Genomic DNA, 131,865 nt, shown 5'->3' on the forward strand with positions numbered 1-131,865 from the left:
TTCAAGCCTTGCCCTTTTTTTTCACAGCTTGGCCAGAGCCTCCTTATCAGGCAGAGTAAATAATAGGGTTGAGCTCTGAAATACCCTCCCTTCTAACTAAGCAGAGGCACCTTTTTTGAAGTCCTGATTCTCTTTAGTTAGCAAGGGGAGATCAACTGGCCCTACCCATCCCCAGCACAGCATCCCTACAGTGGATGTTGCTGGTGTCTATCTTGTGTTCCTGTTTTAGATTGTGAGCCCTTTGGGGATAGGGAGCCATATTTATTTATTTATTTATTTCTATGTAAACCGCTTTGAGGCCTCTTTCTTTTTTTTTGGAAAAGTGATATATGAATATTCATTGTATTTATCATCAACACTCAACCGTTGGGTGTCAAGGTTTGCCTTTTCAGCACCTTGGCCAGTGCCTGGTGGACATCCTTGTTGCGCAGGGTATAAATAACAGGGTTGAGCAGAGGGGTGATTACAATATAAACGATGGCAAAGTGTCTGCCAGCATTGGGAACACTGCCTGAATTAGGTCTCCCATACATAGCAATGGCACTGCCAAAGAACATGGTGACCACCACCAGGTGGGAGGTGCATGTGGAGAAGGCCTTGCGCTGACTGGTGGCTGATTGCATTTGTAATACTGTGGACAGAATGAGCCCATAAGAGGTCAGGATAACAGAAAGGGGACCCACAAGGATCAAGATGGACGTCACAGAAACGATGATTTCAGTGAGGCGGGTGTCAGCACATGCAAATTTCAACACTATGGGAACCTCACAGCAAAAGTGATTGATATGGTTCGGTCCACAGAAGGGGTGGCGAAGGGTACAGCTCACATTTATTGTAGCAATGAGGAACCCCCCTAGCAAGGAAGCGGAGGCAAGCTGCAATTGGCGCAATCTGCCCATAGCAACAGCATATTGCAGAGGGCAGCAGATGGCCAAGTAGCGGTCATAAGCCATTGCAGCCAGCAGAAGACACTCAGTGCCACCAGCTGTCGTACCAACATACATCTGGGCAATGCAACGAGTGAAGGAGATGGCTCCATTTCCATTCAGGAGGTTCACCAGCATTTGGGGCATGGTGCAGGTTACAAAACACACTTCCAGGCCTGAGAGGTTCATCAGGAAGAAGTACATGGGCGTGTGGAGGCGGGAGTCCATCTGCACCAGCAGGATGATCAACAGGTTCCCCATCATGGTGAGGAAGTAGATGATGACGATGACCATAAAGAGCAGAATCTGTTTCTTGTGGTCCTTGGAGATTGCCATGAAAATAAACTCTCTTACAGCGGTGATGTTCTCAGTCCCCATCCTTGACTCCTGCTTGTGCATGTGTGTAGGTGCATGCGAGTGCGCGCACACCACACACACACAAACAAACACACAAGGTCAGCAGTGACATTCCTTTCTCTGTGAATGAGACAACCAAAAAAGAAACCATGTTTTCATACCCACAACACCGGAGTAAATTCCAAATGAACCAATCAACATTAAAATCCATTTCTTACAGCATTCAAACTGTAAGAAGACCCTGTATTTTAATATCCAATGTTTGTATACCTGTATATGGCCTTGAAGCATTCCCAGTTGTGAATGGCATCCATCATTTTACCTTCATATTTTGTTGGATGCTATTAAGATGGTCGATCGTTTTAACCAATTTTAGGTTTTTTTGAGTTTGAAATATGCCCAGAGGGTTTGTTTAGACCTCTGGGATCCAGTAGTGTGTGCATGTACAGATGTTACCTTTTTTAAAAATTAACTTTAAAAGTGGTAGCAACAATCAAGGAAAACAATAATTGAAACATTAAGAATTGAGCAGGTTGCAATGTAAAAAATATCCACCCACCTTGCAAATATCCCTATTTTCCAGAAGGTTCCAAGTTCCCTCCCTGACATCTCCAGATAGGGCTGAGAGAGACTTCTGCCTGTAACCTTGGAGAGGCCACTGCCATTCTGTGTAGACGATGCTGAGCAAAATGGATCAATTTTACTGACTTGGTAGGAGGCAGCTTCCTATGTTCCTATATTCCCCAGGGTCTACTGCCAGGGGAAGCTCCCCTATGAGGCAAAATGAGGCAGTCACCTCAGGTGGCGTGTTGGTGCCTTTCTGCAAGTGGCAGCATGGGCCATCTCTGCACCCTCTGTAGACTTACTCGATCAGAGTTGGCCAAGGCAGTTCAAAATGAGGTTTGGGGTACAGGCCAGAGGTCCAGCTGATTGGCAACCTTCTTTGGTCTTCAAGGTAACACCTCTGAGCATTGACTTGGGAAGACTCCAGGACATCAGACTGGCAGTTCCTGAGATGGTATGCAGCTATCGAAACATCTTTCTAAATCAGAATATTCAACTCAGAAACAGCAGACTCAGGCCCAGCAATGGTTCCTTCACCTCAGTGATTAAGAAACACAAAATCCATAAACGGGGCTTGCTCTGTAGCTTAATCAGAATACTAATGGTCCCAGAATAGTAATCAGAAGCTTCGTATATTATATATCATATATTAAGAATGGCTCCCCTCCAGATCTGTAAAACAGTGAAGCCACTCACATGAGAAACTCTACCCAGAATGTTGGGGGCAGTATGCTAAATCATTGTAAACCACTTAGAGAGCTTCGGCTATAGAGCGGTATATAAATGTAAGTGCTATTGCTATTGCTACCTGTGCTTGCGCAGCCTTGCTCATGGGAAGCACTGGAAGCATGGCTGATCTCGGTGCTGCCCTGCTGGGCCGCCCAGGATTTTTACCTGAGTTTTTACCAGGGAAGAAGGGCATGAGCGTGGCCTCCCCCCTCCACCAGGTAACCGGTTGTCTATCTTTTTGGTCTGCAAGTAGCATAAGTGGACACAGAGCTGGACACCTAGAGTCCAGCTGAGGGCTTCTGCTGCTTGCCTGCCACAGCATGTTAGAGTCATGTTACCCACTCTCAAGGGTTTCAGGCAGGAGTCTTTCCCAGCCCTACATGGAAATTCTGCCACAGATTGAACCTGGGACCTTCTGCATATAAAGTGGAAGCTCTACCATTGAGTGATGGTCTCATCCCTAAGGGGAATATCTTACAGTAGACATGTAGTCACCCATCCAAATGGAAACCAAGGTGAACCCTCCTTAGTAAAGGGGACAATTGATGCTGACTTTCCATTTTATATCCATTCCTGACTTTCCATTTTATATCCATGGAGTTCGGGTAATAACACACAGATGGATGGACATTCACAAACAGAAAGACAGGCCATCAAGGCTACTTTCCTTGAGTAGAGTAGGCTAAAAACACGCCATTGAAAAGTCCCTATGGGATACTACAACTGTACTAAATTTGATCCAAATTGATCCCAGCATTGAAGGATGTTAGAGGAGAAGACAGACACAGTTGCCATCTTGAAATAGTTTCTGGAATTCATTTATGGGATATCATGGTTTAATGTCCTCTATAATCTTAACATGTATAACAAGTTTGGTGCAAATCAGTATTAGGTGGTTCAAACGGTAGCCCACTTCAACCTCAAATGTTCATGCATCCACCATGTTGATTTGGGGTGGATTGGGTCAATTGGGGTGGATTAGGTCAATGGGTTAGGCCATTGAGGTCTCCCCATGTGGCACTACAACTGTGCCAAATTTGGTCCAAATTGGTCCAGGCATTGCAAAGCTGTTAGGGGAAAACAAGTACATGGACACACACACATAGAGGTGATCTCATTACACTAGGTTCCATGAGGAATGTAGGCTAAAAATTAAGTGCCCAATATGTAGTCATATGTTGATTGTTTCATTTAGGTGTTAGAAAACATTTGGAAGGGAGAAAAGGACATTTAAAACAGTACAATAAAACATGACCTTAAGGAACATTCCCTTCATCATTCTGAAACAATAGCTCAAATCTTTTTAGTACCAGTAAATTTAGCTGTAGTTGCTGTAAATAGGTTAGCCATCCTTGGCTGGTTCTTCATCAGAGAAACAACACGGCGGGGGTGGGGGGGGAGCCTTTTCCTCTAGATATGACTACTTACAATTAGGGTTGCACATTTTGTATTTTTTCTGTTTCAATTTGTACCAAATCCGAATCAACCCCATTTTCTATTTTGTCCAAAATTAAGCCTTCTGAATCACCCCAGTTTTGTTCTGTATCCGAATTAATCCAAATGCAAATCCGAATTAATTCAGATTTAAAAATGGGTCACATGGTCAAAAGAGTGGGTGGAGATTATAGTGCCCAATGAGTGGAAGCTACCACAAAAATTTCAAAGGAATTGGGCAAAATGCTGATTTTTGGTGAATTTTTGAAGTTTGCTCATCTTTCAGATTTCCCCCATATGGTATGATGGAGGTTTCAGGAAAAGTATAGCTTCACATGGGGGGCGGGTGGCCCAGTGTAGAGTGTGGTTGGTGGTAGTGCCCAGTTGGTACAAGGAAGCTACCACAATTTTTCAGAGGAATTTGGAAAACGGCTGATTTTTAAAGAATTAATGAAGTTACGCGTCTTTCAGATTTTACTCGTAGGGTATAATGGAGGTTTATGCAGTCCCATAACTCCACTTGAGGGGCACTGGGGTGGCCCAGAGCAAGTGGTAGTGTAGTGCACATAGGATGCCAACCACCCACAAGGGTTGCCAACCCATGAAGTACAGGGTTTTGTTGTTCTAGAGGTGTTCTAAGAGTAGATTACCTAGTAGCATATGCGAGTGGATTCATGGTCATTCATTAAAAATCTTATTTACTACCAGAGAATCTAAACGCAACACCTCAGAAACAACAAAGCCCAGTACCCCAATGGGTTAGCAATCCAGGGGGATGGTTGGCACCCTCTGTGAACTACACCACCACTCGCTTCAGGCCATCCCAGTGCCCCCCAGGTGGAGTTATGGGGCTGCTGAAACCTCCATTATTCCCTATGGTGAAAAATCTTAAAGACACATAAACTTCAAAACTTCCTAAGAAATCAGCCCTTTGCCCTATTTGGAATCTGGGTGCACTACCTTTGGGGCACTGCCACCCAACCCACTGTTTTGCCCCTGAAGCCCCACATAAACAAGTTCAAAGAGTTAAGAGAATGATGAATGACACGATATTTTGGCACAGTTATTTGAGAATTTTGCAGTGGGGGTGAGCCTGTCCTGTGGCACTAGCACAGCAACACAACCCATTTGTGGATTCAAGCAATCTTTCAATAAAAACACTCCCTCCCCATTGAACAGTGACCACAGGTCATTTGAGATAGCATGATAGACCAATGAACTGCCTTGGTACTATGGAACAGCTTCAAATGTTCATTTAACTGAAGTGGAATAAGCCGTAGCCTAAACAAATCAGCCTACTGTTCAGAATTGTTGAGATTCATCATCACTGCATTTAAGAAAGTGCAAAACCATAGATCATGGTTACAAGAAAGAGAGAAGCAACTAAGATTCCTGGGGATGTCAATAGATTGACAGGGGTATTCTCCACCCCCTTCGTTTTGTCTCCTGCAGTCTCATGTGGATGACCTGTCCATGCAATGGCAAAAGTTGTGAACCACTGGCTTAGACATCATGTCCCACCAAATTACATTTTGGCCTAAATTACATTAGACTGCTCAACTTGGGTAACAAAACTTAGACATCACTATAACTCATAAAAATCAGAAGAAAAACAATATAGCTCTTCAAAAGACCCCTAAACCTTTCTAAACCTTTGGAAAGAAAAACCTGTGTAATTTCAGAACTTTCCTAACCAGCTTCTCGAAAAGCTTCTCCACACATTTTATACCATGGCTTTTAGCAACTTTGGAATTGCTTTGAGTTCCCAAAGATATTTGGGTATTTCTGTCTCAAAATGCTGTCTTCCAAATCCCTTTGCAAGCTCAGTTTGCATTTCATTCACACTGAATACAACACATACTTAACTAAACCATTCACGCTCAACAGCTTTTTGCATATCTTATCTTCTGCTCATCACTCAGTGCCTCAGCTGGATTGGAGGGAGTCAGATAAGTCAATTTCAATTGCAATGCTTTTCCAAAGTTTTAATTCTTGATTTTGTTTTGGTTACAAAACCTCCGAAATTGCCATTTTCAGGCACAAAACGTTTTGTACCCGAATCGAAATGCACAAGCCTTCTTACAATGCTTCACATGTGCCCCTCCTTCGGCAGTGTCAACTGTGTTGTTTTTCAACCGCATTAGCTAACCAATCCTTGCTCCCACCAAGCTGTATCAGTAGCTCCCACACAGGAACAAAATAACATAAGAGCAGCCCTACTGGATCAGGCCCAAGGCCAATCTCGTCCAACATCCTGATTCCCACAGTGGAGCCTCTGGGAAGCCCACAAACCAGGAGATGGAGGCATAGCTTTTCTGCTGCTGTTGCTCCCCTGCAATCAGTATTTGGAGGTGTCCTGCTTCTGAACCTGGAGATAGCGTAGAGCCATCAACACTAGTAGCTACTGATAAGACATGGAAACAGTGTAGTAAAACATGGCCCTGAGAAGCATTTCATTCAGCATTCTGAATGAGAAAAGAGCTCAAGCCTTTAAAAAATAAATAAATCCAATTTTCCCTAGAAAAGGGGGAGGAGGCTTTGGACAGTGCTTGAATGTTTTTAATTCCCCCCACACAAAGGGTGTCACATCTCTAGTCCAAACAAAAAAAAAACTCTAGAAAATCCAGTGAAGCATTCAGAGTAGGCAACTCCTGGCCAGTGCCTCAACTAATGCACCAAGAGGTCAAAGCTAAACCATTTTGTTCACATTTCCTTCTTTGCAACACTCTGGCCATAGCCCCATGGACATCCTTGTTCCTTAGGGTGTAAATGATAGGGTTGAACAAGGGAGTAACTGCAACGTAAAAGACAGCAATTTGTTTTTCAAGATCAGGGGACCCACCTGACCGGGGCTTCATGTACACAGACATGGCAGTGCCATAGAAGATGGTAACTATCACCAGGTGGGAACCGCACGTGGAGAAAGCCTTGTGCTGACTGGCAGATGACCGCATTCGTATGATGGAGGACAGAATGAGCATGTAAGATGTGAAGATAACAGACAGGGGACCAAGGAAGACCACTGCAGAGTTTACAAACATGATTGCCTCGGTGATGCGGGTATCACCACATGCCAGTTTCAGCACCATTGGCTGTTCACACATGAAGTGGTTTATGTGACTAGGGCCACAGAAGGGGTGGCGAAAGGTACAACTCACATCAATTGTAGCAATGAGGAAGCCTACTGCCCAGGAAGCTATGGCAAGCTGCCGTTGTCTCCATCTGTGCATTATAGCAACATATAGCAGAGGACAGCATATAGCCAAGTAGCGGTCATAGGCCATGACAGCCAGCAGAAGGCATTCAACACAACCCATAGCTGCCCCAAAGTACATCTGGGCAGCACAGCGTCCAAAGGAAATGACTCCACTTCCAGACAGGAGGTTTGCCAGCATCTGGGGTATGCTGGCAGAGACATAACAGATCTCCAGGATGGAGAGGTTCATCAGGAAGAAGTACATGGGCATGTGGAGATGAGAGTCCATTCGCACCAGCAAGATGATCACCAGATTCTCCACAACAGTCAGGATGTAGATGATGAGGATGATCACAAAGAGCAGAATCTGTGTCTTTCGTTGGCTGGAGAGTCCCACAAAGATAAATTCTTTGATAGAAGTTTGGTTCCCAGGCCCCATCCTGACTTCTTGCTAGCAGACAAATGATAAAAATGGGGAGCAGTGACTTCCTTTGAGAAATGGACAACCCTAGAACAAACCATGCATTTCCCCACGTGAACCCCATAGGAAACCCAAGATTAACCCACCAAATGCAGCATCACTAACTCAGTCTGAAACATAACAGGATTCCACAGTCCTTTATCGAAATAGATCACATAACCATTATTCTAAGGGGTACTCCACTCTCATGTCTGGTTGGGTTCCATTACTTTTTGTCATGATGTAGTTGTTATCACCATGATTAGTTGTCTGAACTAATTTTGTTTGGGTTTGTAGTCTTCTTGAGGTTTCATTAGACCCATGTGTTGGGGGGTAAATGTCATTTCAGTACAGAATTAAGTAACGAATTACTGTGTGTTCACACCATTGCAAACATCCACATTTACACCATGGCCCAGTGCCTGTTATGACATGAGGCCATCAACATAATTTCATGCTTGTTCATCCTCAAATCTCTTTCTCATTCTCACATCTCTCTACATGGAACTCCTAATGCATCTTCTCTCCAGTAATGTTTCCAGGGAGACAACAGAAGTCTGCCTTTGGACAGGCAGAACAGCATTCGCAGTATGTTGAAGGTGCCCCCCGTCCGTGATCAGGCAAGGGACAGCTTCAACCTAACGGTGCCTTGCAGTCTGGCAAGGCAGTGGGCTAGGAAGGCAAGACAGGTAGTAGGCAACAAGGCAGGCTCAAGGCATCAGGTAAGCAAAGGAGACTCTAGCCCAGGGTTGGGCAAACCTGACCCTCAGCTGTTGTTGAGCTTCAACTCCCATCATTCTCAGCCATGAGTTATAATGAGATAAGGAAAAACAGGCAGGTGGCATCCTTATGAATTACTCCGTAAGATGTGAAATAACATTCAATTTTGTCTGAATGAGTGCAAAGGCAATGGGATGATTACCAACCACTGGTGGCAACCATTTTGACTACTGGATCTTTTAATTCAATTCAATTTAATTTGGCTCTCTTAACTTTGTGTGCCGTGCCCTTTGTTCTCATACATATAAGAGTCTTTAATGAGATATGTTGATTAAAATACATCTTGGGCAGATTCAGATGACACCATCTGAGTGGCAATTCAACATGAGACAACATGATCCTCATAATGTGGATTACTTACTAGAAAAGGTAATAAGAAAGATAAAGTATTCAACCAAACAACTAAGCAAAAACATTTGCAATGCTGCTCCAATTGAATGAATTACATCAGCCAAAGCCAGATAATTAAGTGGCAAAAAAAGCCTCTAATGAACAAACGATGCCAAAAATCTTAGTACTTGTTAATTATGTAGTTAGACTTTTACAATGGCAACAATAAGGACAATTTTCTACTACAATTTTCCAGCTAAGGATGGGTCCCATAAGGAAAGGAGATTAGGAGCAGTGGAAGAAAGAAAATACTCAAGGGTTAAATGTTTTCATTGAATGTTGTTGGCTGGTAATCACTAAGAAACATTGTTAGTATCAAGAGAGGTTAAGAAAGAAAAGTTACAGGAAAAGGCATTTGTCATAAATCCTTTTAAAAAGCTCCTTTTGAAGAAAAAAGCATATAAAAGGTTTGCAGGGAAGAATCAGTACTACATATTTTGCTAAGAAATCCCATCTTTGTACAAGAGAAACTACTGAAATTAGTACATTTCATGGAGAGAGATCTCCACAAAGTTTAAGGATTTGAGCAGAGGAGATGATTCTACGATGGTCAAAATACCTGTTGAATCAACATAGTTAAATCATGGACATAATTCCAAATGGCAGAATATAATATAGACTTGCATTTGGGGCGGTATACAAATGTGTTAAATAAAATATAATAAACCTTACCTTTATTTTACTCTGGAATGTTCCTCCACAGCAATGTATTTGATTTTTCCCACCTGCTTACATTAAACAGAACAGCACCTACACATTTCATTTTCTAGTAAAAGAACTTGGCCAACCATTAGGGAACAACATAGGACTGTTAGTAACTTCTGGAGCAACACTGTCTTTCATTTAAGGACTACTGGAGGAGGGTTCCCTCTTGCTACTTTAATAAGACTCACTGGATGCCAATGTTCTGCTGCCCTCTGCTAGGAGAGTGAAATGTCCTCCACTAGGAGAGTGAAAGCATCTAGAATATCATTGCCATTAAATGGGAAGGACCAAAGACCTTCTAGATGATAATTATGAAGATCCCTTCCCTTATACCAAATTAGACCATCACTACGTCACTTCAGGCACTCATATTGATAACTTGATGGAAGAGTCTTCCATATTACTGGCTGGGTATATACTACTTAGCTTGCTAGTGCTGGCAATTCCAGTCTCAATGCAAAGGAGGCTAGAAGAAAATCCGAACAGTCAGTTCTTCTGAGGAGGGCCCTGGCTCTTGGACTGTGAGGGAACTTCTTTAAATGGTCCTTTTAGCTTAACACCATCTCTTTTGACTGGGAGCCGTTCTCCAGGCCTCAGGTCTAGCTCCTTCCATGCTTTGTTAACCTGAGATGCTTTTACTGGGGATCCTAAGGACCTTATAAAGGGAAAGTAATGGTTTCTCCATCAACCTCTGCTTAACTGGTGCTTCTCAGCCTGCTCTTTAAGGCCTTCAAAGGTGAGGACCAGCACAACTTTCTTCTTAAACTGCATACCTATTCTCATGTTAGAAGACAGAGTGCGTGCCAGCTGATTCGCCCCCTATGGCTTGTCTTAGTCTTGAAAAGTGGTTGGATAATAAAGACTTTGGACCTACTCTGCAGGGAGTCCTGCAATCCCTTTGGTGTTTCCTGCTGGATCAATAGCAATTTGTTTGTTGCATATCTCAAGAGCTTAGTAGAACATGACTGAAAAGAGTATCTTGGCATTGTACCTTTTTCTTTCCTTCCCCAGTTCAAGTTTTCCAACATTTTTCATGACAAGATGAGATAAAGAAGTTTTAAAAAATTAATTTTTAAAAAAATTTCTGGTACTTCTTTGTATATGGTTGTAATAAATTAATTAGTTTAATGCTTTTAATAGTCATTTTTGTTTTAAATTTGCAAACTGCCCAGAGATTTGTATGTCGGGCAATATAAAAATGTGTTAAACAAACCAACAAACAAACAAATGAGACGATCGGGAGTTTTAATTTCTTTTCTTTATGCTCCAACTTTTATCTTGGCAAGTGGTTTAGTATCACAACCCAATACCATCCCTCCAATACACCAATACCAATACACTCCCCCACCTCACCTCACCTCACCCCACCCCACCCACCTCTCTCTCTCTCTCTCTCTCTCTCACACACACACACACACACACACACAATCAAACATGACTGCTTTGGTCTTCTGCTCCACTGGGTTATTGGCTTGGACTCTTCCAAGTCTGGCCACGCACAAACATTTAAATGAGACAAGAGCCTCCTTCAGACATGATAAAAATGTCCTTCTGTAGCCATGTACAGCAGGGCGAAGGGAAAGGGAGTCTCACCCCTGCTGTATCACTTATGCTCACCTCGCTGCTCACCAGGGGTGTAGCAAGGTTGGAGTGGGCCCAGAGACAAGATTTTAAAATGCCCCCCCCTCACTGAAGCTCAGCTCATGAAGTAAAGAAATCTTAAATGAGGCTAAATAGTGGTAACAAAAAGCATGTGTGTGTGTGTGTGTGTGTGTGTGTGTGTGTGTATTCCTAAATTATTTTTTTTTAAGGTTTTGTAAATTGTGGATGATGCAAGTCATTGAATGGTACTAGAGAAAGACCTGCTGTTCTGGTAGCTCCAGGTCTTAACATTCACATCAATTTGGGAGGATGAATACAACCGAAGGAAGCCCGGGCAGGTGTGCGGCTGGGGGAGTCAGTCATGTGACTTGCCTCAGGGGCCCCCAGACAACTGTCTCCCCTTGCACTATTATAGTTAGGCCCCTGCTGCTCACACTTACAGTGGGCTCTTCTGAGAAGGAGAGCCCTACCTGTTATGACAGGCACTCCCATGATTGGAAGACTTGATCAGTCATGGGAGTGCCCATCATCATGGGTGGGGCTCTGTCCTCTTCAGACAAGCTGCACTGTTAAGTGTATGCAGCCGGGCATGCAGGTGAGAGATGCCTCAGATGTGGGGGGGGGGGCGTTATTTCGGTCCCAAACAGGGCCCCGTGTCCCTGTTTGGAGCCGAAATCAGCCTGTGCTGTGTTGGCAGTGCAGCTGGAGTGACCCGCTCCTGGTCTTGCTGCCAATGCAGTGGGGCTGATTGATCTCCCTCTCAAACAGAGCAGTGTGGCCCATTTAGGAGAGAGATCGGCCCGCACTGCATTGACAGCACAGCCGGAAGAGCTCTCCCTGCCTTTAAGGCCACGCGGCCCTGTTTGGGAGGGAGACCACGTCCCCCATGTCTGATGTCAGATGCGGGGGCGTGGCTAGCCGGGCCCCTGCATCTGATGTCAGACGTGGGGGGCGGGGCCAGGGGGCCATGGTGGCGGCCACACCCAGGCCACCGCCAGCCTCCCTGCACTGCTGCATTATTGCCTGGGCCTATACTTTTCTGTTCTTCATCTCCATACTTTTCTGTTCTTCATCTCCATTGGAAAGAGATGGGAAAGACATGATATCTAAATAGATTGCTTGCTATTAATCAGTCCTGTAGTCAGCTTTCCTTGTTAGGTGGGGCAACCACATTTCCAGGTGGAAGCGGACATTAGGAGGGAGGGAAATGCATCAGCCTCTCCCCTCACTTGTCCTCCATGCAGAGAGAGCACTAACTTACATAACAAGCTATGTAAATGTTGAGTTAATTGAAAATTCATTATGAACACCACTCATTAATTAAATGACTGAATTCCCCCCCCCCAGTTAACTCTCACTCACTTCTTATTGCAGGTGAACAAACATGCTTCTTTATTGTTTGATGGGTTTGAAGAACACAACTAAAATTGAAACTGAATAGCAAAGCAAAGGTTGAGTCTCACTCTAGCCTAGAATAGGAAGTTTCTAATATGTGACTCTTCAAGCTTCATGTCACCATACAGGATGTTGTTTCAGGATCACCTAAGTAATCCAAGGATGATTGTGATCATGTTAAATCAATCCTGAATCAGGGTAAATCTTGAATGAGCAGGCCTTTTGTGTCCTCTCACTGGACCTTTGGGGAGAGCAGCAGCGCAGCTGCCATTTTGAATTGTGGTTTTGAATTGTTTTAATGTTTTAATTTTTATTTTAAGTTGTTTCATGTTGTAAACTGCCCAGAGACATAGATTTGGGGTGGTGTACAAATGCGGTTCCATGTAGCAGCAGTTGGGTAATTGCCACCCAACTTCAGCATATGAGGAATACAAAGGGTTAAAACCCATGAGTCCATGGTGACAGGGTGGCCGGAGATGACCTCTGAGGTCATTTCCGGCTGCCATTTCCCAAAAAGGAGCAATTTTGTGGTTCATTAAAGAAAACAGTTCCCCCCTCTGATTAATTGTGGGGAAATGGCAGAATTGGGATGGGGTGGGGGTGCAATCCTAGACAACTAGAGACTTGCAGAGGATAGTAGGGCACTTTTTCCATGCGTGTGTGTGTGTGTGTGTTGCTGATATTTGCCCTTTTCTCCAGCCCCACGCCCCCGCCCACCCATAATCATTGACTTAATGCCCCAGTATCCTCAGCTCCATTATCCACAGTTACGTTTTCCACAGGAAATGCTGCAGAAAATGATGTTGACAAAAATAGATCTAATACATTTTTAACAGACTTCTAAGCTAAGGGTCTTGTATTTTACTTCTAATGTAAGGACGTATGATAAGGCTTGTGTAAACTGCCAAATTATTCTCAGCATTAGAAAACTGATAGTAGACTGTCTCTCCCACCCACCCACCCCCAGCCCTAATTTGTCAAAAGTTGGTCAAATAAGTATCTGGTAAGGACTTTGAATCTACTCCAAAGGGACTGTTCCCATTCCTTTGTTAATTTCTCCTAGGCTTGCCTATCTATCTATCTATCTATCTATCTATCTATCTATCTATCTATCTATCTATCTATCTATCTATCTTTATTAAATTCTCACACCACTCCAAACTTCTGTCTCTGTGCAGTTTACAGCAACATAAAGCAAATCAAAACAGAAATTAAAACCTCAAAACAATTTAAAACCACAAGTCTAGTTAAAAAGCTTGGGAGAATAAATGTTTCTTTAGAGATCTTTTAGTAGTTGTCAGGGATGGGGAGGCTCTTATTTCAACAAGGAATGTGTTCCAGCGTCTTGCGGGAGCAACAGAGAAGGACCACCCCTGTGTAGTCACCTGATGAGCTGGTGGCAACTGCAGACAGACCCCTCAAGATTATCTCAATGGGCAATATTTATTTATTTATTTATTACATTTTATATCCCACTCTTCCTCCAAGGAGCCCAGAGCGGGGTACTCAGAGGCGTAACGGGGGGAAAAGGCGCCCAGGGCAAGCTCTGCCCCTGAAATTGCGCCCCCGCCCCCCCGGCCGCCCACATACCTGCGCCCCCCTGGGCTGGCCAGAGTGAGCGCAGCGGTGGCGGGTGGCGGCAGATCGCGCAGCGGTGGCGGGCTGCGGTGGGAGTGAGCGCGGCGGCGGCGGGCGGCGGCGGATTGCCGAGTGCGGCGGTGGTGGGCGGTGATCCAGTGCGGCGTTGGCGGGCGGCGGCGGATCGGCGAGTGTGGCGGTGGTGGGCGGCGGCGGATCGCTGGCCGAGTGCAGCAGAGCGATGCCGAGGCCTGCCGTCTGGCCCGGCGTCGCTTCCCAACTGTGAGGTACGCCTGCGCAGTTCATCTATCGCCGCACTGGATCGCCGCCCGCCGCCGCCGCACTCGGCGATCCGCCGCCGCCCGCCACCGCCACACTGGATCGCCTCCCGCCACCGCCGCACTTGGCGATCCGCCACCACCCGCCGCCACCGCGCTCATTCCCGCCGCCCACCACCACCGACGACGCGCAATCCGGGGGGGTCGGGGGGCCTGCCACTTTTTGGCGCCCCCACACGTGACCCACCAGAGTGGTGCCCAGGGCACGTGCCCTGCCTGCCCCCCCTATCGCTATGCCTCTGGAGGTACTACATACTTAGGTTTCTCCTCACAACAACCCTGTGAAGTAGGTTAGGCTGAGAGAGAAGTGACTGGCCCAGAGTCACCCAGCAAGTCTCATGGCTGAATGGGGATTGGAACTCGGGTCTCCCTGGTCCTAGTCCAGCACTCTAACCACTACATACCTCCACCTCTGGGATGTCTCATGGGTTTAATATACCCAAACTGAAAATATCAATTAGTTTTAATTTCTTCCCATTGCTTCCATGATACAGGTTTCATACAGTTTGCAAAGATTTTTTTTTTTACAAAGGAGAAGAATGGAGACCTGTGAGCTTTTAATATGTAGAGTATGTGCTTGTTGTATGTCTCCAACTAGCCTATAAAGAGCTGAGAATGGTACTTTCTAGTCCAGTCCAATCCACATTTACTCAGAATTAAGCCAATTGTAATTAGAGTTAATTGGAAGTAACGGTGTAAACTTACACTGTAATCTTATGCATGTTGACGTGGAAGTAAGTGCCACAGTGTACAGCGGAATCTAATTCCATGTAGGTGTATATAGGATTGCAAAAAAAGTGTATCTTGAGTACAACTTTATAATAGCATAGAACCCTTCCATAGTGTATCTTTGTCACATACTGTATCAGAATAACTTTGAACAAACCAAGTCACATGGAATCCATACAGCATCCTTTAAACCATAAATAATATAGCCTTTAAAATATATCATCTATTTTGGGCTAACTTGTGAACCACCAAACCAATTTGCACCAAACTTGGTATACAGGTTAAGATTACAGAGGACATTAAAGCATATCCCAGAAACTTTCAAGATGGCAGCTGTGTGTGTGTTCCCTCGTATCATCTTTGCAATGTGTAGACCAATTGGGACCAAGTTTAGTACAGTTGTGTTGTAGCATAGGGACATTTCAATAGAGTGTTTTATGAGGAGGTCATTCTCTCATTGTGATTCTCCACCTATACACAGTGCACCTTATTCTTTTAAACGAGGCTCTGACATCTACTGTTTTACTATACCCATTACATTTACTGTTTAACAACAAAAAGTGCATGAATTAGAAGATGGTAATTACGAATTAAAATTATAGTGTAAGTAAAGAAGGCACCTTAGTTTTTACCAGGACTTCTAGTTTTTCATGAGAGAAATTTAAAAGGGGGGCTTGGGAAAATGCTTTTTAAAGTACCTAAATGTTTCAGTTTCTGCCTCTGAAGAACACAACATTTTTAGTCCAACCACAACACTCTAGACCAGTGGTTCCCAACCTGGGGTCGCCCAGACGTTGCTGAACTACAATGCCCATCATCCCTAGCTACAATTTGTTCTGGCTGGGGGTGATGGGAGCTGTAGTTTGAACATATCTGGAGGACCCCAGCTTGGGGACCACTGCTCTAGACACTTCAGTACAGCATTCACAGTGGGCACATGGTGGTTATTGGCCAATGTACCAATCAAAGTCAAAGCTCAACCATTTCAGTCAAATTCCCTTCTTTGCAGCAACTTGGCCATTGCCCCATGGACATCCTTGTTCCTTAGTGTGTAAATGATAGGATTGAGCAGCGGAGTAACGATGATGTAAAAGACAGCAATTTCTTTGTCTCGATCAGGGAACACACCTGACTGGGGCCTCATATACATAGAAATGGCAGTACCATAGAAGATGGTGACCACCACCAGGTGGGAACCACATGTAGAGAAGGCCTTGTGTTGATTTGCAGGTGACCGCATTCGTAAGATGGAAGTCAGAATGAGTATGTAAGATGTCAGGATAACAGATAGGGGGCCAATGAAAACCACTGCAGAGTTTGCAAACATGATGGTCTCGGTCATGCGGGTATCACCACATGCCAGTTTCAGCACCATGGGTTGCTCACAGAAGAAGTGGTTGATGCGGTTGGGACCGCAGAAGGGAAGGTGAAAGGTGCAGCTCACATTGATAGTAGCAATGAGGAAACCTATTGCCCATGAAGCTAAGGCAAGCTGCAGTTGGCGCCATCTGCCCATGACAGCATCATATAGTAAAGGTCGGCAGATGGCCAAGTAGCGGTCATAGGCCATGACAGCCAGCAGAAGGCATTCAACAGCACCCATGGCTCCACCGATGTACATCTGGGCAGCACAGCGTGCAATGGAAATGGCTCCATGTCCAGACAGTAGGTTCACCAGCAGCTGGGGCATGCTGGAGGAGATATAGCAAATCTCCAGGCCTGAGAGATGCATCAGAAAGAAGTACATGGGCGTGTGGAGATGAGAGTCCATTCGCACCAGCAAGATGATCACCAAGTTCTCCACAACAGTCAAGGTGTAGATGATGAGGATGACCACGAAGAGCAGAATCTGTGTCTTTCGTTGGCTGGAGAGTCCCACAAAGATGAATTCTTTGGTGGTGGTTTGGTTCCCAGACCCCATCCTGACCTCTTGCCTGCTAAAGTGAGAAAGTTATTTACTCTGAGAACTTGTCACCCTTAGAATAACGCAGATAACTCCCTGTAAAGGAGCAACTCTAAAACCAGTCCAGCAATCTCAGTCTCAGAACCTGAATTTGAACTGTAGTGAAATTCCACAGTGTCCCTCCCTTATCTAAATATGTCACTTAAATGGTCTACATTCTGAGGGGGCACCTCATTTCTTACAGGGTTCAATTGTGTTGGAAGTAATGATTTGATGGTTATCAATGTGACTGCTTGTCTGAACTAATTTGATTTGCTTGGGTTTGTCATCTGTCCAGAGGTTCCAGCTTGAACTTGGGACCTTCTGGATGTAGAGCAGATGCTGTGCCCCTGAGCTACGGGCCCATTTCAGCAACTGGCTTCTTCGACTGTTCATTTTATTTTACTTTATTAAATTTTATCAAATGTTATCATATTTTTCATTAATTTACCATATTTATTCTGTTTTGAGGAGGGGGAAGTCACCATGTGGGAGCTGGGAGCTGAGTGGGCCAACTCACATTCTGTACCCGGGATTTTATCAAGGGTGGAGGAAAAGCTGTCTGACCAGCTCCCACACAATTACCCTCCCCTCCTCCTACCTTGATCTTTGTGAAACACAGCCGCTGATCGGGAGTTCTCCTACTCTGGCTCCTTTTACCCTGATTATAGTGTTACAGAGTTACCGCTTGGAAGACATCTTCTGAACAAAAAATTAATATACTTTGTATTTCTCAAAAAAAAAAAAATTAATGCCACATTAGGTCACCAAGAGACCATGTGCGGATAATTGTAATGTGCAAAAATTAATATAAAGGACAACAAATAAAATTAAGTATTCAATTAAATAAACAAAACCTCTAACAATGCAGCACCAGTTGAGTGCATTATAAATCAGAGATTAATTGGCAAATAGACCTTTAAGGAGCTAATCATGCCAGAAATATTTGCAAGTGATAATTCTGCAGGCAAGCTTTTACAACAATTGCAGCAATAGAACAATTTCTTCCTACAACTTACCACCTAATGATGGGTTTCACAAAGACAGGAGATGAGGAGCAGAGGCGAGAAGAAAACCCTCAAGCGTTGCATGAATTCATTAAACGTTGCTAGGTTGTTAACCACTGGGATACGCTGCCAGTATCAAGAGAGGTTAAGAACAGAAAGCTAAGGGGAAAGGGGGATCAGTTTATAGATACTTCAGAAAAGCTCTTTTTTTAAAAATGAAGAAAGAAGGAAAGAGTCAGTACTGCACAACTTGCTAAGAAATCCTTCTTACATAGGAAGCTGCCTTATACTGGATCACTCCATCCAGCTCAGTATTATCTACAATAACTGGCAGAAGCTCTCTAAGGTTTCAGGGAAGGAGTGTTCCCTTGTTGTACTTGGAGATGCTGCTGTTGGGTGAGCCTGAGATCTTCTGCATGCAAAGCTGATCCTCTTCCACTGAGCTACAGCCCCATCCTCTATAGAGAATATTGTACAGCGCTCACATGTAGTCACTCACCCAAATGTAAGTCAAGGCAGACCCTGCTTAGCAAATGGGACAATTCGCTTTTGCCACAAGAAGAACTCTCCTCAGTTCCTTTGCAATAGCAACTGAAATTAGAACGCTCAGGGAGAGAGATGGCCACAAATGTTAAGGACTCAAATGAGATCTGAAGAAGGTACTATGGTGCTGAAAATATCAGTTGGATCAAGCAAATGAGCTCTTCCCTCCATAATCTGAATATCAGAATTCATGCTACTCCCACATGTTACAAAAGTAGGGGTTTTTTTTTAATGCAACCACCTTACGTTAATGTGAAGAGTACCTACATAAGTCACAGTTCATGTTCACATGGAAGAGCTTTGGAAAAAGAAATTGCGCACTGTTGCACATAGCAGCTGCTGATGGAGAATTCCATGTGTTGCTTTGATAACGCTGGTTCTGACTGGATCTCAATGATCTGATGCCTTCCTCCAGTACAAGAGCAGAAGGCACCTAGAATTCCCTAGCTGCAAAGTGAGGTGGTCCAAAGATCCCTTTGACATTAATTATGAAGATCCTTTAGCGATAATTAGGTCCTCCATGCCTCCCTTTATTCACACACACCAAGACATGAACGCATAGAAGGGTCTCAATATAGGAAGATGCTGAAAGGCATCATCTCATACTGAGATGCTGCAATGGTAAACCTCTCCTGTATTCTATCAAAGAAAGCCACAGGGCTCTATGGTCACCTGGAGTTGACACCGACTCGACAGCATTACTTTACCTATATATACTGCTTGTTTAGCTTAGTGGTGCTGTCAATCAGAGTCTCCATTCAGTTCATAGCCCTCAGCTTTTCCTAGGAGGTCCCTGGCTCTTGGAGCGTGGGAGGATCTCTTTGAGTAGTCATTTTAACCTAGCACAGTCTCTTTTGACTGATAGCAACTCCCCAGGGTATCAGACAGACCTCCTTGCATACGTGGTTAACCTGAGATGCTTTAACTTATAAAGGCTCGGTACAAGGCAGATGTTCTTATGTTCCTAGTGAGCATGATTTGTCCCCTTTGCAAAGCAGGGTCTGGTTTGCATTTGGGTGAGGGACTACATGCAAGTGCTGTAAGATATTGAGGCTCTTCTCATGATCGGTGAGAAGAGCCTGGATGGGGTTTGCAGGGAGAGTGGGCTAAGCCCGCTCTCCCTGCAGACGAGCAGTCAGTCGGCTCCGGGCTGCCAAACCAGCTGCCCACACGACTGGCGGCTCTGTTACGGAGCAGGTGGAGGCTGGGAAGATAGGGGGCTGCATGGCCCCCGGAAGCTCCAGCATGCCCTGCGCAAGCACACAGCACATGCTGGAGAGACCCCCAAGCCAGGAGGCTGCTTTTCAGCCTCCTGGTTGGGGGTTTACTCATAAGTTACCATGGTGGTTCTCACGAGCATACAAAATCGGGCTTGGCTCCCTTAACCCAATTTTGTATGACTGTGAGAATAGCCTCATTCCCTTTAGTGGTAGAGCATCTGCTTGCATGCAGAAGGTTCCAGGTTCATTCCCTGGCAGCATCTCCAGGTAGGGTTGGGATAGACTTCTGCCTGAAACCTTGGAGAGCCACTGCCAGTCAGTGCAGACAATACCGAACTAAGTGGGCCAATGATCTAACTTGCTATAAGGCAGCTTGCTATGTAGAGTTAATCAGAGGCCCCCTTTGGACACAACGGCAAATCGCCGGTCCAATGGAATTTGCCTCCATCCCCCGCGTGAATACCCAGGTGATCACAATCTGGAGTCTGGGAGCTAGCAAAGGGGGTGGGACTGGCAGCATGGTCTTCTTCCAACCCTGGAAGTACTGCCCACGCCAGCCAATGGGCTGGCAGCCCACGGGAGGAGCTTCTTCCCTTACCTCTGGTTTGGGGTGAAATCCAAATCCGGATGTGACAGAGGCGGGAACGGACCCTCAGTTGGGAGAGTGGAACTATATTTTATTTTATTTATAAAATAAGGGATGATATTTCGAGCACATCTTTCAGACGGCCCTTAGCGATGGAGATAAGCTCACCAGAGTGAAATGGAATACCTGACTAGATGGTCAATTTAAGGCGCTGTTGCTCTCAGATAATTTATTACAGTGTCGGGCTACTTTGTTAACTGAGCACTCCAGTGATAGGGTACTTGGTCAGTTCCAGACTCCCAGCCAATTAATTCAGCCATCCCTTGCCCAATATGCTAGGAATAGATCTAATGGATGCAGAGATTGCACCAGTCGACGGTTTGAACAAGATTGGCTTAATGCAGAGAAGGACTTATTTGTCAACTTCAAATGTTATAGGGCCAATGAGAGCAGCATTATGGTGGAACATATCCTGGACCAGAAAAAACAATACAAAGCATTAATAAAAGGGAAAAAGAGAGCAGCACTTAGGGAAACCCGGGAGTGACTATGGGTCGCCTCTAGGACTAATGACACTACCACCTTTTGGTGTATTGTATCTGCCCATCCCTCTGGCAGGGGACCTGGGTTGGGCTGTCATATTCCTGCAGAGGTGTGAGTAACCCAATTTTGGGCTCTGTGTGGGACGTCACTCCCTGATGAAATGCCCTTACTGCCTCATCTGGAATTCTTACCAGTTTGGCCTTCAGTCTCCATCAAGGAGGTCACTAGTCTAGTAACCCAACTTAAATCAGGTAAGGCCCCAGGGTTGGACCAGGTATCCTCTGAACTGTTAGAATCAAATATTGAATGGTGGACCCCTGTAATTGCAAGACTCTTTACTTATATTGACCAAACCACCAGTATCCCAGAGGAATGGGGTACAGCTGTCATTGTTCCTATCTACAAGAAAGGCCAGCATTCTGACCCCTCTAATTACCATCCAATCAGTCTGCTGAGTATCATTAGTAAATTACATTCTGGACACTTATATCTTAAACTCACAGACTGGTTGGAGCAGGAGATCATATTAAGGGAAGAGCAGGTGGGGCTTAGGCCCAGTCGGTCGACTCTTGATCAGGCTCTGGTACTACAGCACCTGGTTGAAAAGTACTCACCATTGTATGCAGCCTTTATTGACTTTAAGACAGCGCTTGACTCCATCTCTAGGGAATGTTTGTGGAGTAAACTTGCCAGTTCCTCCATTGATTGTCAGCTGTTTCTTCTTATTTAGATGTTGTATGAGAATACCTCACTGATCATGAGATGCAATGCCAAAGGACATTTGACCCAGTCTGTTCCCACACTGTGGGGAGTAGAACATCTGTTGGCATGCGAAGAGATTTACATATGCTTGTTCAAGATTGTGAAGAAGAGCATTTATCCATGAATGCCCAGAAATCTAAGATTGTGGTTTTTGCTAAAAACAAACAAACAAAAAAACCACCCCAAAAACCAAAGAAACATGTCTGCAGGATTAGTGGGGAGGTAATTGAAGAAGTAAGGATGAAAAACCCCAATTTCAAGTATACGTTGATGGGATCCTGGTGACTGACCAGGAGAGGGATCTTGGGGTCATGGTGGACAGCTCATTGAAAGTGTCAACTCAATGTACAGCAGCTGTGAATATGGCTAATTCCATGCTAGGGATCATTAGGAAGGGGACTGAAAATAAAACTGCTAATCTTATAATGCCCTTATACAAAACTATGGTGTGGCCACACCTGGAGTACTGTGTACAATTCTGGTCACCACATTAAAAAAGGACATTGTAGAACTGGAAAAGGTGCAGAAGAGGGCAACCAAGATGATCAGGGGCCTAGAGCACCTTTCTTATGAGGCTAGGCTACAACAACTGGGGCTATTTACTGCAGGGAGACATGATAGAGGTCTATAAAATCATGCATGGTGTGGAGAAAGTGGATAGAGAGAGATTCTTCTCCCTCTCACATAACACTAGAACCAGGAGTCATCCCATGAAATTGATTGCCAAGAAATTTAGTACCAACAAACAGAGCTACTTTTTCACACAACGCATAATCAACTTGTCGAATTCTCTGCTACAGAATGTGTTGACAGCTTTAAAAGGAGTTTGGATAACTTCATGGAGGATTGGCTACTAGTTGAAGGGCTATATAGGCCACCTTCAGCCTCAAAGGCAGGATTCCACTGAGTACCAGTTGCAGGGGAGTAACAGCAGGAGAGAGGGCATGCGCTCAACTCCTGCCTGTAGGCTTCCAGCAGCATTCGGTGGACTTCTGTGTGAAACAGCATGCTGGACTAGATGGGCCTTGGCTGTTCTTATGTTCTATAAATACCTGGGAATGCTCTTTAGTGAAAATGGCTCCTGGAGGGCCCACTGTGAACATAGGAACATAGGAACATAAGAAGCTGCCATATACTGAGTCAGACCATTGGTCTATCTTGCTCAGTATTGTCTTCACAGACTGGCAACGGCTTCTCCAAGGTTGCTGGATGGAATCTCTCTCAGCCCTATCTTGGAGAAGCCAGGGAGGGAACTTGAAACCTTCTGGCTTCATCCCCTGAGAGGAATATCTTACAGTGCTCAGACATCAAGTCTCCCATTCATATGCAACCAAGGCAGACCCTGCTTAGCTATGGGGACAAGTCATGCTTGCTACCACAAGACCAGTTCTCCTCTCTAATTGCATGCTGCAATTAATGTAATTAATGAACATTAAAAGTGTTCCTGCTGTTTTAAAGTTTTTCTTTCATAGAGATGGCCACTGTATACCAGCTGCAATAAAGGTTTATGAGGCCAACGTGCTTTCACAATTGCTTTATGGGGCTGCTATTTGTGTCCTGCATACATTGAAGCAAATAGGGATGGTCCAATCAAAGATTTTGTGTGCTCTATAGATGTGTGCCCAATGTCATTCTACGCCTAGAAGCCAGTCCAACAAGAGCGGAGGCCAAGGTTTGGATGTATATATTTAACTTCTGAATTAAAATCATTTTCTCCCTGCAAAGGACTAGGCCCCCCTCATTTTGGAAGATGGCTTCCAATCTTGTTGGTGTAAATGACTCTGTGATATGCTGGGCAAGTATGGATTCTCTCCTCAGTTTTTAATGCCTCTGGTTCCTGATGCTGTTAAAGGGCTTATAAAACAATGCATAGCAGACATTGAAAAGCAGAGCAATTGGGCATGAATTTGTGCAAGAAACTTCCTTGGTAGTTTTACAAACTATCCTAAACCAGCCCACTATTCAATGAATTTAACTACTCTGCCCCAGAGAAGGGCCTTCTCCCTTGTGCATTTTAATGCACTGCCATTGGCTGTATTGGAGGGTAGGTATCACAAAATCCCTATCACTAACCAGATCTGTCCTTGTGGCCAAGGTGTTGAGACTGTGACGCATGTCCTTTTATATTGCTCATTTTATAGGGATATTCGTATCTCTCTTATCTCTTGCCTCTTATTAAATATCCCTGCTAGAACGGATGATGGATATGCATCCTTTTTACTAGCTGAACGTTGTGCACCCATAATTCTCTGTGTGGTCAAATTCTGTGTGGCTGCATGTAAGATTAGGTCTGAGCTGATATGAGTTATCGGTATTATGAAGACTCTGAAAATATATTTTGTATTATTTGTATTATCTTTATTGTGATTTGTACTGTTTTTCTTTTGCATTCTTGGGTTAATGGCCGTAATAAAGTATATCTAACTAGACTTGGGATGAACAAGAATATGTGAACATAAGAATAAGTCCCAAAATATTATCTGAGGACTCTCAGGGGGAGAATATCAAACAGGAGATACTGAGTATTTTCTGCTGAGTTTCAAAGCATTCTTCAAATATTCATCAAATAATTCTCACACGGTCATTTCAAGAAATGGTGTTTTTTTGGAATAAGCCTCAAACAGGCTTGTTTCAAGTTCCTAAGGAAAAAGGAAAATAGAAAACATAGCAGATGGTCTTGGACTATACTGATCTATACATTTGGATCAATTAAGGTAGAGAGCCTTGATTTAGCCTTTATAATTTATAAATCTTTATTTGGATACTACCAAAGCATAGCCTCCAAACAATTTGAGAGACCTTATAATATCTCTCTGTCCCCCACCCATACCAAACAGAAACTCTTAAGGACCACTTTTATTTTGCTAAAAACAGGGATTATTTGGAATTGTCCTGAGTGTAGGTGTCTAGACTCAGGAAGTCCAGAATTTTCTTCTCTGTTCTTCCCAAAATGTTATTTTGTTAGTTAGAGTCTATTAGCCACTTATGCAGATTTTTTTCTAAAGTCTCTGTTGACACCCCCCACCCCACCCCAGCAAAGTATGCTCTCTAATTATTCTGGAGCTCTGAAGGCTTTGTTAAAGTCTATTGGTAGATATTCAAATTTGAATTATTCCTTTGTGAAAAAATTCAAGAGGCAACAATTTGGGAATTTGGATAATAATTCTTTGACATATTCTCACCCCCTCTAAGTGAAGAATACTTGAATAAGCTTGGACTGGAGAATATACAAGTCTATGCTGTAACCCACACCCAACAAGAAGTTTGAAGATAACCGATAGGCCATCAGTTTCTCTACCAGGGCTCTTTTCCATCCAGATTAAAAAATGTCCACCAAACTTAATGGGACTACACGTACTAGAAAAAAATATTTAGCCAATAGTTAAAGATTAAGTTCTATGCCCTGAACTCCACCCTCTGAAGCCCTGCCTCCAACTGGAGAGCCACATTTGGTACACACCTGAAATATTGCTCACATAAATTTAGATTTAACAGTTTTTGGGAAAGGGGGCAGGGCTGGTGGTTCAACATACAGACCAACTAAGCAGGACCTCAAAGCTTAAGCTTTTGTACTCAACATTTTTGAACTCAACATTTCAGCACCTTGGCCAGTGCCCAATGGACATCTTTGTTCAGCAGAGTGTAAATGATAGGGTTGAGCTCCCTCTTTCATAACACTAAAACCAGGGGTCATCCCACACAACCGATTGCCAGGAAATTAAGGGCCAACAAAGAGAAGTACTTTTTCACACAATGCATCATTAACCTATGGAATTCTTTGCCATGGGATATGGTGACAGCCTACTGCATAGATGGCTTTACAAGGGGCTTTAACAAATGCATGGCGGACAGGACTCTCAAAAGCTATTTGTTTGAGGGGTATAGGCCACCTCCAGCCTCAGACGCAAGATTCATCTAAATACCAGTTCCAGCCTGGTTCAGGTTAGTGCTGAACCAGCATGTCCAGTTTTTTGCACATCTCTGGAAGGGGAGCCCAGCCATCTCCCTGGGCTGAAAGCATGCAGTCTTGGCCATACTGCATGAGTGGAGGCATGCACCAGGACAAAGAGATGGGGCTTGAAAGGAAATCCCAGATTTTGTTGATGACAACACCCATTTTCCCCAATCAAAGACCATTTCAGCTGGGGATCCTGTGAATTGGAGTCAACAACCTTTGGGGTTCCAAAAGACACTGGTCCCTGAACAGCAGCAGAATTGTGCAAGAGGTCAATGCTCTACAGATTTGTTCATTGCCCCTTTTCCCCCAGCACCTTGAAGACCGCTGCATGGACATCCTTGTTCCGCAAGGTGTAAATGACCGGGTTGAGAAGAGGTGTGACCACAATGTAGAAGACAGCAATTTGTTTGTCATGGTCAGGCGCTTTGGCTGACTGGGGTCTCAAGTACATGAACATGAGGGTTCCATAGAACAAAGTGACCACTGCCAAGTGGGAGGCGCATGTGGAGAAGGCCTTGCGTGACCCAGCCACTGACCGCATTTGGAGCACGGAAAAGAGAATGAGCCCATAGGAGGTGAGGACAACAGACAGAGGACCCAGGAGAACCAGCACAGATGTCCAAAATACAATGGCCTCTGTTACGTGGGTATCAGCACACGCAAGTTTCAACACCAGTGGCAGCTCACAGAAGAAGTGGTTGATGTGGTTTGGGCCACAGAAGTGGTGGCGAAAGGTGCAGCTGATATTTAATGCAGCAATGAAGCAGCAAATGGCCCAGGAGACAAAGGCAAGTTCCCACCGACGCCACTGGTCCATGATGATGGTGTATAACAAGGGGTTTCAGATAGCCAAGTAGCGGTCATAGGCCATGACAGCCAGCAGAAAGAATTCAGTGCCACCCAGCATCATGGTCGTGTACATCTGGATGGCACAACGGGTGGAGGAGATGCCCCCCTTTCCAGACAGGAGGTGAGCCAACATCTGGGGGACAGTGCTGGTGGTATAGCAGATCTCCAGGATGGAGAGGTGTGTCAGGAAGAAGTACATAGGAGTCTGGAGTCTGGCATCAGCTCGCACTAGGATAATGATGACAAGATTCCCCACAAGGGTAAGTGAGTAGATGAGGAGGATGACCACAAAGAGAAGAAGCTGTGTCTTTCAGTGGCTGGAGAGTCCCACCAAGATGAACTCTTTGACAGTGGTGAGGTTTTCAACCCCCATCGTAGCCTCCTGCCTGCAAGAAAGGACAACAGCAAGAAACCCTGGCTGACATCCATTCTCCAAGATTTCTTTACCAGAACATAGCATTCATTGAGGCTGTTCAGAGAACCAAAAACCAGGTAGGACACATGTCCTATCAAGATTTTGGAGCTATGCACACTTCCAGTTATTGGTTTTGTGAGAGCAAACTACTAGGTAGGAGGAGGGAGAAGTGATTGTGTGGGAGACAGGAGCTGGGTAGGACAGCACTATCCTACCCAGCTTTCATACCCAGCATTTGACCAAGGTAGGAGGAAAAACTGTCCTACCCAGCTCCTGTCTCCCACACAGTCACTTCTTCCTTCTCCTACCTAGTTGTTGGCTCCTGCACATCTGGAAATTGGGAGCATGCACAGCTTCCAAAGAAAGTGTCTTTCACAAGTGTCCTACTCACTTTTCGGTTCTGTGAACAGCCTCAGTGTATCTAAGCATGAGTGGTATCCCTCATTTGGCCCTCATGGTTTAAGGGTTTCCATAGCAAATTTCCATAGGTGGTGTCAGACAGTGGTAAAGTTGGGCAACCTCTCCCCAAAGCAGTAAAAATGTACTTTGTGCACTCTGTCCCCCCACCCCTCCAAATTTTCTGGTGCTGTCACTGAATCTCCATTTTCAAAATGGTCCCATGAAGTCAATCATGTGACATCATGGTAAGTAGTATCCATGGACGCTAGCTCTGATTTCCCTGATGGTTAAACAAAGCCATAGGTTTCCTACATCCTGCTACTCCTAAAGGAGCATAACCTTGCTGAGCAATGTCCTGTCCTGGTGAGCAGATATACACCAACTCCACTTAATTCTTTCCTCATAATTTAAACAGCTACATTGATGACGCACTTTACAATGAACATAAAAGGCCCATTCACATGTTATGTTCAACACGCATACAATAAGCAAAGGTACAAAGGTACAGTCACATGTTATGCTGAATGCAGGTACAGAAATACACTCTGTACCATGTATTTGAAGGGCCTATGTTGAGTGTCACTTTTAAAATGGACACAGGTACAGTCATTCACACAAACATGTGTTTGAGTGTACAGACATCGGTACACTCGTTCAGCATAATGTCAGAATCAGGCTAAATTGCTGCCTGCCTAAGGAAATGAGATTTAAGAGGGCTGGATACAAAATATGAAAAATTCACAAGAATTCCATGTTATGGAAGGTTCTATGTATTCTATGTGTCTATGGTTTGGTATTTTGGGTTGTTGTTGGGGTCCCCCCCCCGTTTGCCAATCCACCAAGTTGTTTCAAGTTGGCAGCCACTCAGAATATAAAATATCCAATAAATAATAATAATAATTAATAAATAAATATAGGCAACACCCCTTTATAGCCCATGTCTGATGGTTGGATTCAAATTCATGGCACATTGGAGAGGGCTCTGGAGGACCTCTTTCCAAATTCACTGAAAGTGACTAGGGTCGCAGTCACTGAAGGCCAAACTAGAGGAGAAAATCAACTTCCTGACAGGTTTCTCTTTGCTCCGTTTCCCATACATATATAATTTTTATGCTTAAAAAAGCACCTCCTGGAAGCTGTGTTTGATCAGAGAAGTAGCCAAACATATGAAACTGCCTTATTGCGAGTCAGATAAATTCCCCCAAATAGCCCAAGAGGGACAGCCCTTCCATGAGGCAAAGTGGGGCAGTCTCCTCAGATGGGCGTGCAGGAAGTGATGCAGGGGGCGGTAAGTGGGGTGCACCAGGGACATACTTCTTTCTTGCCACCCAGCCAGAGCTAGGGATGTGCTTGTCGCCACTGCCTGACTTGGTGGCATAGTCTGAGAGGGCTTACTTGCCTGATTCTGAAGCACGACTACAGTGAGTGAGTGTGCTTCCAGAACATAGTAAGCCCTCTTTCTAGGTATGTCTGTGTGCATTCATAGAGAAGTTAAAAAGTCAAGAAAGAAAAGGACTTCTTTAAGGGTAGAAAGGGAGGAGGCAAACCTCTAAATACTCTCTGTATTCAGCACATTCGTTGAAATGAAGAACTTTCCAAGATGGAAAGTGCTAGTGATTCGAGTGAGATCCAGAGGGGTTGGTGTTACTAGGCTCACACAATTCTTTGTTCTTTTAGCTAACACATCAACATAAGTTAAATGACACAAAGTAATCTTACCTTGGTGTTTCTCCCAAGTGTTGGTTAACAGTCAAGAAGAGTTTTCACCAGCTAAAATTAAGGTATACAATAGCAGAGTGAATTTTAATCAACTTCCTAATGGGAGGTATTGAAAAACCCTAAAGAAATTAACAGGACTGTCAGTGACCTCACACCATATCTCTTCACACGATCTCTCATTTGGGGGACCAGGATATTAGTTGCCGGATGCCCAGTGTCGACTTCTTCCAATACAAGTGGAACAAAACACCCAGTGACTTCTTCTTCCTTCTTCTTCCCTAGTACTGGGCAGAGGGATTCTCCCAAATTCTATGATCTTATGACTTCAGGTGAGTACAAAGCATCTTGCATTTCTTAGATATAAAACATCAGGGTCTGAATATCCTCTGGAACACATTGCAGGCTTTGAGGACAAACACATTCATGCACAAATGTCTGGATCATGAACAGTAGTGATTGCCAATATACTTCTCACGTTTCTATTACTGGCCACCAGAGCCTCCATTGGGGGTGGGGGGAGGAAACTAAAATGAAATCGTGATGTACAGCTTGGTCAAAGCACTCCCTTGCCTTTAGGCCAGGGGAATAAGCTGTGTTATACTAAGTCATTTAAAATGCCTATCTGGCCCCAAACTATCTATTTTGTCAGGGGAAATCTCTCCTAGGGCTCTGGAAGATGAACTTTTATGCCTTGTTATTTGAGATCTTTCAACTGCAGGTGCCAAGGAGCTCATATATGATATCATATGCTCTACTGTTAAGTTCCCGTACCTCAAACCACCTTGATATGTGCTGCTTCAAGCAATATTTTACTCTTTAAGGTCAATACAATCTGATTGTTTTTTGAGTGCCTAAATATTCTCAGTGTTAGGAGATATTAGCATGCTTTCTTTCTGTTTGTTTGTTCCTCCCTGAAGGCTTGAATGTTCGTGAAGATAATAAAGACAGCAGAACCATTCCACAGGGACCGCTCCAATCCCTTTAATGTTTTCCATTGGGTCACTAATTGTTTGGTGTTTATTTCCTCAGCCTCTTGACTGTGTCACATCTTTAATATAACACCACCTAAGGAATCCAGCATTTCATCAGGAATTGTTGATTCTTCATGCAGGGTGGTGGTGGGGGGTCACCAAAAGGATTATAATACAGCACTGGAAGGGCATGAACCCCACTGAGATCATCAGGAGAGGTCCGTCTGCATTTGCCACCAGCTCGTCTGGTGGCTACTCAGGGACGGGCCTTCTCAGCAGCTGCCCCGAGGTCTTGGAATGCACTCTCTAGTGAAATAAGAGCCTCCCCATCTCTCACAGTTTTAAAAAAGTTTTTAAAGATGCATATGTTCACCCAGGCTTTTAATTAATATTGTTTTAATTGTTTTAATGTTGTTTTAGAATATTTTTTAAAATTAAATTGTTGTGTTTTAAATTTCTTGTTTGTGTTTTTAACTAATGCTTTACTTTCTGTTTTTATCTTGTTGTAAGCCATCCAGAGACATGAGTTTTGGGCAGCATAAAAATATGTTAAATAAATAAATACATAAATATTACCTATTTCTCATCCCTCGGAGGCTAGACGTTGCCGAACAGCCCTGTGGGCATTCAGTTGTGAGAAAGTACTGAGAGTCAACATTTGTGGGCACGGCTCATGCACTGAAGGAAGTGTATTCCAATTTGATGGTTTTTGAGGCCCAAATACATCATTAGGAGAAAACGTTGAGCTCTGCTCTTCTCCCCCATTATCTGAATTCCAAATTGCAAAATATAATCTTACCTCCATGCTTCCAACTAGGTGCTCTTCAGCACCCAAGAAGGAGTCTTTCACCAGCTTATGTTAAAAAGTACAATAACTGAGTGTGTTTGAGTCAGCTAACCAATGCAAAATGAACAATGGCATGGAAGTCCAATGGGCTGTCAGTGACATCATGGGCAATGCACGCCATCCCTAACAAGTGGGTTGCTGACTTGTGTTTTCTTTCCGCTGCTCTGCTTATGACAGCATCTCACTAGCCTAACACTAGGGGGTTACCTAACACCTAAAACCTCCAAAATGAGAATAGAAGGCATCTAGCTATTTAAAAAGCAATAATTATCTGAAGATCCTTTCGGATTAATTATGGGTTCTGAAAACACATACACTCAATGGAATGTGAGTCTTGTATATTACTGGCTGGAAATATGTGAGGGCTGTTAGCTTGGGAAGTCTCTTGCCTTAGGACTTGGAGAGAAGCTGCCTTCTATTCAGAGAGACAAGCGCTCAGTTTTGTCTAGTACCGTTGTCTTACCTTGACTGTTTCTCCAGAGCGTCAGGCTCCATACCTGGAGACCCTTTTCCTGGAAATGTCAGGTTGTTTAGACATGCAAAACATGGGTGCTACCTCTAAGCTAAAGTTCCTAAACCATCTTGACTGGTGCTCCTCCCACCAGTCTACAAATCCTTCAAATGTGAGCGTCAACTTAACCTGTCTTGCTCAATGCCTATCTACTCTCAGAATTAGATGACGGACAGTTTGATGGCTTTTTTGTCTCTGAAAAATCTTTTGTGGATTCAGTAAGATAATGAAGTCTGCAGATCGACTCCATGGGGGCTCCTCTGATGCCTTTGGCATTTTCCTCTGGATTCTTAACAGGCTGTTATATGTTACTTCAACCCCTTGGGTTTCAAGTTTTTAATAAAGCAGTAGGGGGAAAGGTTCTTTGATTTTCTCAAGAAAGGAAGTCAAGATACACCAAAACATGCAGCATATCTCAAGGGAAATAGTTCACAATATCTTTGGGAAAGAAAAAGTGGTTGCTTAATATTTATTTATTTTAAGCACACACGCGCATGGACACACACAGAGAGACACATGTTCATATTCCAAAGGTCTGAGAATGCTGCTTTTGTCCTATATCAGCTCCTCTAGGATAGTGTGGTCTGAGATGACCACCTTCCCAATACCACTCAAGTGAGCCATACAGAAATATGTGATTTGGGGTTTCCTAAATCCAAGTCCAGTGCTTTACCCAACCATCCCAAACTGGTGTTCCCGTAAAAGCACTGAGAATTTCATTTCAACTTTTCTTCACAATTATGAGAACTTGAAATTAGACTTTAAAAAAATGAAATGAAAGTTCACATTCTCAGAATGCCCAGATATGTGCTGGTCTTGTGGTAGCAAGCACAACATGTCCCCTTAGCTAAGCAGGGTCTGCCCCGGTTGCATATGAATGGGAGACTACATGTGTAAACATTGTACAATATATTCCCCTTAGGGGATGGAGATGCTTTGGGAAGAGCATCTAGGTTCCAAGTTCCCTCCCTGGAATATCCAAGATAGGGCTGAGACAGATTCCTGCCTGCAATCTTGGAGAAGCCACTGCCAGTCTGTGAAGACAATAGTGAACTAGAGGGACCAATGGTCTGAGTCAATATATGGCAGCTTCCTATGTTCCTATCGGTTCTGAATATTTTAATGACTGCATTAGACACCCAGCCTTCCTACTGTTATTTCAAACAGATTCCTCGTACTCTGTTTGTGGGGCTCAAGATTGGCTTAAACGAAAACTGAATGCCCAGAGCAATGATCACCTGAAGGCTAACCAGATCATTTTATTGCCAAGGAGCTTTCAACAAGAAGAATTTAGTCTTGTCTAAACTGGAGTCCCAAAGCAACAGGACCTGGTCACAAAAACACAGAATTAGGGATCAGTCACTATTGGCAACTGAGACAAAGCAAAATGACTTATCCCTTTGCCAACATAAAGGAGTGGGTGGAACACTAAGCCATCACCTTCTAGGCCCTAAGTTCACATGTTAGGTCCAATGCATGTATAGTCTGTGTACAGTATACACATGTACAGATCTGTCTGCATATACAATTATTCAGATGTTATGCTCAATGGAGAGGAGAGCTGGAGAGGAGAGCTGGTCTTGTGGTAGCAAGCATGACTTGTCCCCTTAGCTAAGCAGGGTCTGCCCTGGTTGCATATGAAAGGGAGACTTGATGTGTGAGCACTGGAAGATATTCTTCCTAGGGGATGAAGCCACTCTGGGATTAGCTGAAAGGTTCCAAGTTCCCTCCATGGCTTCTCCAAGATAGGGCTGATTGAGATTTCTGCCTGCAACCTTGGAGAAGCCACTGCCAGTCTGTGAAGACAATACAGAACTAGATAGACCAATGCTATGACTCAGTATATGGCAGCTTCCTATGTCCCTATGTTCCTACAATAGCAGGCTTTGTATTGCTTTGCTGACTTTGAAAGGGCCCTAGACACAGGTTCACCTTTTAACATGTGCAGTCATTCCCAGAAAAAGCATGTACATGTGTACAGACCTCTTGAATGCATGATTTGACAGAGTGGTGTACTAGTTGATTGTACTACATGTAAGGAATACCATTTTTACTGCTCCTGCATGTAAAAGGACTCTTTGCATCTAGAAAACCAGCAGATCAGGATTGTTCTCAGCCCTCTTTCTGCGATGTTATATATCTTTAGAGCCATTCGTCTTTAAAACAAGGGAGCATTCAAAAACATGATTCCCTTACTGGTAGCATGAAGGGAATCAGCCAGTTCAATCATCTCAGGATTCTACCAATCCTTTTGCCATCTCTTTCAGTGGTATGTATAGACCCAGACAAGGGTTTGTCACTTCAGTCCTGCACCATATATAACCAAGATCTCATTGACTGTTTCAGGTTATATCATCCTAGAAGGGCAAAGGAATCTGGACAGCTTGAGGATTTTAAAGAAGAGCAGGATCTGTGTGCAGCAATCATTGGTGACTGCCTTCAACTTTCATGTCAATATCCAATATCTGTGGCACTCCAGCAGCAGAGTATTCAGAGCAAATGACTGGCCATCAATGGGCAACATCCAGACCTGCCCAGAAACACATCAAAGCTCATCCTTTTGTCCCAGGCCCCCGTCTTCCCAGGAACTTGGCTGCTGCCCCATGTATGTCCTTGTTCCGTAGAGTGTAAATAATAGGGTTGAGTAGTGGGGTGACTATGATGTAAAAGATGGCAAGTCTCTTCTCAAAGTCTGGTGTTGTGCCTGAGCGGGGCCTCATGTACATTGTGATGACAGTACCATAGAACAAGGAGACGACCATCAGGTGGGAAGCACATGTGGAGAAGGCCTTGCTCCTTCCAGCCGCTGACTTCATGCGCAACACAGAAGACAGAATGAGCCCATAGGATGTTAGGATAACAGACAGGGGAACAAGCAGGATGAGGACAGCCGCCCCAAAAATGACCGCCTCAGTAACACGGATGTCGGCACATGCGAGTTGCAACACAACTGGCATCTCACAGAAGAAATGGTTAATACGGTTAGGGCCGCAGAAGGGGAAGCGAAAGGTGCAGCCCACATTTATAATGGAGAGAAGGAAGCCACCTGCCCAGGAAACAGAGGCAAGGAGCAATTGGCATGAATTGTGCATGGCAACGGCATAGAGCAGAGGATGGCAGATGGCCAAGTAGCGATCGTAGGCCATGGCACCCAGCAGAATACCTTCGGTGCTGCCCAAGGACAATGCCACATACATCTGAGCTGCACAATGGGTGAAGGAGATGACCCCGTGCCCAGTCAGAAGGTGAGCCAACACCTGGGGCACAATGGTAGTGACATAACAAATTTCTAGGCCTGAAAGGTTGGTGAGGAAGAAGTACATGGGAGTGTGGAGCCGGGAGTCAGCCTTCACCAGCAGGATGATCACCAGATTCCCCACCACGGTAAATAAATAGGTGATGAGGATGATCACAAAGAGCAGGATCTGTATCTTCCGGTGGCTGGAGAGTCCCACCAAGATGAACTCTTTGACAGTGGTGAGGTTTTCAGCCCCCATTCCTGCCCCCTGCCAGGACTGAAAAAAGAGCAACAAAAGACAGACCATTTTCTTAGAATGGAACAACCATATTACACATTGTGAGATGGGAGAGAACTTCATAACAAGCCAGCACCAGGAACATAGTCCAAACTATTTTTTTTAAAATGCCCTCTTTACTTAATCTCCCAGTATCCCTTTAACTGAATTATGCCTCTTAATTGGCCACCTCTTATTCAGACGTTGTGATTTGGTGGGTTTTATAGGTTTTGAAATCATTGTTGAGATGTTGTTTACATGTACCATTTTTAAACAATTTTATACAGTTGCTTTATACATGCTTTAAACAATTGCATGCATCAATCAGTCACTATGAGCATTCATCCTCTGAGATGGTACCAATGGCTCATATGTGAGGGCCTGTCTCGTGTACTGAAGGAACTGCGTTCCAATTTGATTATTTTGGAAACCCAAATGCATTATTGGGACAAAAACTTGAGCTCTGTTCTTCTCCCCCATAAACTGAATTCCAAATTGCAAAATATCATCTTACCTTCATGCTTCCAACCAGGTATTCTTCAACAGCCAAGAAGGAGTCTTTCACCAGCTTATGTTAAAGAGTCCAATAATGGAGTGGGCTTGAGTCAGCTAACCACTAGATAAATGATGGCGTTGAAGGTCAGTGGGACTTCTGTGACATCATCTTGGAGATACATACTATCTCTTAAAGTGGGTTGCTGACTGGTGCTTTTTCTCTGCTGCTTTGCTTATGGTAGCATCTCACTATCCTAACACCTAGGGGTTACCAAACACCAAACACTATTTAGCTATAAAATAGTAATAATTGTTTGAAGATCCCTTGTAAATAATTATGGGATCTAAGCACACACACACAATTGAATGCGAGTCTTGTATAATACTAGCAGGAAATATGCTAATGCAGTTGTTAGCCATTGAACTCTCTTTTGGAAGGAGGTTGGAAGAAAATTAGAACACACTGTGTATCTCAGGAAATATCTTGCCTTAGGACTTGGAGAAAAGCTGCCTTCTATTCAGTGAGACAAGCACTTAATCTTTCCTTGATGGTTTCTTCAGAGCCTCAGGCTCCATACCCAAAGAGCCTTTTCCTGGAAATGTCAGGGTGTTCAGGCATGCAAAACAAGGGTGCTACCTCTAAGCTAAAGTTCCTAAACCATCTTGTCAGGTGCTCCTCCAACCAGTCTGCAAATCCTTCAAATGTGAGCATCAACTTAACCTGTCTTGCTCAATGCCTGGCTAGCTACCCTCAGCATTAGGAGACAAATAGCATGTTGGCTTTTTTGTCTCTGCAAAAGTTTTGTGACTTCAATAAGATAATGAAGTCTGTAGACCAACTCCATGGGGGCTCCTCTAATGCCTTTGGCATTTTCCTCTGGATTCTTAACAGGCTGTTATATGTTACTTCAACCCCTTGGGTTTCAAGTTTTTAATAAAGCCGTAGGGGGAAAGGTTCTTTGATTTTCTCAAGAAAGAAAGTCAAGATACACCAAAACATGCAGCATATCTCAAGGGAAATAGTTCACAATATCTTTGGGAGAGAGAAAGTAGTTGCTTAATATTTATTTATTTTAAGCACACATGCGCATGGACATACACACAAAGACACATGTTCATTCTCCAAAGGTCTGAGAATGCTGCTTTTGTCATATATCAGCTCCTCTAGGATAGTGTGGTCTGAGATGACCACCTTCCCAATACCACTCAAGTGAGCCATACAGAAATATGTGACTCTGGGTTTCCAAAATCCGAGCCCAGTGCTTTACCCCACCATCCCAAACTGGTGTTCCCGTAAAAGCACTGAGAATTTCATTTCAGCTTTTCTTCACAATGATGAGAACTTGAAATTGGACTTTAAAAAAATGAAATGAAAGTTCACATTCTCAGAATGCCCAGATATGTGCTGGTCTTGTGGTAGCAAGCACAACATGTCCCCTTAGCTAAGCAGGGTCTGCCCCAGTTGCATATGAATGGGAGACTACATGTGTAAACATTGTACAATATATTCCCCTTAGGGGATGGAGAAGCTCTGGGAGGAGTATCTAGGTTCCAAGTTCCCTCCCTGGAATATCCAAGATAGGGCTGAGACAGATTTCTGCCTGCAATCTTGGAGAAGCCACTGCCAGTCTGTGAAGACAATAGTGAACTAGAGGGACCAATGGTCTGAGTCAATATATGGCAGCTTCCTATGTTCCTATCGGTTCTGAATATTTTAATGACTACATTAGACACCCAGCCTTCCTACTGTTATTTCATACAGATTCCTCATACTCTGTTTGTGGGGATCAAGATTGGCTTAAATGGCCAATCTTAAATTGGCTTAATTAAAGATTGGCTTCTTTATGGAGAAAAACCTTAAAGATGAGTAAACTTCAAAAATCACTTAAAAATCAGCCTTTTGCCCAATTCCTTTCAAATAATTCTGATAGCTTTCTTGCCCAACTTGGGCACTACCACCCACCACACTCCACTCTAGGACACCCCTTTCCCCCAGAAATGAAGCTATACATTGGGTGCACAGAGGGTGCTTGGCACCCTCTGTGCACTATACCACCACACACTCTGCCCCCCCTCACCCCACAAGTGGCTTTAAGGTTTTTCTCCATAGGGAAGAATGGAGGTTTCAGCAGCGCCATAAATTCACTTGGGGCGCAAACTTCAAAAATGACACGTAAACTTCAAGTGGTGCATAAACTTCAAAAATCACTTTAAAATCAGCCTTTTGCCCAATTCCTTTCAAATTATTCTGATAGCTTCCTTGCCCCCCTTGGGCACTACCACCCACCACAATCCACTCTAGGACACCCCTTTCCCCTCGACGTGAAGCTATACATTTGCTGCAATCCTCATCCCCTATGAGGAATTAAAAAATACTTTTAAAATTCGCCAATAATCAGAGGAGTGTCTGATTGCCTTGGGGTTTTGTGGGTGGTAGGCACCTCTGGGTGCCTACCACCCACCCTACTTTTGTGCCCCTTGGTGCTCCACAATAGGGGATAATGGGCTGATTCGGGTCCCATTATACCCTATGAGAAAAATAATTAAACATATTTCAAAAATTCATAAAAAAAATCGTACGAGTGTCTGATTGCTTTGGGGTTTGGGTGTTAGGTACCCCTGGGTGCCAGCTACCACACCACCCATGGGGTTCAAAATGGTTCAAACCAGTTCAAAACGGTTCCAATTCAAACTGAACTGGGGGGGTTGAGCAAAACCAAAACCGAACCTCCCCTTCCTGGTTTGAACCAGGTTCGAATTTGAACCGAACCTGGTGAACCGGTTTTGTGCACATCCCTAGATGCACGTACAATCTGTGTATAGTGTACACATGTACAGATCTATCTGCATGTACAATTATACATATGTTATTCTTAGTGCATGTACAATAGCATGCTTTGTATTGCTACCCTGAATTTGAGAGACCCTAGACCCAGGTTCACCTTTTAACATGTGCAATCATGCAAAGAAAAACATGTACATTTGTACATACCCCACAAATGCCTGATTTGACAGAATTCAAAGGAATATTCGTAGATGGTACCACATGTAAGGAATACCATTTTTACTGCTCCTCCATGTAAAAGGACTCCCTGCATCTAGAAAACCAGCAGATCAGAATTGTTATAACCCAACCCTCTTTCTGCTATGCTAGTTATATATCTTTAGAGTGGTTCGTCATAAACACAAGGGAGGATTCAAAAACATGATTCGCTTACTGGTAGCATGAAGAGATACAGTCAATTCAATCAACTCAGGATTCCACCCTCCTTTTGCCATCTCATTCTGTGGTATGTATAGACCCAGACTCAGGTTTTTTCATGCCACTACTGCTCCAATCAATCAATCAATCAATCATGTTTATTTACAGTCATAGACCAAAATTTAAAACATACATAATAATACACATGATATAGTAATAATATATACATAATATAATCAGGAACATGGACTCATCCTAATCAGCAGTTTCCCGTTTGCATAATCTGGTTTACCATCTGTCGTCTAGCATTCTTAGCTGCCTCACAGAACTTAGCATCTTTAAATGTTACTTCCTCCTTCTGATCTGAGAGCAGATAGTTGACGTAAAATGCATCTGTATGTCCTGGGAAATCAGTCAGTAATGAGGAAATATAACAAGTTCGAAAGTCCCTATAAAAGAGACAGCGGAGTAAAATATGAAAGATAGACTCCTGTTCTCCAGAGCCACAAGGGCATAGTCTCTGCTCTTTTGGTATCCCTCTGAGTTTACCTTCTAGTTCAGCTGAAGGTAGCACATTAAATCTGGCCAATCTGAACATCCTGCGATACTTAGCAATGGTGATCTTACCCAGGTAATTCGCAGGTTTGGTATTATACATTTGTAAACCTAGGAAAACTTCTTTAGAGATTAAAGATCGATCAGTCTGCATTTCCATGTCATAGATCTGCTGCTTTAATATCAGTCTTGCGCGAAAAAAACCCATTTCTAATAAACCATCCAGACTAAAGCCATATAAACTTATTTGGTGAGATATTGACTGCTTCCAACTAGAATTAAATTTATCAATAAAAATTAGGTGAGCAAGGCCTGTAGACAAGAAGGACAATCTTAACCAACCACTACTGCTCCATATATAGCCAAGATCTCATTGAGTGTTTCAGGTCACATTTCGTAGAAAGGCAAAGAACTGTTCCAGCTAAGAAGATGTAGTGGCACCACCCAGAGGCGTAACTATGGGGGGGCAGGGGGGCACGTGCCCCGGGCGCCATCTTTTCGGGTCACGTGGGTGGCGCCGCCATGACCAATTATTTTTTTAAAAAATTTAATACAAATTTCTCCTGCTCAGTGCAGCAGCGCTGCAGCAGTCAAGGGAGCGCGTCGGCACCCCCTCCCCCATGAGCGGTCCCTTCCACGCCACCCACCCACCCCCATTGCTTTGCTGGCGGCCAGTCAGTGGTCTGGCTTGACAGCGGCGGGCGCCGCGGCGGGTGCCTTTCATGCTGCTCACTGCGCCTGCCCTTGGCTGAGGCTCGCTCGCTCCATCGCTCGCTTAGTCTGGAACAGCCAGAAAGAGGCCCTCTAGTGGCTTGCCAGCCAGAGGGTCTCTAGTCAGTGACGCACGCACGCGCGACTCGGCCGGCGTGCCGTGCGTCCGTCCTCCTCTGTTCGCCTGCACGTGGTGGTGCGGTCACCGTCGCGGAGGAAAGCGTGGTTGCTGGGGCTGGGGCTGCACTGCAGCAGGCGCAGGCAGGACGACGAGGACACACACGGACACCTGCATGGAAGAAAGGATTCGGCGGCGGGCGGGTGGAAGCAGCAGACCAAGTGTCAGGGTGAGAAATTGAATGAGTTGCAAAAACTACAGAAGCCACATGTGGGGGAAAAACATATTAAAGAATCAGGCTTTTATTTAGCTGCCCAACTATGGTCTCAGGTGCCTAACAGGTGTTAATGTTTGCATTATACGCTCCTCTCTCCGCCCCAAAAGAAAGAAAAACAATCATAAAGATTCTTTGGCACTCAATCTTAAATGAATGCATGTATATGGAACTGAGAGTCAATTCCCACAGCCTGGGTAGTACAGCAGTGTGGGTTGACTCAAGCAGTGTAACATAGCTGCCTGTGCATTGTTACAAGGTGTTTCAAGAGAGTTTTACCATGAGTTCTGCTTGCTGGCATGCTTGTTTTTGCACTGTGAAAGCTTGCCTTGTGATCTCAGTTTACACTGAAGTGCTCCTATAACAGCTCCATCTCAGAAAAACCTGCAGTGTTAGCTTTAACAAGTGCCTGTGGTATCCTGCTAAAGACACAAAGTTTGGCAAGAAAAATGGGGGAGGGGGTTATATGCCAGGACCTTTGGAGATTGTCTCTTGCTTCTGAGGAAAAACCTAAGTATAATGTGGTGTGTATCATCAATCATTGGGTCATAATTCTGTTGTTTGAGACACAAGCCAACTCCACAGGGTTGTTGCTTGTGAGGAAAAACCTAAGTATAATGTGGTATGTATCATCATTGCATCATAATTCTGTTGTTTGAGATACAGGCCAACTCCACAGGGTTGTTGCTTGTGAGGAAAAACCTAAGTATAATGTGGTGTGTATCATCATTGCATCATAATTCTGTTGTTTGAGATACAGGCCAACTCCACAGGGTTGTTGCTTGTGAGGAAAAACCTAAGTATAATGTGGTGTTTATCATCATTGCATCATAATTCTGTTGTTTGAGATACAAGCCAACTTCACAGGGTTGTTCAATTTCAGTGCTTGCCCCTGGCACCGTTTTCCCTAGTTATGCCTCTGGCACCACCTCTGGATGATCCTTTCTAAAAAGCTGAGCGTACAGCTGCAATATAATCCCACTCTAGGATCCTAATGAAGTTGAGGTGCAAATGAGGATGAGGTACCTCAGCCAAGGCCACTGAGAGAATTTTATGGATGAGTAGAGACTTGATCTCCCATATCCGACTCCACACTCGAGTCTTTCAGGCAAAATATTTGTTGCTGACAAATAGTGGATGCTGGGCAACATCTGGACAACTTCAGCAAGACATCAAAGCTCAGCCTTTTGCACCCAGCCCCATCTTCTCAGGACCTTGGCCACAGCCCTATGAGTGTCCTTGTTCCTCAGGGTGTAAATGATAGGGTTAAGCAAGGGGGTGACCACAATGTAAAAGATGGCAATTTTTTTGTCAAGGTCAGGAGCTGTGCCTGATTGTGGCTTCATATACATAGAGATGATGGTACCATAGAATAAAGTGACAACCACCAAATGAGAGGTACATGTGGAAAGGGCCTTCCTCATTCCAGTGGCTGACTTCATTTGCAGCACAGAAGACAAAATGAGCCCATAGGAGGTCAGGATAACAGACAGGGGAACCAGAAGGATTAGTGCAGCCACCACAAACATGACAAACTCTATAACTCGGATGTTGCCGCATGCAAGTTTCAACACCATTGGCACTTCACAACAGAAGTGGTTGATGCGGTTGGTCCCACAGAATGGGAGTTGAAGGGTGGAGACCACGTCTACCATCGCAATGAGGAACCCACCTGCCCAAGAGGCAGTGGCAAGCTGCCATTGTTGCCCCCTGCTCATGGCCACAGTGTAGACCAGGGGCCTGCAGATGGCCAAATAGCGGTCATAGGCCATGGCAGCCAACAGAATGCATTCAGTGCACCCCAGGGACAAAGAAAAGTACATCTGGGCTGCACAGCGGGTGAAGGAGATGACCCCGTTCCCAGCCAGGAGGTGAGCCAGCATCTGGGGCACAGTGCTGGTGACATAACAAATTTCTAGACCTGAAAGATTGGTGAGAAAGAAGTACATGGGTGTGTGGAGAGAGGAGTCCACCTGCACCAGCAGGATGATCACCAGGTTCCCCGCCACAGTAACCAAGTAAATGATGAGGATTACAATGAAGAGCAGGATCTGTGTGCTGCGATCATTGGTGAGTCCTTCGAAGGTGAACTCTGTGACAGAGGAGACATTCTCAGCTCCCATCTCGGAATGCTCCCTGCAGAAGAAGAAAAACAGTGAGAGACAGAAGCTTTCTCTGAGAATTAGCTGTATTTAAAACAAGTCATGCTTTGATCCCTTTGTGATTAGAGGGAACCTCAACCTAAGTCACCGTCATCATGTCCCACAGCAGAAATAACACTTAACCATGTTTAACACAAATCAGGAGTTAATGCTGGATAAGGCCCCAGATGAGAACTGGAACCATACTTTAGTTAAACCCTGTTGCCCTCAGAAATGAGCCCTCGGACCTGAAGGGCATGCATAAGGAGATTCCAGCAGAGCCTCGCTGGAACCTTGCCAGCGTTGAGGCTGAAAGAACCAGGCCACTGATTTAACCATAGTTAGCATATGTCCTCTGCATGGCCCAGGTTGTTCAGAGGCCCATTGGGCATTTGCTGTGGCCACCAAAATGGCTACTGTGACTGGAGGAAGGGCTGGAACAGCCTAAAAACAGGCAAAACAGGCCCGTTTTAGAGGCTGGGAAGCCGGGGGGAGGGGGAGATGGCAGAGACACCCACCCAGGTCTACCTCCGCTGACCTGGATGCAGCGGTGAGTCTAGAATTTTTTTTTAACGCTTAGAACCCCTAAAACTGGCTCCAAGGTGGCTCAGGGGGTTCGGTTAGTAGTCAAGCCAAAGACTGGGCCCGTTCTTGAGCCAGCCCAGTTCGATGGTGAAGTGGCTCGACCTCGAGCCGGTCCACACATATCAAGACTCTGCTTAAGACACAGAACGGAACGTGTTGAATTAAGGGGGATAAACCAAAGAAAGCAGGAGGCCCGAGGAAGAGAGGGAAATGGTGTTCTTGGGCCCCTAACACACCTAAGTAGCCTCCCCCCCCGCCCCATTTTCCCATCCATAAACAGCAGCTCTGGACAATAAAAGGAAGGAACTTTTGCCCCCTTTCCCCATTTGCTAAGGTCCTGATCTGAACTTGGCTCCCTATAGCTGCCTTTAGTTCTAGAAGAGGGGAGATGTCTCTTAAAACTGCAGTTATCGAAAAGTGTAGTTTGATCTTTAATTGATTGATAGATATACTACATCAGCTCAGAGCCAGACAATTAAGCGAAGCAAAGTACCTTGAATTAGATGTTCCCAACAAAATTGCAAATCATTACTTAAGTATCAACATGTTTCCAGTCTTCTATGCAATTGATCCAATGCATGTTTACACAGCAGTAAGTTCTACTGTGTTCAGTGGGGCTTAATAGGAACATAGGAAGCTGCCTTCTACCAAGTCGGACCCTTGGTCCATCTAGCTCAGTTTTGTCTACACAGACTGGCAGCGGATTCTCCAAGGTTGCCAGGAATCTCTTTCAGCCTTATCTTGAAGATGCTGCCAGGGAGGGAACTTGGAACCCATGTACACACTTACTAAGCAGCAAGTTCCACTGACTCAAGTTCAAATCCCCATTCAACCACAAAACTCACTGGGTGACTCTGAGTCAGTCACTTTTCTCCCAGCCCAACCCACCTGACAGCATTGTGAAGATAAACATAACCATGTACTTCTGAGTAAATCTGGGTGCCTTGGAGGAAGAGCAGGATAGAAATGTACTAACTGAAGCTCTCCACACAAGCAGTGTGGAGAGCCAGATGGGGTTTGATGGGGGGAGTGGGCTTGACCCATTCTCCCTACAGATGAGCATTCAGCCCTCCCTGGGTGGCCAGATTGGATCGGCTGCCCACACGATTACTGCCTCCGTCATGGAGCCAGTAGGGGCTGCGGGGATCGGGGGCCACCGCAAGTGCACAGGGCATTCTGGGGAGCCCCCCGACCTTGGGAGGCTTGCTGTAGGCTCCTGGTCAGGGGTCTCCTCGTGAGTTGCTGCAGTGTGGAGCCGTGCCATGACAACTCATGATCTGAAAAATGGTTAGCTCTTGCTCCACTAACCTCGTTTAACTGGGCCCGGGGGGAGGGGCAATTAGGCAGGCTAGCCTCTGAGAACCGCATGTCTCCCAGTGGTTCATATGCATGGGAGAAACGGGGCTGGGCTCCCTTAGCCAGGTTTCCACCGTCCGTGTGACTAGCCTCACTAACTAACTAACTAACTAAAGCAGTAACCGAATTCAGTACACCTTTCAAGTTGAAAAATGTGTACAAATTTAGCAACTTGTTATTTCTGTTCTGATGGTCCTACAAGACCCAAACATACCACCTGAAACAACCAGATGAGCCATTTCCTTCTCCCAGTTTCCAGGTTGCAGAATAAAATCTTACCTTCATGCTTCCCCCAGATGTTCTTCAACAACCAAAAAGATGCTCTCCCTGCCAATGGCTTAAGGTAATGCACAGAGGCTGAAACTGAGCAGGCTGCAATCAGCTACTGCATCTAATGTACAGTGATGAAAAATCACATGGATCCTCAGTGGCCCAGCAGTGACATCATGGGGAATACACACCATCTCTTACAAGTGGGCTACTGGGAGGCTTTCTCTCTGCTACTCTGCCAGGGTAGAGTCTAACTCATGGTTTGTTCCTCCAATATGAGAGCAGAGGGTATTTAAAATATCCTAGCTGTAAAATATCAGTGACTGTCTGAAGGTACTCTAACATTCATTAGGGGCTCTGGAAACACATTTATTAAAATATTGTGAGCCACTTATATTACTAGCTAGGAATCTGCTGTCAGTTTTGCAAGCCATTAGATTCTCTTTTAGAAGGAGGTTGAAAGGAAAGCATGATGCCCAGCTTTTTCAGTGAGTTCTCTCCCCTCTAGGTCTGGGAGAGAAGATGATTTGTACTCAATGGGGCCAGCACTCCATTTAACTTAGCACTGACTGCCTTGATTGGCAGCAACTCTCCAGGAGTTGGCTACATGTTCTTCCGTGCCCTGTGATCGGAAGTTCTTTAACTGGAGATTCCAGATATTTTATCCATGCAAAGCATGTATTGTACCTAAGCTAAGGTTCTAAAATTACCATTATAGGTATTCCTCTAACCAGTTTATAAGGACTAAGGGTATTGTCAAAATAGCCTGACTTATGCAATTGGCAACCTATTTTCAGTAATACAAGATGGAGTGCACCCTGGGATTTCCCCCCCCCCCCATCCTCTGATCTGTGAAAGGGCTGAGGAGTCTGTAAGATGCAGTAAATAAAAACTGCAGGTCTACTCTATGGGGATTCCTCCAGTGTTTACTTATGGGTTGTAAAGTCTATTATCTGTTACCAAAACCCCTCGGACTTCAAACCTTCAGTAATAAAGCAACGTGGGGAAAGGTTATTTGAAATTGTCACCAAAGAGAGTAAAAATGAAGAAAACCACACACATTTTGAAGGAAATAATTCATAATGTCTTGGCAAGAGAGAAAGATGAGTCTGAAAATAAATTTGTTTGTTTGTTTCACTTGCATCCCCACCCGTTCTCCAGGAAGCTGTGAATGAGGATTTAGTCACATACAGGACAAGGAGCTGTGAATGAGGATTAGTCACATACATTCACACAATCAAAAACTGTGTTCTACCTGGGTTTGGGAGCTGTGTGTGCACCCAATTTTCGGTTGTGTGGAAGGAAACAAGGTAGGAGGAAGACCTGTGCAGCTTTTTCTCCTACCTTGATTCCAAACAATCACTTCTACCCAGGTTTTCCGCCTATCTTGCTTCCACACCATCATATCTACCCTGGTTTTCCTCCTACTTTGCTTCCAAACAACCAAAAATTGGGAGTCAAACCTCGGTAGAACATAGGTTTGTTTGTGTGAATGACCTCATAGTATCAACTCCTTTGTGATACTCTAGTCTGAGAAGGTCACCTCTCCAAGGTCACACAAGTGATCATTTGAAGAATGCCAATTTGATCCTTGGACTGCCATATCTAAACCCAGTATTCTCTGAATGTAAAAGGACTCAGGTTTTTTTCCACATTTTTCTTCACAGGGATGAGAATGAGAAACTAAATTATTATCAATAAAACTGATACTATAAAAATACCCAGATCTGTACTACATAATAGGTTGTGTCTAGACCCAGATTAAGTGTGTGTTCGTTGAGTTCTTCTCCAGCTCTACCCGACATCTCCTTGGATTTTTCCGGTTATGTCCTTCCACCAAGACAGAAAGCTGTACAAGGCAGTTAGTTACATTTGTCACCATTTATGCCCCATTCTGTCCAAAGAGCTGAGGTGAGACTGAATATGATCCCTTGCTACAACCTTAAATTAGATTGTGCTAAGAGTCTATAATCATCTCCAAGACTACTGAGTGAACTTCATGCTTGAGCACAGCCTTGATCTCCCATGTCCCAACCCAACATTCAAGTCGTTCTAGCATAGCCTTCATAATAGGTCACTGGGAAACATCTGGAGTAATTCAATAAGACCTCAAAGCATAACCTTTTGTAGCAAACTCTTCCTTCTCAGCATTTTAACCACTGCTGCATGGATGTCCTTGTTCCGTAGGGTGTAAATTATAGGGTTGAGCAAGGGGGTGACCACAATGTAAAAGATGGCAATTTGCTTGTCAAAATCAGGAGCTGCCCCTGATTGGGGTCTCATGTACATGGAGATGATGGTGCCATAGAACAAGGTGACGACTATCAGATGTGAGGCACATGTGGAGAAAGCTTTGCTTCTTCCCGCAGCTGACTTCATGTGTAATACAGAAGACAGAATGAGCCCATAAGAAGTCAGGATAACAGACAGGGGAACTAGAAGGACTAGTGTAGCCACCATAAAAATGGCTAACTCTATTATTTTGGTGTCGCCACATGCAAGTTTCAACAATACTGGTACCTCGCAGAAGAAGTGGTTGATGTGGTTGGTCCCACAGAATGGGAGGCAAAGAGTGGAGACCACGTCTACCATCGCAATGAGGAACCCACCTGCCCAAGAGGCGGTGGCAAGCTGCCATTGTTGCCCCCTGCCCATGGCCACAGCGTAGACCAGGGGACTGCAGATGGCCAAGTAGCGGTCATAGGCCATGGCGCCTAACAGGATACATTCAGTGCATCCCAGGGACAAAGAAATGTACATCTGGGCTGCACAGCGGGTGAAGGAGATGACCCCGTTCCCAGTCAGGAGGTGAGCCAGCATTTGGGGCACAGTGCTGGTGACATAACAAATTTCTAGGCCTGAAAGATTGGTGAGGAAGAAGTACATGGGTGTGTGGAGAGAGGAGTCCACTTGCACCAACAGGATGATCACCAGGTTCCCTGCTACAGTAACCAAGTAAATGATGAGGATTACAATGAAGAGCAGGATCTGTGTGCTGCGATCATTGGTGAGTCCCTCCAAGATGAACTCTGTCGCCAAGGTGAGGTTCTCAGCTCTCATCTTGGCCTATTACCTGCAAAGGAAGGGCAGCAGTAAGAAACAGTAGTAGTATCATCAGTTGTAGTTTTCCCTGGGAATGGGCCAACCCTAAAATAAGTTATGCTTTGGTCCCTCTACACCTAGGGTCAACCTCAAATCAACCCAGCATCAGGATCTTGGTCCAAACCCTTGGAAGTTATTTTACATGATCCCACAGTGTTGTTTAACTCTCTACTGCCCATCCTTTTTTATCCCTGTTTTCTTGGATTTATTGTTTTTAACTAATTATTGTTTCAAAATAGTTTAGCTCTTTGATTACATACACAGCTGTGTGGTTTGATTTAGAAAATAATTAAAGCAAAAAAACAACAACCCCACAACTCTTTGGTTTTCAGGGATAGTTATGGTTGTGGCATTCCAACTGAACTGCAAAAAGAGAATAAGACTGCATTTGCCTATAACACAGAACTACAGAACTACAGAACTCTGTGCCATCCCTCACCCCACTCTTCTGTCCACATGTGGATGTTCAGGAGAGGGTTTGGACCCAACAGTAAGGAAACCGTATGCCCCCCCCCCAACTCCAATCTCCTGTTGGGTGCGGATGCAGCCATCATCTGACAGCCCATGACATTCACTCCATGGCATGAGATCTGATGTCCACTCAGAGATATTGCACTGCCCTACAAAATCATAACCACAGATACACAATTGACTAGGTCCTCCATGCCCCAAACCACTCCCTGAGTAGGCTGGTGGCAACAGCAAAAACTGGGGATTAGTGTTACAGAAATGTTTAAGAAGATTTTGGTAGCATATGCATCCCTTGACAACAATAGCCTTATTGATTGATGCAAAGGTGCGTGTTTCTTCTCTTCTCTTCTTTCCTTTCTTCTGACACCCTTCTCTCTCTTTCTCTTTTGCACTATCTTTCCTTTCTTTTCTCACTTCCCCCCAACCAGCATGAGGGGAGGGGAGGGCAGGCTTTTGGGGGGGGACTGCCTTGGGGTGGGTATGGAGAGAGAAGGTGGGATACTTGGGGAAAATGTTTATAGACCTCATAATGCCAATAAAAATTGTAAATAAAAATTTTAAAAATCCCTTGTTAGGAGGTAGGGGTGGGCCATGATGTGCGCACCCTGTCACACCTACATTAAAATCCTGGATTGCTCCACTGTTATTTATGGACAGTGCCCATTTCCACCTCAGGGAAGGGGAGAAATTTTTTAAAGGAACCAGAAGCTGCTGTGACTGAGTGAGTATCATTTAATATACCATTTAAAATTATGATATAAGACACTCACCCCATCCACGTGTAATGCGAAACCAGAGTTGAGGAAAGGCTACCCAGGTTTTCCTCCTACCTTGCTTCCACAAAATCATTTCTACCCAGGTTTTCCTCCTACCTTGCTTCCGCACAACCAAAAATTGGGAGCACACACAGCTCACAAAGCTGGGTAGCACACAGGTTTGTTTGTGTGAATGACTTTTTGGGGTGACTCTAGGCCAGTGACTTTTCTCCCAGCCTAACGTACCTCACAGGTTGTTGTGAGAATAAACATAACCATGTGCAGTGTTCAGGACTTCTTGGTTGAGGAAGCGAGATATAAATGTATATATTAACTAACTGAATGAATGAATGAATGAAAGGAGCAGTAACTGAATTTTGTACACTTCTCAAGTTGCCTACAATGTTAACAGCTTGTGATTTCTCTTTTGGTGGTCCTACGAAACCCAACAGTATCGCTCGAAACAACCAGATGAGCCCTTCCCTTCTCCCCCTCAATCTGATTACTAAATTGCAGACTAAAAGCTTACCTCATGCTTGTCCCACATGTTCCTCAACAACCAGAAAGATGATTTTTCATACCAATGGCTTAGGTAATGTATGCAAACTGAAACTGAGTGGGTAATGCAAGCTAATGAAAAATAACACTGGACTTCAGTGGACCATCCGTGAAATCATGGAGAATGCATGCCATCTCTTAGAATTAGGCTATAGATGGTGGCTTTCTTTCTGCTGCTCTGCCAGTAGTAGGATAAATCATCACTTCTTCTCTAATATAAGAGTAGAATGTAATATTCTTCAACCAATTTATAAGGACTTTTAAAGGAAGAGTCAAAAGAACTTGAGTTATTCAGCTTCCAACCTATTTTACAATGTAGCAGATGGACAGCGAGCTAGTTTTTGTTCCTGCCCTGTGATTTCTGAAAGGGTTGCCGAGTCAGTGAGATAAATAAAGATTACAGATCTACACTATGGGGATTCCTCTGGTGTTTTCCTATGGGTTCTAAAGTCTATATCTGTAACTAAAAACCCCTTGGACTCCAAACCTTCAGTAATAAAGCACCATGGGAAAAGGTCGTTTGAAATTGCCACCAAAGAGAGTAAAAAAGAAGAAAACCACACGTATTTTGATGGAAATAATTCATAATGTCTTGGCAAGGGAGAAAGATGATTCTGAAAATGTATTTTTGTTTGTTTGTTTATTTAACTTACATACACACACACATATACACATTATCCAAGGAACTGTGAATGGGGCTTTAGTCACATATCAACCCCTCTAAAACAGTCTAGTGTAAAATGATCAACAATCTGAGGCCATACAAGTGATCTTTAGGAAAATGTTCGTTTGATCCTGGGATTGCTATATCTCAGCCCAGTGTTCTATGACACCATACTGACTTTCAGTAAGGACTCAGAATTTTCTCCACATTTTTCTTCACAGGGATGTGAATGAGAAATCGATTTCTTATCAATAAAACTGATATTCCCAAAATGCCCGTAATAGGTTATGCACTACATAATAGGTTATGTCTTGACCCAGCTTCAGTTTCTGTCCTTTGAATTCTTCAGTTCTACCCAACATCTCCTTGAATCATTCAGGGGATATCTTCCCACAAAGTCAGAAAGCTGTGCCCGACAATTAGTTGCAGGTGGCACCATTTTCACCCCATTCTGTCCAAAAAGCTGAGGTGGGGCTGAAGGAGGGCTGGCCCCATCCCCTACCCAGGTCTAGGCAGTTGCCTGGGGCACCAGTTTTTGAGGGGTGCTGCAGTTCCCTGAGAGGAAGCTGAGAGGACAAGGCTTGCCTCCTAACTGGTCTCTGGCTGGCTTACTTACTTCTCCCCTCTCAGCATGCTCTGTCCCTCCACTCTCTTACTGCTGTGACTGCTCATGTGGGAGCTTCCATCTTAGTTTCTCAGGTGCCCAGACCCAAAATGGGAAGTAAATGGAATACATGATGGTTGGCTTGACTGCAGTCAGGCCTGGTTGGTCATGGAAGGAAGCTCTTTGCAATACCATTGAAGCTGCCTTTCAGGGAGACAGAGAGGTCGACTGGCATATACTGCTGAGGGGAGGAAGCCTCAATAGAGGGAGGGTGGGAGTCTGGTGGGCTCCAGGCTCCTCTACCACAAAACCTGGGAGCCAAAGTTGGGCCAGGGTGGGCAACAACTCAAGTTAAAGCTAGGGCTCTGCCTTTCTTGGCTAGGGGATAAATGTCATATTGAACTTTGCTTGGAGTGCCAAAAAACCCTAGGACTGGCCCTAGGCTGGAATATGGTCTTGCTCTCTGACCAGTGTTCCATGTAACAGGGATTCCCTGATGTTGATGTTGTTGACAACTCCCATAATCCCCAGCCAAAGAGTATTGCAGCTGGGCATGATGGGGGGTGTAGTCAGCATCTGGGAATCCATGTTACAGGGAACACTGCCTACAACCCTAATTTAGATGATGCTGTACTCATCTCCAATGCTACTGAGTGAACTTCATGCTTGAGCAGAGACTTGATCTCCCATGTCCCAACCCAACACTCAAGTCATGCTGGCATAGTCTTCATAATACATCATTGGGACATATCTGGAATAATTCAACAAGACCTCAAAGCATAACCTTTTGTTGCAAACCCTTCCTTCACAGCACCTCATCCACTGCTGCATGGACATCCTTGTTCTGTGGGGTGTAAATTATAAGATTGAATATTGTGGTGACCACAGTGTAAAAGACAGCAATCTGCTTGTCAAAATCAGGAGCTGTCCCTGATCAGAGTTTCGGATACATGGAGATGACGGTGCCATTGAACAATGCGACAGATATCAGATGTGAGGCACATGTGGAGAAAGCTTTGCTTCTTTCCGCAGCTGACGTCATATGTAATATAGAGGACAGGATAAGCCATAAGAGGTCAGGATAACTGACAGAGGAACCAGAAGGATCAGTATAGCCACCACAGAAATGTCAAATTCTCTTATTTTGGTGTTGCCACACACAGATTCCAACAACACTGGCACCTCACAGAAGAGGTGGTTCATGAGGTTGTTCCTACAGAATAGGAGTTGAACAGTAGAGATTGTATCTATCGTAGCAAGGAGGAATCCACCTGCCCAAGAGGTTGCAGCAAGCTGCCACTGGCGTCCCCTGCCCATGGCCACAGCATCAATCAGGGGACTGCAGATGGCGAAATAGCAGTCATAGGCCATGGCATCAACAGAATACATTCAGTGCACCCCAGGGACAAAGTAATATACATCTGGACTGTACAGCAGGTGAAGGAGATGACCCCATTCCCAGCCAGAAGATGAGCCAGCATCTGGGGCACAGTGCTGGTGACATAACAAATTTATAGACCTGAACGGCTGGTGAGGAAGAAGTGCATGGTTTATGAACTAGAAGAGCATTTAAATCTCGATCAAATATTGAGCAATTATTGGATTTCTGATCCAATCCAATTGACCCAATAGTTTTGACTGGGTCATGTCATCTCTCCCAACAATTTATCTTCCTTTCTTTATATATATATATATATATATATTTAAATTTTTATTGATTTTAACAATATCTTAACATTCACATCACATTAAACAAATATTGACTTCCCGCTCACACCTCCTCATGAATCACCAACTATAGAATTAACCCTTGCTATAATAATAATTCAAAACATATATCTTAAACCTTACAAACTCGATTTTGATCTATCCAACCTGCTATTATTACTAAATTTCAAACCCTGTTGTAAAATCAATATTAGGGAAATAGTTCTTTAAGTATAATAAAAATGGTTTCCAGTCTTCTTTAAAACATTCCAAATTTTGATCTCTTATCAGTACTGTGAGTTTTGCCATCTCCGCATATTCCAAAATTTTTATCAGCCAATCCTCTTTTGAAGGCAGTTCATTACTCTTCTATTTCTGCGCATATATTATTCTGGCCGCCGTAGTAGCGTACATAAAGAATGTTACGTTGGTTGCAGAAAACACTCCTTGCGTTATTCCCAGCAGGAAGGATTCTGGCTTCTTAGGAAATGTCATTTTAAAAATTTTCTTTAATTCATTATATATCATGTCCCAAAAGGCCTTAGCCTTCCTACAAGACCACCACATATGAAAAAAAGTTCCTTCCAACAATTTATCTTTCAGGTCGGATTGGATTGGTTGGGATACAGTATGTGATTTTAAATCAGCACAGGCTTAATGGCACCATATTTGTCCTACTATTTCCACAGAGAAGTGGGTGTGCATGACTATAACATGATCTCCTCCTCAAGCCCCTGATCTGGATTAGACTGAGAGTCAAAATGAGGGAATCCGATTAAGCAGAGTCTTCTATGTCCTAACCCCCAGCACCTGAGTCATTCTGCTAACTGAGCAAAGAGGCACCTTTTAAAATGGTGATTCTCTTTATTGAGAGCACTGTAAGATATTCCCCTCAGGGGATGGAGCAGCCACTCTGGGAAGAACAGAAGGTTCCAAATTCCCTCTCTGGCTTCTCCGAGATAGGGCTGTGAGAGATTCCTGCCTGCAACCTTGGAGAAGCCGCTGCCAGTCTGTGAAGACAACACTGAGTTAGACAGACCAATGGTCTGACTCAGGATATGGCAGCTTCCTATGTTCCTATGTTCCTGCCTGCAACCTTGGAGAAGCTGCTGTCAGTCTGTGAAGACAATACTGAGCTAGATAGACCAATGGTCTGACTCAGTATATGGCAGCTTCCTATGTTCCTACGTTCCTATGAGTAGGGGGAGAGCAACTGGCCCTATCCAACCCCAGCACCACATCCCTCCAGTGGCTGTTGCTGGTGTCTATCTTATGCTTCTTTTTTAGATTATGAGCCCTTTGGGGACAAGGAGCCATTTTATTTATTTGTTTGTTTGATTGTTTATATCTTTGGGAACTTCTGTTGAAAGGCAGTATATAAATATTGGTCGTATTTGTATTTGTATTTGTATATCCATATGGCTTGTTCACAGAAACCTAAACAAAGTTGAAGGATTGCCCAACCAAACACACTCCTGATCTACAATATGTGAATTCAAACACATATTTGAAGGAGAAGAACGTGATAAGAAGAACGTAGGAGGAGGAGAATGTGACCATGTGGGAGGTGGGAGCTGGATAGGATGGCTTCTCAATCGGGAGCACTCAAGGCTATCCTATCATGGCTAGATACTCCTCTGGCCCCATTTCAGTCCCATGAACAAGCCTATAGAAGGCAAGTGGATGCCCCTGGACGTGGGCAACAGCAGACAACCTTCGCATTATGTCATCCTATTTATTCCAGACTCCGTTTCCCATCAACTTTGCCACTGCTGCATGGATATCCTTATTCCTCAGGGTGTAAATGATGGGGTTCAGCAAAGGGGTGACCATAATGTAAAAGACAGCAATGTGTTTGTCGAAATCAGAAGCTGTGCCCAATCCTGGCCTCATGTACATGGTGATAACCGTGCCATAGAATACAGTGACCACCGCCAAATGGGAGGCACATGTTGAGAAGGCCTTTTGTCGTCCAGCCTTGGTCTTCACCTTTAATACAGTGGATAGAATGAGCCCATAAGAAGTCAGGATAACAGAAAGGGGACCCACAAGAATCAGAGTGGCTGTTGAAAACACAACAAGCTCTGTGACCTGAGTGTTGGTGCATGCAAGTTTCAGTACTACAGGCAGTTCACAGATGAAGTGGTTGACGTGGTTGGGTCCACAGAACTGGTGTCGAAAGGTGCAGCTCACATTTATGGTAGCAAGGAGGATGCCCCAAGCCCAGGAGGCTGAGGCGAGCTGCAATTGGTGCCCCCTACTCATGAGAATGGCATATAGCAGGGGATGACAGATGGCCAAGTAGCGGTCATAGGCCATGGCGGCCAGCAGAATGCACTCGGTGCCTCCCAGAGTCAAGATCAGGTGCATCTGGATTGCGCAACGTGTTAAGGAAATGACTCCATTCCCAGTCATAAGGTTAAACAGCATCTGGGGCAAAGTGGTGGTGATGTAGCAGATCTCTACACCTGCGAGATGTGTGAGGAAGAAGTACATGGGTGTGTGGAGGCGGGAGTCAGTCTGTACCAGTATGATCACCACCGTGTTCCCTGCAATGCTAAGCGAGTAGAGGAGGAGGGTTACCACAAAGAGCAGAATCTGGTTCTTTCGGTCATTGGTGAGACCCACCAGGATGAATTCTATGATAGAGGTAAGATTCCTAGCTTCCATCTTGGCCAGCTGGGCTGCAGAGAAAGGGCAACAAGGAAAGACAGTGACTCCCTCTGACAATGGACCAATATGATATATAACATTTATAAGTGTGTATGTACAATTTAAGATGCTCAGTAAGAATGAATATACTGTGTAGTAGCTTCATGATATGATATTTCTATAGTGCTGTGGTGGAGGAAGAAGTTATAGAAGTGTTGCTCCAAAAGCCACTGAGGAAGATCAGGAGGATCGAAACGTGTTTGGCATAAAGGAACTACTTGGATTATATACCCTTCAGAGGAATTTCAGCAATAAGAGCAGAGACTTTTCACAAGCTCCAACACGCACAATGACAGTGCGCTTATAAACAAAAATTTGTAGGAATGACAGTATAATTATTCTATAGAATTATATTTGATTAATATTAAAGTAAGCCAGATTTTGCTCACCATAATTATGGAGTACACCCCAAACCATCCCATTTAACTCCAACATCTCGTTCCACTCTTAGCAGGGTTTCTTAACCTGGGTAGACCTCTCAACTGTCCCAAATGGTCAGATCTTCCTTCAGTTGACCCCATCTTTGAAAGCATCTCTCATTCTTCCTGCTCAGTATCTGCATGTTTTCCCCAGAGGGACTCATATAAGCCATTGCAGTAGTGGCGGCCATTGAGGGCAGCACTGAGGCTGCGAGATGTACCTTTAAAATGTTATTATGAGCGATACCGATTGCACCAGCAAGTTGCTGCAAGCAGGAGTGCCCTGCCCAGCATCCCACATGACAGCGGCTGCAGCTCTGACACTCACCTGGCATACACATATATTTTATACATTATGGAATGTAGATGGTTTTATCAGGCCTCAAATTTTAAAAAGATGGACTTCTTCCCCACTCTTATTAATTCCAAGTTACAAAATCTAGTCTTACCTTAATGCTTCTCTCAAGTGTTCTTCAACAACCAAGAACAAGCTTTTTATACTACCTGTTTGTGTTAAGGTGCAGAAGAAGCAGAAGTTTTTTGGTGAGTTTGATAATGCAGGATGTTCAAAGCATTCATACAGAAAGCCAGTGAACTGTCAGTATTTTCAAGAAAAAACTTAAGCTGTCTCTCACACAGAGGCAACTACGGAGGGTTTCTCCATGCTGCTCATAAAGGCTACCTGGAGGCTTGTTCCTCTAGAATGGGAGCAGAAAGGATGTAGAATTTCCTAGCTGAAAAATGCCAAGTTCAAAAAATCTTCCAGAGTTAATTATGGAGCATATCTATTACTAGCTAGAAACAAGCCCTGGAAATTGCAAATGTTGGCCATTAGAAGGATTGGAAGGAAATCATGATACTCAGATTTCCCAAGGATATCCTGGATCTTTATGCCAGGCATAGATACTACTTTGTACTGCCAGAGGATGAATGGTCCATGTGGTCTAGAACTATCTGCAAGAAGATATATCCAAGACTTGGTTAGATGTCTTTCCATGGCACATTATTTGCGACTTGTTATCAAGAGGTGCCGCAGACTTTATACATGCACAACATGTGCACTTCTACTGAGCTTTGGTTCCTAAGCCGTCTTGAAAGATGCTCTTCTAACAAATCTTTAAAATCTGCAAAAGTATGTGTCAACACAGCCTGACTAGTTCAACTGTTCTTAGTGTTAGAAAGCTGACAGCATGCTGATCATTTTCTCCTTGTGCGTCCTCATAATATACTACTGTAAACAACTGAAGATTTTGTCAGACAAAGACTGCATCTCCTCCATGGGGGCTCTGTTCTGATCCCTTCAGAGCTTTCCTCTCTGGATCATTAACAGTGCGTTTGTTACTTTAACCTCTTGGGTCTCAATCACTTCATGTATAGCAATATGGGGAGGGGAAGTTTTTTGAGTTGTTAAACACAGAAAGTTAAAATGAAGAAAACCGTGCGACATATTTAAACCAATTTAAACACAAACCAAGAATATCCATCCTCTATGATTATATGGTATGCAAACTGAGCTTATTTTCATGTATTTCCTTAATTTTGCATCTTGTACTTTGTTTCCGTGATTCATGTTTCAAATAATTCACAATTTCTTGACATGAGGGGAAATAATTTAATATTCATTGCTTTCATTTGTATTCTAAGTGCCTCCCGACATTGAAAATTTTGGTTTGGGACAAAAGTAGACAAGATACATTGACAAAGGTGTGTAGGAGCATGTTTGCCACTACATCTGTATCAACAGGTAGAATGGGAGTGTGATTTAATGCGCATTGTTGTTGGGTGAGAAAGTGAAACTGAAACCTCCCATCGCTCACATTATTCTGCACCAAGGGGCTCTGCCAGCTCCCTGACCAACCAATTGGCTGCTCCCCAAAGGGTTGCTCTAATTGTAGTCAGAGACCTCCCTCAATGATTCATTGGGCTGTGGCCATGGTCATCACCAATGTACTATTAGACTATAGCCAGTCTTCACCAATCAATTATTGGACTATAGCTATGGTCTTCACGAATGCATCATAGACTATAGTGGGGCTTCACCAGCTAAGCACTGCGCTATGTTCTGGGACTTCACCAATTCTTAGACTGTAGCCACAGACTTCACCAGTGCACCACTGGACTATAGCTGAGCTTCACCAGTTGGATGTTGGACTGTAGCCTAGATGTCACCAGTGCACCACAGGACTATAGCTGAGCTTCACCAATTATTCAACTATAGCTACGGAATTCACCAATGCACCACCAGACTATAGTCAAAGGCTTCACCAACACATATAAAAACCTGCAGGGATTATGCAGCCCCCTTCCGTTAGAAGCCCAAGGATGAGCAGTTAGGTTATGGGGGCCCCAACCAATGGTTGAGTGAGGAGACACCAGACCAGGTGTGTCTTTTGTATTTTTACTTGAGAGTTAGAGTCAGGATTACAGAAAGGGAAAGATCCTGGCAGGCAAAACTAATACTTCTAACATGATTATAAGCAGGGGTGCAGAGGGGGAAGAAGGGGAAGGGAAAGGCAGGGAGAAGTGGAAGGTTTGTTACCATGATGCAGGGAACCAGTAAATAGCCAGTTCCCTGGTTCTCCTGACTATCCAGTTGCTGGAGTGGGATGAAAAGATGGGTGTGCGCGAAGCTAGGGTGAGTGTTGGAGAGGGTGAAGACGTGTCTTCTGGACTGCCCTCTGATAGACTGCCCCGTATTCCAAAGTCTTTGCCTTTGTTGGTCTTTAGGAGTGGTCAGTTCCCATGTCCGTCAGGAGTATAAACATTTCATCCTTGACATCAACCTTCAGGATTTTGGTCTCAGAAGCTGTTGTTCTCCCATCCTCACCCTCCAGTTCAGATATTGTGAGATCTCCACATTACGGTTCTTATCTCTTGCACCTTATGGCTTGATACAGGATGTTTCAAATAGTTGTTGCCATCTTCTCTTGCCCTCATCTTTGGCCTTGATTAATAAGCACCACCTAGGGACTTTTTTGTATAGGGCGGTAAGCAATATGTAAGCAATAATACATACATACATACATACATACATACATACATACATACATATGCAATAGATGTCAAAACAATTGTTGCTTTCCTTCCTGCCCCTTGACCATTTTCAATCTCTCATGGATATTGTTTTGGGAGGGGAAAACCAGGTGTAGAGGTGAGTTGGGATATGGATACATTAGGGCTCTTTTCTTATACAGAATGTGACTGCCAGGGCCTTGAGAATTGCAACAAGAGTATACACACAAGGGTAACTGAATTTCTCCTAAGCTAATAGAATATACCATATTCATTCATTCATTTTATTACATTTTTATACCACCCCATCCAAAGATTCTGGGCGGTTCACAACAATTAAAACACAAAAACAAACACCATTTAAAACAAACATTAAAACAATATAAAAACAAATTTTAAACAGTTCAGAATAGTTTAAAACCAATTAAGATACTTAAAAACAATTTTAAAACTTTGGAAGTCCAGGCCAAACATGTAAGTCTTGAGGGCTCTCTTGAAGGCCAACGATGAGTCCAAACTACGGACACCTGCTGGGAGTGCATTCTATAGACTAGGAGTTGTTCTCTCTCCTTCTGGTGGATTTCAGTCAAGCCTGTTCATTCCTCCCTTGTTAAGCTGGCCTAGAAAGACTGTAGTAGGGATGTGCGGAACATCCAACGGTGAAACATTCCAACTCGAAACGGGCATTTTGGATGCCTATTTTTCCCTTGCTGATTGGTTTTCTGGCACTGGCTTCTGATTGGCTTGTGATCTTGATTGGCTTGTTACAATACAAATCAAGTGTTGTCATAAGCAATTGCCCCCCCCCCCATTGGCTTGGGAAGAAGGTGAGAGGGGAAAACACTTCTGGGGGGATTTCAAGATGTATTCAAAGGGACTGTGAGACGGAGAAATCCCTTATAGTCTCTTGAAGAAGAAATATCAGGAGAAGGAGAAGGAGAAGGAGAAGGAGAAGGAGAAGGAGAAGGAGAAGGAGAAGGAGAAGGAGAAGGAGAAGGAGAAGGAGAAGGAGAAGGAGAAGGAGAAGGAGAAGGAGAAGGAGAAGGAATCAAAGAAGGTTTCTTCATGGGAATGCTGGAAGACTCCAAGGAGGAGCTGGAGGAGGGGACTGAGGTTACAGTAGAGGAGGGAGGGCAAGGACGAGGAGTTGCAAAGTAGAGTGGGTCTGACGCACAGGGAGTTGAAAATGAGTTAGAGCTGGGTGAGGCAGCTCTTGTGGAGGAGGCGCAACTGGTCTCAGCTGTGGAGAGGCATCGGTCCAAGAGACAGCAAGAGTTAAGGAACCACATGTGTAGAACAAGAGGGAAAGCTGCTGACTCAAGAACTCTTGATTAACAGCACCAAGGGTCAGCCTATTTAAGATGACTGCACCACAGCTACCCTGCCGATAGCAACGTCAATTTCCTGTGAGCTAATCAGCTGTGTTCGTGTATTGCCTTGACCAAGTTTGGACCCTGGAATGTGTTGACCTTGCCCGTGGACTTTGATTTGGACTCTGTTGGATTGATTGGATTTGACTCAGACTGAACCTGGTTTCGAGAATTTCTTCCTGTAAGACTTTGCTCTAGTTTTACTGGATTTCAGACTGACAAAGGCAGAGCCTGGTGCAGCCCTCAATCCCCCACAGCCCCCACCGGCTCTGTGGCAGAGCTGGCAGTTGTGCGGGTGGCCGATCCAGCTGCCTAGGGCTCCATTGCCGATCGTCTGTGGGGAGAGCGGACTAAGCCCAATCTCCCCGCAGACCTCACTGAGGTGATTCACAGCAATCGTGTGAAGCGCCTCAAAGAAAGAGGGAGGGAGCGAGGGAGGATCTAATCAGAACTTCCCATGAGGAAAATAGGCTAAAAATGCAGGCAGGCAGAGACTTCTGCTTTCCTCTCTTGCCCTCCCATGTCACATTTTAAATTCTAGCCTCCTCTCACATTCTCTGAAACAGGGGTATTTCTTCCATTAGGCAAGATCAGGTAGTTTTTGCTGTCCCGCTGGGAAGCAAAATGCTCCTGCCACCTCATCTACCTCCCTCTGCCACCCAGAACCCTGGCAGCAATTCTCCACTGAATGGTACCACTCAATTTGGAAAACAGCAGCTCCTCCTCTGCCTCCACTCCCACTCTGGGAAAAGGCTGAGTTAGGTGAAGGAAGCAGAAGAAAGGAGACAGAAGCCAGAAACTTGGAAATGTTCTAAGCCAAAGACCTAGTCTTTGGGCTCAGACACTTCTTCCTTCTTTTTTAAAAAACATTTATATCCCACTCTTCCTCCAAGGAGCCCAGAGCGATGTACTACATACTTAAGTTTCTCTTTCACAACAACCCTGTGAAGTAGGTTAGGCTGAGAGAGAAGTGACTGGCCCAGAGTCACCCAGCTCGTTTCATGGCTGAATGGGGATTTGAACTCGGGTCTCCCCGGTCCTCGTCTAGCACTCTAACCACTACACCATGCTGGCTCTCTTCTGCTCCCTTCAGGCTGGGAGTGGAGGAGGGGGGATGGAGGCGGCTGAGGATGACCCTGGCTCATTTGCTGCTGGGTGCATTGGCATAGCTACAGCATTGCCCAGTAGTGGATATGCTTGCTTGCCAACAACTACCAGTGGTGACAGCTGCACGGCCCTCCACTCCTCCTGCCTCCTGTTTGCTTTCATACTCTTGCCTGCAATAACCATGCCCAGGCTTGCATAATATGTTTTCTTTCCTTTCATTCTATCCATTCTAGTTTGCCATAGCAAATACATTTTGGCTTCTATTTCAGCTCTTTTATTTGGGGATGTAAGTTAGAACCCCAGAGACCCCACAGCCTTGATGATCAATTTACCCATCAATGGAGTTGATTCCCTAACAGCTTAAGTTCTAGGATTTTTTTCAAGTGTTTAGGCTCTTTGGTGTCTAATAACCTTTCCTCATAATGAATCCCTTTGAGGATTCATTACACACCAAAGAGTCTAAACACCTCAAAAATTCCTAAAATATAAACTGAGTTCCCAGTGGCTTGTGGGTTGCAGGGTAGTTGTAACATGGGATGCCACTAATTCTCCACCCTCACCTGCAAAGCAGTGGGGTCAAAATGAACAGAAGAAATTAAGGTGTGTAATGAAGACACCAAAGAATCTAAACACTTCAAAAATACCTAAAAAATAAACTGAGTACCCCAGTGTGTGGGTGTGTTGGGGGTGGGGGTGGGGTGTATGACACATGACAGTTGACAGTTGGCACTGTCCAATGATAGTCAAAATGAACAGAAGAAATGAAGCTGTATAATGAATCCTCACAAGGATTCATTATGAGGAAAAGTTATTAGATACCAAAGAATCTAAACATTTCAATATTCCTAAAGACTAAAATGAGTCCCCCACTGCCTTGCAGGTGGTGGGTGGGGTGTAGTTGGCACATGGCAGTTGACAGTTGGCACTGTCCAGTGATAGTCAAAATGAACATAAGAAATGAAGGTGTGCAATGACTCCCCATAGGGATCCATTATGAGGAAAAGTTATTATACACCAAAGAATCCAAACACTTGAAAAATAATGACTGCACATTTTGCTCCATAATTCCACTTCTACAAGTTTCAAGTGTCTGGGCCATAGGGAGCAATGGGGAAACTCACAGCACCCCATTGTTCCCCATGGGTAGTTCCTAGGGACAGCAAGGTTGGTTGTGTGGTACGGCATGATGGGTGCTACCTACCAACCAAACCAGAAAAGAAATGGGCAAGTGTGTGATTTTAAACAGTTTTTTAACCTTTCCCCCAAACCTTTCCCCACAGGGGATTTTGGGGGAAAGTTAAAAAATTCTTTAAAATCACCTGTTGGCCATCCCCCCCCCCGGGTTGGGTGGTAGGTAGCATCCATCATGCCCTACCGCCCAACCCACTCTGGTGCCCCTAGGAGCTACACATGGAGAACAATGGGGTGTTGCGAGTTTCCCCATTGCTCCCTATGGCCCAAACACTTGAAACGTCTCAGATTTGTTCCATTGAAACAAGCCATCAGACCAGTTGTTTCAACGGAACATTTCGGCCATTTGCGTTTCATTGCAAGCTTGAAACAGAACACAAAATCTGTTTCATGCACATTCCTAGACTATAGACTGTAACATCCAAATTTCTGCATGCACATATGTGCTTAGAGTTCTTTCCACTTTAATCCCTGTTGGCATCAAATAACCCTGTGAAGTGGGCTAAGTGAAGAGAGTGTCGTGCTTTATGCCACTGAGCAAATTAGATGTCTGAGGAAGGATTTGAACTTGAGTCTCTTATCTCCAAGCATTTATCTTTTCAACATTCTAGCAATTGGAATTTGTTTGTTTGTTTAATGTATTTGCATACCGCCCCAAATTCACATCTCTGGGTGGTTTACAATAAAAACAGTTTCAATTAAAACAGAATCCAAACATTAAAACATGAAAACAACTTACAGTTTAACACAATGTCAAAATGGTTAATATCTATAGAGTACTATTTTGGACTTGCTCCATCATGGAAAAAACCAGGTCCTGAAAACAAAATAATAATCTAACAAGTAGAAATATTCTAACCCAGCCTTCTTCCTGCCATGCTAGTTTTCTACCAGCAGGGAGGGCTTTGTTTTTTCAATGGTTTTATGTAATGGAGCATTCAAAAATGTAATTTCCCTACCTGCAGCATGAAGGGGAAGAGTCAATTCAACCATCTTAGGATTCTGCTATGCCTTTCCCACCTCATTCTGATATTATAAGTAGATAAAAGCCCCATTCGCACATAACACAATACCGGAGTTTAAGGGGCTGCGGTTCAAAAAATTTTTGTGTCTGAATGCAGGCAACCGCAGTTTGGACCCCAAACACTTCAGATTCTACCTGAATCGATTCATGATCAAATCCATTTGCCCGTACCTAATAGGTATAGATTAGGCCCTAAAGTTTAAACTCTTTTTGATTGATTTTAAAAGCAATACTATGGACTTCCCCAACTCAATATTTTTTCATCTTGTTTTTCTCTAAAAGTTCCAAATTGCACTCCACCAATAACTGGCAATGGTGAAAAAAGTATTCAAAATGGAGCACACATTCATATTTTTGCATAGAATTAGGAGCTAGGCACATGAGCTTGTCTTTTACCAATTGTCTCTTCTGTTCCAGAATATTTCATCTCACACGAGTAGATAGCAGGTCTCATTTCCTCCAGAAGATACACACAGGGACATGGAAACACACAAAGAGACAGTGTTATTCACTTCAACTTGCATAGGAATATCAGAAACTGTCTTATGCCAAGTCAAGCCATTGATCCATTTAGCTCAGTATTGTCTGACTGGCAGGAACTCTCCAAGGTTGCAGGCAGTAGTCCCTCCAAGCTCTACCTGTAGATGATTCACCCTGCTCTGCTGCATGGAACAGGGCTGGTTGTGTGGGACCATGCTCTATGCTCCCATGGTTTATGACCTATGCTCCCATTGAGCAACTAATGATAGTCTGGGGGGAAGGCAAGATTTGGGAATGACCTGGTAGGTCATGTGAATGGCCTTGGTCTCCTTGGATGTTCAAGTACAATCTTCCCAGCAAGGCAGATAGCTAGGCCTGGAAAGACCATATTCAATGGCGCTATCTGTGGCCCACCCTGAGAAAAAGCCAAGAGTGGGGTTATAATTACATTATTACATTATTACATTATTTATTTATATTTTATACCACCCCATCCAAAGGCTCTGACCTCAAATTTGACCTCAGCATACTATATCACCATGTAGATGTGGCTGAGGGACAGAATGCCAACCCCCCAAAGCTCCTAGGTGAATGTCATGACTAACCAGAGACTTGACCTCCTATAGACAAACCCAACAGTTATACCACTCTGGTGCAGTAGTAACTGCATAAAAAGGCACTCCTGGGCAGCATCCCAGACCAATACTCAACTTAACTTTTGTGTTTAAATCCCTGTCTTTGCAGCACCTTGGCCACCGCCCCATGGACATCCTTGTTCCGCAGGGTGTAAATGATAGGGTTGAGCAGAGGAGTGACCACAATGTAAAAGACAGCAATTTGCTTGTCATGGTCGGGAGCTGTGCCTGTCCGAGGCTTCATATACATTGAGATGGCAGTGCCATAGAACATGGTGACGACCACCAGGTGGGAAGCACACGTGGAGAAGGCCTTGTGTTGCCTGGCAGTTGACCGCATTTTTAACACAGAGGACAGAATGAGCACGTAGGAAGTCAGGACAACCAAAACAGGAAGCAGGAGGCCCAACACAGATCCCCCCCAAATCATAGCTTCCATGAGGCGTGTGTCAGCACATGAGAGTTTCAAAACCAGCGGGAGCTCACAGCAGAAGTGGTTGATGTGGTTGGGACCACAGAATGGAAGGCGAAGTGTGCTGCCAACGTTGATCCCAGAAATGAGGAAGCCACCTGCCCAAGAGACTGAGGTGAGCTGTAGTTGGCGCCACCTGCCCATGGAAATGGCATAGTGCAGAGGATGGCAGATGGCCAAGTAGCGGTCATAAGCCATTACGGCCAGCAGAATGCATTCGGTGCCACCCAAGGCCAAGGCAATATACATCTGGACGGCACAACGGAAGAAGGAGATGGCTCCATTTCCAGACAGGAGGTGAATCATCATCTGGGGGAAAGTGCTGGTGACATAACAGATCTCCAGACATGACAGGTGTGTCAGGAAGAAGTACATGGGCGTGTGGAGGGAGGAGTCGATCCACACTAGCATGATGATCATCAGGTTCCCCATAACAGTGAGCAAGTAGATGATGAGGATGACCACAAAGAGCAGAATCTGCATCTCTCGATCACTGGAGAGTCCCACCAAAATAAACTCTGTGATGGAAGTGAGATTCGCAGTCCCTGTCCTAACCTTCTGCCTGAGAAGAGTAAACAATGAGAAACAATTTCTCCGTATAGGTCTCTTTTACAGTACAAAATATAAGTTGTATTTTTCTTTCTGCAATGCCAAACTAAAACCAACCCATCAACCAACATCACCAAAGAGCTGCCAAACTCACAACTTGATTCTCTAGTTTTCCATTCTCTAAATACACCTCTTGTATCCCTAATTGTGAGGGGCACCCTCTACCACATCTTTAGGTGTTGCGGGTTTCACCTTTTTAAAAATTCCTATTTTATTGATAATTGTTTCGACATATTTGTTTGTTATTCACTTTGAAGGTCAAGTTGGATTATATGGCAGGGTTGTTTATGTAATATTACCCATTACCATTGCAATTTTTTAAATTTTCTTTTGACCATGCCCTGGTACATTCATAACACTTAACCCAAGTTATCATTATCAGCAGCATCAGCATTTATTGTTATCATTATTGTTATCGTTGTTGTTGTTAAATGTCCTGGACTGTGACTCTAGGCAACAACCTGTATGTGTGCACAGACAAGGAAAATGCACAAGTGTGTGTGGTAGCAGTGCATGCTATGCTCACAAATGACACTCACATCCCATTGTACAGTTCTGGATTTTCCTTTTTAAAAAGCCTTGCTACCCTGTTTTGGTGTGGGTGCATTTCATCAATCCATTCATTAATTACGTCCGCCAGAAGCCAGAGAGCAAAGTTGCTTAAAAGACCTTTAACTGGGCTAGAGTCCCAGCATTATTACTAATTGCTGATTAGGAGTCAATACATTTATGAGGCATTAAAGAAATTAACATAGGCGAAGAAAAGTCCCCATCCGTAAATTACAATCTGAAAATGGGTCCCATGTCAAAAGGAAATTCAGAGAGAGAGAGGAAATAAAAATATCAGAATAATCAAGAGTTCCATTTACTTGAAGGTTGCTAAGATGGTAATTACCAAGGGCTACATATGTCCCAGAAGATATAGAAGCTGTGCACTGCTACTATAATTTTTTTTTTTTTTAATCAACTCTCTGAAAACTAGCAGCAGAAGGCTGCCCGATTTGGTCAAAGTAACAGGATGGAGGTCTTTTTAAATTAAGTATATTTATTTTTAACATACAAAATTACAGACATAACTTCAAAAACTGAATAGTAAAGAAGGGGAGAACAAATTAAACTCTTCAGATAAAGATGTAAAATTACATCAACAAAAATAAACAGTTCTTTAACACTCCAATATTTATTTCATCCCAGTTTTGAACTAATACTGATTCAAACTCAGTTCTCAAGATCAGACTCCATGATAACATAATTTAAATTGGTCACGGAGGCATTTATATTTATATCAATATGTATGCTGTAATTCTGCTTCCAGTATTAAACAAGAAGTTTCTACTGTTCACTAAACCTAGATCTTAACTGCTTTCCATCTCTTAACCTTATAAGTTCATGGTGGAGGTCTTTTTCATCCTTTCCTTTCCTCCAGGGGGAAGAATATGGGGCCCACAAACCACTTCCAACCTACCAAAACAGTTTGCACAAGGCGGGCGAATTTAATAACTTATGTTATGTTATGTTATGTTATGTTATGTTATGTTATGTTATGTTATGTTATGTTATGTTATGTATACCACCCCAATTGTGTGTCTCTGGGCAATTCACAACATAAAACAAATTAAAACACGAATTAAAACATTTAAACCATTTAAACCACAATTATAGTTAAAGGCTTGGGTGAATAAAGCTGTCAGAGACAGGGAAGATCTTATTTCAGCAGGGAGCACTTTTCAAAGTCTCAGGGCACCGAGAGAGATCCATCCCTGAGTGGCCACCAGACGAGCTGGTGGCAACCACAGATGGACTTCTCCAGACGCTCTCACAGGGTGATGGGGCTCATAGTGAAGAAGAAGTACTCTTAAATACCCTGGGCCTCAGCTGTTTAGGGTTTTATAGGTTATAACCAGCACCTTGTATTTTGCCAAGAAATGTATTGGTAGCAAGTGTAGTTCTTTTACTATATGAGTGATATGGTCTCTCTGAGATGACTCAGAGACCAGCCTGGCTGCTGCATTCTGTACCAACTGCAGTTTCTGTACAAAGGCAGCCCCACATAGAGTGCATTGCAGTAGTCAGGTCTGCAGGTTACCGGCATATGTACTACTGTTCTGAGGTCGTTTATGTCAAGAAATGGACATCGCTGGCAAATCAGCCAAAGCTGATAGAAAGCATCTCTGACCAGTGCCATCTTTTCAAAATGAAATGTGCCCACCATGCTAGTGACTCAAGTAACATCCAGAGCAGATGGTTCTCCCTGGCCCATAAACAACAGTTAAAAACATAAGGGGTGTTCCCACAATCCTTTTGACTCCAAAATGGCAGAATATAATAACCTTACCTTAAGGTTTCTGCCAGGTGTTCTTCAACAATGAAGGAGGAGTTGCCCATGCTGCTAATTTATGCAGAGGTGTGCAAGAGCTGGATGGGTTTTTAACTGGCTTTCTAATGCAAGATGTTGAAAAAAATCATACAGAAAATCGACTGTCTGAGACTCCCGGGGAAAACCTACATCTCATACCAGAACTACATTTAGGGTTTCTCCATGCTGCTGTGAAATGGCTGCTTTTGGTGGGATCTTGATGCCTTGTAATTTGTTCCTCCTGGAACAAAGCAGAGGGCATGTCGATTCCCCTAGCGATGACTATCCCTATTCAGACATTATGGTCAACATGCATACAATCTGCATTCACAGGTATAGATTGGCACACATGCGCAGTTATTCACATTGTATGCGGAACACAGATACAGTGGTACACTTCCTATCTGTATGCTGCATTTCAGAGGTTTATACCAGTTCATTGAAAAAGTTCATTTCACTTTTAAAATGCACACAGGTGCAGTCATTCGCACAAAAACATATACATGTGTGCAGACATCCGGATGCAGGAACAACCTAATGCCAGTGCAAAAGCCTGCTCTGAAAACTAAATGAGTAAAATGCTAACTTACGATTGACACAGCAGCCAGCCAATCAGCTCTGAAGAAATCCACCCCCCCCACACACACACACAGGAAAAAAGGCTCCCCTTCAGCCGAACCCAAAGAGAAGGCTCTATCAGGTACTTGAGTCAGTGTGCTTCCATAGCCAACTCACTGCTGTCGTTATATGGCTCTAAATGGTAAGGTCTCAAGATCTTCTGGAAATAATTATGGGCCTTGGAGGCACACAGACATCCAGCAAAGGAAGGTACAGACTGTGTCTATTAGTGGCTGCTTAACTAGTTGTTGTTGGCCATCAAAGTCTTCCTTTGAAGGAGATTGGAAGGAAATCGGCACACCCAGCTTTTCCAGTGAAATCCTATCCTGACCTTAAGTTTTGGGACAAAAGCCGCATTACCCTGTCTGTCAAGCAAAGGTTCTATTTGGCCTAGGCCTTTCTGTCCTGACTGGTAGCAGTTCTCCTGGCCTTCATTTTGATGTCATGCAATGCCATGTTACATAGAATCATGGGAAGCCTTATACCAAGTCAGATCATTGGTCCATCCAGCCCAGTATTGTCTATACTGACTGGCAGTAGCTCTCCAAGATTTCAAGCAGGAGTCTTTCCTAGCCCTACCTGGAGATGTTGCCAGGTATTGCAAAGCAGATGCTCTACCACTGAGCTACAGCCTCAACCCCATCATCACTCCATCATATTACTTGGGATCCCTTAACTGGCAGTAGCCCCGAGGCCTGAGACACACAAAGCATGAGCTCTACCGTGAAGCTCTTGTTTCTTCAACCACCTTAATGATGGCTCCCCCAAGCCAACTCTTAGACTTCTAAAATGGGGGCCAACAGCTCCTAGTTTGTTCAGTTATGCTACTATATTGTGAGTGTTAGAAAACAGGCAAGAGATTGGCTTTTCTTTTTCTCCCTGGACATTTTCAATGGTTTGAGGATTTGGTAAGATAATGAAGCTTGTGCATCTGCCTCATGGGAGCTCCAATCCCTTTTTTTAAAAATCATTAATAGTTCCTTGCTTGTTTACCTCAATTCTCAAAGATGCTTAGGCCTCAAGCACTTAAAGTAGCAATCAGAAACATGGTGAAAAGTTGAGGGTTTTTTTTTTTTAAAGAAATAGATTAAGAAAGGCACATGGCATGGTTTGTAGAGATGGCCCGAGGTATTGTGATCCCTGAGGGCCAAATGCAGCTCTGCATCTGTAAAGTTCCAGTCTGGTGAATGTGGGAGAGAAAGGGGGAATGGGAAATATTTTGGGAGGAGCCCTCACTACCTCTTCGAGTCACTTTTGGAAGGCTGCCATCTGCCTCCTTCTCTCTCCTAGAACTTCTTGCAAGCTTTGAGAGGAGTGTGGGGAGAGGTACTCCTCCTCGCAAAGTTTGCCATGCTCAGGTCAATCCTGAAGACCTCTTCTGCAGGAGCAGCTCCTCAGGTATGATTTTCAGGGTTGATCCTATCACCATGCTGCTGCCTCAATAATCTGCTTCCTGAAGTGACCGCCTCACCTTGCTTCATGAAAGGTCCACCCTGGTGGCTTGCTAAATACTACGTTGGCCAACAACCCACTCCAATAGACTTTCAGGGACCTTTAGTCCATGCTGGGGTCCCACCGCATCACTGCTTCAGGAGAAAATTTACACAAGGCCTACTAATGGAGGGATTCTCCTTGATGCTTTGAAAGAACTGGACGTAGTCGTTTGGTAGGCTGTGTTGGCTGTAAGTACTGGAAGACCACCTTGGATGCCCAATCAAAAATACAGGCAAACCTCATGACTTGCGGCGGTCCCATTACTCACCTACTACCAGGAGTAACAAAAGCGCGAGTAACAAGCTATTATGGGAAACGAGTTTTAAGTTCCAGAATGGAGGGGAAATACGAAACAGCAGCTAAAAACAACTAAAAGCAGCTAAAAATGTGAAATTGCTTATGTACCATGCTCTACCAAGTCTGCATGTGCCCACGAATGCCCCCAAAAGCTTCAAATGCCCCCTACAAACCACAGCAAATCATGGGAGGAAATCCATTTTTCCAAAAGCAATGAGTCACAAAATGGCTTCTATCACTTTATTTATTTGTTCGTTCATTTGTTTATCATATTTCTATACCACCTGATATGTACATCTCTACTCATTGACAGAAACGAGCCACAACATGGCTCCTGTAGACAAAATGATGGCTGGAAGTGACCTCCGTGGTCACTTAAGAACCTAAGAACAGGCCTGCTGGATCAGGCCTCAGACCAATATAGTCCAGCATCCTGTTTCACACAGTGATGCCACCTGAAGCCTACAGCAGAAGTTGAGGGCATGCCCTCTCTCCTGCTGTTACTCCCCTGCAACTGGTATTCAGAGGCATCCTGCCTTTGAGGCTGGAGGTGGCCTATAGCCCTAGGCTCTGACTAGTAGCCCATATAGAACTCTCCTCCATGTAGTTACCAAATCCCTCTTAACGCCTTCCAGGTTGTTGGCTGTCACCACATCTTGTGGCAGAGAATTCCACAAGTTGATTATGCGTTGTGTGAAAAAATACTTCCGTTTGCTGGTCCTAAATTTCCTGGCAATCAATTTCATGGGATGACCCTGGTTCTAGTATGATGTGAGAGGGAGAAGAATTTATCTGTATCCACCTTCTCCACACCATGCATGATTTTATAGACCTCTATCATGTCTCCCCACAGTTGTCTTTTTTCTAAACTAAATAGCCCCAGGTTTTGTAGCCTTGCCTCATAACAAAGGTGCTCTAGGCCCCTGATCATCTTGGTTGCCCTCCATCCCTCTAGGAACCATCTCTCTAGGAATCTCTGTCCCTCTAGGAACCACAGATACGTGGGTTTTATCCCTCTTGACCATGGATGGCGAGTCCACAAATAGCGAGGTTTACCTATACACACATTCATGCAAAAATACCAGCATATGTTAGGTTCCTGAGCAATTAAACCAAGACAAAAATAAGACAATGTTTTTTTCAGTACCACTATTTGTTGGCATTCAACATCAGGTGAGAGGTGCACGTGGAGAAGGCTTTGCTCCATCCAGCCCCTCAGCTCATGCACACTACAGACGTGAGGATGAGCCCATAAGAGGTCAGGATGGCAAAGAGCGGAACAAGAAGGACAATAATGCCTCCTACCATTATGATGACCTCAACATGTTGAATGTCTGCACACACCAGTCTCAATAACATCTGAAGGTTGCAGAAGATGTGGTTGATCTGAATGGGACCACAGAAAGGGATTTTCATGAAGAGGTGAGTGAATACCACAGGTAAAATGAAACCACAGGTCCATGACACAGTGGCTAGCATGATTCAGCATTCCCTGCTAATGGCCATGGCATACACTAGAGGACAGCAGTCACAGGCCATGGCACACAAGAGCAACCCCTACACTGAACATGTAATGTACATCTGAACCACAGAACAATAGAGACTCTTCCACTCCCCTCAAGCAGATGAGCCAACATTGGAGGGCACAATGGTGCTTAAAAAAACCACATCTCCAGTCCTGCGAGCTTGCACAGGAAGAAGTACATTGGGGTGTAGAGGTGAGAGTCCAACTGGACCAGGATGACCACTAGTAGATTGCTCAGCATGGTGATCAGATAAGAAATGAAGATAAGCACAAAGAGGGCAATCTGTGTTCTTCGGTGGCTGGTGAGATCCAGTAGGACAACCTGGGTGATGGATGTGTGGTTCACAGGCCCTGTTCTGTCCTGTATCCTGTGGACGGAGAGAAAGAGAAAGAGATGAATCAACAACCTTTTCCATATGCCTGATCCAGGAGCACACTTTTTACATGCATTAATTAGAACGTTGATTTCCCCCCCACACACACACACACACATTTGTTTCTGCTTTAAAATAATTGAAAATGCACAACAAAAGCATGGCTCACTACCTCCAGTTATGGGCAGCACACATATGCAAATATGCATGTCTCACCCGTGATGTGATGGAGAATAGAATACCTATACCCTCACTCTCATGGGGCTTAGATATGAAGGAATTTTGCAGTGCTGTTTGCATTCCGTCGTCATGAACGGAGCTGAATCTCTATTTAGGCATTGTGTAATCATGTAAACTGTACACAGCAAAGGCATATCCTGGAGCAAATTGGCAAGATCCATCCTCCATGCTGACATGCTCTATTGCTCTGCCTCTCACTGGCCATGAGTGCAGTGTTTGTCTGCAAGTACGCATACTGCTTTTGGGGCGAGATCTCACTGACCTGACATTTGTGGAGCGGAACATTTTAGTCTTCCAGTCTATTGGCTAGAGAAGAAAGAGGAAAGGAGAGAAAACTGGGGTTTTATCAAGAAATAAAATGAAAAATAAGGGGGAATAATGCTTTGCAGGTCCCAGGTAGGTATGACATAACTTGGCCATCACCCAACACATGTTGCCCATGCAGAAGCAATTACAAGCTCGGTGTAATGTTGCTGAAATGGGAGTACTCATGCTTTTATCTACAAAGGTTGCAAAAACACTTCCTCCAGGTGTTAGATTCCTAACAAAGTAGCCTCCCAGGCTCTTTAGTTTAACATTCCTTTGCAGCTTCTACTTTCCTATAGGGGCCACGAGCTGCCCCAAATGAAAGAAGATGCCTGCTGTCGACCCATTTACCCAAGGATGTACCCAAGCCAGCCACAGGAAAAGAGAAACGGGAACTGTCACACTGCCAGTGGCAGCTGCCTTGCTCAGCTGGGGTCAGGTGCACCACATGAAGTGTTGGATATGGAGTTCCAGTGCATCCACCTTTTGCACCAACAATCCTAATGAGCACTAGGGGGTCTTTAAGGGTCTCCCTAACTGTTCTACCTGTCTCTACTATGACCCCTGATCCGACTCTTCAGCACTTCCTGTGCTGAGTCACAATCCTTCCTTTCCTCTTAGAGAACAGATGGAAACATCTCTCTCCCTCCTTATCTATTCATTATGTAGTCCTTTAGATTAGGTTTAGGCTTCCCTATTCAAGTGTACTTAACCAATAAATACTTAGTATTTAGCTCTACAAGAATCTCCATGTGTTTTCCCTAAATAGCTACAACAACTAAACCATCCTCTGCTACCTATTCCATAACTGGAGTGTGTGCTCATTCCTTAGTGCTCTGCTGATTTACCTACTGGGGGTAAAAATTAACAACCCCCAACATGAAGCCCCAGCTGATGCAGCAGCTGGACACCACCCCACCTGAGAAAACTGTGGTGCAGATGCCCCAAAGGCCAATCCCATGAATGTCAGTTGGCCTGGTGGACCAACACTGTGGCCACTAGAACTGTGAACATGCAAGGTGAGGTGACCCATTGTTGATGTGGTGAACTCCATGCTCCCTAACTACCCTCTCCATCCAGTGATGGTTCCATGTGGTGCCGCAGGGTTGTGGCCAGCACTGAGCCAAACTGCATCAAGTGCAGGAAATTGGGAGTGGTGCCTCTGGCCGGGTTGACCTCTGTCAAGAGGAAAATGGTAATTGAGGAAGAGGCCTGCTACCCCTCAAGTGCACCCAATCAGTTGCTAACTTCACCCAAAAGAGTGAGAATCCTTTTGGGCTGAACTGCCCCTGCAAGGTGACCAGGCTCTCAATGATAGACATAAAGGGCCCAGACTTACCAGCAGATCCATCGCTTACCTCAGAGAGGCCACCAATGGCCCTTTCCTCCAAACACGGCAGCCGAAAAGAAACAACCATAAATAAAGTCTGAAGCTGAGAATCGCTGAGTAGATCTTCCAGGGAAGCTGGCATCTTCGAACAAGATCTCAATTTCTTCGGGTATACATAGGAAGTGAACTACTATACATTCCATGAAAACAATGTGTCAATGATTGTTTGTGCATACACTACACACAGATTGCACACATGTTGAATACACATGTATTGCACACACACATGATTGCACACATGTATCAATAGTTTCCTTTGGTTTACCAACTTAAGTTTGGTATACCAACTTAAGTTTGGTATACCAACTTAATTGAGCTGGTATACTGTGCCTCAGATGAACTAATGTAAATGAATACAAATTCAAAACTCTTGGGTTCACAGTGCCCTTCACTATCCATGACAAAAGAGCATTGAACCATGTCCTTCAGATTTTATGTTACTCTATGAATCTGTAACCACCTGTGGTATATTGTACCCCATGAAGTCAGGAACTCAGCCCTTGGGTTCAGCCACTTTTCTACAGATAACCTTTGCTACTGCAGCATGAACATCTTTGTTCCGTAAGGTATAGATGACTGGATTGAGAAGGGGGGTGATCACTACATAAAAGATAGAGAAATGTTTATCATGGCTGGAGTCTGTGCCTGACCGAGGTCTCATGTAGACGGCAATGAGGCACCCATAAAATAAAGTCACCACCATCAGGTGGGAGGCGCATGTGGAGAAGGCTTTGCTCCGTCTTGCCCCTGAACTCATGCGCACTACAGACATGAGGATGAGTCCATAGGAGGTCAGGATGGCCAAGAGTGGAACAAGGAAGACAATAATGCTGACCACAAAGATGATGACCTCAACTTGTCGAATGTCTGCACACACCAGTCTCAGTAACATCAGAAGGGTGCAAGAGAAGTGGTTGATATGGTTGGGACCACAGAAAGGGAGTTTCAAGATGAGGTGAGTGAACACCACAGGAAAAAAGAAACCACAGGCCCATGAAGCTGTGGCTAGCATGATACAGCATCCCCTGCTCATGGCCACGGCATACACCAGGGGGCAGCAGATAGCCAAGTAGCGGTCATAGGCCATGACACCCAGAAGCAACCCTTCAGTACAACCCAGTGAAGAAATAATGTACGTCTGAGCTATGCAATGATAGAAAGAAACGCTTCCACTCCCCTCAAGCAGATGAGCCAACATTTGAGGCACAATGGCGCTAATGAGACTCATCTCCAGGCCTGAGAGGTTGCTCAGGAAGAAGTACATTGGGGTGTGAAGACGGGCATCAAACTGGACCAGCATCAGCACTAGTAGATTCCCCAGCATGGTGAGCAGATAGGCAATGAAGATGACCACAAAGAGGGCAATCTGTGTCCTTCGGTGGCTGGTGAGGCCCAGCAGGACGACCTGGGTGATGGATGTATGGTTCATAGGTCTGTCCTGTATCCTGTAGACAGAGGAAACAAAGAAAAGTGAATGAACAACATTTCCTTTATGCTTATGTTATGCCTTAGCCAAGTTATCACATGTTTCATGCTTAAATTAGCACTGGGTGATTCCTCCTTCCCCTAGCAAATACACATATTCAATTTCTTTCTCCATATTTGTTTCTGCTTTAAAATAATTGAAAATACGCAAGAATAGCATGGCTCACCCCCTCCAGCAGAGGTCAGCATACACACATGCAAACATGCACGTTTCACCCACGACGAGATAGAGAACAGAATACCTATATCCTCACTCTCGTGGGGCTTATTTACAACGGAATTTCTCAGTGCTCTTTTCATTCCTCCATCATGAATGGAGCTGAATCTCTATTTAGGCATCGTGTAACCATGTCAACTGCACAGGGCAAAACCATCACCTAGGCACTTTCCAGACTAGACCCTGCAACAGACTAGATGCTCCACACTTCCAGCTTCCACACTTCCTGCATCCTGACACCACAGCCCCTACGCGGACAGCAGGGTACCGTTCACATTTCCAATGCCTTGTTTCAAATTTAATCACTGCGAAATGGAGCTATGACGTCGTCCATCTGGCATGGAAAAGTTGCTGTTTTGTTGGGTTGTTAGTGGCTGCAAGACTGCTCCCCCTGCTGTTCCCGTTCCGAATGCGACTTGCCCGAACAGAGCCATTTTGCTGCTAATGAGCAGCTAGTCTGGAAAGCGCCCTCGAGTACACGGGCAAGCCCCACTCTCCATGTTGACCTGCTCCATAGCTCTGCCCCTCACTGTCCATGCTGTGAACCCCTTCACACCGCATCAGAATCAGATGTTTCTCAGTGTTAAGGTTAGAGGATTTCCTCCATAAGAGGGATGGACATGCAATTGTCTTAATTGCTCAAACCAAGCCACACAATGATATTGGAGTGGCATCTTTATCGAGATCAGTTTGCAACTGGTCAATGCATTTCATTGGATATCAAGCCTAATCGATCTTTAAGCATTTTGGAGAGGATTTATGGCTTTGCAAACAAGAACAAACATATAAATCACAAGCCTATTTCTGCTTACATCTGTTTGGATTTCACTTCTTCAGTAAAATTGCCCCACATGATACCATCATGCCCAATGCCTTCAAAAATGTCACTCTTCATCATCAGATTGAGCTAAGCCTCAGGGTCATTAGAGGTGTTTTTCCAACCTATTCTAAAGTGATGAGCCAATCCTTGAACCATGTAGAGGGAAATGGAACAAAATCTTGCTTTCTGCATGCAGCTCTTTGTGTACTCTCTCACTGTCATCTTTTTAGGATCACCTACCAGTAATAAAGACTCTGGGTTGGGTCCATGGGGCATCCATCTCTTCTCTGAGCAATTCCCTGTTTTCCCATGGATGATAAACATCAAATTAGCACTTCTAAATCCCTCAGGTTTCTGCCTGTTAAATAGTGTGATATGGAAATAAGGGCTGACATCCAGACCAAATTACTCCTGCTTAGTCCTACTGAAAGTTGGTAGTCCTCTAGAGTAACTCCTGAGTAGTAGAATTGGATAAGTTGATCTGGATGTCAACTAGTATTTGGAGGCTGATGTAATTCTTTCTAAAGTCAAATTAGTGCAAAAGGTAAAATTGCATCATCAGTGTATAAAGCAGCCTGCATTAGGAAGGGGCATATCCGATCTCATGGCTTCGTAGCGTCAATATCATGGGGCATCAAGTTTATTCACATTTTGGAGCTCAGTTGGAATTGCCACACTCATAACTATAAGATACAGCTGTACCCATAACTAGTGATGTAGTTCTATCTCTACAGCTGTATCTGAATGCCTTTCAGATGGGACAAATGATGGATAAGCCTAAATTTCCCGGAGTTCTTTTTTTTTTTTTTTTTTTTTTGGCATGATTCCCAAAGGGCAACTCCAAAGGTTGGGCAGAGGTGGGCTTTCATGTGGGCCTGACCCTCTACCAGCTTCAATCTCCTTAAGGACTTTTGACCAACAATGTCCTCCATCTCGGAGTCAGGATTGAGGTTATTAGACAGGAGGAAGTCCCTAGGACCTACGTATGGGGTCCTGAAGCCCTTGCTAAAGCTTGCTCTCAAACACTCAGCCTTACACCTGTCAGGATATGATGTTAAACATTTACACAGCACTTACAGGCACATCGACACTGGGGCCCTTTCCCTGATTCCCTTTTGGGGCACCCCCACCCTGGGATTGTTTTCCTGCGGCGGCAGCGGCGGCAGACGCCACCCATTGATTACTGGTTATAGATCATAATAAAGAACTTGACTTAGCCTCCACCTGCCACATGTTGCCCATGCAGAAACAATTACAAGGTGGGTGTGATTTTCCTGCAGTGGGAGCACTCATGCTTGTATCTACGGAGGATGCAGATATACTTTCTTCAGGTGTTAGATTCCCAACAAAATAGTTTCCTGGGCTCTTTAGTTTGAGACTCTTTTCCAGCTTCCACTTTCCAATAGGCAGGGATTCTCAACGTGTGGGTCACCAGACGTAATTGGACTTCAACTCCCATAATTCCCAACCAAAGGTCATTGGGGCTGGGGATTATGGGAGCTGAAGTCCAATAACATCTGGGGACCCACATGTTGAGAAACCCTGCAATAGGGGCTACAAGCTTTCCAAAATGAAAGGTAGGGGTGTGCACAAAGCCAGTTTGCCCAATTCGGTTCGAGTCCGGACCGGACACGTTTGTTTTTGTGCACTCCGAAACCCAGCTCGAATTCGAGCCAGTTTGGGGTCCGATATGTTGTTTTTTAAAATGTAACTCACCACCGGGCCTAGGGACATTCTGCTGCCTCTGGGGGGAGGCCAGCAGAGGTAGGAGGAGGCTCCAGATACCCCACCCCCACCCTGTGTCCATGGCAGCACCCCATGGAGGTACCAGGGTGACCTCCGGCCCAGCACTGAGTGTATAATGAGCCCTAAATGGTCTGATGCAAGCAAATTGTCCAAACCAAAAGAGGTATGCCGCAGGTGCGGCAATTTATACCACAGATTCCCACCTCTCACTGAAAGTTGCAAAAGGTGGGAACAAATTCAAATAATGCTGCCCTATCATTGCCTAGCACAAATCTCACCCCTGCTGTGTTCATGAAGGAAGGGTGGAATTAATCTGGAGAAACATATGTAGTAACAACTATTAAACAAGGCTTAAGACACTACCGTACCCTCCAGAAAAGGGCTGCTCCAAATCAGCAGTTTTTCAGCAGAAAGAACACATTAACCTGCAATTGTTTCTGTACTGGAAGAAACTCCTAGCAAAGAACCTTTGCTTACTGCATGGTATATAATATAATTAAAATGTGGAGTTGTTTCAACTAGGGATGTGCAAACAGGTTCGAGGTCAAATGTGTCCAATGTCGAATGTGTTTGGTTCAATGGTTCAAGGTCGATCTGAACCATCCCCTGTTTGGTCCAACCCCAGACCGAACACCTCCCAACTGTTCAAGGGGGGGTTGAGGATTTATTTTTTACTTAGACCCTTTGGGGGAGTTGTTGGAGGCAGTGGGGGGTGTCCGTGGAGGTTACCCTTCCCCCCACCGGCCTCCCATTTTGCCGCCACTGGCCATTCGGCTGGCTCTTCAGTCTATTTGGGCCTTCCCCCTCCAGCGCAGTGGCCATTTTGGATGTGGGGTTGAGGGGGTGCTGGATCAAACTGGCCTGGGCTGGTTTGGGTCCGGTCCAGACTCGAACCGAACTGGATCAGCCGGTTCCGGGCACACCCCTAGTTTCAACATTGTGGTGTTCTATGCCTCCAAACATTTTACTGGTGATAAACCATAAACTGTCTGACCAATCTGCCTGAACATTTGCAGACATCAACTGGGTAACCAGCCTTTCAAATGTGGTGCACATCTGATGTAAAGAGACGGAGATATCGCAGTTTAAAAATTAACCCTTAAACTCTAGAAAACAAGTGTTGGCAACTAGGGCTGTTCATTGGACACTCTAATCCCAATGAATCTGCATCAACCCCTGGTTATAAATTTGGGAGTACAAATATTTAGTTTATTTTATACCATACTACAGCAACAAAATACAAATAGTCAGTAAAGAGTTTAAGTTATCCTCAATAATATAATATTACAATTTGTTACAGTCCCTAGCAAGCACCACCACCCCGCTCTGCAAAAAACAAAAACAAAACAAAAAACCCCCAAGATGTCCAGATCCTTTAAGTGTTTAGCATATTTCTTCTGCATGTGCCCAGAGATCCATCCACAGTGCAGATGGCAGTCTCTCCTTCTGGAAAATGGTCTTTGACTTTATCCAATGGACCACCGAGTTTATGGAGATCTTTATGCTGGGTTCTTGAAGAGTCTGTAACTCACAAAATTGTTGATAACAAAGTGACAAAATGATATACAGATTTACAAAATGAATGTATGAATGTATGAATTTACAAAATGAGAGCAGAACTCCCAAACATTTCAATTGGGTACACTTAGCAACACATTTTAATAAACCACAAAATGTAGAAAGGCTTGGTCAATTTTGTGTCCCCAGAGACTTTATGCTTTCCTCCCTCCTACATTCAACCCCCTGTTTGGCCCATTGATCTTTTTCACTGGGCCTTTCAAAGCATCCAAGCCTTCCCTTCTGGCAATGATGTATAAATAGGTCCAGTTTTCTCCTTCTGATGCTTCATGAGTCAGCCACTCCAAACGTGGCTACCCCTGTGCAGTTCATCTCATTCCCAGTGCTTTGGGGGGGCGAGGTGCATCTACAAACCTGGTATGGATTTTCACATGCAATCTCTGAATATATGGCACCAGCCAAGCTAATAACTTCAGCCACAAAGCTGTTGCACAGTATTGTAACTATTCTGAGGACTATAATTTGCTTTGTAGCAAGAGCCCAATGGCTTTGTATGTGTGTGCAAGTGTCGGTACAGGCTCCCTCAAATATAGGGTATAAATACGAAGTGAACTGTTGTACATTCAATTAACACAATGTGTCAATCACTTTATGTGCATAGAGATCTGTACGTGTGTACACCACACAGAGATTATACACATGTTGAACATAACCTGATAATAAGGCTAAGAATGAATCTCTCATTTCCTTTGGCACTTAAATGAGCTGCTATTCTGTGACTGAACTGAACTTATGTAAGGGAATACAAAGTCACAACCCTTGGATTAACAGTGCCCGCATTTATCCATGACAGAAAAGCTTTGCAACAGTGTCCTTCAGATTTTCTGAAGCTCTCTGCACCTGCAACCCACCATGATTTCTTGTATCACTTGAAGTCAGGACCTCATCCCTTGGGTTCAGCAGCTCTTCTACAGATAACCTTTGCTACTGCAGCATGAACATCTTTGTTCCGTAAGGTATAGATGACTGGATTGAGAAGGGGGGTGATCACTACGTAAAAGATAGAGACGTGTTTCTCATGGCCGGAGTCTGGGCCTGACTGAGGCCTCAGGAAGAGGGCAATGAGGGACCCATAAAATAAAGTCACCACTATCAGGTGGGAGGTGCATGTGGAGAAGGCTTTGCTCCGTCCCGTCCCTGAACGCATGCGCACTACAGACATGAGGATGAGCCCATAGGAGGTCAGGATGGCCGAAAGTGGGGCAAGGAAGACGATAATGCTGACCACAAAGATGATGACCTCAACTTGTCGAATATCTGCACACACCAGTCTTAATAACACCAGAGGGTTGCAGGAGAAATGGTTGATATGGTTGGGACCACAGAAAGGGAGTTTCAAGGTAGGGTGAGTGAATAAAACAGGGAACAGGAAGCCACATGCCCATGAAGCTGTGGCTAGCATGATGCAGCGCCCCTTGCTCATGGCCACGGCATAGACCAGGGGGCAGCAGATAGCCAAGTAGCGGTCATAGGCCATGACACCCAACAGCAACCCTTCTGTGCTACCCAGCGAAGCTGCAATGTACATCTGAGCCACACAACGATGGAGAGAAACTCTCCCACTCCCCTCAAGCAGATGAGCTAACATTTGGGGCACAATGGTGCTAACAAGACTCATCTCCAGGCCTGAGAGGTTGCTGAGGAAGAAGTACATTGGGGTGTGAAGACGGGCATCCAACTGGACCAGCATCAGCACTAGTAGATTCCCCAGCATGGTGAACAGATAGGCAATGAGGATGACCACAAAGAGGGCAATCTGTGTCCTTCGGTGGCTGGTGAGGCCGAGCAGGATGACTTGGGTGATGGATGTTTGGTTCACAGATCCTGATCTGTCCTGTATCCTGTAGACAGAAAGAACCAGGGAGAAGTGAATCAATAACTTTCGACGTATGTTTTAGTTATGCTTGAACTGAATGATCACTTGTTTGAGTCTTAAATCACCACAAGTTGGTTCCACCCGCCCGCCCCCGCCTCCAGCAGATAAACATATTTAATTTCTTTCTCCATATTTGTTTCTGCTTCAAGATATTTGAAAATGCTCAATTTGTGTTGCCCCCTCCAGCAGAGGGCAGCACGCCCACATGCAAACATGCCTACCCCACCCATGATGAGATGGAGAATAGAATACCTATACCCTCACTCTCAAGGGGCTTATTTACAAAGAAATTGCTCAGTGCTCTTTGCATCCCCCCACCATCAATGGAGCCGAATCTCTATTTAGGCATTATGTAAGCATATGAACTGTGCAGGGCAAAAACATCACCTAGAGTTCATGAGCAAGCCCCACTCTCCATGCTGACCTGCTCCATAGCGCTGCTCCTCACTTACCATGCATGCTGTGTTTGTCGGCAGGTATACATACTGCATTTGGGGTGAGTTCCCCCAGACCATAATAGACCTGGCATATGTTAAGTGGTGCATTTTAGGCTTTGTGCCTATTTAGAGGAGCAAACTGGGATTTTATTCACAAATAAAGTGAAAAACAAGGGGAAAGAATACTTCACCAGTCCTTATCGCCACCTCTCCTCCCCATTCTGGTAGGTGTGATTAATATGAGCATTGCATCCCTGCTGAATCCCAGATAGATTGGCTTTTTTAAAATCCAGGAGATGAGCTCACATTCAGCTACCTTCAAGAAGAGGACTGCTTTGTGCGCTTTCATTTTGGGCTCGATTACTTTAGATGCTTATTCTTATCCTGCTGCAAAAGTGCAAAGCATTCCTGAGGACATTAAAAGACAGCAACAAGCTCTCCATAAAACAGAAGTTTCATAAGGACACTACATGTCTGTTAAAACTAGCTTGTTCTTTCTCAACTCTGTGGCTGAAGTGCCTTCCTAATAAGGAACAGAGTTAGAGAATTAGTTTTTTTTTTTTTTAAGGTTTAGTTAGAGCTCCTCAAACGTTGTTGGACTACAACTCCCATTATCCACAGCCAAAGACCAGTGTGGCTGGGGGACATGGGAGTTGAAGTCCTACATCATCTGGGAACCCAAGGTTGGGAACTCTTACATTTGATATACATCACACCGCATCAGAAGCAGATGCTTCACACTGTTAAGATTAGGGGATTTCTTCCCTAAGAGGGACAGACATGTAATTGCCCTAATAGTTCAAACCAAGCCACATACAGATATTGAGCTGACATCTTTATCAAGATTAATTTGCAACTGCTTCCTTCATTTAATTCTATATGAAACTTAATCCCATCTTTATGCATTTCAGAAAAGACTTATGGCTTAGCAGAGAAGCACCAACAGTGAACAAATATATTGATCACAAGGCTATTCCTGCTTACATCTGTTTGGATTATGCTTCTTTAGTAAAATTGCCCCACCTGATGCCATCATGCCCAATGCCTTCAAAAATTCCACCCTTCATCATCAGGTTGAGCTAAGCCTCAAGGTCCTTAGAGACGTTTTTCCAACCAATTCAACCAAGTGATGAGGATCCAAAGGCTTCTTCTGCCGACTGGTTCAATCAGCCAGTTCTTGAACCATGTAGGAAGAAATGGAACCAATTCTTGCTTTCTGCAGCTCTTTGCGTACTCTCTCATGGCCATCTATTTAAGGTCACTGAGCAGTAATATAGATTCTGGGTTGGGTCCGTAGGGGATCCATCACTGTTCTGAGCAATACCTTGTTTTCACATGGTTTATAAACATCAAATTAGTGCTTCTAAATCCCTCAGGTTTCTGCCTTTTAAACAGTGTGATGTAGAAATAAGGGCTGACATCCAGACTGAATTACTCTTGCTTCGTTCTACTGAAAACACGTAGTCCTTTAAAGAGGCTCCTGAGTAGTAGTATTCAGTAAGTTGGTCTGGGTATCAACTAGTATTTTCACACTCCTGACAGTTTCTGAAAGCTGATGTAATTCCTTCTAAAGTTAAAATAGAGCAATAGGTAAAATTGCATTCTCAGTGTGTAAAGTAGCCCTCAACTATGTCTCTTTCCAGCATTTGGCCTTGATGTCTTATTGGAAACATGGCAGCCCTTGAATTTTTTGTCTTTCACATTTATGAGCACTTTGGCTACAACCTCATGGCCCCTTTTTTCCTGGAAAATATTGCTCTCTACATTAAGAAGGAGAGTGACCATTAGGTACAAGGCAACCAGGGGTTTGTCTTGACTGCGTCTGTGTCTGGTCAAACTATCATGGACAGAGAAATATAGGAGCCATAGACCAGCTCCTCAAGCTGATCACTGAACAGGAGATCTGTGGAGAAGATGTGTTCTGCAGGCCCTTCCTTAGATGAGTCTTTAGGAAGTTCAGCTGATGTGGCTTTAGCGATGCAATCCGGTTAAACCCTCTCTTTAAAGCTTTACAATTTCTCATACCATTTATGATTTCATAGGCAAGAACAGGATTTCAGACTGGACATCAGCTATTATGCCTTCATGGCATTGACAACATGGGCCATCAAATTTACTCACATTTTGGGGCTCAGTTGGACCTGCCACACCCATAATTGTCCCTGTAAGCCAAAGGTTTCTTCACTTAATTGCATTTGCTTGCTTTTTAAAATGGAGTTTAAAATTAACTGTTTCAAAATTGCCAAGTGTAATAAGGAGGTAGACATCAATGCTTGTGTTAAAAATAAGCTATTATGAAGTTCTGGTGCAAACTAATCCACCTACTTTATTTTCACTATAATTTTAATTGAGAATTGCCATCTTCAAATCCATACACTTTATGTTGTTAAACACCAATTGCAATATGTAGAGTACAATAACACAGCAGTCACCAGAGCCTTGTCTGTAAGAAAAGGGTGTACCACCTATAGGTGGAGGATGGCAATGAGATAATGATGCCATTATAAAACATGCCATTATAATGTCCTTTTGTGGCTCTATAACTGTACTAAATTTCATCCAAATAAATTGTAAAGGGGGAACACACACACGGCCACCATCTTGAAATGGGTTCTGGAATTCATTCATGGGATATCAAGATTTAATGTCTTCTGTAATCTTGATATGTATACCAAGTTTGGTGCAAAGTGGTTCTGCAATTCACATAGTCCAATTCCACCTCAGATGTTCACATGTCTACCATCTTGAATTGGGATGGATGGTTTCATCACAAATATAGCAATAGCAATAGCACTTACATTTATATACCGCTCTATAGCTGGAAGCTCTCTAAGCGGTTTACAATGATTTAGCATATTGCCCCCAACATTCTGGGTACTCATTTTACCGACCTCGGAAGGATGGAAGGCTGAGTCAACCTTGAGCCCCTGGTCAGGATCGAATTTGTAACCTTCTGGTTACAGGGCGGCAATTTTACCACTGCGCCACCAGGGGCTCACTATGCCATTGAGGTGTCTCTTTTTGGCACTACAACTGTACCAAATTTGGTCCAAATTGGTTTAGGCATTACAAAGTTGTTGGATGGCCAACCTCATGAGAGTGCAGTCCAAGAAGACCAAAGATCTTAGAGCCTCTGGTCCCACACAGGGGTAGGAATGTGCTTAGGTGTTCCTGGACTGCTTTGCCAGGGTCTGACATTGAAAGAACATCCTTGGTCACAGTGGACCAACCACAGGATCCTTTGCTCTCTCTCATATACATATTCCCTCCTAGGAAGTCATCATGATCCCTTCCCAGACTAACAGAAAAGTAATGCGCCCCGGAATCCCACCGTTGCCAGCAATTGTGCTTGTGCGAGACAATTTCGGTACAGAGCTCTTATGAGGGCAGTGGTGCAATTGTTGTCAGAAGGACTTAAATGTCATTTAAAGGGATTTAAATGCCGTTTCTCTACTGAGGATGGTGGTCCATTCTGATAAGGCACGATCATGTGCTGCATGGCCCCTTGAAGATTGTGGCCAATAGCTGCTGTCCTGCAGATATTCTGGTGCCTTGTCCACAGTCTGGCAATGTGAGCGCTATAGAGCTTGCAAGGATACAGTCTCCCCTACCCTGAAACCAGAGGTTGCTGGGCTATTGTCAGATGAATGTCTGCGATGCAATTCAGAGTTACAAAAATTAATCTCGGCTTTGTCTACCCACAGTTTGCTGTTATATGAGAATGTAGCCCATTAAAAAACCACTCGATGGCCAGGCAAAAAATAAAAGTGTGTCTTGAAGTCTATTTTACAGTCTGTGAGAGTTTTTATGCCTCAGATACCTATAGAGCATGGATTCTCAACTTTGGGTCCCCAGATGTTATTGGAGTTCAACTCCCATAATCCCCAACCAAAGGCCACTAGGGCTGGGGATTGTGGGAGTTGAAGTCCAATAACATCTGGGAACCCAACGTTGAGAATCCCTGCTATAGAGAATTCATTCCTATCATGCACTTGAGGTTCCAGTACAGAGATTCACTTTTGAAATGAGCGGTACAGTCTGTCATACAAAAATGTGTACACTCATGCAAAACAATGTCTGAATAGGGCTGATGAGTCAATAACTATATGTGCATTCAGATACGTACGTGCATACACGGTACACAAATTATATGTATGTGGCATATAACATGTGGATGTGGAATGAATCAATAGTTTCCTTGGGCTACTAATGAGGCTAGTGTTCTCTGCCTTGGCTAAACTTGAGTTAAGAATGTTGAGGAATACAATTCACAGCCTTGGTTTAACAGTTGACTTTATTAGATGTGAAACAAAAGCTTTGAAAAGATGAGCTTCAGATTTTTTCCCAGTTCTTTGCATGACTGAGGACATGTGATTTTTTTTTTAGCCCATGCAGATGAGATTTCAGCCCTTGAGTTTAGCAGCTCCTCTACAGAATACCTTTGATGCAGCAGAATGCACATCTTTGTTTCGTAAGGTATAGATGAATGGATTGAGGAGGGGGGTGATCACTACAGGAAAGATAGACACATGTTTATGGTGGCTGGAATCCGTACCTGAGTGATGCCGCATGTACAGAGCAATGATGGACCCATAAAATATAGTAACCACCACCAGGTGGGATATGCAAGTGGAGAAGGCTTTGCTCCGTCCTGCACGTGAGCTCATGCTCACTACGGACGCAAGGATGAGCCCATAGGAGGTCAGGATGGCCAAGAGTGGGACAAGGAGCACAAAAACTGATGCCACCATTATGATGAGCTCAACTTGTCGAATGTCTGCACCAGGGGTGTAGCAAGGTTGGAGTGGGCCCAGAGACAAGATTTTAAAATGCCCCCCCCCCAAAGTCCAGGGCCTCCGCACACCCCAGGCCCCCAAGGATTTAAGTCTGATATTCCAAAATAAGTATGCTGCCTGCAAATACATTTCACTGAATACACACACACACACGTCACAATATATAGTGATATACATTGAGTACTATACATTTGTATTACTTTTAATGCCTAGAACACACTAGAAAGATGAATTATTAAAATGGGCCCCTCGCTGCAGATTAGCAAAGGAGACTTTCAACCATGCAGGGTGAGCCTATGTTTGTTTTCTCAGAATTCTGAACAAATTCAGTCAAGTTTGATTGCAGGAGGTTTTTCACAGGAGGCTTTTAAAGCCCTTTAAGACACATCTCCTCTGGAATGGAGGTGCTGCATTCACATGTTGGCCAGATTTACCCTGAAGTCCCTGCAAGTTATTGGGGAGCAGTTCACACACAAGAAAAATAAAATAAAAGCACCACACATGCTCCACAGTTCTCACTCAGACCTTCTGGGTTGCAAAACAACTTGAACATAAGTGCATTTATAAATGAATGAATGAATAAATAAAATTAATAAAATACTGTTCCAGAAGTTTTTGCAATTTTCTGCCATGAAACAAGCCACTTATAGGACTTTTTAGATAGTTTTTTTTAAGTCAGCAAATTTTCCAAGCTGTTTCAAAATAAATATTCAGAGACTTCTCGGTCCCTCCTCCCCCACCCCCATATCCAAGCCCTATAGCAAGCAGATCCCTATATATGGGGGGGGGCGGGAAAGGTAACCACAAAAAGGAGTTCACACTCTACCTGGCAAATGCTGGTCTAGGTTGAGCAGGGCAGCAAGGGGTCTTCCGCTGCAGAGAACACTCTGGCTGCCTCCTCCTTCCTGGCTTGCTTGGGCCCTACTCGAGTTCAGGCTTCACTGCGGCCTACACGGAGGCCTCCGTGGAAGCCCCGCCCACCCACCGATCAGCTGAGAGGCGGGAGAAAAGGAGCTCTTTGCAGCTTGCCTGCTGCTTCGATTGCAGGGCCAGCAGAACAAGCAGGAGAGACGGTGAAGAGGGCAAGTGGCTGAGAGGCTATGGGGCTGGGCAGGGGGCAATGAGGAGTCACATGAGGTGCCTCTGGGGTGCTCCTCCAGGCAGTGGGGCCCCCAGACAACTGTCTCCCCTTGCCCTATCATTGTTACGCGCCTGGTCTGCACACACCAGTCTCAGTACCATCAGAAGGTTGCAAGAGAAGTGGTTGATACGGTTGGGACCGCAGAAAGGGAGTTTCAAGGTGTAGTGAGTGAATACTGAAGGTACAAGGAAACCACAGGCCCATGAACCAATGGCTAGTATGGTGCAGCGTCCCCTGCTCATAGCCATAGCATATACCAGGGGAGAGCAGATGGCCAAGTAGCGGTCATAGGCCATGACACCCAACAGCAACCTTTCTGTGCAAGCCAGAGAAGATATAATGTACATCTGAGTCATACAACTATTGAAAGGGATTCTCCCACTCCCCTCAAGCAGATGAGCCAACATTTGGGGTACAATGCTGCTAACAAAACAGATCTCCAGGCCCGAGAGGTTGCTGAGGAAGAAGTACATGGGGGTGTGGAGGCGGGAGTCCCACTGGACCAGCATGACCACTAGTAGGTTGCCCAACATGGTCATCAGATAGGCAGTAAGGATGGCCACAAAGAGGGCAATCTGTGTTAGGGATGTGCAAAAAATATCGGGCACAGAACGATCTGTGCCCGAAATGAACAATTTCGGGTGATTCGGGGCTGAACCGAATCACCCCCGATGTCCCCCAAATTTTTTTGGGCACGAGCCGAATCACCCGAATTTCGGGCACAAAAAATTCGGGTGATTCGGTTCATGGTTGATTTTGGGCGATTTTTTAAAGTTTTAGTGACTTTGGGGCAGTTTGGGGGCATATCATGGGATTTGGGCAAAAGTAGTGGGGTGGGGTGGTAGTGACTAATGGGTGCAGGCTATCACCCCAATTTCAGGGGGTTTGGGCAAAGGGCTGATTTTTGGTAAATTTCTGAAATTTTCATGTCTTTGGGGCAGATTGGGGCATATTGGGACAGAAAGTGGGGCCTGGGGCAGAATAGTGGGGTGGGGTGGTAGAGCCTAATGGGTGCAGGCTACCACCCCAATTTCAGGGGGTTTGGACAAAGGGGTGATTTTTTGAGAATTTTTGAAGTTTTGGTGACTTTGGGGCAGTTTGGGGGCAGAAAGTGGATCTGCCCCAAAATAGTGGGGTGGGGTGGTAGTGCCTAATGGGTGGAGGATACCACCCCAATTTCAGGGGGATTGGGCAGAGGGCTGATTTTTTGAGAATTTTTGAAGTTTGGGTGTCTTTGGGGCAGATTGGGGGCAGAAAGTGGATCTGCCCCAAAGGAGTGGGGTGGGCTGGTAGATAGTGCCTAATGGCTGGAGGCTACCACCCATCCCCAATTTAAGAGTGATTGGGCAGGGGGTGAATTTTGGTGAATTTATTTTTATGAGGTTTGTCTTCATAAGGTGAAGTGTGCTAAATTGATTACTTCCTCATATTATTCATAGTAAAGGAAAGTGTGAAAAAGTGAAAGTGGGGACATGAGAGTTGTTTAATTGAAAAAAATCTCATTTGCTATGATAGAATGAGAATTCACACCTCAGAAGTTTTTTCTGAGGTGTGAATTCTCATTCTATCATAGCAAATGAGATTTTTTTTCAATTAAACAACTCTCATGACCCCACTTTCACTTTTTCACACTTTCCTTTACTATGAATAATATGAGGAAGTAATCAATTTAGCACACTTCACCTTATGAAGACAAACCTCATAAAAATAAATTCACCAAAATTCCCCCCTCTGCCCAATCACTCTTAAATTGGGGATGGGTGGTAGCCTCCAGCCATTAGGCACTATCTACCAGCCCACCCCACTCCTTTGGGGCAGATCCACTTTCTGCCCCCAATCTGCCCCAAAGACACCCAAACTTCAAAAATTCTCAAAAAATCACCCCTTTGTCCAAACCCCCTGAAATTGGGGTGGTAGCCTGCACCCATTAGGCACTACCACCCCACCCCACTATTCTGCCCCAGCCCCCACTTTCTGCCCCAATATGCCCCAATCTGCCCCAAAGACATGAAAATTTCAGAAATTTACCAAAAATCAGCCCTTTGCCCAATCCCCCTGAAATTGGGGTGGTAGCCTGCACCCATTAGGCACTACCACCCCACCCCACTCCTTTTGCCCAAATCCCATGCTATGCCCCCGAACTGCCCCAAAGTCACTAAAACTTTAAAAATTCACAAAAAATCAGGACTTTGCCCAATCCCCCTGAAATTGGGGTGGTAGACTCTACCCATTGGGCACTACCACCCCACCCCAAAATTTTGCCCCTGGGCCCCTTTTTACCCCCCCGAATCGATTCGGATTCAGATTCAGATTAAATCCGAACCGAATCAAGGGTGATTCGAGTGACCCAGATTCTTGCACAAAACAGAACGGGGGTGATTCGGCTCGGGTCCGAGCCGAATCACCCGAAAATCCGAATTGCACACCCCTAATCTGTGTCCTTCGGTGGCTGGTGAGGCCTAGCAGGATGACTTGGGTGATGGTTGTGTGGTTCACAGGCCCTTTCCTGTCCTGTATGCTGCAGACAAAGAGAAACAGAGAGAAGTGAATGAACATCTTTCCCCATACACTCTATTTATGCCTGAGCTGTGTGGCCATTTCTTCTTCCATTAGCACAAGTTGATTCCCACCACCAGCAGATGCACACGTTCATCCTCCCCCCAGTTTATTTCATGACTTAACCCCTCCAGCATAGGGCAGCAAACATGCATGCAAACATGCTGTTCACACCATGAAGGCCAAAGTTCATCACTGTTTTTCAAATGAGCTCCACTTTGGCAAAAATAACAAAAAACTCCAACAACAACAAAATCATCTATGTGGCAGCCACTTTCCATAGTGCTGACCTCTGCACAGTACTAAAAACTTACTTGTTTGGCTTGGCCCCAGGGGCGTAGCAAGGTTGGAGTGGGCCCAGAGACAAGATTTTAAAATGGGCCCCTTGCTGATATACACACAGAAACACACTTCACAATATATAGTGCACTCACACTCACATCCCCATTATGAATACGGTGAATATCTACTTCACATAGAATCTATTTTTTTTTACTCTCTGCTACTGCTGATTTCCAAGAGACTCAACATAATTCATAGGGGGTGCAACACGGGTGGGTGGGGGAGTCATGTGACGTGCCTCTAGGGGGCCCCTCGAGGCAGTGGGGCCCCGAGACTACTGCCTCCCCTTGCCTAATGGTAGTTATGCCTTCTTGGCCCTAAAGACTTGGCCTTCCAAGGTTTTTAAACTTCTTAAAAAAATTTAAAATGGTTTTAACTGGCTCTGAACTGTTTTAGATTTTTTATATTGTTTTAACCTGTTTGTTTTAAAAGCTGTTTGTTGTAGTATTTTAGCTGTTACACACCACCCAGAGCCTTTGTATGGGGCAGTATAGAAATGTAATAAACAAACAAACAAACAAACCTGTACTTTTCTCAGTGCTTGCTCGGCGGGGCCTTTTTAACAGAGACGGAACCCTCTTTTAAGAGCTCTTGGAGGAAAGCACTGGGAAGGGCTATCCTTCCCAGCACTCTGTGCACACCTTCCAAAATGGTGCAGGGGCTCAAGAAGGCTCTGTTTCCCCTAAAGGACACCCACCATGTGTACTGGGCAAAGCCCAGCTATGCATGAAGAGAATTGTCTCCACAAGGTACAAGGGGGACTGATCATCGTATTTGGCTTTGGTTGAAGCTTCACACAGTCGGGCCCAATAAACAATTAGTAACTTCAGGTTGATATGGGTCTCCACTGGCCCCCAGGAGGTTTACAGACAGGGCTTTCCCCCCCGAATCCACTCCTGATTGGAGTGTGCCAGTCCACATATTTGCTGGATTTAACCCAACCTCCCTGCGGGCTATCAGGGAGCAGGAGAGACGGGGCTTTGTTTTTCTCCAAAGAGAAGCTGCGAATTCTGGCTTGGCCCGAGTTATGTCTGGGGTTAAAAAAATCCTGTTTCCAGCAGCTTTTGAAAAAAATAATCTGGGGCTTCGGCTTCCTCAGAAGGTGTTGATGGACCTGCTGATGGCTATGCAAAGGAGGTGCTGCTGGCTATGTGAATGGTCCATCTAATCCCTAGAATTAAAATGCCTCGAATCTGCTGCGAAGCAGATTTGCTCTTCAGATACCTCAAGGCATAGAGCCATGTGTGAAGAACCTCCTGGGCTAACAATGCAGAACACTGGAATAGAGGAATACCTAAACCCTAACTCACATGGGGATTACTGATTATGTGTTTTCTCAGTGCTCCTTGCATTCCTTCCTTGAATGAAGGTTAAGCTCCATTCAGGAGTTATGTTATAAAGGGGAGTCAGGGGTACTTACCTGAAGGATCGGCAGTGGCAGGAGCAGCGGAGGGGGAGGTGGCAGCAGCTCCCCTCCACCCCCACTGGGCTCCTCCTTCGTAGCTGTGGTCAGAGAAGGCCCGAAATGGGCCACTGCCAGCCCAGGCTACTCTGAGGAAGGCCTGAGTGGGTGGAAAGAAGCTGTTGCTGCCACTAGTCCTTCATGTAAGTACCCCCTGGCTCCCCTGCTGTCCCATCTAGCCCTAGGGAATACCCCTTGGCCTTTTACTAGTAAAGGGGAATCTTCAGCAGATTCCTCTTTATGAGTAGATCCCCGAACTGGGCCATGAACCGATTCAAACTGGTATGGCAGTCGAACCGGTCGGGGCCCAATTGATTTGAAACCAGTTCAGATTCTAACCAAATCAGCCTGGCCGGTTCCATGCACATCCCAGATAGTTCATGAGAGTCTCCTTACCTGTCCATGCTTGCTTCTATTCTATGACCCCTTCTTTAATTCTTCAAGTACTTCCTAAATTGAGTCAGTCCTCTTTCTTTCCACTTAGAGAGAAGATGGAAACATCCCCCCCCCCGCCCCCGCTGCCCACCTATTCATTATATAACTAGTAGAAAGGATTAGGTCTTTCCCATCCTAAGGTATTTCACCAATAATCTAGTTGAGCTTTTAGTCTCTACAGGGATCTCCATGTGTGTTCCTTAAACAGCTGCAGCAACTAGACTCTGCACTCTGTAACTGGAGTAGAAGCTTTCCTTAGAATATTCTGCTGTTTAATTCTCTAAGTTTGATCTAAACCCCTAATAGGGTCCCTGGGTGCTCAAACGCAAACAACCCAAAGAGAAGAAAACTCCTATACAGTTGTGCTGGGCTTGTAACACTTCCAGGTGTGGTGTTGTGTTTTTTTGGTGGGGGGGCAACGATAGCACTAATGAATGCTTTGCCTCATTAAAACTCATTTCTAAACATGGGAGTAGTCAAAGTTTGAGGCTCAAATGTTACTATAAAATAATATTGTTTATTATACATGGAACAGGAGATTTGAAGAGGCAGCCTTCATGTTTCTCAAACCTCCATGTAGGGAATCCTGACCGGATTCAAACTGACCTGGCCTTCTCCAGGATCAGGATCGGGTTGGGTTTGGTTCAGCCATCACATCAGTTCCGGGGGTATACTTGTAAAGGGGAATTCCTAACATGGAGGAGGGGAGAGAAAGGGTCCTTACTTAGTATCTTTTAGTTCAGATTGCAGGAGGTGTGTGATGGATAGTCTCCGGAGGTGGTGGTGGGTCGGTGGTGGGATGTCCTCCAACCCCACCCCCCCAACTGGCCTCCTGAATGACAACCTGGGCCAGCTGTGGCCTGGTTCAAGCCTCCACACATGCATATTAGCCAAGATAGCCAAAAATTTGTCATGGCTGGTGTCTGTGCCAGATCAAAGATTGATATGGAGCACAATGAAGCAGACCTAAAATATGGTGGCCACCAGTAAGTAGGAGGTGCATGTGGAGAAGGCCTTATTGGACCCTGCACCTGTGCTCACATGCATGACTGGCAAGATGAAGAGACCATAAGAAGCCAGGAGGGCAGTCAGCAGGAAGAGGAAGATGATCACCCTTGCCCACAACATTGTGGCCTCAGTGAAGAAAAAGTCAGTGCTTCTTGGTCTTGTCACCATGACAAACTCAGAGGAGAAATGTTTGATATAGTTGGAGCTACAGAACGGGTGGTGAAAAATACAGGATGTAATCAGTCTAGGGAGAAGATGGCCAGGATGGGGTCATAGCTCTGTGGGAGAGCACCTGTGGTTCCAGATTCCCTCCCTGGCATCTCTAGGTTGGGGGAACCCTTACATTAGATAAACAACTTCACACTACATCAAAACCAGATGCTTTGCACTGGAAAGCTTATGGGATTCCATCCCATAATGAGGATGAGCACATTTGCTCATCTCAATTGTTCAAACCAAGCAATCATCATCATCACTGGTCAAAATCCTCATGAAGAGAAATTCATGAGTAGGTAATACATTTCATTTCACCTTCAAGCTTTTCAAGGAGGAATCACGGTTTTTAAGACAATCACAAACAGTGAACAAATATGTGCATCACCAGACTATTTCTGCATAATTCTGTTTGGATTTAGCATCTACAAAAATCACCCCACCTGATACTCTCATGCCCAGCACCTTCAAAAAGGTCGTCTTTCATCTTCACGATTAGTGAAGCCTAGGGTCCTTAAAGATATTTTCCCAACTAATTCTGAAAGATTTCTAAAGTGATGCAGGTCCAAAGGATTCTTCTGCTGACTGGTTCAATCAGCCAGTTCCTGAACCATGTAGGGGGGGAAATGGAACATATGCTTGCCAGCTCATTGTCATCTATTTAAAATCACTTACAGTTATAAAGATTCTGGATTATGTCCACTGGGGATCCATCTCTTCTCTGAGCAATTCCCTGTTTCCTTCTGCATTATAAACATCCAATTATTACTTCTAAATCCCTGAGGTTTCTGCCAGTTAAATAGTATAATCTGGAAGCAATATCTGATAATCAGACAAAATGACCCTTGAATAGCCTTACTGAAATTAAGTAATCCTTTAGGGCAACTCTTGAATAGTACTTTTTAGAAAATTGGTCTGGATGTCAGGCAGTATTTTCTCATACTAAGCAATTTTTGAAAGCTGATGTAATTTCTTCTCAATTTAAATTAGAGCAGAGATAAAATTGCATCATCAATAGGGAAATGCAAATCAATTTGTGGCCAAATCGGTTTGTTGAATTTGGTCAATTTGAGTGATTCGACATCAAATCACCCTTGAGGATACTGACCAGATTTGAGGTTGAATCGACTGAACCTATATTTGGCTCAAATTAATTCAGCAATTTGAGTATCCAGTCTAGAGACCTGGTCTACCCACTGGGTTCTTTGGGTAGATCAGCAAATCAAATGGTTTTGCATTTTGGGCAGTATACAAATACCGCCCAAAGAGATTTGCATTTTGCATGGTATACAAATGTGTTAAATAAATAAATAAATAAATAAATAAATAAATAAATAAATGGGAATTTCCCATTGGGTTTGCTGGACAGCTGGTCTACACATAGAACAGAAAGGGTAGACCAGGCCGCCTTAAAATGGGTCATGAGAGGTCACTGACTTGGAATTACCCAGTTTAGTGACCTGGTCTGCTCATTAGGTTCTATGGGTAGACAAGCTCTCCAGCAAACCCAATGGGAAATTCCCATTGGGTTTGCTGGAGAGCTGTTCTATTCAATGAACCTAATGCTTAGACCAGGTCTCCCTTTTAAAATTAGTGGGTCTGCCTTGTAAAAAAATTAACAAAAAATCAACCAAATGGCCAATTGTTAAGTGGGTTAGGTAGTGAGTAGCACCCATAGTTCCCTGCCACCCAACTGCTTTGGTACCCCTAGGCCTTAAAAATGCTGCCGAATCCATTCAAATTCAAATCAAATCAAATTCGAATCGAATCGACCCAGATTCATAGGAACATAGGAAGTTGCCATATACTGATAGACCACTGGTCTCTCTAGCTCAGTATTGTCTTCCTAGACTGGCAGCAGCTTCTTCAAGGTTGCAGGCAGGAATCTCTCTCAGCCCTATCTTGAAGAAGCAAGCGAGGGAACTTGAAACCTTCTGCTCTTCCCAGATTGGCTCCATCCCCTGAGGGGAATATCTTCCAGTGCTCATACTTCTTGTCTCCCATTCGAATGCAACCAGGGTGGACCATGCTTAGCTAAGGGGACAAGTCATGCTTGCTACCACAAGACTAGCTCTCCTCTTCAATGCCAGCAGATTATCAAATGAAATCAGGGTGATTCAATCTGAACTGAAATCAAATTGAAAAATTCCATTCGTGCAAATCCCTAGTCATCAATGTGTAAAGTTGTCCTGCATTGCGTTTCTTTTCAGCTTTTGGCCTGGCATCTCAGTGGCAACATGGTAACCCTTGATTGTGTCTTTCACCTTTATGAATGCTTTGGCTAGACCTCTCCCCCCCACCCCGAAAGATAGAGATCTCTGCATTAAAAAGGGGTATGATCACAATGTACAAGACAGCCAGAAGTTGTGCAGACTGTGTCTGTGCCTGGCCAAACTGTAATGTACAAAGAAATGATGGCGCAGTAGACCAGCTCCTTAAGAGCTAATCACTGAAATATAAGGCCTGTGGAGAAGACATGTTTTTCTGGGCTCTTCCTTTAAGGAGTTTTTAGGAAGTTCTGCTGACCCGGTTTTGGCAATGGTTACACCCTCTCTTTAAATATCTACAATGTCTCTCAATGTATTTGTGGGCTGGCTCAATCATCGTGGTTTTAACCTTCAAAGTTCTACCTTATCTGGGACCTGAACTAGCAAGAATCATGGGATTTTAGAGTTAGAAGGTGCTGTACAGATCTTCTAGTCTTGTTTCCTCCTCGGTGGAGGAAATTGCTAGAGCATCCCTGAAAGCTCGTTGTCCAGCCTCTGCTTGAAAACTTCCACGGATGGAGTGCCCATCACTGCCTGATGCTGTTTGTTCCACTGTCAAACCACTTCTACATTTAGGAAACGCTTCCAAGAGTCTAGCCTAAATCTACTTCCTTGCCATTTCGACCGATTGGTTCTCATCCTGACCCTGAGAGCACCAGAGAGCAGGTCCACTTCTTGTTCTATGTGACAGCCATTCAGATATTTGAAGGAAGCTATTGTATCAGACCAAAGAGACCCAGATCCTTCAACCACTCTTCATAGGACTTGGTTTCCATACCCATCACCATCTTTGTCTCCATCCCATGAACCCATTCTAGTTTATCAAGGTCCTTCCTAAAATGTGACACCTGGAACTAGACACACTATTCCTGTTATTATATGAGTGTGCAAAATCGTTGCCATAATCTCAGATGCAGTTCTGCATGTTCCCACTTGGGTAGAGTTGAGATGGGCAACTAGAGAGGGAAGGAGCCGGGTCTCGCGACTAGTGAGACCCGGTTTTTGTTAGTGCACGGGGAGAGCAGGCTAAGCCCACTCTCCCTGCACACGAGTGGGGAGGGAGCCCTGGGCGGCCGGATCGGCCACCCACATGATTGCCGGCTCCATGATGGAGCTGGCGGGGGCTGGGAGGAGCAGGGGCTGATCAGCTCCCGCAAGCTCCAGCATGCCCTGCGCAGGTATGCAGGGCATGCTGGCGAGACCCCGGAGCCGGGAGGCAGCTTTTTGTCTCCCCTCCAGGGGTCTCCTCGTGAGTGGGTGCGGTGCGAAGCCATGCCACGGCTACTCACGATTATTAAAACCAGGTTTTAGGGCAGAAGTTCTTGAGCGGGTTACCCACTCTAGAACCACCGAGCTCGCAGCCGAGCCCGGTGGTTCTTACAATCTGCAAAAATCGGGCTAGGCTCTCCTAGCCCGGTTTTGCAGATCATGAGACTAGCCCCACAGTTTGCTTTGTAACAACAGCTCTATTGCATTGAACGTATGTGCAGCGGTCTGTACACATGTATATGATTTTGTGTATATGATTTTGTTACCACCAGTATGTCTGGTGGCGACTCAGAGGCGGGCCTTCTCTGTAGCTGCTCCTGGACTGTGGAATGCACTCCATGCAGAAATTCGTAATTTAAATTCTTTATTGGCCTTCAGGAGAGCCCTCAAAACCGATCTGTTTGGCCTGGCCTTCCAGAGTTTTTTAATCGTTGTAAGGGTTTTTAATGTTGTAACCTGGGTTTTCAGGGTTTTTAAACTGTTCTGACTGTTTAATTGTTGTTGTTTTATGCTGTTTTATAATTTCTGTTTTAACTGTTGATTGGTTTTAATGGTTTTGTTTTCATTGTAAACTGCCCTGAGCCATTCTGGAAGGGCAGTATAGAAACTGAATAAATAATTAAAATACATTTGAAACTCGGAAAATTAGAATATTGTGCAAAAGTCCATTAATTTCAGTAATGCAAATTAAAAGGTGAAACTGATATATGAGACAGACGCATTACATGCAAAGCGAGATAAGTCAAGACTTAATTTGTTATAATTGTGATGATCATGGCGTACAGCTCATGAAAACCCCAAATCCACAATCTCAGAAAATTAGAATATTACATGGAACCAAGAAGACAAGGATTGAAGAATAGAACAATATCGGACCTCTGAAAAGTATACAGTGTACTGTGCTTGATTGGCCAGCAAACTCGCCTGACCTGACCCCACAGAGAATCTATGGGGCATTGCCAAGAGAAGGATGAGAGACATGAGACCAAACAATGCAGAATTGCTAAAGGCCGCTAATGAAGCATCCTGGTCTTCCATAACACCTCATCAGTGCCACAGGCTGATAGCATCCATGCCACGCCACATTGAGGCAGTAATTGCTGCAAAAGGGGCCCAAACCAAGTACTGAATACATATGCATGCTTATACTTTTCAGAGGTCCGATATTGTTCTTTTCTTCAATCCTTGTCTTCTTGGTTCCATGTAATATTCTAATTTTCTGGGATTGTGGATTTGGGGTTTTCATGAGCTGTACGCCATGATCATCACAATTATAACAAATTAAGGCTTGACTTATCTCGCTTTGCATGTAATGCGTCTGTCTCATATATCAGTTTCACCTTTTAATTTGCATTACTGAAATTAATGGACTTTTGCACAATATTCTAATTTTCCGAGTTTCACCTGTAAATACTAAATACTAAATGACTGGACATGGAATCATTGTGAAAATGAACCTGAGTACAGGTCCCCTAAAACACGGGGTAGAGATACAAAGCCCAATCCACACATCATATTCAGCACTTGTACAATGAGGGTATAATTCACACAGGCACAGTGCTGTACACAGGTACAATTATTCACACATTATGTTGAACACAGGTACAGAAGTATAATTTTTTATTTATTTTATTATTTTATTTTTACATTTTATATCCTGCTCTTCCTCCAAGGAGCCCAGAGCGGTGTACTACATACTTGAGTTTCTCCTCACAACAACCCTGTGAAGTAGGTTAGGCTGAGAGAGAAGTGACTGGCCCAGAGTCACCCAGCAAGTATCATGGCTGAATGGGGATTTGAACTCAGGTCTCCCCGGTCCTAGTCCAGCACTCTAACCACTACACCACACTGGTACTTGAGTGTCCTGTTTGCTATTCATTTCTGGAATGAACACAGATACAGTCCTTCATAGACAAATGTGTACGCTCATGCAATAGAATGTCTGGATAGGACTAATGTGTCAATAACTGTATGTGCATACAGATCTGTACAGGTGGACCTCGCTATACATGGTTCCACTAATGGCAGTTTTGCATATTCATGGTCCATAAGAAGGCACTCTACCTCATTTTCTGTGGACACGAAAGGGTTAAAACCAACGTATCTACAGTTCCTAGAAGGCCAGAAATTGCCACAGAGGTCTTTTCCAGCCACCATTTTACAAAGTGGAACCATTTGTGTTTAAAAAATTGGGTGTGGCTTTCCCTCCATGACTTTCCCTCCATTTGGGAGGAAAAATTGGGTGTGGCTTTCCCTCCATGACTTCCCCTCCATTTGGGACTTGAATGGGGGGGGGCATTTCTGGATGCCTAGAGACCCACAGATCATGGTAGGGCACTTTATTTGGCCTGTTTTCACAGTTTTTAGGGGATTTTAGGGCAATTTTTTGAAGTCTGGGAACCTAACCCCTGCGATCCCATCAATGACTCATAATGCATCGTTACCTATGGTAATCTGCAAGAACGAAATCCCTGCAGATAATGAGGTCCACCTGTATATGAATACACTGTTTAAACAACTTTTATGCATGTTGAATAGAATGTGTAAATAGGACTAAGACTGAATTAACAGTTTCCATTGGCTACTAATCAACCTGATATTCTCTGCCTTGGCTGTACTCCAGATAAAGGAATACAAATCCACAAATCTTGGATAAACAGTAATGATTACATTATCAAGAACTCTGGAGAGGTGGCCTTTAGATTTTCTCAAATGCTATGCACCTGTGAGCACATGTGATTTTATTTTTTAAGAGGACGGGAACTCAGTCCTTGAGTTTAGCAGCCCTTCTACAGAGCACCTTTGCTACTGCAGCATGAACATCTTTGTTCCGTAAGGTATAGATGACTGGATTGAGGAAGGGGGTGATCACTGCAGGAAAGACAGACACATGTTTATGGTGGCTGGAATCCGTACCTGAGTGAGGCCTCATGTAGAGGGCAGCGATGGACCCATAAAATATAGTAACCACCACCAAGTGGGATATGCAGGTGGAGAAGGCTTTGCTCCACCCTGCATGTGAGCTCATGCGGAATACGGACACAAGGATGAGCCCATAAGAGATCAGGATGGCCAAGAGTGGGACAAGGAGCACAATAACTGATGCCACCATTATGATTACCTCCACGCGTCGAATGTCTGCACACACCAGTCTCAGTACCATCAGAATGTTGCAAGAGAAGTGGTTGATATGGTTGTGACCACAGAAAGGGAGTTTTAGGATGTAGTGAATGGTTAACACAGGAAGAAAGAAACCACAAGCCCATGAAGCTGTGGCTAGTAGGATGCATCGTCCCTTGCTCATAGCCATGGCATATACCAGGGGAAAGCAGATGGCCAAGTAGCGGTCATAGGCCATGACACCCAACAGCAACCCTTCTGTGCAAGCCAGAGAAGACATAATGTACATCTGAGTCATACAACTACTGAAAGGGATTTTTCCAATCCCCTTAAGCAAGTGAGCCAACATTTGGGGCACGATGGTACTAATGAGACTCATCTCCAGGCCTGAGAGGTTGCTGAGGAAGAAGTACATGGGGGTATGAAGGCGGGAGTCCAACTGGACCAGAATGACCACTAGTAGGTTGCCCAACATGGTGATCAGATAGGCAATGAGGATCAGTACAAAGAGGGCAATCTGTGTCCTTCGGTGGCTGGTGAGACCCAGCAGGATGACTTGGGTGATGGATGTTTGGTTCGCAGGCCCTGTCCTGTCCTGTCTCCTGCAGACAGCGAGAAACAGAGAGAATACAAATACAAATAGATGAATTTTATTTATTTATGTATTTATTTATTATTAAAACTTTTATACCACCCTTCCAAAAAGGCTCAGGGCGGTTTATTTATATACTGCTTTTCAACAAAGGTCCCCAAAGTGGTTTACATAGATATCAATAAATAAATTTGCGGTTCCCTCTCCCCAAAGGGCTCACAATCTTAAAAAGAAACGTAAGATAGACACCAGCAACAGTGTTCTTTGCATCCCTTCATCCTTGAATGCAAATTATACTCCATTCAGTTGTTATATTAAAAATATACCATGTATACAATAACAATATCCCTTGGAGTGCATCAGCGAGTCCCACCTTCCATGCGAATGCACTTTGTAGCCCACTTCTCAGCCTCCACAAGTATAGCATTTTTCTGCAGATACCTGTCGAGAGACCCCCGCTGATCTAAAGAGGCTTAACATGTGTGGAGTAGAACACTCCAGACTCACTGTTTATGGCAAGATGGAAGAGGAGCAAAGTGGAATTCCATTCAGAAATAAAAGGGGGGGGTTAATTAGAGGAAATAAGGGTTCAACGGTCCCTATCACACATCCATATAGCTCTAGCTGAAGTTCAGCCACTTTGGAAAATACCCACTAGTAGGAAACCACAGGACCTAAAGGCTGGATTGCTGCATTTTTAACAATATCACGTGGTACAGCTGTGCTCGGTTTATACCACTTCCAGGTGCAGGGTGCAGCGGGCAAATAGTACTGATGAATGCTTCGTCTCATTAAATCTAACTTCTAGACATGGGAGGAGACGAGGTTAGAGGCTCAAATGTTACTATAAAAATATTACTGTTTATTAAACATTGCACAAGTGATTTGGAGAGACAGCCTTCACATTTTCCCAGTCCTTGGATTCCAATGCCACAAGTAGTTTTCCCTATGGGATCCAATATTCAGACCTTGTATTTGGGGACTCCTCTTTGGAGGACTTTCACTAGTGTGGCATAGACATCCTTGTCCCTCATCGATATATTTATTCCTTATTTTTTTAGCTGGATTAGTTTAGATCCTTATTCCTATCCTGCTAGAAAAGCCCATAAAGTGTCCCAATGATGATAAAAGGCAGCAAAAACAAAACAAAACAAAACAAAGATTCCGCTAAACAGAATTTCTATTACAAACAAAACAGTAAATTAAAACAAACCTATTTTGATATAATCCTGTGACTGGAGTACTTTCCTAATTAGGAGAAAGTAAAATTTGAGGGCATTTTTAGTTAACAAAAAAAAAGGATTACCTAGAGCAAAGTTTCTCCCTCTTAGATGTGCAGATGTTTTTGGACTATAACTCCCATCATCTCCAGCCTAAGGCCAGTGTGGCTAGGATTGGTGGGAGTTGTAGTCCAACAACATCTGGTTACCCAAGGCTGGGAACCCCTACATTAGCGTGACAAGCAGATGCTTCACCCTGGAAAGCTTAGGGGATTCCATCCTATTATGGTCGTGGGCATAAATAACACTGATGGGCATTCAATCATCTCAATTTTTCAAACCAAGACATAGACAAAGAAATACTGAGCTGACATCCATATCAGGACAGATTCACAATTTGTTGATGCATTCGATCGGACATGAAGCCTAATTTCATCTTCAAGCATTTCAGAGAGGAGGACTCTAAGAGTTATTCAGAGTTATTCAGAAAAGAGTTATGCAGTTATGCAAAGAGTTATGCAGAAAAGATCTTGTGATCCACATATTCATCATGAACAGTGAATATGTGGATCACAAGATCTTTTCTGCATAACTCTGGTTAGATTTAGCATGTTCAGTAATTACCCCACCTGATACTCTTGTGCCCAACAACTTCAAAAAGCTCATCCTTCATCATCCCGATTAGCCAAGCCTCAAGATCCTTAGAGATTTTTTCAAACAAATTCTGAAAGTCTTCGAATGTGATCAGGTCCAAAGACTTCTGCTGACTGTTTCAATCAGCCAGCTCTTAAACAACATAGGAAAAAATGGAACAAAATCTTGCTTTCTGTCGCTCTTTGTCTAATCTCTGTGTCATCTATTTAAGATCACCTAGAAGTAATAAAGACTCTGGGCTGGGTCCATGGAGGAGCCATCTCTCCTCAGAGAAATTCCTTGTTTTCACATAGATTATAAACATCACATTAGTACTTCTAAATCCCTCCGGTTTCTGCCTGTTAAACAGTGTAATCTGGGAGCATTAATTGGCATCCAGTCTAAATTACTGTTGAGTTGTAAAGTTGTGCCATTGTGTCATGTGGTTTTCTTTGGTAGAATACAGGAGGGGTTTACCACTGGCATCTCCCGCACAGTATGAGATCATGCATTTCAGCATTTTCCTATATTGCTAGTGCCCAATATAGGTGTTTCCCATAGTCTGGGAAACATACCAGCGGGGATTCAAACCAGCAACTTCTTGCTCCCTAGGCAAGTTACTTCCCCACTGCGCCATTAGGTGGCTGTTGAGTACTCTTATGGGAATTAAGTAGTCCTTTAGAGTAACTCCTGAATAGAATTTAGAAGATCAGTCTGGATGTCAGCCAGTATTTTAAAACTTTGAGCCATTTTTTTAAAAATGCAATCCCTTCTAAAGTCAATTTTAGCAAAATGTAAAATTGCACCATCAAAATTGCATCATCAATGCGACCCCTGCTAACTGAGCAAAGAGGCACCTTCAAAAAGTGGCGAGTTCACTTCATTGAGCAGTGGGAGAGCGACTGGTCATATCCATCTCCAGCACAACAGCCCTCCAGTGGCTGTTGCTGGTGTCTATCTTCTGTTTCCTTTTTAAATTGTGAGCCCTTTGGGGACAGGAAGAATCAGCTAGCATCCTCACTTGATAGATAGATAGATAGATAGATAGATAGATAGATAGATAGATAGATATTGATTTATTTCTATCATTTATTGATTTATATCTAGCTAGCTAGCTACCAATCTATGTAAACCATTTTGGGAACTTTTGTTGAATATATAAATATTCATTCTGTTTGTTTTCATAATGTGTCAAGTAGCCCCGAATTGTGTTTCTTCCCAGGAACAGGAGATTACATGCAAACAACAAAACATAAAAGATACTGGATAGAATACAACACCTTCCAAACCCAATCTTCCCATAAGGCACTGCCCCAGAAAGTGGCAGCACAAGAAAAGGGGAGCTAACACTGCTACCGATGTGGAGACACTGCCCTGCCCACAAAGCCAATTTTGCTCACTGTCCTACACAGAAGGTCATTTGCAACAGGTGCAAAAAAGGCAGACAATTTGCTAAGGGTTGCAAGTCTTCTGTCCACTCCATTACTGATTTACTATATGATAATTAGGCAGAGGAACCACTTCCTGGCAACATTTGAAGTGTGACAGAATCAGAGCCTGCTTCTCCACATTTTCAAGTTACTGGCCATGAAATGAGGATGCTGGCTGATTCTGGTTCTCCATACACTATTGTTTCACATCTAATTTACAAGAAACTCCTTATTACATCAGATCTGCACCTGCAGCCTTCAGACATCCACCCGTGGAGAAATGAAGGTTCTCCTATTGCCACAAATGGATACTTCACTGCTGTCCTGGAATACAAAGGACACACTGTGTGTGTTTGTGTGTGTGTGTGTCACAAAAAGGAGTCTCATTATTGAGCTGGAAGCATCAGAAAGATCTACGGATCGTGTTAGACCCAAATAGTATGGAACCATATTACAGATGGTGGTGAACCCATATGCTGATAAGATTGCTGAGTTCTTGGATGTTTTTGCGTATACTCCTGCTGCAACTGCCATAGATTTCAAATATAAAATTCAGATGAAGGCAAATGCAATACCTGTACCACACAAAGTGAGGAACGTACCTATAGCATTGTGCCAACCACTTAGAAAGGAGCTCTTAAGAACCACATGCTGACGTTATAGAGCCTGTTGATTCATCAGAATGGGTCTCTCCCATTGTTCTTGTGCAGAAATAAAATGGTACACTTTGAATGTGCATGGATTTAAGAGATGTGAACTCCAACATGGTAGTGGATTGTCATCCATTACCCAAAATTAATGAAATGCTGTTTACTCTGAAAGAGGTCTCAGTGTTCACAAATTTGGACTTGTCTTCAGCCTATCATCAAATTCCTTTGCTAAAAAGTTCTCATAAATACACAGCCTTCATTACCCCAGAGGGTCTTTTTCAATACAAAAGACTGCCCTTTGGATTAGCCTCTGCAGCTTTGGTATTTGAATGGATAATGCATGCAAATTTTGGAACTATGGATAGCATCACTTACTTTCAGGATGACAGTGTTTGGTAAAGCCTTTGAGGATCATGATGATAAACTGAGAGAAATCTTTAGAAAATCTCCAACCACATGGGCTTAGGATCTCTGCAAAGAAATGTCAATTTTGCACACACTCTGTGATGTACTTGGGACACACAATATCTCAGAGTGGCATACATCCCCAAACAGACTTGGTGAAAGCCATTTGTGAAGCACCAGATCCACACAATAAGGATGCACTTTGATCATTTTAAAGACTTTGAGAAGTCCTCAAAGTCCCATGGCCTAGGCTGGTCATGTGAACTGCCAGGATCCACGCAGATCCCGGAGGGGCAGTGCTGGCAAACCAAGTGCTAAAGCCCAGCTGTTAGCCTGGGTTAAGGGAACAAGAACTACCTTATCCCCAGCTAAGGGGTTGTGTGTCTGCATGGGCTGCTTCCAGACACAAAGATGGGCACGGCCTATCTCCAGGGGGAATCCCCCAATGCACCACACTCTGGAATTGGGGGTTCCTGGAGGCCAGGACATATGATCCTGACCTCTGGAACACTGCAAAGCCCCCAGAAGAGCTGGTTGTGTGCGCCACAGCTGGAAGGTGGCAGGGAGAGTGAGTCGATCATCTGCAGGGAAGGTAAACCTTTTCTTGCCTTTCCCCCACGCCCTCCCCATCTGCCCTTGGCAGTCATGTGAAAGACCTCTGTGAGTATCAGGGGCAGAGCCACCATTGGGCCAACGGGTTCAAAGAACCCGGGCCACCGACTAATCAGGGGCCGCGTCTTGCAGCCCCAACACGCCCCCCGCATCTGACTTCAGACGCGGGGAGGCTAGTTTAGCTCCTGAGCAGGGGCCGCGAGGCCCCTTTGGGAGCTAAACAAAGGCTGGCGCTGCATTCGCAGCACCAGCCAGGAGTAACTGTTCCCTGCAAAGGCAGGGAAGAGCCGCTCCTGGTTGCCTTTGCTTAGCTGCCAAAGGGGACGGGTGGCCCCTGCTCAGGAGTTAAAAGGCTGGCAGCTCTTCCCTGCAAAAGACAGGAAAGAGCCACTCCAGGGCTGGGCTGCAAAAGCAGCGCCAGCCTTCGTTTAAGTGCCGAAGGGGCCACGCGGCCCCTTCAACAGTTAAAAGGCAACTCTCCTGTCCTGGCCCTAACGGAGCCTCAAGGCTCCATTCAGCCAGACCACGCCCCCGCGTCTGATGTCAGATGCGGGGGCGTGGCTAGCCCCAGTGTCTGAAGTCAGATGCGGGGGCGGGGTCAGTGGGGCCACCACAGTGGCTGCACACAGGCTGCTGGTGATCCCGCTCCGCCGTTGCTGAGTGTGTGTGTGTGTGTGTGTGTGTGTGTGTGTGTGTATATATATATATATATATATATATATAACACATACCCATGGTTAATCCCATGTGTGGCAGCTCTTGCGAGAATTCACAAGCAGCTGCCAGCAGGGGGAGAAGAAAGTGGTGGGCGAGGCAGGAAAAAAACCACCGGCAGCTAGTGAGCCAGAGGGTGAAAAAGGCAGCAGCTGGCCAGCTGGCTGGGGGTGGGGGAAGGGGGGGAGAAGAAAACGACAGCTGGGGGGGAGAAAAGGATGGACGGGTGAGCGGGCGGGTGGGCGAGAAAATGACAAGGCGGAAGCGTGGCCAGTGGGTGGGAGCAAGGAAGGGGGGGTTGGGCACCCAAATTCAAAGTCCAAGCAGGGAGCCCACTAGTCTGATCAGCTTTGCTCCCAATCTTCACTCAGCTTGATCTACATTACATTGATCATAAGGTTGCCATCTCCCCCACATTTCTGGGTCTTTTTCCCGGGTATTTACAGTACCAGATTTTAAGCATGTTCCCCACTGGCATCTGGATAGCTTATTAGCTTGCCCAGATCCCCAACTTTCATTTTAAAAGAAAAAGCTACACTCTAGCCTATGTGGAAGTGTATTTGTGGAGCAAAATGTTTGGTCACTATTCTGCTCAGCCACTGGATTTAGAAGAGCAAAGCAATACATCCCGATCAAACAGGATTTACACCGAAGAGATACATGAAAGACAACCTGAGAGTTGCACTGAATGCAATAGATGATCTCACAAAGAGGAAGAGTAAAGCAGCGATGATTTTCTTGGATGCAGAGAAAGCATTTGATAACCTGGACTGGTCCTTTTTGTTTAAGGTTCTGGAAAGAGTGAACTGTGGATCAAATTTACTCTCATGGATTCAAAGTATTTATCAGGCACAATCGGCAAAGATTATAGTGAATGGAACTCTATCCAAAAAATGTGCCATTAACAAAGGCACCAGACAAGGTGCCCTCTTTCTCCACTGTTGTTTATTTTGGCTCCCGAACCTGTGGCAAAGAAGATTCAGCAAGAGCAAAGTATTTACGGAATTAAATTGGTGAAGCAGGAACATAAAATAAAATTGTATGCCGATTATGTGGTCCTTACAATTACCCAACCAAAGGACTCCCTAGATGCAATAATGGAACATATAAACCAGTTCCAGTAAGGTTTCGGGATACAAGATTAACAAAAGTAAAACACAGATTATTACATGGAACCTGTCAGCTATGGAATTATTGTATCTCAAAGACAAGACTGGATTTCAGACGACAGCAAAACCTATTAAATATCAGGATTAATTTAACAAGGAACAATAAAGACTTGTTTAAGAACAGTTACCTACCAGTATGGAATCTTATTTTAGCAGATTTAAACAGGTGGAAAAAACTAAATCTAAGGTAAGATAGCAACAGTGAAAATGAATATTTTACCAAGAATGGATTGTTTTATTTCAAATGATTCCGGTTAAAATTGAAGATAAAATATTGAACATATAGCAGAGGCATATAAACTCTTTTATCTGGGCTTACAAGAAGCCAAGAATCAAGTTCAGGATAATGCAAGACACAAAAGAACAAGGAGGATTAGCTGTCCCTAATCTGAAACTGTACTACCATGCCAGTTGTTTGACATGGATCTCGAATTGGATTAGAGAACTGTACAGTTCGATTATGGACATGGAGGGATCAGATCATGGAGGGAGAGGAGAGCTGGTCTTGTGGTAGCAAGCATGACTTGTCCCCATAGCTAAGAAGGGTCTGCCCTGGTTGCTTATGAATGGGAGATGATGTGTGAGCACTGCAAGATATTCCCCTCTGGGGATAGAGCCGCTCTAGGAAGAGCAGAAGGTTCCAAGTTCCCTCCCTGGCAGCATCACCAAGATAGGGCTGGGAGAGACTCCTGCCTACAACCTTGGAGAAGCCTCTGCCAGTCTGTGAAGACAATACTGAGCTAGATAGACCAATAGTCTGACTCAGTATATGGCAGTTTTCTATGTTCCTATGTTCAGATCTGTTGGATAGACTACATAGGTTTTTAGGGACTAACATAAAAAGAAATGACCAGGAATAAAGTCCCACACAATCAGAAATAGTCTGTTAAATGTCTGGGATAAGTACAAGATAAGGATTAGTCCGGATCTATCACCTTTGGCTTCTATATAAACTTTTTTTTTTTCATGAAGAAGAAAAGTCTAATAAGTTTGACTTTTGGAGAGAGAAGGCATATAACAAGCAAAACTTAACTACTGGAAAAGTTAAACCAAAATCTATTCATTTGTCACTTTGGAATGGTCTGGGAAGAGCAGACACACTCTGGTGCACTCTGGGAAGAGCAGACACAGCTGAGAAGGTGAGCAAGCCTTTCTAAGCATCTAGCTTTTTCTCCCTCAAACTAACAAGAAGAGGAGAGTTTTGCAGGGGCTGTTTCTCTTTAAGGGGTAGGTCTTAGTCTCTCTATCTTTGTGAGTGTTACTTGTTAGGGTTCCTTGCTAGGGTTCCTTGTTAGGGTTAAGATATCAGAGGGCTAGGAGTTCTTAGGGTTCCCTAAAGGCACTGTTTGCTGATTGGTGGGGGTGGAATCAGCTAGGGCTGGGCGGGGCCCCACATTTCCTTTCCTTTGGCTCTCATCCTGTGTGACAGTTGGAAGGCTACTCTACATATGAGGTGAAGGCCCGAGAGCATAGCGAACAGAGCATAGCGAACAGGACGTAGGAGTTTTGCAGGAGTTTAGCGGGAAGTGTGCGGGGGAGCCTGGAAGGAGCCCCTGAAATCGCAATCGCAATCGCAATCACAAGGAGCCTGGTGGAGAAGAGAACGTAAGTACATGTCCCTCCCTCATATCCCTCATATTCTTGGGAAAGGCTGTTTGGACAGTTAAATAGCTGACCATTACAGCTGAGACCTATCCTAACAAAATATCTAATAAACGGACAATAAGCTCCCTAAATACTGTAAAGAGCTAACTAAAACAATATGAAGATAGAAGGTCAGCAGGGGAAGGGGCACTTCCCAGTGTATTGCACAGAGTGCCACATGTATGACTATTTGCCCCATGGGCAGAAGTCGTGGGTGTGTGCTCGGTGCAAGGAGCTCCTGGCTCTCAGGGAACAAATCTGTTCCCTCGAGACCAAGGTGGCGGATCTGGAGAAGCTCAGAGAGACAGAGAGGCATGTGGACGAGACCTTCAGGGATGTGATAGAGGCATCCCACTCCAGGGCCGGTAGCTCCTCTGCTGTCAGGGAGAATGAAGGTCTTGGGCAAGGAGGACATCAGTCTGAGGAAGAGGGAGATGCTCCTTTAGAAGGGACCCCTTCCGTGGATGATGAGCCCATATCCTCTCGCACAGGGGATACTCCTCTGGGGGGTGGGGGCCTCCTTGTAGTTGGTGATTCGATCATTAGGGGGATAGAGAGATGGGTTTGTGACCCGCGTGTTGACCGCACGGTGACTTGCCTGCCTGGTGCGAAGGTTGCGGACATTATGCAGCGTCTAGACAGGCTCCTAGGCAGTGCTGGGGAGGAGACAGCTGTCGTGGTGCACGTCGGCACCAACGATGTGGGGAAATGCAGTCGGGAGGTCCTAGAAGCCAAATTTAGGCTGATAGGTAGCATTTTGAAGTCCAGGACCCCCAAGGTAGCATTCTCAGAAATGCTACCTGTTCCACACGCAAGTACAGTGAGACAGGCAGAGCTGAGGGGTTTCAATGAGTGGATGAGACGGTGGTGCCGGGAGGAGGGGTTTAGATTTGTTAGGCACTGGGACACATTTTGGGGCAAGCAAGGCCTGTACAAAAGAGACGGGCTGCACTTGAACCAAGATGGAACCAGACTGCTGGCGCTTAAAATCAAAAAGGTTGCAGAGTAGCTTTTAAAATGACATTTGGGGAACAGCCGATGGGAGCTGGGCAGTATCCCGTTTGGCAAAAGCCATCCTTTAAAGTGTGAGGCTGCAAAGAATGCAAATAAAACAGAAGGGGATGGAGCAAAACCGCATAAAGAGCAGATGGGAGCCTGTGCCAGCAGGTCAAAGAGTCAAAAGAGTAGCATACATCAGGGGAGAGATTCAGCGTATAGGGGCTTGTATGCCAATGCCAGAAGCCTCCGAACCAAGATGGGTGAGCTGGAGTGCTTGGTTGCTAACGCAGAAATAGACATAGTGGGCATAACAGAAACATGGTGGAACAGTGAGAACCAGTGGGACACTGTTATCCCTGGGTATAAACTCTACAGAAAGGACAGGGAGGGGCGCCTTGGAGGAGGGGTAGCACTGTATGTTAAAGAAGGGATAGAATCTAATAAGCTAGAAAACCTAAGTGGACTGGAGTCCTCCACAGAAACCCTGTGGGTGACTATACAAGGTCGGAAAGGAAACGTGCTACTGGGGACGTGCTATCGCCCTCCGGATCAAAATGATGACAGTGACTGGGAGTTGCAGGAGGAAATCAGGGAGGCGTCAAGGAGAGGCAGGGCTGTAATAATGGGTGATTTCAACTACCCACACATAGACTGGATAAATTCACATTCAAGTCAGGACAAAGAGGTCAAATTTCTAGATACGCTAAATGACTGTGCCGTAGAACAGTTGGTCATGGAACCAACCAGAGAGAAGGCGACCTTAGATCTAATTCTGAGTGACACCCAGGACCTGGTGCGTGATGTCAGTGTCATCGACCCTTTAGGGTACAGTGACCATAGTGCCATCAAATTCAGCATACATGCGGGGAGAGAATCACCAAGGATGTCTAACACGGACATTTTGCATTTCAGAAGAGGAAACTTCTCCAAAATGAGGTGTATGGTGAAAAAAAAGCTAAGGGGGAAAATCAGGAGAGTCACTTCGCTCCAGAGTGCATGGAGTTTACTCAAAACCACAATACTAGAAGCCCAGTTAGATTGTATACCCAAAAGGAGGAAAGGTACCACTAAGTCCAGGAGGATGCCAGCATGGCTAACGGGTACCGTCAAGGAAGCCATAAAAGGGAAGAAGACTTCCTTCCGAAATTGGAAGGCCTGTCCAAATGAAGAGAACAAAAAGGAACACAAACTCTGGCAAAAGAAATGCAAGGTGACAATAAGGGAGGCAAAAAGAGAGTTTGAGGAACATTTAGCCAAAAGTATCAAGGGGAATAACAAAAACTTCTTTAAGTACATCAGAAGCAGGAAACCTGCCAGGGAGGCGGTTGGGCCATTAGACAATGAGGGAGTGAAAGGGATTATTAAGGAGGATATGGAGGTTGCAGAGAAACTGAATGAGTTCTTTGCATCTGTCTTCACAGCAGAGGATACTGAGCATATACCTGTTCCTGAACCAGGCTTTTTAGGGATGGAGGCTAGAGAGCTGAGTCAGATAAAAGTGACAAGGATGATGTTCTAAACTGTCTGGAAAAACTGAAAGCTAACAAATCACCAGGGCCGGATGGCATTCATCCAAGAGTCCTCAAAGAACTCAAATGTGAAATTGCCAACCTTCTTGCTAAAATATTTAACTTATCCCTGAAATCGGGCTCTGTACCAGAGGACTGGAGAGTGGCAAATGTAACACCGATTTTCAAAAAGGGATCCAGGGGAGATCCGGGAAATTACAGGCCAGTTAGCCTAACATCCGTTCCAGGCAAATTGATGGAAAGCATCCTCAAGGATAAAATTGTAAAGCACCTAGAAGAACAGGCCCTGCTCGGAGTGAGCCAGCATGGCTTCCGCAAAGGTAAATCTTGCCTCACCAACCTTTTGGACTTCTTTGAGAGTGTGAACAAGTGTGTGGATCAAGGTGATCCAGTTGACATAGTCTACCTGGACTTCCAAAAAGCTTTTGACAAAGTTCCTCATCAAAGGCTCCTGAGGAAACTTAGCTGTCATGGGATAAAGGGACAAGTACATGTGTGGATTGCTAACTGGTTGAAAGACAGGAAACAGAGGGTAGGTATAAATGGAGAGTTTTCACAATGGAGGGAAGTAAGAAGTGGGGTCCCCCAGGGATCTGTACTGGGACCGGTGCTTTTTAATTTATTCATAAATGATCTAGAAGCAGGGGTAAGCAGCGACGTGGCCAAATTTGAAGATGATACCAAACTCTTCCGGGTAGTGAAATCTCAAACGGATTGTGAGCAGCTCAAAAAGGATCTCTCCAACCTGGGGGAGTGGGCGACAAAATGGCAAATGCAGTTCAATGTTAGCAAGTGTAAAGTGATGCACATTGGGACGAAAAAACCCAACTTCAAGTATATGCTGATGGGATCCGAGCTGTCGGTGACGGACCAGGAGAGGGATCTTGGGGTTGTGGTTGACAGCTCGTTGAAAGTGTCGACTCAATGTGCGGCAGCTGTGAAAAAGGCAAATTCCATGCTAGGGATCATTAGGAAGGGGATTGAAAATAAAACGGCTAACATTTTAATGCCCTTATACAAAACTATGGTGCGACCACACTTGGAGTACTGCGTACAGTTCTGGTCACCACATCTTAAAAAGGACATTGTTGAACTGGAGAAGGTACAGAAAAGGGCAACCAAGATGATCAGGGGACTAGAGCACCTTTCCTATGAGGCAAGACTACAACACCTGGGGCTTTTTAGTTTAGAAAAAAGACAACTGCGGGGAGACATGATAGAGGTCTATAAAATCATGCATGGTGTGGAGAAAGTGGAGAGAGAGAGATTCTTTTCCCTCTCACACAACACTAGAACCAGGGGGCAGTCCATGAAATTGATTGCCAGAAGGTCTAGGACCAACAAACAGAAGTACTTTTTCACACAACGCGTGATCCACTTGTGGAACTCTCTGCCACAGGATGTGGTGACAGCCAACAACCTGGATGGCTTTAAGAGGGGTTTGGATGACTTCATGGAGCAGAGGTCTATCAATGGCTACTAGTCGGAGGGCTGTAGGCCACCTCCTGCCTCAAGGGCAGGGTGCCTCTGAGTACCAGTTGCAGGGGAGTAATGGCAGGTGAGAGGGCATGCCCTCAACTCCTGACTGTAGGCTCCCAATTGGCATCTGGTGGGCCACTGTGCGAAACAGGATGCTGGACTAGATGGGCCTTGGGCCTGATCCAGCAGGGCTGTTCTTATGTTCTTATGTCTGAGGAACCTCCATGGTTTCAATATTTACAAATTATTCAATTGTGCAGAAAGAAATACAAAAACAAGGTGGTAAACTCAGAGACTTAACAGAATTTGAAGTATTAATAACTCAAAACGATCATTTATTGGGATTGATATAAATTGATATAAAAGTTGTTGAAATATGACTCAGAAACAGAACAGATTAAAGACTGTATGATTAAATGGATGCAAAACGTAAACAGGACAATTGATATTCAACAGTGGGAGTATCAATGAAAGGTGAACATTAAATTTACAGCAAACAGTACCTTAAGAGAGAATTGGTACAAAATGTACTTTCGTTGGTACATTACTCCTGAGACCATTAGAAAGATGGACAGCAATCAATCCCGGGAGATTGTTGGAAATGCAAGACTCATGCAGGGACATTTTATCATTCATGGTGGACTTGTGGCAAAGCACAACAATTTTGTGGGAAAATTCATCTTAAGATGCAACAAATTTTAAATATAAATTTTCCATATTCACCAGAGCATTTTTTGCTGAATATGACTAAACCTGGTACACCTACTAAATACACTGAGTTGTCCTTATATATGATTACTGCTGCTAGGATTCTTTATGTTGCCAACTGGCGGTCACAAGCAATCCCAACTTTGGATAAATGGCTACTAAAGTTATGGAAATATGCCTCAATGGTTAAGGTCACTGCTTATTTGCAGAATAATTCAGATGAAACATTTGCGTTAATATGGGAACCTTTCATAAATTACAATATAGTACATGGTCAACATCCACACCCAAGATTTGGTTTTTTTCACGGGTTGACTACTGTATTACTTATATCTCATACTTTTTTGTATTATCCACTGTGAGGGTGAAGGAGGGCAAAGGGTGGAAGTGGGATCTTGGATTGTCATTTGTAATATCTCAAATGTAACTGTTGGAAGCTCAAGAGATGTTAATGCAATCGTGCTTTTTAAAAATCTTCTTAATATATTCTTTTTTAAAAAATAGAAGAGTAAAGCAGATGAAGCACTGGAGGCTGGCTGGGAGAGGTTCACAATAAGTAATCCCTTGAGGAATATTGCCTTTGGGGTTGTTGTTGTTTTGTCAGCAGGGGATCTCTATAGGGCAGTTGAGAGGATAGCTTGATTTTGATGTAAATCACTGCCTACCTATGCATTGTAATGGTTAAGGTTTTTGGCTTTATAGTGCAATCCATTCTATGCATGCCTACTTAAAAGCAAGTGCCATTGGTCTCAATCAGATTTTGGAAGTAAGCACCATTGGTTTCAATCAGACTTTCTCCCAAGTAAGTGTGTATAGAATTCTAGCCTTAACTGGAAAGCTCTGTGTATTTTTTGTTTGATTACTGCTATTAATATCTCAGACTTTGTGTAGTCTTCATTTCTTTTCTATAGCTATTACAGTATTTTGTTTTTATGCATTTTTAGATTTTGCTTTAAGGTAAAGTGTGCCATTGAATCGGTGTCGAATCCTGGTGACCACAGAGCCTTGTGGTTGTCTTTGGTAGAATGCAGGAGGGGTTTACCATTGCCTCCTCCCACGCAATATGAGATGATGCCTTTCAGCATCTTCTTATATCGCTGCTGCCTGATATAGATGTTTCCCACAGTCTGGGAAACATACCAACAAGGATTCATACTGGCAACCTCTGGCTTGCTGGTCAAGTCATTTCCCCACTGCACCACCATGAATTCTCCTTGCCCCCTGCTCTTTTCTAGCCTATAGTCATTTTGGTGTTATATTTTATGTACTTATCTCAGGATGTAATTGGTGAACATGACAAGGTTTAAGCATGAGAGCCTTAATCCCTAGCGCTGATTTTGTAGGGTCAATTGTAGTATTTAGTGGTGATGAAAATGCACTCAACACGCCTCCTCTGCATGACCATTAGTTTGGTATCTTCACCAATCTTATTTGGTATCTTCACCTGCACCAATAAATAGCATATTTAAGTTAGCATATTTAAATCAATAAATAGCATATTTATTCACGAATAAATAGCATATACAGGTATTGGAAAAGGGAGTGGGATGGCAGTCTGCAGTTGGTGAGGAATCCATGACAGCACTACACACACAGCTAAGGTTAAAAACTGAAAGGTTAAAAACTGAATTAGTATATTGGAAACTGTCGGGATATAAAGTCTAGGTGTTTAATGCTCAGGTAAGCAGATCCCCCCTACCTATTGTTGGTAGATATCCTGAGCAAATACAAGTTGTCTGGACAGTGCAAATCGAATGAATGAATGAATGAATGAATGGCATCTGGTGTTCAGACCTTGTGTTCAGGAAAGACCTTGCTTACTGCAGCATGGACTTCCTTGTTTCTCAAGGTGTAGATAACTGGGTTGAGGAGAGGGGTGAACACTACATAAAAGATAGCCACGTATTTGTCATTGCCAGGATCTCTGCCAGACTGAACTCTCATGTAGAGGGCAATGAGGCAGGCATAAAACATGGTGACCACCAGTAAGTGGGAAGTACATGTGGAGAAGGCTTTATTCCGGCCTGCACCTGAACTCATGTGCAGGACCGACATGATGATGAGCCCATAAGAAGCCAGGATAGCAAACAGTGGGATGACTAAGATGAAAATGCACACCACAAAGATGATGACCTCAATGAAGTGAGTGTCAGCACATCCCAGCTTAAGCACCATGATAAACTCACAGCTGAAATGGTTGATGCGGTTAGGGCCACAGAACGGGAGCTGCAGAATACAGGCTGTGATGAGCCCAGAAAGAGAGAAGGCTCCTGCCCACGAGGCTACAGCCAGCAGCGAACAGCGATCTCTGCTCATGACTCTAGCATACAACAAGGGATAGCAGATGGCCAAGTAGCGGTCATAGGCCATGGCACCTAGCAGCAAGCCTTCCGTGCATCCCAGAGAACACGTGATATACATCTGAGCTATGCAACGGTGGAAAGAGATTCTTCCACTCCCAACCAGCAGATGAGCCAACATTTGGGGCACAATGCTACTAACAAAACACATCTCCAAACCTGAAAGATTACTGAGGAAGAAGTACATGGGTGTGTGGAGGCGGGAGTCCCACTGGACCAACATGATGATGAGTAGGTTGCTCACCATGGTGATCAGATAGGCAATGAGGATAACCACAAAGAGGGCAATCTGTGTCGTTCGGTGGCTGGTCAGTCCTATCAAGATGACTTGTGTGATAGTTGTATGGTTCATAGGGCCTATTCTGTCCAGCATCCTGCAGGGCAATAGCAACAGAGAGGTTTGTTTGTTTGTTTGTTTGTCTACTGCTCCAAACTTTCGTCTCTGTGTGGTTTACAGCACCATGAAACAAATTAAAACCTTTAAACAATTTTAAACCACAAGGTTAGTTAAAAAGCTTGGGTGAATAAATGTGTCTTTAGAGACTCTAAAAGTTCTAAGAGATGGGGAGGCTCTTATTTCAGCGGGAAGCACATTCCAGAGTCTTGGGGTGGTAACAGAGAAGGCCCGTCCCTGAGTAGCCACCAGACAAACTGTTGGCAATTGCAGATGAACATCTCCAGATGATCTCAATGGGAGATGGAGCTCATAATGAAGAAGACATTATCTTAAATATCTTGGGCCAAATCTGTTTAGGGCTTTATCGGTATGGACACCTATAACCATCATCTTTCCATCTGCCTTTGTAGGCCACATCCAAATGAACAGTTTTTCAGTGTTGAAATCAACACAGGTTTCCTTTCTCACGACCACCCACCACACAAAAATAGCTTCAAGAGCAGATAGTTTCTTTTGTCTTCTAAACCAGGCATGTTTGCTTTACATACCTGCACTCTACTTTTCATCATCCCAAACTACCCAGAGGGGCAAATAAATATATAAGAAAATCCAGACAGACAGCAAAATCAAAGGCTGACCCAAATCAAACAAAGCAAAGTCAACTTCTTGGGCCAGGGGCTCTCCAGTTTGGGTCCCTGGGTGTTGTTGGCCAACCATTCCAATCGTCCCCAGCCACAATGGCCCATTGTGGAAGAGGATGGTGGGAGCTGCAGTCCAGCAACATCTGGGGGGACTCAAATTTGAGATTTAGACCAAAGGCCTTCTGAAAAAAACCAATTTGGGCCTAGAAGTGTACAGTGTGTCAGCCACCTTGTGGAGGGCAATGGTTTTGAAGCTTATTCTGTCCCCCATTGCAGGAGCCCCCCTAAATATATCGATTCCTGAAAGAGCTGGAAATGTCATGTTATTTATGGACACATCACTGGAGCATAAAAGAGAGATATTGGCAGACTCACAGTAACCCACAGATAATCAATTTCTCAAAAATCTGAAGGAAAAAAACCTAAGGGGGGGGAACCCCACCCCAAAACTGCCCCAATGTAACTCAGAGGAGCAGAATGTATGTGGATTCAGGGGGCAGTTACCATATTTACCCAAATACAAGATGACTCTGAATTTAAGATGAGCCCCTTTAAAAACAGAGGTTAAATACAACTTATACCCTTATTTACTCAAAAGGAGGAACACCCTGAGGCGCTTCACACAACCCGTGCAAAGCGGCAGATGGGGTTTGGCGGGGAGAGAAGGCTTAGCTCGCTCTCCCTGCAGATGATCAAACCTTGAGTTGTGTGCAGGGATCGGAGGCAAGACCCCCAAGGCCAGGAGGCTGGCTGGGAGGCTGGTTGCATGTCCTCTATACAAGTTGGCTGGCTGAATCCTCCCGGTTGGGGGGTCTACTCATGTGTTGCCGTGCACTGCGGGCGACACAGCCTCCCAGCACCGCAGGGCAACATGTGTTGCCATGCACAGCCTCCCGGTCGGGGTCTACTCATGTGTCACCATTAATGGAGTGCTTGCTCTATTAACCTCAGAGCCCGGTAGTTCCCACGATCACTAGCAAGCAGGCTAGGCTCCTTCAAGTGACTGTGGGAATAGCTTATCTGAATTTAAGGTGACCACCCCCCTCGATTTCTAACATGAAAGAACTTGGAAAAAATCTATTCTTTGATTCAGGTAAATACAGAAAGGAGGGGGAGCTGCTAATGAGAATAGCCTCCTTTACTGCCTTGCTGGTGTCCCACGAATCTGTTGCCTGAGATGACTGCTTCACCCCAACTCATGAAAGGGCCACCCCGGGATGGCACATTCTCTTAGCTGCCCATTCAAGGGTGGCCCTTCCATGGGGCAAGGTGAGGCTATAACCTCAGGCGGTACATTACTAGGGTACCAGCAAGGCAGAGCGATGCCCCTGCTGCTGCGGCCATCACAGCTGCTCTGATCTGACCCTCTCCTCTCCTCACGCTCCCTGAAAAGTTGGCAAGCAACACGAGGAGAGAGAGAGAAAAGAAGAGGCTGCTGGCCACTTTCCCTCCTCCCTGACCTCTGCACCCCTTTCAAAGTTTGCAAAGGTTGGTCTTGAATGAAAGCTGGCCTCCTGCCAGGATTGTGAGGCAAGGCAGCATTTGGACTGCCCCAAGCCCATTTCTAACCCCTGCTAACTTTGCAAAGAGGCACCTTTTTAACATGGTGATTCCCTTTATTTAGCAGGGGGAGAATAACTGGCCCTATCCACCCCCAGCACAGTACCTCCAGTGACTGTTGCTGGTATCTGTCTGATGTTTCTTTTTAGATTGTGAGCCCTTTGGGGAGAGGGGTCCATCTTATTTATTTGTTATTTCTCCTGTAAACCTCCCTGAGCCATTTTTGGAAGGGTGGAATAGAAACTGAATAAAAATTAAAAATAAAATAAAATAAAATAAAATAAAATAAATAAATTGTGGGATGCTGTGAATAATATCACAATGCATCAGGGGATCATCCATCATCAGGTGCATCTGTGGCAAATGATTGTGGATGGAAAGCAGACCGGTTGAATCTATGATTGGATATTTAATATAGCAGGTGGCATTTGGGGAAAACACTATGCCTTGTAGAGATGCATCAGGCAGAAATTCAGAGAACAATATAATCATAAAATCCGAGAATGTTAGAATTGGAAAAGATCTTGGAGATCCTCTGCTCCAGCCCCCTCATAGCAAAATTCTCTTTCCCTCCCAGTTGAATGAATGCATTTCTAGCAAGTGATTCGGAAAGTTGTACCTGTTGAACATTCCTCCCAAGTCCAACACTGGGATATAAATGTAAACAAACAAACAAACAAACAAACATTGAGCTAAAAGACCAAAGCAAAGAATTGTGGCTTGGAGCCTAATTTGTAAAGCCAGCTACAAACTGAAGCAATTATTTACAGCTTACATGGCATGCAATTGTTCAGGTGACAGTTTGCAATCTCCAGGTTTTTTAGAGCACAGATGAAAATCTTAAGCACTCTGACTTAAAAGCTTTTTTTATATTTGAATTAAAATCACCCCACCTAAGTCCATCAGCTTTAGGAATGTTGTCCATCACTATTAGGATTAACAAAACTTCAAGCTCCTCAGATCTTCCAACCAATTCTGAAAGGCTTCCAAAGTGAAGGGTTTTACAGTCTGCTTCTAGTAACTGATCTGACAGCCCATAAGTTTTCCCATGAAGAAAAACACACCCCATGAAGAAAAACACACTGAAATCTTTCTTATATGACTTGTCTGCTCTGGTGCTAGCATCTGTTTAAGATCAGTAACATAGGTTCTGCTTTGCTTCTGTTTGTACTTAGATAACTTATTTCATTTAGATTACTAATAAGTAATTAGTGTTTCTAAATCCCCAAGGTATCTGCCTGATAAAAATGTGATCTGGGATTTTCAGACACTCTGAATAAAGTTTAAAGGTGATACAGTTTCTTTGGACTTGGGGTCCCTTGTGTATAAAGTAGAATTTCATCATCAAAGCCAGCTGTGAATTGTGTTTCTTATAGCATTGGGCCTTTGAGTCCCTTTTTTTTGGAGGGGGGCGGGAGGAGGAGGAGAAAGAGGAAGAAGAAGAGGAAGAGGAAGAGGGAGGAGGAGGAGAAGAAGAAGAAGAAGAAGAAGAAGCAGCTACCCACTCCAGTTACAGAGTAGAGTGCAGAGTTTAGTTGTTGCAGTTATTTTAAGAACACGCATGGAGATGGTTGTACAATCTAAATTAAATAGGTTTATTAGTGAAGTATATTTTGGATAGGAAAGACCTATCCTAACTATCAGCTACATAATGAATAGGGAGGGAGGGAGAGAAGTTTTCATCTACTCTCTAAGAGCAAAGGAAGAGGACTAACTCTACAATAAGTACCTGAGGAGTCAAGGCAGGGGTTATAGAGTAGAGGCAAAGGCAGGACAGATAAAGAGACCCTCACTAGCTACCTCTGCTCTCAGTGGCCCTAGTGGTCATTAGGATAGTTGGTGCAAAAGGTCGATGCACCGGAACTCCATCTCCAACAGTCCCAGTGGCAAGATTATGGCTGTTATCCAGACTACTGTTGTGCTCGCAGAAGAATGTTCTGCTAGCTCACTCTGTGTTGTATTTTATCCAATATCTTTTATGTTTTGTTGTTTAGAAGTTTGTCCCCTACTAACTGAACCTGCTAACTTCTAACTTGTTTAGAAGTTTGTCCTCTGCTAACTAAGCAAAGAGGCACCTTGCTAACATGGTGATTCTCTTTATTTAGCATGGAGAGAGTGTTTTGTGTGTGGAGTGCTTCCAAGGATCTCAAATGGACTTTGGGCTAAGTTTGGCTGGTGTGTGAACGCACAGACTCTCTTCCGGAGGAGATATGGGCTAACTAACCCTGTCTGTAAAGCCTCCTGGTGTTACACAACCCCAGGAGGTTTTTCACATGAGGCTTTTAAAGCTCTTTAACTTGCATCTCGTCCAGAATGGAGGGCGTACGGTCACATATCAACCAGATTTACCCTGAAGACCCTGTGAGTTATCAGGGAGCAGTTCACACACAATTCAGGTTTTTCACTGTGCCTTATAGTGTAGCCCGATTTATATCTGGGGTAAAGAAAATCCACCAGATATAAATGGATTTTTAATATCCATTTGTATGGATATACAAATCCATACATTTGGATTTGTATGGATTTTCAATACAATTGAAAATACAAAATTGAAAATTGTATTGAATTTGCAATACAATTGAAAACTGTATTGCGTCAGTCTTTTGGGACAACTTTGAGTTTGCAGTAAAGCCTCCCAGTAAACTCGTGGTAAAGCCTGTTGTGTGTAAAAGTCGCTGGTGACCTGCACACAGTAGATCATGTGCCAGCAACATCAATCGCTTCCTATCACTGACCCTTTTTCCTTCTCCAAAGAGAACTCTTTTTTATTACTTGGGAAAAAATCTCTTTTTATTTCTTCATACCTGAAATTTCCTCCTGCCCCCTGAGACAGGACCCTTAGCTCAGACACTGGTGCAGGGATCATAGAAGTGCATTAACCCGTGGACATTCCCTGTCATGGAATGTGACTCAGGACAGCAGAGTATATGTGCACAGATAAGGAAAACACACAGGTGTGTGATGCAGTGGTGCATGCTATACATGCAAATTATACTCACATACCATTGTGCAGTTCTGAATTTTCTTTTTTAAAAAACCTGACACCTGAGGAGGTGCGTATGTCAGCTGAAGGAGTCTTTAGGCACATCAGCATTCTAACTGTAACTGATCTGATAATAATAATAATAATAATAATAATAATAATAATAATAATAATAATAATTAATAATTCGATTTCTATACCGCCCTTCCAAAAATGGCTCAGGGCGGTTTACAAAGAGAAATAACAAATAAGATGGCTCCCTGTCCCCAAAGGGCTCACATTCTAAAAAGAAACATAAGACACACACCAGCAACAGTCACTGGAAGTACTGTGCTGGGGGTGGATAGGGCCAGTTACTCTCCCCCTGCTAAATAAAGAGAATCACCATGGTAAAAGGTGCCTCTTTGCCCAGTTAGCAGGGGTGCTAACTAGCTTAATGGATATTGCTTCCTCCCAGACTCTGTCATGGCATGAGATAGGATTATTTGCTAGAGGGCCCTAGTCTGTGACATGGCGAGGGTCCTTCTTTAGAAGATTTAAAGTAGTTTGCAACTAGTTTATTGCAGTATATTACCTCTGACTGCCATTGTTTTAATTGTAAACTGCCCTGAGCCATTTTGGAAGGGCAGTATAATAATCAAATCAAATCAATCAATCAATCAATCAATCAATCAGACTTCACAGAGGCACAGACACAGAGAATCTGTGTTTTCTTGCTATTTCTGCTCTTCGGTCAGTTGCCCAGTGAATCCAGTTGGCCAATGACTCTCAGGGGTTAACGTGCTGACCCCTGAGAAGGTAGCTGGGGGGGTGTGTGTTGGAGATGTTCCTGAAGTCACGACATCTCTGATGTCCCCTCGCACTCTCTCCCCCACAGAGAAACTGATACCACTGTAGAAAATTGGGTTTTCGAAATGTGGACATTCCAGGCAGGGTGTTTTCAAGAGAAGGAGTATGGAAACCAGCTTTGCACAGTGGGCTCGGATGAGAGCCAGGATTCCAGTGGCCTTCGAGCTTTCAACATAGCTGGGTGAGCTGTACAGAAAGGAGAAGACAGTGCAGTCTGATAAACTGGGAAGAAAGGGGAAACAGGATCTCCCCCTGATCCGCGTGTCCACTCCCCTACCCTTGCATCTAGTCCCAGATGGAAATTAGCCAATATCTGCTTTGGATTGGGTACGAGGGCCCTGCCCAGCCCTTTCTGGAGATCTTGTGCTGCCTCCACTGCTGCCACCTCCTCTCTGTGCCCTTTGAGAGCCTCAGCATCCACTGTGGGGAGCCTGAAGGTGGAAAAGGAGGAGAAAATGGAGTTGTTGCTGAATAAATCTTTAGTTAAATCAACATAAGGTTTATTTGTGTGCGAGAGAGAAGCAGCTCTAAAACAGATAACCTCCTGGTTTTATTTATTGTATTTATATGTATATACTACCCTTCAGCCTAAGACCCCGGGACAGTCAAGGAGATTAAACAATGAAAATCAATAAAACAGAAAAACAAGATAAAATAATAAAACTCAATAAAAATAAATAAAAACAGAACAAAACATGGGTAATCTTTTTAAGAGCAAGGAGAGCTCATTGGCCAAAAGCCTGAATGAAAAGGGCCATCTTGCTGCCTTGCCTTGTGCTGGAGCGATGCGGCTGGAGATCAGCTTGGCCAGAAGAACTTCCAGACAGTTTGGTTGAAGTTGTGCTGAGAGGGATTGACGGATCCCCAAATAATGATTTCAGCTCTATGGACCAGAGATTCTCAGGGCTGGGAATCTCCGCGACTCATCCAGAGAGCATGCACCCTCTCTGGGCTTTGCAGTGGGGCAGATTGTCACTATTTCTGGCCCTGTCCTCAGAGGACAGGAGGATCAGCGACTGTGCTGTTTCTCTTTGGGTGCCTTTCAATACCTTATTTTGTCTAAACATGCACATTTCCTTCAGGCTTTCCTCATCCATCATTTTTTCTTTTTCCAGCTCAATCACATCCCTGACACTAGGCAACTTTAAATGTACTCCAAGTGATTTCACAGTCATGGCTGTGGGTCCTATGCAGTTCAGGGCACGTCAGTGAAGTCCACTTAATGCTACTGAACTTTGAATGATGCCAAGTCCAGGTGCATGGCTCTTGACACAGCTTTGTTAATAGGAACATAGGAACATAGGAACACAGGAAACTGCCATATACTGAGTCAGACCATTGGTCTATCTAGCTCAGTATTGTCTTCACAGACTGGCAGCGACTTCTCCAAGGTTGAAGGCAGGAATCTCTCTCAGCCCTATCTTGGAGAAGCCAGGGAGGGAACTTGAAACCTTCTGCTCTTCCCAGAGCAGCTCCATCCCGAGAGGAATATCTTGCAGTGCTCACACTTCTAGTCTCCCTTTCAACGAGAGCCAGCATGATGTAGTGGTTAGAGTGCTGGACTAGGACCGGGGAGACCTGAGTTCAAATCCCCATTCAGCCATAAAAAAACTAGCTGGGTGACTCTGGGCCAGTCACTTCTCTCTCAGCCTAACCTACTTCACAGGGTTGTTGTGAAAGAGAAACTCAAGTATGTAGTACACCGCTCTGGGCTCCTTGGAGGAAGAGCGGGATATAAATGTAATAATAATAATAATAATAATAATAATAATAATAATAATAATAATATGCAACCAGGGCAGACCCTGCTTAGGTAAGGGGACAAGTCATGCTTGCTGCCACAAGACCAGCTCTCCTGTGTAACCACGCACAAAATGTACAGTCCCATTCCCCCCCCCCCACACACACACACCCAGCACCTGGAAAAACCCTCATGTAGTTCTAAAAGAACATTTGTGCCATTCAAAAAATTCAAATCATGCAAATGTAGTACTGTCATGATGATAAAAAAGTGACTGAGAGCAATGAGAAAAGGAAAGTGGGTAGTCCAGTCTCTGCTAAACCCAGACCCCAAGTGTACCCATTTCTCTACCCCCTGCCAAAGACACTTCCTGCAGAGACTTCTGCTACAGTGATCTCAAATTCCTAGTTCTGAAGATTTCCTTCACTCTTTTTAGGTTTCTATTTGCCATGGAATTTGACTCCAGGCAACAGTGTGTGTGTTGGGAATTCTCTCTGGTAAGAGACACCCTTATAATATAGCAGAGTGCCCTGAGGCACAACACAGCGAAGTCTGCCCAGGCATGCGTGTATGCTGAGAGCCAAATAACTTGGAGCCAGTTCATAGTTTCCAATCAATATAAGGAGTCTTTATTAGGGAAGTCCATTCTAGATAGCAAAGTGGAGAGATAGGATCTCTAATCTACCTAGCTAGCTGGATACAGATGGATGCATCTCTACACACATGGTTCAGGGAGAGAGGAGCTTGCATGTTGCAAGGGAGAAGGAAGGGAAGGGGAAGGAGAGGAAGAGGAAGTGGCAGACAGGTAGGAAGGAAGTCCCTAAGAATAGCAATCTACAGTGAGGGAAATAAGTATTTGATCCCCTGCTGATTTTGTCCGTTTGCCCTCTGACACAGAAATGACCAGGCTATAATTGGAATGGTAGGTTTATTGCAGCTGTGAGAGACAGAATAACAACAAACAAACCCTCAAAAGCCCAGTGCTCAAAAGTCAGCGATGGATTTGCATTGTAGTGAGGGAAATAAGTATTCGATCCCCTATCAACCAGCAAGATTTCAGGCTCCCAGGCATCTTTTCACTATATGCAAGTAACGAGCTGAGATGAGGAACACCCTCTGTAAGGGAGTGCTCCTAATCCCAGCTTGTTACAGTACCTGTATAAAAGACACCTGTCCATAGAAGCAAGCAATCACTCAGCTTCCAAACTCACCACCATGCCCAAGACCAAAGAGCTGTTGAAGGATGTCAGGGACAAGGTTGTAGACCTGCACAAGGCTGGACTGGGCTACAAGACTGTCGCCAAGCAGCTTGGTGAGAAGGTGACTACAGTTGACATGATAACTCGCAAATGGAAGAAACACAAAACAACTGTCAATCTCCCTCGGTCTGGGGCTCCATGCAAGATCTCACCTCATGGAGTTGCAATGATCATGAGAACGGTGACAAAGCAGCCCAGAACTACACGGGGGGAACTTGTCAATGATCTCAGGGCAGCTGGAACCATAGTCACCAAGAAAACAATTGGTAACACACTACGCCGTGAAGGACTGAAATCTTGCAGTGCCCGCAAGGTCCCCCTGCTCAAGGCAGCACATGTACAGGCCCGCCTGCAGTTTGCCAATGCACATCTGAATGATCCAGAGGAGAACTGGGCAAAAGTGTTGTGGTCAGATGAGACCAAAATCGAGCTCTTTGGCATCAACTCAACTCGCAGTGTGTGGAGGAGGAGGAATGCTGCCTATGAGCCCAAGAACACCATCCCCACCGTCAAACATAGAGGTGGACACATTATGCTTTGGGGGTGTTTTTCTGCTAAGGGGACAGGACACCTTCACCACATTGAAGGGACGATGGACGGGACCATATACCGTCAGATCTTGGGTGAGCACCTCCTTCCCTCAGCCAGGGCATTGAGAATGGGTCGTGGATGGGTATTCCAGCATGACAATGACGCAAAACACACAGCCAAGGCAACAAAGGAGTGGCTCAAGAAGAAGCACATGAAGGTCCTGGAGTGGCCCAGCCAGTCTCCAGACCTTAATCCCATAGAAAATCTGTGGAGGGAGCTGAAGGTTCGGGTTGCCAAACATCAGCCTTGAAACCTTTCTGACTTGGAGAGGATCTGCAAAGAGGAGTGGGACAACATCCCTCCTGGGTTGTGTGCAAACCTGGTGGCCAACTACAAGAAACGTCTGACCTCTGTGATTGCCAACAAGGGTTTTGCCACCAAGTACTAAGACATCTTTTGTGAAGGGATCGAATACTTATTTCCCTCACTACAATGCAAATCCATCGCTGACTTTTGGGCACTGGGCTTTTGAGGGTTTGTTTGTTGTTATTCTGTCTCTCACAGCTACAATAAACCTACCATTCCAATTATAGCCTGGTCATTTCTGTGTCAGGGGGAAACGGACAAAATCAGCAGGGGATCAAATACTTATTTCCCTCACTGTACATATCAAGGGATAGTGTCAGAGCCGTAGAGAAGGGATGATCAATGTCTTGACCTCTCCAGCCCTCTGACTCACTAGTCTGTCCCCCTCTGTCACTGAGGCATAAGGCAGTGCAGAGTCCTTTACTTCCAACAGTTTGTCTGTGCCCAGGTGAGGGAAATGAACAAGAGTGTTGTAGTGGAACATGCTGCATGTGGGAATTCTACTCACATAAATGTAAAGTTGTGCCATCAAGTCGGTGTTGACTCCTGGCAACCACAGAGCCATGTGGCTGTCTTTGGTAAAATATAGGAGGGCTTTACCATTGCCATCTCCCATGCAGTTTGAGATTATGCCTTTCAGCATCTTCCTATTTCACTGCTGTCCAATATAGTGTTTCCCATAGTCTGGGAAACATACCAGCGGGGATTCAAACCGGCAACCTCTTGCTCCCTAGGCAAGTTCCTTCCCGGCTGTGCCATTAGGTGGCTTATACTCACATACTATTGTGCTGGATTTTCCTTTTAAATTCAGGATTTTCCTTTTTAAAATCCCTGATACTTGAGGAGGTGTGAATGATTGCTAAAAGAATCAAAATAACTGCAAGCAGGTTTGACAACTATTTCAATGGATCTTGCTTCCTCCCAAACATCTAAGACCAGACACTGTATGAGATTGAAAGGAATTATTTTACTAGAGAGCCATAGCCTCAAACAGTACAAAGGCCCTTCTTGAGAAGCATTAAACTAGTTTGCAACTAGTTTATCGCAGTATATTACATCTGACTGCTGCACAGACTTCACAGAGGCACAGACACAGAGAATCTCAGCTTTCATGGCCATTTGTGCTATTGGGCCAGTTCCCCAGTGAATCCAGCTGGCCAGGGGCTCTCAAGGGTTAATGTGCAGAGTTGAGAAAGGAGTCAGTGGGAGGAGTTTGGGTTGTGCTGGGGTCACATGACATCTCTGGTTTCCCCTTTCTCGCTCTCTCCTCCCCAGACGGAAACTACTGGCTTTGTAGAAAGCAAACTCCTTGTCAAACTGCAGACATTCCGGGCCAGGTGTTTTCTAGAGGAGGGGTGGGGACCAGCCTAGCAAGGAGGGACTGGATAAGAGCCAGGATTCCAATGTCCCCTGAGCTTTGAACAGGGTTGGGTAAGCTGTACGTGAAGAATCAGAGATTCGGAGTTTATGAAGGAGAAGACAGTGTGGTCTGATAAACTGGGAAGAAAGGGGAAACAGGATCCCCCCTGATCCGCCTGTCCACTCCTCTACCCCTGCATCTAGTCCCAGATGGAAATTAGCCAATATCTGCATCGGATCGGGTATGAGGGCCCTGCCCAGCCCTCTCTGGAGACCTTGCACTGCCTTCACTGCCGCCACCTCCTCTCTGTGCCTTTCGAGAGCCTCAGCATCCACTGTGGGGAGCCCATCGCCCTGAAGTTACCCCTCCTCTACGACAAGATTGTCCGGCGTCACCGAGGAGGCTTCTGTTTCGAACTGAATGGCCTTTTCCTGTGGCTACTGCAGGTGTTAGGTTTCAATGCCAAAGCTGTGGCCGGGCGTGTCCGGAACCGCTTCACCGGGCACTACGGGCCCCCACTGGACCACATGGTGATTTTGGTGGAGTTGGATAGGCACCACTTTCTCTGTGATGTTGGCTTTGGTGAAGGCTTCCTGGAGCCACTGGAGTTGAAGTCAGAGGTGGAGCAGGTCCAAAGAAATGGTATTTTCTGGCTGGGACTTAAAGAGGACACTTGGGTGTTGGAGCGGCGGGAACTTTCCGGAAGGGAGGGAAGGCCCCTGTATCAATTCACTCTAGAGGAGAAGAAACTGGAAGATTTTACTGGCATGTGCCTCTATCACCAAACCTCCCCCAGCTCCATCTTCACCTGCAAGTCTTTCTGTTCCCTGCACAAGGAAGATGGCGGGCGTCTCACCTACATGGGTTGGCGACTCATTTCCACGATGGGAGAGAAGCGTACAGAGACCATCTTGCAGGGTCACCAGATCCCAGCAGTACTCCGTGAGAAATTCGGGACTCAGTTGAGTGGGAATTTCAAGCCAAAGGATGAAGCAATCCCTCCACCTCCACAGGAAGATTAAAAAAGGGAGCCACAATAATCAGCTAAACAGTGAACTGGTTCATACAATCATTTGAATCTAGATTTAATGTGGGTCATATATCGCCTTGGTATGGGCTCATTCAATCCTGCTGATGTCCCTAGCCCTTGTTAAACCTAGATTCATATTGGAAGCAAATTCACAAGAAAATGGAACAAATTTTAGATATTAAATTTCCTTTTTTACCAGAAATCTTTCTTTTAAGTATGACCAAACCTTATATTTCTTCTGAATGTAATGAACTGTCTTTATATATGATTACTGCAGCCAGGATTTTATATGCTCATAATTGGCATGTTTCTGAAGTCCCCTCTTTAAATGATTGGTTCTTGAAATTATGGGATTATGCCTCAAAATTTCCAAAGATTCATGTTATATGAGTGAATTCTCAACTGACTTATTTATGTCAACTTGGGATCCCTTTATAAACTTTAATATCCGACAAGGACATCATTTTTTCCTTTTGTCCGGATTTGATTTGTGAAGCTTTATGTATCCAGCTTTATGCAACCAAGTGTTGATCAGGCATAATCAAATGTTGATCATTGCTGCCGAACTTTCTTAGAACTGTTAATATATTTAGAATGTTTTCTTTTTAGTACTTGCTTAAAGAAATAATATGATACTGTGTTGTTTTTCTTCTGCTTTATGTTTCAATAAAATTGATTTTAAAAAAACAAACCAAAAAAAAAACAAACCCCAAACACCTAGATTCAAATGGGTATGTGAACCAAACCACTGCCTCACAAATCCCCTCTCTGTATGCAGGTCCTGAGCCTCTGATGTGACTGATTGGTGTATGGTGTGTGTGGAGGTAAGCAGTTCTTCTCCCTCTCCCACAACACTAGAACCAGAGGTCATTCCAACAAAAGGAAGTATTTTTTCACATAGTGCATAATTAATCTATGGAGGTCTCTGCCACGGAATGCGTTGATGGCCACTAGCTTAAAGGTAAAGTTGTGCCATCGGTGTCGACTCCTGGTGACCACAGAGCCCTGTGGTTGTCTTTGGTAGAATACAGGAGGGGTTGACCATTGCTGTCTCCTGTGCAGTATGAGATGATGCCTTTCAGCACCTTCCTATATTGCTGTTGCCCGATATAGGTGTCCCATAGTCTGGGAAACAGATCAGCGGGGATTTGAACCAGCAAGCTCTTGCTCCCGGCTTTAAAAGGGGCTTGGACAAATTCATGGAGGACAGGTCTATCAATGGCTACTCATCCTGATGGCTGTAGGCTATGTCCAGGCTCAGAGGCAAGATGCCTCTGAATACTAGTTGCAAGGAAGTAATTACAAGAAAGGGAGTGTGCCTACATCTCTTGCCTGTGGGCTTCCCAGAGGCATCTGGTGGGCCACTGTGGGAAACAGGATGCTGGACTAGAGAGGCCGTGGGCCTGATCCAGCTGGGCTGTTCATATGTTTTTATCCCAGCACTCACACAACATTTTTGCACTAGCCCAGCATTAGTCTGGATGACAGTCACTTTGCAAGTGCTAAAAGAATGTGATATCAGTATAAGAAGTCTAGTAGCCAAAGACCTTTCAATCCCATGGGTCTTCTATAGTGGGTGAAATGCAAGGAGTGGTCATTGGATACCTCCAAAGAGCTACTCAACATCAGACTTGCCTAAGTTTTTGTTTTACACTGTCCAGAGCAGGGTTGCTCAACTTCGGCCCTCCTGCAGATGTTGGCCTACAATTCCCATAATTCCTGGCTATTGGCCACTGTGGCTGGGAATTGTGGGAGCTGTAGTTCAAAAACAGCTGGGGGGCCTAAGTTGAGCAGGCCTGGTCCAGAGACACAAACTTTGGGTGGTCTACATGTATGATTGATTGATTGATTGACAGATAGATAGATTCATTCACATAGGACCTCCAAGTCTGAGATCTTTTGTAAAGACAAATATGCAGCCTTACTCAGTGATTTTTTTGCTTATTAGACTTCTTGCGGTCCAGATGTTATCAGTCTAACTCAGGCCTGCTCAATTTAGCCCCCCCCCCGCTGTTTTTAGACTACAACTCCCATAATCTCCAGTCACAGTGGGCAGTAGCCAAGGAT

General features: G+C 44.4%; 13 protein-coding genes and 1 pseudogene across 13 annotated transcripts; 1 reads left to right on the plus strand and 13 right to left on the minus strand.

Moving 5' to 3' along the window:
• Nucleotides 1–359: 359 nt before the first annotated feature.
• LOC128330829 (olfactory receptor 2D3-like) lies at nt 360–1,304 on the minus strand. The gene has a single exon (XM_053264193.1). It carries the CDS (start codon nt 1,302–1,304, stop codon nt 360–362), a length of 945 nt encoding a protein of 314 aa, XP_053120168.1.
• A 5,369-nt stretch (nt 1,305–6,673) lies between these two features.
• Nucleotides 6,674–7,645, minus strand: LOC128330830 (olfactory receptor 2D3-like). The gene has a single exon (XM_053264194.1). The coding sequence runs from the start codon at nt 7,643–7,645 to the stop codon at nt 6,674–6,676; it is 972 nt and encodes a 323-aa protein (XP_053120169.1).
• An 8,523-nt stretch (nt 7,646–16,168) lies between these two features.
• Nucleotides 16,169–17,104, minus strand: LOC128330831 (olfactory receptor 2D3-like). Its single transcript, XM_053264195.1, has one exon. It carries the CDS (start codon nt 17,102–17,104, stop codon nt 16,169–16,171), a length of 936 nt encoding a protein of 311 aa, XP_053120170.1.
• An 8,929-nt stretch (nt 17,105–26,033) lies between these two features.
• LOC128330832 (olfactory receptor 2D3-like) lies at nt 26,034–26,966 on the minus strand (annotated as a pseudogene).
• Nucleotides 26,967–34,007: 7,041 nt separating this feature from the next.
• LOC128330833 (olfactory receptor 2D3-like) lies at nt 34,008–34,952 on the minus strand. The gene has a single exon (XM_053264197.1). It carries the CDS (start codon nt 34,950–34,952, stop codon nt 34,008–34,010), a length of 945 nt encoding a protein of 314 aa, XP_053120172.1.
• A 6,545-nt stretch (nt 34,953–41,497) lies between these two features.
• Nucleotides 41,498–42,448, minus strand: LOC128330834 (olfactory receptor 2D2-like). The gene has a single exon (XM_053264198.1). It carries the CDS (start codon nt 42,446–42,448, stop codon nt 41,498–41,500), a length of 951 nt encoding a protein of 316 aa, XP_053120173.1.
• Nucleotides 42,449–46,786: 4,338 nt separating this feature from the next.
• LOC128330835 (olfactory receptor 2D3-like) lies at nt 46,787–47,737 on the minus strand. The gene has a single exon (XM_053264199.1). It carries the CDS (start codon nt 47,735–47,737, stop codon nt 46,787–46,789), a length of 951 nt encoding a protein of 316 aa, XP_053120174.1.
• A 6,532-nt stretch (nt 47,738–54,269) lies between these two features.
• LOC128330836 (olfactory receptor 2D3-like) lies at nt 54,270–55,208 on the minus strand. Its single transcript, XM_053264200.1, has one exon. It carries the CDS (start codon nt 55,206–55,208, stop codon nt 54,270–54,272), a length of 939 nt encoding a protein of 312 aa, XP_053120175.1.
• Nucleotides 55,209–64,564: 9,356 nt separating this feature from the next.
• LOC128330837 (olfactory receptor 2G3-like) lies at nt 64,565–74,130 on the minus strand. The gene is made up of 4 exons (XM_053264201.1): nt 74,119–74,130; nt 72,736–72,779; nt 72,039–72,227; nt 64,565–65,522 (listed from the first exon to the last, which is right to left on the minus strand). The coding sequence occupies exons 1-4, from the start codon at nt 74,128–74,130 to the stop codon at nt 64,565–64,567; spliced, it is 1,203 nt and encodes a 400-aa protein (XP_053120176.1).
• Nucleotides 74,131–74,662: 532 nt separating this feature from the next.
• On the minus strand, nt 74,663–75,598 carry LOC128330838 (olfactory receptor 2D3-like). The gene has a single exon (XM_053264202.1). It carries the CDS (start codon nt 75,596–75,598, stop codon nt 74,663–74,665), a length of 936 nt encoding a protein of 311 aa, XP_053120177.1.
• A 4,101-nt stretch (nt 75,599–79,699) lies between these two features.
• Nucleotides 79,700–88,798, minus strand: LOC128330839 (olfactory receptor-like protein OLF3). The gene is made up of 2 exons (XM_053264204.1): nt 88,671–88,798; nt 79,700–81,856 (listed from the first exon to the last, which is right to left on the minus strand). Exons 1-2 carry the CDS (start codon nt 88,796–88,798, stop codon nt 80,899–80,901), a joined length of 1,086 nt encoding a protein of 361 aa, XP_053120179.1. The 3' UTR covers nt 79,700–80,898.
• An 11,783-nt stretch (nt 88,799–100,581) lies between these two features.
• LOC128330840 (olfactory receptor 2D2-like) lies at nt 100,582–103,425 on the minus strand. The gene is made up of 2 exons (XM_053264205.1): nt 103,379–103,425; nt 100,582–101,539 (listed from the first exon to the last, which is right to left on the minus strand). The coding sequence occupies exons 1-2, from the start codon at nt 103,423–103,425 to the stop codon at nt 100,582–100,584; spliced, it is 1,005 nt and encodes a 334-aa protein (XP_053120180.1).
• Nucleotides 103,426–110,367: 6,942 nt separating this feature from the next.
• Nucleotides 110,368–117,433, minus strand: LOC128330841 (olfactory receptor 2D2-like; the record flags this gene model as incomplete). Its single annotated transcript, XM_053264206.1, has 3 exons — nt 116,543–117,433; nt 110,778–110,797; nt 110,368–110,383 (listed from the first exon to the last, which is right to left on the minus strand). Coding segments are annotated over exons 1-3 (927 nt in total), but the record flags the coding sequence as incomplete, so codon positions are not given.
• An 11,266-nt stretch (nt 117,434–128,699) lies between these two features.
• On the plus strand, nt 128,700–130,490 carry LOC128330687 (arylamine N-acetyltransferase, pineal gland isozyme NAT-10-like). Its single transcript, XM_053263888.1, has one exon. The coding sequence runs from the start codon at nt 128,978–128,980 to the stop codon at nt 129,788–129,790; it is 813 nt and encodes a 270-aa protein (XP_053119863.1). The 5' UTR covers nt 128,700–128,977; the 3' UTR covers nt 129,791–130,490.
• The last annotated feature ends 1,375 nt before the right edge of the window (nt 130,491–131,865 follow it).

The sequence above is a fragment of the Hemicordylus capensis genome, chromosome 6 (genome assembly GCF_027244095.1).
Source record: "Hemicordylus capensis ecotype Gifberg chromosome 6, rHemCap1.1.pri, whole genome shotgun sequence".
In the NCBI taxonomy this organism is placed as follows: Eukaryota; Metazoa; Chordata; class Lepidosauria; order Squamata; family Cordylidae; genus Hemicordylus; species Hemicordylus capensis.

Excerpts from the sequence above, each read along its gene's own strand:
- LOC128330830 (XM_053264194.1), bottom strand. The coding sequence starts at position 7,645 with ATGGGGCCTGGGAACCAAACTTCTATCAAAGAATTTATCTTTGTGGGA.
- LOC128330837 (XM_053264201.1), bottom strand. Across the intron at positions 72,228-72,735 it reads TTCCGCTCCACAAATGTCAG|GATACAGGACAGAACAGGGC; the intron begins GTCAGTGAGATC and ends CTCCGTCCACAG. Across the intron at positions 65,523-72,038 it reads TCTCACCTCTACACCCCAAT|GCAGAAGGTTAGGACAGGGA; the intron begins GTACTTCTTCCT and ends TACTCTTCTCAG.
- LOC128330834 (XM_053264198.1), bottom strand. The coding sequence starts at position 42,448 with ATGGGAGCTGAGAATGTCTCCTCTGTCACAGAGTTCACCTTCGAAGGA.
- LOC128330687 (XM_053263888.1), top strand. The coding sequence starts at position 128,978 with ATGGAAATTAGCCAATATCTGCATCGGATCGGGTATGAGGGCCCTGCC.
- LOC128330829 (XM_053264193.1), bottom strand. The coding sequence starts at position 1,304 with ATGGGGACTGAGAACATCACCGCTGTAAGAGAGTTTATTTTCATGGCA.
- LOC128330835 (XM_053264199.1), bottom strand. The coding sequence starts at position 47,737 with ATGAGAGCTGAGAACCTCACCTTGGCGACAGAGTTCATCTTGGAGGGA.
- LOC128330831 (XM_053264195.1), bottom strand. The coding sequence starts at position 17,104 with ATGGGGTCTGGGAACCAAACCACCACCAAAGAATTCATCTTTGTGGGA.
- LOC128330833 (XM_053264197.1), bottom strand. The coding sequence starts at position 34,952 with ATGGGGGCTGAAAACCTCACCACTGTCAAAGAGTTCATCTTGGTGGGA.
- LOC128330839 (XM_053264204.1), bottom strand. The coding sequence starts at position 88,798 with ATGTTGGGCAACCTACTAGTGGTCATGCTGGTCCAGTGGGACTCCCGC. Across the intron at positions 81,857-88,670 it reads AGCAGCATTGTACCCCAAAT|GATACAGGACAGATCAGGAT; the intron begins GTTGGCTCATCT and ends TTCTGTCTACAG.
- LOC128330840 (XM_053264205.1), bottom strand. The coding sequence starts at position 103,425 with ATGATGAAGGATGAGCTTTTTGAAGTTGTTGGGCACAAGAGTATCAG. Across the intron at positions 101,540-103,378 it reads GTTGGGCACAAGAGTATCAG|GAGACAGGACAGGACAGGGC; the intron begins GTGGGGTAATTA and ends CGCTGTCTGCAG.
- LOC128330836 (XM_053264200.1), bottom strand. The coding sequence starts at position 55,208 with ATGGAAGCTAGGAATCTTACCTCTATCATAGAATTCATCCTGGTGGGT.
- LOC128330838 (XM_053264202.1), bottom strand. The coding sequence starts at position 75,598 with ATGAACCATACATCCATCACCCAGGTCGTCCTGCTGGGCCTCACCAGC.